This window comes from Pipistrellus hanaki (assembly GCF_964339955.1).
Source record: "Pipistrellus hanaki genome assembly, chromosome: 1".
NCBI lineage: Eukaryota > Metazoa > Chordata > Mammalia > Chiroptera > Vespertilionidae > Pipistrellus > Pipistrellus hanaki.
This window is the reverse complement of record NC_140503.1, coordinates 98,913,707-99,045,021: the sequence shown is the minus strand read 5'-3', so window position 1 is coordinate 99,045,021 and position 131,315 is coordinate 98,913,707. Positions and strand designations below refer to the sequence as shown.

The following is a 131,315-nucleotide window of genomic DNA, read 5'->3' as shown; positions in this document are numbered from 1 at the left end:
GACTAAATAGCATGCTATTGAACAAGGACTGGGTTACCAGAGAAATCAAGGAAGGAATTAAAAACATCCTGGAAACAAATGACAATGAAAACACAATCCAAAATCTATGGGACACAGCAAAAGCAGTTTTGAGAGGGAAGTTCATATCTCTACAAGCCTATTGCAAAAAAAACAAGAAAAAAAATGGTAACAAATTATCTTACTCTACAACTCAAAGAGTTAGAAAAAGAGCAACAAGAAAAGCCCAGTGTAAGCAGAAGGAAGGAAATAACAAAAATCAGAGCAGAGATAAATGACATAGAGACCAAAGAAACAATACATAAGATCAACAAAACCAAGAGCTGGTTCTTTGAAAGGATAAACAAGATAGATGAACCTCTAGCCAGGCTAACCAAGAAACAAAGAGAGAGGACCCAAATAAACAAAATCAGAAATGAAAGAGGTGAAATAACAACAGACCCTGCCGAAATACAAAGATTGTTACAAAATACTACGAACAACTCTATTCTATAAAACTGGACAACCTGGAGGAAATGGACATATTTCTAGAAAAATATAACCTTCCAAAACTCAATCAGGAAGAATCTAAAAATCTCAATAGACCAGTGACTTTGGAAAAAATTGAAACAGTCATCAAAAAGCTTCCAGCAAAGAAAAGTCTGGGGCCAGATGGCTTCACAGGAGAGTTTTACCAAACATTCAAGTAAGAACTAAAACCTATCCTCCTCAGACTATTCCAAAAAATTCAAGAGGAAGGAATACTTCCAAACTCTTTCTATGAAGCCAGCATCACCCTAGTACCAAAACCAGATAAAGACAACACAATGAAAGAGAATTACAGGCCAATATCCCTCATGAATATTGATGCAAAAATTCTAGCAAATCAGCTCCAGCAGTACACCAGAAAGATCATACACCATGACCAATGGAATTTATTCCAGGAATGCAAGGATAGTACAATACCCGCAAATCAGTAAATGTGATATATCACATAAACAAATTGAGAGATAAAAATCATATAGTCATATCAATCGACACAGAAAAAGCATTTTATAAAATCCAACACCCTTTCCTGATAAAAACTCTCAACAAGGTGGGAATAGAAGGATCATACCCCAACATAATAAAAGCTATATATGATAAACCCACAGCCAACATCATACTCAATGGGGAAAAACTAAAACCATTCCATCTAAGAACAGGAACAAGACAGGGATGCCCACTCTCACCACTCCTGTTTGACATTGTACTGGAAGTACTAGCCATTGCAATTAGACAAGAAGAAGAAATAAAATGCATCCAAATTGCAAAGGAAGAAGTAAAGTTATACTTATTTGCAGATGATATGATATTGTACATAAAAAAACCAAAAGACTCCATCAAAAAACTAATTGACTTAATAAATGAATTTGGCAATGTAGCAGGATACAAAATTAACGCCAAGAAATCTATGGCATTTCTATACACCAACAGTGAACTTACAGAGACTAAAAAAGCAATCCCATTTACCATTGCACCAAAAAAACTAAGATACCTAGGAATAAACTTAACTAAGGAGATAAAAGACCTATATGCGGAAAACTACATGACACTGAAAAAAGAGATAGAGGAAGACGTAAACAGATGAAAGAACATACCATGTTCATGGATTGGTAGAATCAACATCATCAAAATGTCCATGCTTCCCAAAGCAATTTATAAGTTCAATGCACTCCCTATTAAAATACCAATGGCATACTTCACAGACCTAGAAAGAACTCTCCAAAAATTCATCTGGAACAAAAAAAGACCCCGAATAGCCACAGCAATCCTGAGAAAGAAGAATAATGTAGAAGGTATCTCAATACCAGATTTCAAGCTGTATTACAAAGCCACTGTTCTCAAAATAGCCTGGTACTGGCACAAGAACAAACATATAGATCAATGGAATAAAATAGAGAATCCGGATATCGACCCAAACCTCTATACTCAATTAATATTTGCAAAGGAGGTATAAAAATACAATGGAGTAAAGACAGTCTCTTCAATAAATGCTGTTGGGAAAATTGGACAGACACTTGCAAAAAAATGAAATTAGATCACCAACTTACACTATACACAAAAATCAACTCAAAATGGATACAGGACATAAACATAAGTCGGAAAACCATAAAAATACTAGAGGCTTCCACAGGTAGCAAAATCTCTGACATATGCCAAAAAAACTTCTTCACTGATACTGCCCCTAGAGCTATGGAAGCTAAAGAGAAAATAAACAAATGGGACTACATCAAAATAAAAAGCTTTTGTACAACGAAAGAAACCATCAACAAAACAAGAAAGCCCACTGTATGGAAGAACATATTTGCAAATGTTATCACTGATAAAGGTTTAATCTCCAACATCTACAGACAGCTTATACAACTAAATAAAAGGAAGATAAATGAGCCAATTAAAAAATGGGCAATGGTGGGGTGCAGCCAGGCCCGGAGCAGCAGCAGCCAGGCAGGGAGCAGCACTGGCCAGACCCGGAGCAGCTGGTTGTGGAACAGAGCAGAGCAACAGAGGCCAGGCCCAGAGCAGCCAGGCCCGGAAGAGCTGGCTCCTCACCTGCCCACGCCCCAGGGCTGCCTCTCAAACATGGCTGGAAACTTTTGTGGGAACTTGAGGGTCTGCTGAATCCAGTGATGAAGGCTTAGATCTGGAAGTGTTGAGTTAGTATAGCACTGGGGTGTTAATCTGTGAGTGCCTTGTGTGGGGCCTGGATGAGGTTGGTTGATCTATTTGGAAATGTCTTTTGTGTGAAGTGTATCCTTGGGCATGTGGAGGTATTATTGATTTGAGAAAATGCTAAGTAACTGATTTACTATCTGAAAAATTTAAAGTTCTGAAAGTTTAAGATTTCTGGCCAAAAGAGGTTTTAAAGCTAACACCTTAATTTTAATGGAGAAAGGGGAATACAAACCCTTCTCATCCAGAACAGGTAATCCAATTCCAACCAGCAGCTATCTTTAAACAATGTGTCCATTTACACTTGAATGGCTACACCTTGTGATAGCCTAAGGGCAAGTTTACATGTAAACAAGTTTGCTTCTCAATTCCCAAGGTGGGGGAAAAAAAACAAGGTTTAAAATTATTAGATTTTAAAATTTATTCTTAGAAATGTAAAAGTTTATTAATTTAAAAACAACAACAACAACAACAACAACAAAGGAGATTGAAAAACCTGAAGAACAATATTAGCTGTTGATTGTAGTAGAGTCGGCGATATGGGAGGGGAGTGGACTGACTGTTCTCAGGGAAATGGGGAGTGGTGGATGCGGGAAGAGACTGAACATAAACTGTGTACCTATGGATGAGGACAATGGGGGGCGGGCAGGGGGCGGAGGGTGGGGTGGGAACCTGGTGGAGGGGGGAAGAAATGAGGAACCTTTGTAATCATATGAGCAATAAAGATTGATTTAAAAAAATAATAATAAAATAAAATAAAATAAAAATCCTCTAAAAAAATAAATAAATAAAATAAAAAATAAAAAAATGGGCAATGGACCTAAATAGAATATTTTCAAAAGAAGACAGAAGGAAGGCCAATAGACAAATGAAAACATGTTCAAAATCACTAATTATCTGAGAGATGCAAATCAAAACAACAATGCGGTACCATCTCACACCTGTCAGAATGGCTATCATCAACAAATCAACAAACGACAAGTGTTGGCGAGGTTGTGGAGAAAAAGGAACCCTGGTGCAGTGCTGGTGGGAATGCAGACTGGTGCAACCACTGTGGAGAACAGTATGGAGTTTCCTCAAAAAACTGAAAATGGAACTCCCATTTGACCCAATAATCCCACTCCTAGGAATATATCCTAAGAAATCAGAAAGGAAATATGCACCCCTATGTTCACAGCAGCACAATTCACAATAGCTAGGATTTGGAAACAGCCTAGATCCCTTCAGCAGATGATTGGATCCAAAAACCATGGTACATCTACACAATGGAATACTATGCTGCCATAAAAAAGGAGGAATTCTTATCATTTGCAGCAACCTGGGTGGAATTGGAAAGCATCATGCCGAGTGAAATAAGCCAGTCAATGAAAGAGAAACACCACATGACCTCACTCATTTATGGATAATAAAGAACATTATAAACTGATGAACAAAAAGATAGATACAGAGACAGTAAAGCAACAAACAGACTGTCAAATTACAGCAGGGAGGGTAGAGAGATATGGGGGAGATAAGAGATCAACCGAAGGACTTGTATGCTTGCATATAAGCAAAACCAATGGAAGAAAAACTCGGGGGGGGGGGGAATGGAAAGATATGTACACATATAATACCTTAATAAAAAAATAATAAATAAATAAATAAATAAAATAAAAGTGAAAAAATTCTGGCTCCAAAATACAAAAACTTCAGAACAACTCAAGCTAATTAATGTCTAATCAGATATCTATAAAATGTCATCAGTTAGTTTATATCAGTAATTCTGTTTCAACTTTTTTAATTATTACATTAATTTTCATAAGAATTTCATTATGTTTGGAAGTAATTTTAGATTGGAGTTTTTTAAAATTCTGCAAGTACTTAAAAAATGCAAGTGAATGCTGGGGTGCTGAAAACTTACAGATAATTTTTTTGTAAATGAGTTACTCTTAGCCAAATAATTTCCAAGGCAAGCGTACCAAAAACATTACTTCATATCATTTTATAGTAACATTTTATATTTAATGTATCAATTCTGTGTGTTTCAATAATTGTTTGCGAGGAACCTCCAAAAGTAACAGCACTTCATCCTAGGAAAATCTTAAAATGTCCTTTGATATAATTATCCCCATTTTACAGACTTAACTGCATGAGCTGAAGTTTCTGGGTCCCTCTACTCAACCTTCCCCAATATTTTCTAGCTAAACCCTCCCACCATCCTCCTTCCCAATGCCCTCCCTAACCTTCCTCACCACCAAGTTCAGCCTGGGCCTGGGCACACATAGGGTGTGTGTGTGTGTGTGTGTATGTATGTATATTGGAATGGCCAGGCAAGGTAACATTTCCAAGGCCTGGGCCTCGGGCTTCTTTCATCTCTTCTCTTTCCACTGCCCCTGGCCATCCTTCCAGATCCTTGAAAGCTACATCTGGAATGAGAAAACCAGCTATCCCCCAAATTGCCACAAGATGGTGCCACAAGTTCATAACAAGGCCTCTTCAGGGAGACAAGATTCAGAACAGGAAGCTGAGGCGCCCCAGAGACCCTCTCAAAGCATCTCCTCCTCTAATGACTCCTGCCCCTTCAGGGTGACCACCAGGGCTGTGTGCAACACTGTGGCAGACACAGCGGCTTGGCTCCTGCTCCCTCTCTCTGGCCCTGTCTCTCTGTTGTTTTGTATCTCCATGTTCACCCTCCAGTCTCCCTCTGTCTCTCTTATCCCCATCTCTCTTGCCTTGTCTCTCTCTTTCTACCTTATCTTCCTCAACAAACCTTATGCTCCCTCATTTAATAAGTGTTAATAACCAGTTGCTGATGTCTATTATATGGCAGACACTGCCAGGCTCTGGAAAGTCAATGAATGCAAGCTGGAGTCCTAGTACAGGGAGCTAGCTCCCAGCAGAATGGGCAAGGTCCATTTGTCTTCAACTTTCTCCCTGTCCCCTCACTTTCCTTTCTCTCTCCTGGCTGAGTGGCAGAGACTCTAGGGCAACAGGGATGGCAAATGTCTGCCCTTGTCCCACCCCCATACAATGGAGTCGGGCTTGGCAGAGTAGCAGGAAGCCCCAGGATCTTGAGAACCTCTGGGAAGGCTGTCTTTGGGCCTGCAGGCTTGGGTCTTCCCACCTGTGAAATGAGATAGGTGGGTCAATCATTTTCTCCCTTCCAGCTTGGGACCCCGAGGCTCTCCAGAACTATCCCCACCCAGCCTTGGCTTTGAAGGCTTATCCCAGCATCTTGCCAACATTGAAGCATTGGCTTCACTTAAAGACTCACTGTCCTGGCTGGTCAGCTGGGCTCCATTTGGCTTAGGTTGGGAATCTAGAATCATTTCCCAGAAAAAGACAGAAATATTCTTCTAGCCTCCAATACATAAACAAATCTCCCAGAAGTCCCACCTCCTTATCACTCTCAGTTCATCAACCGGAAGGCCTATGTGAGTGACCCAGTGACTAAAATTTTATTGCCAGCACTTCTTTCCCTTGACTTTGTTACAGTTAATTACCTACCCTGCCCCACACTATGTGCTAGGCTTTGTATGAGGGTGGGTACATGTTTAGCCCATCCTTATTCCCTTCCTTCTTTCTCAATTCTTCTCTCTCTCTCTCTCTCTCTCTCTCTCTCTCTGTCTCTCTCTCTCTCTCTATTTAAATTCCAAATGGGTCAAAAATTTACATGTAAAAAATAAAATTATAAGAATACTTGGAATTCCTTTATGATCTCAGAATGGTTTTTTTACTGTATTCAAGATCTAAGATCTATAAAATAAAATATTTATTAATTCAAATACATTTTTTAAATTTCATGGGATAATATCATAAGCAAAGTCAATATACGAACAATAAATTGGGTTTTAAGAAAGAACTTTACAACTCATAAAAAACAGCTTATCTTCTGTGTGTTTAAAGAGCTCCCAGACATAAAAACAAAAATAGAATCAGCTAATGCTAGAAGAATGGTCAAAGTCAATGAAACGACAGTTCATTGAAAAAGAAACACAATGACTCTTAAATATATTATAAAATGTTCAACTTCATTCAAAATAAGAGAAAGGACAACTGAAAGGTTTCAAGGTAATTCAATGAGGAAAAGATATCTTTTCAACAAAAAAAGTGCTGGATAATTGGATATCTACATGGAGGGAAAAAGAACCTCTATCTTTTATCTCACATCATACATAAAAAGTAATTCAAAATTACCTAATGGCTGAATCTATAAACTTTTAGAAGAAAACATAGGAGAAAATCTTTAAGACCTTAGAATGAGGACGTAAAACTTCTGATCATTAAAATATTATATATTGAACTCCATCAAAATTAAAAACTACTATTTGTCAAGTTAAAGCATCAAGAAGAAAGGCAAGCTGAGAGAAAATATTCCAAATATACGCATCTGCTAAAAGACTTGTAGTCAGAATATGCTAAGAACTCTTAAAACTAGTACTCATATTATGTATATCAATAAAATAATCCAACTTTTAAATGTAAAAAATATCTGGACACTTCACAAGACATATGCCCAATAAGCACATAGGAATGAGGCTCAAGGTTGGCACCAGCACTGTGGAATTGGTTTGGCACTTTCTTGACCCAGAAATTCTCCTCCTAAGTATTTACTCAAATGAAGCATATGTCCATCAAACAACAAACCGTGTTGGCATGGCTATGAGAAAAACACACTCTCAATCACTGATGATGGGAGTTTAAATTGAAATAAACTCCAAAGAAGGTGTTTGGGCATTTATCCTATATAATAAAAGGCTAATATGCAAATCGACCTAACAGCAGAACTACTGGTCACTATGATTCGAACTGGCCACCAGGGGGCAGACGCTCAATGCAGGAGCTGCCTCCTGGTCGTCAGTGCACTGAGCCAGAAGCTAGACTCACGGCTGGTGAGTGCAGTGGCAGTGGCAGGAGCCTCTCCCACCTCTGCAGCAGTGCTAAGGATTTCTGACTGCGCCATCAGTTGGACATCCCCTGAGGGCTTTGGGACTGCATGAGGGTGCAGGCCGGACTGACAGAAACCACCACCACCCCCACCCTCCCCAACCCCTCCCCCCCCAACCCCCCCCCCCCCCCCGCACAAATTTCATGCCTCTAGTTAAATTATAAATGCTTTGACCTAGCAATTTCCCTCCTAGGATTTTATGCTACTGATAAACACAGTTTAAGTGGCATATTTAAAAATTATTACTGCAACATTGTTTGAAAGAGCAAAACTCAAAACATAATCTAAATGCAAGATAGGTTAAATAGTGATACGTCCATACAACGGAATAATATATAACTACAAAACTGAATGGGACCATCTATGTGCAAATATGGGATAAACCTTAAGGTTTAATGTGAATAAAGCAACATGTGTTTGTTATGTTGCAACTTGTGTAAACACACACACACACACACACACACACACACAGAGGATACATATTTGGATTTTCTTATATATACATTAAAAAAAAAATTCTGGAAGAATAACCAAGAAACTAGTACAAAGGGTACCTGTAAGGAGGAAGATGTGGGAAACGTGGATGGAGTCAGGAGTATGAAGGACAATTTCATAGTATGCCTTTTTAATCTTTTAAACTGTTTGATCCATGTGACTCTACTCGCTTGTGGAGAGCAGCTACAGTGTTTGGACAGGTTCAAGCCTCAGACTAACGAGAGGGCACAGTCCTCTCACGGCCATGTGCAAGTCCCAGCTTGGAGGGCAGAGCCCTCCCAGCACAATTATAGCCAGAGGCTATACCTGTAAGCTTGAACCTATGGTCTGAACACATGGCCCCAGGCGCCTGAGTGATATGGGCTTGATAGAGTTCAGGTGTGTGTAATTGAGTAGATTCGAAACCCACAAGAACTTTGTAAGCATGCCCTTACTTTGCCTTGTGGCATCTGGCTATAAAATAAAGAGATGGCTTACAGGCCGTGGCGCTGTCACTAGCTCTCCACCAGAGAGGACAGCATCCCACCCAGACCCAGCTTTCTTCTCATCTGTCCTTTCTCAATCCTTCACTGCCTCCTTTCAGGCTCACTGAACCTGGCTGAGCTGGCTCAGCACCTAGTTATACAAAATTTAAATATTTTAAAAGTAACATCAAAATATTGTAATATATTATATATTAATATGTAAATACAGCATGACTATTGTAATATATAGGCAGTGTCTAGTCCATCAGGGGACATTCTTGGCACACAATAACAGTTACTATTTTTATCTCCACTCATACTTCACGTTCTAATCCCCCAAATCGGAGGTGCCCAGTTGCTTCTCCTGTCCATGCCCTCACAGGGGCTTTCCCTTCTGCCCAATGTTTTTCCCCCACTTCTCTCCTCACCCACATAGCAGCATATCTCAGGCAACACCTCTTCAAAAACCCTTCTCTGATTGACACCCCCCTCCCTACACCCTGACCCTGTTAGGAACCCCTCATTCTCCTGTGGGGACTGCAAGGTCTGCTTAGTCCTCTGAAAGTCAGGGACTCTGAACCTGTGGGCTCACTTTCCTGGACTGCTGGCCTCATCAGAGTAGCAAACAGTTCCAAAATAGGATATACTGGCTGGCAGAGGACTCGCTCTCCACCATACAGACACCTGAAGCTTTCAATTTCCCCTGAACACTTATGTTGGTCCTCCCACGCCCAGAGACTGAGGAGTTTCAGTTTTCTTTAAACGTTTACAGGAAAGGGCCTGCCTCTTGTAACACTTGGTGAGCCTTGTGTAGCCGTGGAGGGAACAGAGGTAGATCTCTCACACATGAAGCTCATGGTTCCACCAGTGCAGGCACTTTTACAAGGAACTGACTCAGACCGTGGGAAAGGGACATAATGAACACCCCAAAGTGAAGGGGAAGCCCAAGTGAGAGGGAGGAGGACAATGCCCCATTAGGCCTCAGAGAGATGGGAGTATGGCTGGCTGGGATGATTGGGAAGGCTTTTGAATAGACAGCCTGGCCCTAGGTGAATGGAGAGGGGCAGGGCAGGGACAGCAGGCTGAGGCTTTGGCCCTCTAAAAAGGGTCTTTGGAGCTGCAACCTGGACCTGACCCCGGTGGGTGTGCAGTCTGTGCCGGGAGGACATACAAGAGGGACAAAGCCCGATGCCAAGGAAGCTGGAGAGGGTCCTGAAGAAGGCTGATGCCAGAGACTGTTCCTCAAGAGGAGGGCTCAGATTTCTATGGGGGTTTCCTCACAAGCCTCTTCAAGAAATGAGAGTCATTTCTCTTTCTTTCATCCTTCCTCTTTCTTTCTTTTTTTTCTTCCTTCCTTCCTTCCTTCCTTCCTTCCTTCCTTCCTTCCTTCCTTCCTTCCTTCCTTTCTTCCTTTCTCTCTCCCACCCTCCCTCCCTCTCTCTCTCTCTCTCTCTCCCTCCCTCCCTCCCTCCCTCCCTCCCTCCCTCCCTCCCTCCCTCCCTCCCTCCCTCCCTCCCTCCCCCTCTCTCTCTCTCTCTCTCTCTCTCTCTCTCTCTTTCTTTCTTTCTTTCTTTCTTTCTTAGATTCATTTCTGAGGAATGGAGAAGTCAAAGGGTCCCTGGGGTTTGGGCTGGAACACTGAAGCAGAAAGCCAGGCCAGGCACCAGAGGCACCCAAGAGTAAAAGGACAGGAAGCTGAGAGCAGCCCTGAAACCTCTCCTGAATGTGGTGACTCCACCCTGCCTCACATTAGGTTGTTTCGGGACCAGCTCTGACACACGCATACCCCCTCTTTCCTGGCACACCTCCTGACTCTTAAAAGGAACAGAGTGCCTGCTCTTGCCCCAGAGGCTTCAAAATTCCTTGGCAGAAATGGGATCTGTGGGTAATTCACAGCATCATGAAGGTTTGGGTCAGCCTTCAGGGCCCAGGGCCCTGGCTGCAGACACTAAGGACATTGGGAACCATCCATCCCCACACCCCACTGCTCTCCAGTACATTGTAAACACATTTGTTTGAGTTTACAAACCTCTGCTAAGAACCATAGGAAGGGCAGGGCTCCCCTTCATGCTGCCCTAGGCCCCAGCCTGGCCCATCAGGCATGCAAGTCAGAGTCAAGAGGACTCAGCCCTGTCAGGAGAAACAGGACCCACTCTTTCTCACCCCACCCCCACTGGCCTGGATCTGAATTGCAATCTGGAAGGTTGGACCTGCCTGATCTCCAGATCCCTCCAGCAGTGACCTCTCCTTGGTGGCCACCTCTTCCTCCATCCCCCAACTTCTCTGATCCCCCCACCCTGCCCCAAATACACATACACACACACTCTGGATCTGGGAGCCTAAGCCACATGCTTTGCTCCCTCATACTGGAACCAAATCAGCTGCTGCCAGGCTGTTTCTGTGGGCCCTGCCTCTCCTGTCATAGTGCTGTGTACCAATCTTAGGGTGGTTACTTAGCAGGGGATTGGGATGAGTAAAGGCTTCTCCAGAGAACCACTGTAGGTCAAAAGGGCAGTGCAGCCTGACTCAGCCTCGCCCTGCCACCAGTGTCTCCCAGCCTCCATTCATGGACTGCTGACTGGGTCTGAACCTTCTCAGGGCCTTGGTAAGCTGAGTGTAGTGCCGATGCCTCTTCCTCCATGATGCCCCTCTGGCTTGGTGCCAGACTTAGGCTGAACTGTGGATGGTCAGCCAAGGCAGCTACTTCAGGGCCTTAAGGACAGCTCCAGTTTCATGGCCATTGCTAGGTTGTCCTTTATCTTGAGTAGGGGGATAGGCATGCCGTGGGGAAAATGGGATTAGCATGTCCCACTGGAGGAATAGAAAGTAGTGATTAAGTATTCAGGTTGTAGTACCCTGAGTTCAAATGCTATTGGCTATGTAATTGATCAAAGCCTCAGTTTCCAAACTGGGGAATGGGAATGATGATACAACCTAAATCATAGGCACACAGTGAGAAATAGGTAAGCTAATGAACAAAAGGTGCTCAGCACAAAGCCTGGCACACAGTAGGCCTACAGCATGTGCAGGGCTCTTGGTACAGGAAGCTTGGCTATCTGAGTTGTCCTGCCGAAGAGGACAGGGTAGGGAGACATAGGTCTGTATAATCATTGTCTGCAAATGGTGTCTGAGCCCCTGACTGCAATGGGTTTACTCTAAACCACATGTGTCAAACACACAGCCCGCGGGCCAAATCCAGCCCGCCAGGCCTTGCAATGTGGCCCGCACCGCGCTGTCATCACTGCACTCTGCTGTCAGTTTATGACATTGTCAGTTTATGACTGTTCAGTAAACCATTCGGCCCGTGATTTAGGCTGGATTTTAGATTTTGGCCCCTTCTCTGATTGAGTTCGACACCCCTACTCTAAACTGTTGTCAGGATCAGGGGTAATCTAAAAAAGGACCCAGGCCCAGCCAGCATGGCTCAGTTGTTGAGGGTCTACCAGGAGTTCATGTTTGATTCCTGGTCAGGGCACATGCCTGGCTGTGGGCTCAATCCCCAGTGTGGGGTATATAGGAGGCAGTGGATCAATGATTCTCTCTCATCATTGATGTTTCTATCTCTTTTTCCCTCTCTCTTCCTCTCTGAAATCAATACAAATATATTTTTTTAAAAAAAGATAAAAATGGATCTGGGGTGGAGGGCAGGGGCTACAAGCAACCTTTGTTGGAAGGAGGGGGTAGGGAGGGCAGTTGCACCTAGAGTTAGGTCCAGGAAGTAGATGCTCTGGGTGTCACTGGGAAGGACAACATTGAACTGCTAGCAGGGCAACATTGAACTTGGCTGACCAGGTGGGGCTGCAGAGTGTCAGCAGTCCCTCGGCCACAGGCTGCTTCAAGATGGGCCTAGCACCAATGTGAGGGGCAGGCAACTCAACTTTGCTCACCATCTCCAAGGTGTCCGGTGGGGGTAGTCCACAGAGTTGGGGAAGTGGCAGAGAGGGAAGGTCAATTTGCTGCCAAGGTCATGATCACTGTGGCCTCCATACCTTCCCAGTAGTTCCCTCTTACACCCCCTTCAAGTCTGTGTTCAACTCCCTACTCTGCTAAGAAGCCACTCTTAAATTCTCATTCTTAATTCTCAAACCCCATTTCTAAGCTATTCCAGTCTGAATGTAAATCTCTTTTCTACCATGGCCTCCACACACTTAGAGACATGTAGGCTCTTCCCACTGCCTTAGTTCTAGTCTGCTCCAGAATTGGAGTGGCCTGAAGAGACAGGCGGAGTATGGACTGCATAAAACTGCTTGCTTAAGGGAGCAAGTAGCAAAGCTCAGCCTGTGCTAGACACCAAGCTGAGTGCCCTGCTGAGCCCCCCACCCTTTGCAGGAGGCTCCTCACCTGGCCATGGGGGCAGGGTACTTCCTGCCAGTGAGTAAATGCCCCTCCCCAGGATATGAAGAGCCAGCTGCTGGAGGGGACTGTCCAGCTGGGCCCGGCCAAACTGTCCTGGGGTGGCTATAGCACAGCCTCCACTGCTAGCTCCACGTGGTCCACCTCAAGTCCCCAAACCCTGGTCATGTTTTTGCTCTCCAGTTGGAGGACACTGTAGGGATAAACAGAACTCATTCAGCACCCTGTCCCAGAGCACCTTCTTTGGGCAGGCTCACGAGGCACCCCCTTGACAAGTTTCTGCTTGGAAACATGGGCACAGAATAATACAATCCAGCTGTGTGCTACTGGCAGTAAGCAGCCAGGAGAGGACCAGTGATAACATGGGGCAGTAAATTATACAGGTGAAGGGCATAATGTGCACAAGCTCAGACAGGAGAGGCTGGAACATTCTGGGACTGCAAGTTCCCTTTAGTTAAACCCTCAAGTGTGGGCTGTAAGGCTGGAGACAGCTGAGGAGATCAGAGGTAGCTGTTCCTGCTCATCTGGATTTATTCTGAGGCACAAGGAGCCCCAGAGAGGTGTATAGCAGGAAGACTTGCTTGTTGAAAAGACTCTGTAGGCTGCCATGTGGACACTGGGCTGCAAGGGGCTGAGGGTAGAGGCACAGAGACCAAAGTTGGATGTTGTTTCAAACTGCCAACAGAAATTATGTGGATCTGGTATCAGGCAGACAGGTGGCCGAGGAGCTAAGATATATTTAAGGAGAACAATTCTGTAAACTATATGAAACTATAGCAAGATACTAGAGAAAGATAACCACTGAGCTAGTCAGCTGCCCAGATGTATGATGACAGAGAAATCAGTGAGGAGGAGTCAAAGAAGTCAGGTTTGTGGGAAGCCACAGCTTGCCAATACTGTCATGAGCGTGCACCAAGGAACACAGGAGGCCAATGGCCCTTGAGCGTTAGCAGGGCTGACACTAGGCACCGATTGTTCATGTTGAGACAGTGGTAGCTTGAAGCAATCTCCTGACCTGATGGCCTCCAAGTAAATGTTTACTGGACCTTACTGATCCTTACTGACCTTTGAGACTGTCTGTCTGCTACTTGTTTGCCATGCTTTACTGAGGGTAAGATGTGTATCTAAAATTGAATAAAAAACAGATGGGGCCCCATCTTAGTGTGTCTCTTCAAGAAAGAGGCTCCACCTATCCCCCAACACCTTCTAAATTCATATTTCTTGTATAGTATTTTCATTTGTGTGTCAGCCCCTCCTTCAGATCCTGAATCTTGCAGCAAAGGTCAAGGCAAGGTTTCTGGTATGGATCATGAGTGTGGGTATTCGTCCAGAAGGGAACACAGCAGGTGATGCAGAATTGGGAGTAGATAGGGGAGAAATTATAATTTTTTAATACATTAAGATTGAGGTGTGTATGACATAGCCAACTTCCCACTAGGAAGTTGGATAAATGGGTCCAGGGTGCAGGAGAGAGTAGGACTAGTGCAGAGTGGTGAAAATCATTAGTGTCCAGAGGTAGTAAAGGCCCCAGGAGGTCATAGACAAAAAGAGGCCATTGAGAGAAACCTTGAAACTGAAGGGCAGGAGTAACAAGAGTGACCAGGAAGGAAAAAGGAAGCTGTGCTGCATAGTAATGGAAACCAAGGGAAGCAGATGATTCTAAAGTAAGAAGGATGCTGCCAGGTGAAATAGAGGAAGGACTGAAAAGTGCCCTCTGTATTAGGAAGAGGGAGTTCACTGAGTGACTGTTTTAGGAGCCTGAGGGAAGCTTAGACTAAGAACAGGGGTAAAGGAAGGAAGGAAAGGAGAGAGAGGCAGAAAGGCAAGAAGAAGAGAGGATGAATGGATAAAGTGAGCCAGGTTCTGGGCCAGAGGATTATTGGTGTAAGGATAAACCTCAAACAGAGAAAGTAGATACTTCCAACATGGCAGGAAAAATAGCACAGCCCTGGCTTGTGTGGCTCAGTTGGTTGGAGAATCATCCCGTACAATGAAAGGTCATGGGTTCAATTCCAGGTCAGGGTACATACCCAGGTGGAAAGCAACCAATTGATGCTTCTCTCCTCTTTCTAAAATCAATGGCTGAGAGCTTCCTGGAAGATGGCGGCCAGGTAAACACTTGTACATGCTGCCTCTCACAACCACATCAGTGCTGCAAATGGGATCTTACCTGAGACCTGAAAAAACCACAACTGTGGGGTCCCTGACCAGTGCAGACATGTGGATTCCACAGAAAGGTTGGATTTTGCCGGGGATAACGTGGGTTGTCTGTGTTCCAACAGCGAAAGCGGCAGCCGCAGAAGCTGCGGCAGCCGCAGAAGCTGCGGCCGCTGTGGCGGCAGAGGCAAAAGCGCATGTGCTGGGACCGTGGAAATCTGTGTCCACAAAAGCCCCCCGGTGTTGGGTCTGGTGTGATTTGAGAGAGTGGACGGGGGTCCCGAAGGTTGTTAATAGTGGGGTTCCCTAAAGAGCAACCCATTCTGATCTGACACGGAGGGAGAACATAGGAGTTGGAAAGCAGTCTGTTTGTAAGTGCGCGCAGACTGGCCCATCACGCACCTAGGCTGGTTCCCCTGCAGCACTTTGCTTCTGATTACAAAGGAGAGATCACCCAGATCAGCTGGCCCTAAGAGACAGCAGGGGGAAACTGCTTTTCTGGAAGCTGAGAAGCAGAGCAGGGAGAAATCATCCAGGATTCAGCTCCGAGGCAAACAAACAAACAAAAAAAACCCCCGATATTGAGTGCCATAGAAAAAGAATGCTAGAGCAGCCAAAAAGACGGGGACATCAATCCAGAAACACTACCACCTAGGGTCTGGAGTAAAATCAATGGAAACATCCTTGGGTGAGGATTAAAAAACAAAAAAGCACATATGTCCATGATTTTGAAGGGTGATGCTGGAGGAAGATAAAAGAGTTCTAGTTCTAGACTTTTCTCCTGAGGCTTAGGAAGCAAAGCCTGCTGCAGAAAGTGATAGGCAAGGGTGGGAGGCTGGACCAAGGCAGAGAGTGGTAAATCAGCTGGCCTGGAGCAGCTAAGGAGAGCCTATCAAGTAAGAGGTGGGGAGTTTTCAATCCTTCCAGATGAAATGTAGGCAAAAAGGAGAGTGAGAATGAGAAATGTATACCTGAACCATGGCCTAGGGAGTTGTGCAGGCTTTCCTGAGATTTCATTTTAACCAGAGGCACTGATCCCACTTTACCAGCAGCCAACTGTGCCATTTAGGGAAATGGCCCCTAAATGATTTTAATATATTGGTGTGAGACTGACTACCCCCAAACTGTCTCTCAGTTTTCTGCACAGCAAAAAGAAAAAAAAAATTTTTAAGAGGATAGTTTAGGAAACTTCTGGGACAACAAGTATAAAATATTTGCATCATAGGGGTTCCCGAAGGAAAAGAGAAAAAGTAAGAAATTGAAAACCTATTTGAAGCAATAATGATTGAAGTTTCCTGACCTGGCAAAGGAAATAGACACACAAATCCAGAAAGGGCACAGTCCCAAACAAGATGAATCCAAAGAAGCCCACAAAAGACACATCAAATTAAAATGCCAAAGGTAAAAGACAAAAAGAGAATGTTAAAAGCACCAAAAGAAAAGATAATCTGATATCACAACAAAAACTTTGCAGGCCAGGAGAGATTAGCACAAAATATTCCAAGTAATTAAAAGCAAGTACCTACAACCAAGATTATTTTACCCAGCAGGACTATCATTTAGAATCAAAGGAAAGAGAAAGTGTTTCTAAGACAACAAAAAGCCAAAGGAATTCATCACCACCAAACCAGTATTATTGAAGAAAGGTTAAAGAGAATTCTTTAAGTGCTATGACCTTCACGGCAGGGTTCAGGATCTGAAGGAAGTCCTCCCACCACGACCCCCTGGTCCTGTCTGCGGCAGCCCTGTTCCCACCACCACTGCTCCCATGTGCTGACAGTGCCAGCCCTGCTTGCATCTGCTGATGGCACAGAGTAATTGGGTGGGTGCAAGAGGCAGCTCTGGCACCAGCTGCAGGTGTGATCAGGGCTGGCACTGGCAGTGGGTGTGAAAGGTGGCTGCTGACCCCATCTCCCCTCAGGAGCAGGGGGAGGTGGAGAAGCCCACAGGGGTGATCAGGGCTGTCAGCCATCACTCTCACCCACTGACAGTGTCTAGCAATCAGAGCCGGCACTGGGCACTAGCAGCAGGTACAAGCAGCCACTCTGGTGCCAGGCAGTGGGTGTGAGTGGGGCCAGTGCCAGCTGCAGGTGTGAGTGCCAGGTGAGACAGTGACACACGGGAGCAAAGAATTTTTAGTAACCATCAGAAGCTCACCCCAATGACAATGACCAGCACCCCTTCTTGGTCTGGTGCCCCCACTCACCTGATCCACCATTCTGTTGCAGCCAATGCCCACCACATTCTGCACTCTGCTGCCTGCTGCCTATACCCAGTATGTGTGTGCCCCTGGTGGTCAGCACACATCATTAGCCACCGGTTGTGAGGTTGTTTGGTTGTCCTGCTGTTTGGTTATTTGCATATTAGGGTTTTATAGATAGATAGATAGATAGATAGATAGATAGATAGATAGTATTGGAAGCCAACACAACAATCCGATGGAAGGAAGGAAGGAAAGAAGCTATAGCTCTCAGCCCATCTCCCTATGTTGGACACGGCACCCGCACATAGGCAGGGGTCGGTTGGAGTCTGAAGGGCACCCCTGAATTTCCACATCAGGGTTCTTTACACAGCCCTGGCCTAGCCTACCTCTCTGAAGTGGCCAGCCAGGCTCTAATTGATGGCTGCCTACCATATAACAATGATACTGTATAGGGAACCTGTATAAGATTAAAAAAAAAAAAAAAAAAAACACCTACTAGAATAAGTGAATTAAGTAAAGTCATTGTATATAAAACTAATATTCAGGCATTGGTTAAATTTTAATACACCAATAACAAACTATCAGAAAGAGAAATTAAGAAAATCCAAGCCCTAACTGGTTTAGCTTAGTGGATAGAGCATTGGCCTGTGGAATGAAGGGTCCCAGGTTCAATTCCAGCCAAGGACACATCCCTGGGTTGTGGGCTCGATCCTCAGTGGGGCATGCAGGAGGCAGTTGGTCAATGGTTCTCTCTCACCATTGATGTTCCTGTTTCTCTCTTCCTCTCTGAAAATCAATAAAAATATATTTTAAAAAGAAAAAAGAAAATCCCATTTACAACTGCATCAGAAAGAATAAGATACCTAGGAATAAATTTAACCAAGGAAGGTAATTAATTAGAAGAAATATTGTAATATCACTAGTCACCCTTTGTCTATAATAGAAGTTCCAGAGATGAGAGAAAATTAGTAAAATGTACTAATATATGAAAACAATATATAAATTGATCAATAAATAAACAATAATAACATGATATAACAACAACAAAGACATGATATAAAAACAACAGTGATAAAAACACTGACTGGTAAATTGATTAAACTTATCCTAATATCTCCCTGTATATCACAAACACTTTCAGATTGCTTGACTAATTTCCCTTGTGATGAAGTATTTACTAATACAGCTTTAACTTTAACATCACATGCTCTTCAAACTCGAGAGAAAGTAACACATAGCTGACCATGTCTGAAAACAGGTTTAGGTAGGAATATTCCTACTCTTATCTAGAGTTTGTCCTTGTGATTTATTAATAGTCATTGCAACTGCTGGCATAATGGGAAACTGTATATGAATTAATTTAAATGGGAGGCCAGTGTCAGACATGGACAAATCCTTGGAATCAGAACAAACTCTCCTTCTACAGATCCTGTTAATATTATATTTCAGCTTTGATAATGTTAGGTTGCAATCTTTTGATAATAAATCTCATACCATTACAAAGATCACATTTACTATTAATATTTCTCAGTAGCATGATGATTGCACCTACTTTCAATTTTAATTTATGACATGGCATTCCTGAAGGAGTAATACTATTAAGAAATTCAATGGGAAATTTTTCCTTTTCGGCATCATCCATTGAATCAATGGAATCATCACTCAAATAGATGTGAAAATTTCTATCCAGTGTATCTAAAATTTCTTCATTTAAATTATGAATGTGATCATTTTTTGGACAAAGAATCATGTGTAAAGATATAGTTTTAATATTATCTATAGATATACTATTTCCAAAGGTAGCTTCAATAATAGATCCATTACAAATCATTTCCACAAAAACAACCAAATTCACGATCGACAATGACAGATGGAAACACATGCATGCAATTGGCACCAGCGAGAGCTTTATATGTATCGCACATGTGCAAGTCAACATTTATTTTTAAATTGCCAGTGTGCGTTGTATGTGCCTGCAGGACAGTCAGTAAGATGGTCAGTCACTTAGCCTTTTATATAGATAGATTTGGTTAATTAAATGTTGATTTCTTCTTTGCAGTTGGCTACACTTAATATGGCAGGGTTCCTGTCAAGCTCATCCTGTGTACAGCTGCTTCTGCAAAATATTGGGCTACATTTTAGCACTTAGCAAGAATGGCATTTTGTAAAAACACCCAGACCTTGAGAGCCTTGTCCTGTCTAACATAGCCACTATGGAAAACAGTATGGAGATTCCTCAAAAAACTAAAAATAGAACTACTCTATAACCCAGCAATCCCAGTTCTGGGTATATGCCTGAAGAAATCCAAAACACTAATTCAAACTGTTATATACATATCTATGTTCATTGCAGCATTATTTACAATAGCTACAGTATGGAAGCAACTTAAGTACCCATTAATAGGCAAATATATAATGAAGTGGTACATACATACTCATAGTCCCACCCATACCACTGGCTCTTCAAAGGTTGTCACACTCTTCAGGCATGGGGTAGACTGATGCCTAGAATAATCTACTGCTTTGCTCAAAGTGGCCCTCAGGCAAAGTGAGGACCAGGTGCCAGTTACCAAATTCTGCCCTGTGAAGTGCTGCCTACCAGGAGCTGGTTGCTGATCTTGAGCTTCTCCATCTGGATTGTCCACAGAGGCCTCTTGAGCAGGTCCTTGGTCATGACATTCTGGGCCAAGGTTGTGTTCAGGTCCTTCACAGTCATCACTGACAATACTGGAGCCCTAAACTGGACATTGGCCCCCACGGAGAGCACGGCCCCATTCTTAGGTTGGGGGCAGGGGGCATGAAAGAGACTTTCAAGGGGCTGAAGCTGCAGGGAGATCAGACCCAGAGACCAGCTTGATTTACCTACCTGGTCACTAGACCCTAATGGACAAAATGGTGTCCCCAAGTACATGGGGTTGGAGCAAAAATGGGCTCCCAGCCTCTAGCCTCGATTTTTCTGCTCTCCTCTCTACCCCCCTTCTCTTGCCTCTGATGGCTACTCACAGGCCAAGGTACTGGCACCCAGAATATACTCTGCACAGCCCCCATTCTCTCTGTCCAGAGAGCCAAGAAGTCCCTCACCTTGCATGGAGGGACACTGAAAGCTCGTGTCCTCTTAAAGGAGTCAATAAAGGCAGGAGCAGAACCATGCCAGGCTCTTGAGGGGTACGGGTCCAGCCCAACAGAAACACGATCATATGATCATAGGTGGGCACAATCTGCTCACAGTGGCAAAGGGAGGGTTCAGTGTGGTGAGCCCAGATTGGCATTGATGTCTGCCCAGGGCCCTCCCTTACCTCTCTCCCCCTTGCCCTGGGTAATGTCAGGTATACTTAAACTGTTCTTACATGAGAAAACAAGGCTCTGAGGGGTTAAATGACTTTCTCAAAAATCACAGTCCCTAACTGAAATAGGCAAGATCTGAATGACTCCAGAGGCCGTGCTCTCCACTACCACACTGTATTGACTTGATCCTCAGAGAAACTTTTCTGTAGTCTGAAACTAGATATGACTCAAACCAGAAAACTGTCTTTCTTTGAATTAGTTAGGATCAAATTCTGGGCTGCTCTACCAGCAACCCTAAGCAAAGGGCTTTGCCAACTTCAGGTGCTGGAGTCCTCAAAGAAGTAAATACATCTACATTGAGAACTGAAGGCCCAGAGAAGCAAAGTGACTTGCCCAAGGTCACAGTATTTGTTTCAGTGGCAGTTTTAGGAGTAGGATTTAGGACTTTCTAAGGACTTTTTTCCAGACTTCTTTCTAGAAAAATAGACCATGGCTTAGGGCTGCACAAAGAGCAGGGCCTGCCTGGGTTTCCACTTCACTGCAACTTTCAGGTGTGATCCTCAACTATAGTTCATCCTTTTCCCATCTGCAGACACCTCCTATAGAAACAAGGCTTGATTTCCTTTCACTCATTATCTACAAGGCCAATTTTGCTTTTTATTTTTATTTTTTAATATATTTTATTGACTTTTTACAGAGAGGAAGGGAGAGGGAGAGTTAGAAACATTGATGAGAGAAAAACATCAATCAGCTGCCTCCTGCACACCCCTACAGGGATGTGCCCTCAACCAAGGTACATGCCCTTGACCGGAATTGAACCTGGGACCCTTGAGTCTGCAGGCTGATACTCTATCCACTGAGCCAAACCCGTCAGGGCTACGGGGCTAATTTCAGTGTTTCCCATTTCCAATTTAGCCTAATCCAAAGGCAGGAAGGTTTGGCAAACAAATCTGTATGCACCTTAACACTATTGTCCAGAACCCAGGACTTGGGAGTTTGGTTCCTGAGTGACTTTGGACAAATATGAGCCTGTTTCCTCAAATGAAAGATGTGTCCTAGTCCAGCCCATTTCACAGAGTATGATAATATACTTAAGGAAAGAAGACAGAAAACAAAAAGTTCATCTATCAATGCTCAGTATGATCCAATCACCCTGGGGCTGTCCCGGGCAAACCAGCCAGAAATGGGGAAGGTGACCACCAGCAGCAAGAACCCAGGAAACTGATGAGGCTGTGGTAGAGGCAGGAAGACCAGGTGTGAGGTACATCTGGGGCAAGAGAACAAAGGCAGTCAAGGAACACCAATCTGCTGGCCAGACAGCAGCAGGCACAGTGAACATTTTGCCCACCTCCCTTCTTTCTCAGAGCTCTGTCTGCCTCCTTGCCTAATACTCCCCTATCTTTGGGTAAGTGCTAATTAAGGACTATTCCCTCTTCCCACACATCAAAATTAATCTCTCCCAAGTCCAGTCTTCACACGGCTTTCTCTGCTGGACAATGGTCATTGGATCTGAGAAACAAAACCATGTGATGTCCTCCTTATTGGGCTGAGCAGGAATCAATCTTCTTTTCTGATTTATATTAATTTGGTAGAGAGCCAGGATTGGGTGGGAATCTGTAAAGACAGGTTGGGTTGAAGTGAATGCTCCTCTATCATAAGCCTGAGAAGTGTGCTTTCAAGGAGTCCTTTTGCCTAAAGGGATAAGGCATTAATGGCTCACCAATCAATAAGAGCCACAGGTGATGACTAAGTTGTTCTTTCCTAGTTCACAATTCTTTACTCCTTGAGGGTAATCAAATACTTGCTTTAGTTGAAGAGCTTCAGGGGGAAACTGGGGGAGAGAGGAACTAGGAAGATGAGGCTCACCTCATGGCCCCTGCAGAAAAGGAACCCTTGGATGAGGTAGCTGTCATTACAGGAGGGTTAGGGGAGGGACCAAATCCTCCTGTTTGGTTTTCAGGCTAGGCCACTAGGGAGTGTGAGATCTGAAATATGGGATTCAAGACTTTGGAGCAAGACAGGGCCAGAGTTGACACACTGGCAGCTGAGAGGCTTTTTTGGTCTGGCACCTCCACCAGGAAACAGAGAGGTGCTCAAGTTCAGGGAATCTAGAGGTGCGAGGGGACAGAGGGGATTCTGCCACTCCTTAGCAGCCAAGTGCCCTTGGCAAGCAGATGATCTTCTATGCCTAGACCTTGGTTTCTTTCTCGTCAAAATGGGAACTTGCAACCTCACCGAGGCCTAACGGGCTGAGCCAAGGAGGAATGAGGTGTGTGGGAGCGGATGGAGGGGGGCTTCTTGGAAGATGAGAACTTAAGGCTGCAGCCCCCAAACCCCAGAAGGGTAGATCGGTGCCAGTATCCCAACTTCCGGTACAGGCCCCTCTCCACGTAGCGTTTCCTCTCGCTCCCTCCACATTGGGAGCGACTACGCCAGACCATACTACTACTCACAGGCACAGAGCTCAGGCCTGGCGATGCCATCCGGCCCCCAACACTCACCAGCCCCCGGCCCCCCGCCGCCCCGCTCCCGGAACAAGCGGCCCTTCTGGGAGCCCAGGAAGCCGAAGTTCGACTGCGGGAAAGAGTCAACGTCCCCAAGGGTAGCGCCGGGTACCCAGACCGGAGGAGCAGGGTTCTAAGCACAAGTCTAGCCAGTGCCGGAAGTGATCTGCCGGCCTCCGCCCCGCCCCTCCCGGCCTGGGCTTCCGGCTTCTAGGGAGATCCGGCTGCCTCCCGCAGTCGCACATCGCCACCTGCGCTAGGAGGACCGAACTGCGGGCACGGGGCTGGGAGGAAAGGTGGTCCTTGCCTCCTCCTGCTTGCTACCTCTGGGCTTTGGAAAAGGATCAGGAGGGAAGTGGCTTTGAAAGGGATTTTTTAGGAACCGAATCTTATCCAGAATCAAGGAACTTGTACCATTCCCTCTCCAAACTCAAATATTAGCGGTGGGTGGGGTGGAAAAGAAAGTATGGAGGCTTATCTAGAATTAATGTTTTTCCAGGGCATATTCAGCAAATTATTCCACTTTGTGTACCCACAGCCCCGCAAGCAGAGTCTGGCACAGAGTGGATCTCAGTACTTATTTGTTGATAGGTCACTGTGGTCAAGGTGGGGCGGGAGGACCTGGACTTTGGCACAAAAAGAGAAAAATTTCATGTGAGACCTTAGGGAGCACAGCAAAGTAAGGAACGAGGAGTTAGCACAGAGTTAATGGCGGGGCAGACCCTCCAGAACATCTAGAGGTGAGATTTTCAGTCCTTAGATCCAGAAACAGCATATCTCTTGATCCAGGTACCCAGAGGTAATTTGTCTCTCCATGGTTTGAGAAAACCCAAATGCAAATGGGGAGTTTACTCTGAGAAACATAAACTTCTAATAGGGCATTGAGGCAAGCTGTCTTCCAAAATGAGCAGTGATTAATAAAACTTTTCTTGTCACAGCCACATGCTAGTTGCCTCCTCATGCCCCTCAGCCTCTCAGCAATAGCCCAGTTCCAGGTACCTCCTGCAGATAGCTGCTCACCATCTTTGGTTTTTCCTAGTTTGATGGCCTGATTCTAAAGCCCTAGGGCCTAGGGGTACTGATGGGGCTGGAAGTTAGGGCAGGCTCCTGAAGCCTCTCCCACTCCCATACATGCCTTCAGACTATAAGCCTTTACAAGAGCACAGCCCTGTCACCACCCCTCCTGGTCTGTTCCAAGCTGGAACAACACAGAATGGGTACACAGTGGTTGGGATGGTTTTAAATTTGAAGCCAAAGGTCCTGGCTCAGGGAGGCTCCCTGGAGCTGTACTTTCTCCCTCACCAACTGGGGGTCTGGCATACTTTTCTGCTGGACAAAAGCTAACTTGCTCTCTATCCTCACTCTTCATACCCTGTCACCAGCTTTCCCCCATCTTTTGCCATCGCCCACTGCCTAAAATTCACCAGCTTTTCCAACTGTCATCCAAGGCATCCTCCTGTTCCCCTCATCTACACTCAGTGTCCTCCTAGTGTCTCTGACTCAGGTCCCTCTTGCATCCCACAGCCACTATCCTAGATCAAGCCACATGCCCCTAGGTTGTCAGAGTGACTTTCTAACATGCACAGCGAATCACATTGTTCCTAGGTACCAAACTGACTACAGTCCACAAAACTGGCCCATCTCCTTATCTAAGATCTTGTCCCAGTCCTTTCTAGGCTGACATTGTTCATGGGTCCCCTCTTAAATCCTGTTTCAAAACTTCATGCCTTTTCACGCACTATTTTCTCTGTTTAAAGTGTTTTTCCAATATTTGAGTCCCTGGTGAATTCCCACTGTTCCAAATCCCAGCTGAGGAACCTCCTGTCCAGCCAGTCTCAATGCTGTGTGAAAATCTCCTTTTGGGGCCTGTCCTTCCACTTGATCTGGGTGGGATTCTTCCAAAGCACAGGCCATGTTACTCATCTCTGCCCCAGGTTCCCAGCTCGGGGCTGGCAAAAAGCTGTGCCACTGTGAGCTGCTGAATGCCCAAAGCCCAGGGCGGGGCTGCCTCCCTCGTGTCAGCTCTGACACTTGCCTATTACCCCAGGACGCAGTCCATCTACTGTTCTCTCTCTTCCTCCAACCTGTCATGGGCGTGTCTTCCAAACCCACAGTTTGGCCTCTCCGCCCCTAGAACCGCCCCCAGTTACGGTTTCACTTCCTTTCCAGTGACTGGCCCAGAACTGGCCCTCCCCTTTCGGACAGCTCCGGAAATTCAGTCCTCTGGAGCGTGAGTCTCCTCCAGCTTCTCTCGCCCCTCCAAGATCAAAACTGAGAATGGAAACTGCGCCGGGATCCATGCAGCCGGAGCCTGCACCCGCCCGATCGGGGACCCAGCAGGACTCTACGCTGCCCTCCATGTCCACCATGCCTCCCCCGGAGTCTCCCTCCGAAAGCCAGCAGCCCAGCCCGGACCACAGCCCCACAGAGGTACTACTGGGTTTGGGGAGATGGGGTTTAGGCTTTGTTAATTTGCTGTTATGGGAGGAAAGGTGAGAAGGGAGAGGGTACTTGGTCAAGTACACAGAAGGAAAAGACCAGACCCTCTTGGCTCGAGTAGGAAGAGAGGAGAGGAGATGAAAAAAAGATCACACCGGGATGAGTTAAGGGAGCCTCTCTGGGCTGCTATTCTCCATTGAACGAGCAGTGGCACCTTGGACCGGACTCCTACCCGCGTTGGCAATAAGCCTCTTTGCCCCTGCTCTGAGGAGGCCCAGAGTAATTGCCCACGCCTGGCATGGCTCTTGCAGGTGGTGGAGCGGGGGAGGCGGGGGTGGGGGGCGGGAGCGGGTGGAGTGGGAGAGATGGCGGAGAGTGCTCATGTTGGGGAAAACGAAACCCAAGTGCCGGATCCGAGGTGAATCAGTTATGGCCTCGCAGCTCCTGTGGTTTCTTCTCCAGGAAGCCTTCCAGATACTTCTCCTGGACACCTTGCCAGCCCAACCCCCTTTCCCCAGGCAGGTATTTTTCCTGGAATCTTTCCCTTAGTCTTTTCCTAACAAACCCCAGCCTCCCACCCCAAAAAGGAGCTTATTAGATCACTTGCTCTGTGTTCTTCCAGGCCCTTTTAAAAGCAAAAATAACACCAGTTGCAGAAATCTGTACTATTTACATAAGTACAGCTAGGAATAATATTGCTTAATATCACTAGTTAACTCTATGAGCACTTATCATGTGCCATGTACTGTATTAAGTACTTTTTTTGCATTTTAAAAATTGTGGTAAAATATACACAAGATTGCCGTTTTAACCATTTCTAAGTATATATTTAGTAGCATTAAGTACATTCACAATGTTGTGTAACCCTCACTACCTATTTTCAGAACTTTTTCATCATGTCAAACGAACTCTATACTCTTTAACCAATAGCTCATAATTCCTCTTCCTCTAGCCCCTGATAATCTGTAATCTACTTTGTCTCTGTGAATTTGCCTGCTCTAGATATTTTATATAAGTGGAATCATATATTTGTCCTATGTCTGGCTTAGTTCATTTAGCATAATGTCCTTCCTTAAATATGAAGGCTGAATAATATTTCGTTGTATGCACTTCATTTTGTTTATCCTTTAATGAACACTTGGGTTGTTTCCACCTCTGGCTATTGTGAATAGTGTGCTCCTGAGAATGTGGATATATATATATATAGATATATAGATATATAGATATGTATCTGTGTGGGTCAGTGGTTTCAGTTCCTTTGTATATATGTCTAGGAGTGGAATTGCCAAATCCTATGGTAGTTCCTCCAAAAGGTAGTTTACCTTTATGAGAAACCACCAAACTTTATAGAAGGTTGATACTTAATGTATCTCTTTTCTAAACCGAGTTCAGTGATAGTAGGGGTAGAGGTATCCTATTTATCTTTGTATCTCAGGGCCTGGTATTGTGTCTGATGGGAAGTAGATACCCAATATATTGTGGAATTAGAGTGGGAAGGCCTGAGTAAATGGGGAGTTGAAATACTGGTAAGCCTGGATTTTCATCAACCAGTGACTGCCTGGAATGAAATATGAAGTCCCATTCCAGCCTCCAGCCATGGGGGCAGGTGACCTATGATGGTGGCGGGAGGTGACTCCTGGGACGTAAGGTCTCACCCCTCTCCTCTCCCCCAGCAAACTACTGAGGAGGAGTTCCAGTTCCTGCGCTGCCAGGGCTGTCAGGCAGAAGCCAAGTGCCCCAAGCTGCTGCTTTGCCTGCACACAGTGTGCTCAGGATGCCTGAAGCCCCCGGATATGCAGTGTCCTATCTGCCAGGCATCCCTTCCTCCTGACGCTGATGGACCGGTCCTGGATAACATCTTTTTTGAGAGTCTGCAGCGACGCCTGTCAGTGTACCAGCAGATTGTGGACGCGCAGGCCGTGTGCACCCGCTGCAAAGAGCCCGCAGACTTCTGGTGCTTCGAGTGCGAGCAACTCCTCTGCTCCAAGTGCTTCGAGGCGCACCAGTGGTTCCTCAAGCACGAGGCCCGGCCCCTGGCAGAGCTCCGCGGCCAGGCGGTATGCCAGTTCCTGGATGCCACGCGCAAGTCCAACAACATCTTCTGCTCCAACTCCAACCACCGCAACCCTACACTGACTAGGTGAGCCGGTGGGTGGCTGGCTGGCTCATCCAAGAGCCAGGCAGCGGGCGAATGGGGAGGGATCTGGAGTCACAGAGCTGAGAATGTGCGACAAGGAGCTTCTTGTAACTCCAGGTGTGGTGCACAAACAAGCAGATCAGTAGTGATGATCACAATTTACCAGAATGCTATGTCACCTAGTGGATAGTAATAGTTTCCTCCTATAGTAAATAATACTGCAGAATCATCTTTGTGCCCTATTCTGTAATTCCTCTGTGATAAATTTTTAGAAATGCCATTACTGGGTTAAGGGGCATGAAAAATTTTACATTTTGATACATGCTACCTTTTAGAAAGTGAAATTTTACATAAGCACTCTAATAGAATCTATATAGCTGGATTCTAAGATGGGAGAGATGCAGGCAGTTTCTGTCTGAAAAGTTAAAACCTAACCACCGCGCTATCTGGGAATGTATGTATGGAAAAAATCAATTCCAGATAGCATTATTTTTATTAAACAGCATAAGATTTCAATTATTTTTTAAAATAAATAATATTATTTATATAGTTCAAAAATTACAAACAAAACTTATGTAGGGAGAGCTAAGTCTCTGTTTCTCTTTAAAATCTGCCTAATCCCTACCACTTCTTCCTCCTCCCATCCAAATAATCATTGTTACTAGTTCTGAATGTTTCAAAAGTTTCTTTGTGAGTATATACACAGAAGTTATATAGTCTTTTGAGGTATTATTTATACCCCTTTTGGACAAAAAAGTAGCATACCTATGTGAACTTTGGGACATTGTCCCCCAGTAAATTTCTTATGTATTGTGTGCTTGTTCTTGGGGATGTAACTTTAAAGTGAAGAATAGGAGACACTTTGAGAACTGCATTCCTGCTGAGCTGACTGTGGCTCACTTTCAGCTTAGGAGGCTTACCACCCGCACTTCCCACTGCCTCTCTTCCCAACCCCTGCCCCTCCTCCCCCCACCTCCCGCTTCCAATTCCTCAACAGTAATATTATCATTTGAATTTGGATTTCTTTGCTTAGTTTTAAGGTTGAAGTTCAGTGGCTTTTCATATGTTTGTTTACCATTTTTTCTTCATTTGTGAGTTTCCTATTTGGATCCTTTGCCTTTTTTCCCCTTGGAGGAATTAATCTTTTTAATTGTAGGAGACTGTTACAGTGCATGCACAATACTTCACACAACCTAAGGTATTGGCATTTAAGTTTTTAGTTTTATGTAGTCTAATCCATCAATCTCCCTTTATAGAAAGGACGGGGAACCTTTTTTTCTGCCAAGGGCAATTTGGATATTTATAACATTCAAGGGCAATACAAAATTATCAACTTAAAAATTAGCCTGCTATAGTTGGTCAAACATTTAATCAACTCACCCCTAATGCCTTGACAGGGCCAGACCAAACGGTTTCATGGGCCTCATACAGCCCACTTGGTGGACATTCCAACCCCTGCTTATTCTAGCTTTGGTTATCCTAGGAAAGATCCCCCCCCCCCCCCCATACCAATGTTTAAAATATTTTCTTATATTCTATTTTAATAATTTATATTTTTATTTTTATAATTAAATCTTTAATTCAAATAGTATTTATTTTTGTGTGTGGTGTATATAAGGTAGAAATCTTCACTTTTTCTCTCCAAGTGAAAAGCCAGTTTTCTCAACTTTCATTGAGAGATTTTAATAGTCCACACTTGCCCGATTTGAAATGCCCTTTTAATCATGTACTAAATGCCCATGTAGTTATGCGTATGTTTGTAAGTCTCTGTTCTGTGCCAGTGATCTCACTATTCCTATGCTAATCCGTATGCTGTGGCTTTGTATCTGATAGAGCAAGTTCCCATTTTTCAAAATAACTTGCTTTTCTTATGCAGTTTCAGAACTTACATATTCATTGAGATTTTGATTGAAATTGCAGTACAAATGGGGTGAATTGCCTTCATCTCTAGTTATATCTTTTGGGCTTTAAAATTATAGTTAAATTTTGAATATTTAATAATATTGAGAATTGAATATTATAATTTCTAATTAGTTATCATTAGCATTCACTAACCATCTCAACTTATGTGTATTACTTATAACTAGCCAATTATATTGAACTCTTTATTTTTTTAATGATCTCTTATGTTTCCTTTTAGAAGGTTTTGTTTTTTTTGTTTTTGTTTTTTAATATATTTCATTGATTCCTCACAGAGAGGAAGAGAGAGGGACAGAGAGTTAGAAACATTGACGAGAGAGAAGCATCGATCTGCTGCCTCCTGCACACCCCTCACTGGGGATGCGCCCACAACCAAGGAACATGCCTCTGACCGGAATCGAACCTGAGACCCTTCAGTCCGCAGGCTGACACTTTATCCACTGAGCCAAACCGGTTTTGGCTATATCGAACTCTTTTTTTTTTTTTTTTTTTTAAATATATATATATATTTTATTGATTTTTTACAGAGAAGAGGAGAGAGGGATAGAGAGCTAGAAACGTCAATGAGAGAGAAACATCAACCAGCTGCCTCTTGCACACCCCCTACCAGGGGTGTGCCCGGAACCAGGGTGCCCTTGACTGGAATCGAACCTGGGACCTTTCAGTTCGCAGACCAATGCTCTACCACTGAGCCAAACCGGTTTTGGCTCGAACTCTTTTTAAAATATATTTTTATTGATTTTAGAGAAGAAGGAAGGTGAGAGAGATAGAAATATCGATGATGAGAGAGAATCATTGATTGTCTGCCTCCTGCACGCCCCCTACTGGGGATTGAGCCTACAACCCTGGGCATGTGCTCTTGGCCACAATCAAACCAAGAACCCTTCAGTCCGCAGACCACTGAGCCAAACTGGCTAGGGTTCAAACTCTTTTATTCTGTAAGTTTTTCAATTTATTCCTTTAGTTTTTTTAGGTAATAATCATCTGCAAATAATAAAAACTTTTTCTTTCAGTATGTACACACATTACTTTGTGGCTTTGTTTCATTGGCCAGAACAGTATTAAATAATAATATTTAGAAAAAGCAACTTTATCTTGTTCCTATGGTCCATGAAAAGTTTTCTTGTTTAGTATGATGCTTATTATTGACTTCCTTAGGTAGCTTTTAAAAATCACATTGAGAGCCCTAGCTGGTAAGGACAGATACAGTATTGGACTGTGAACTGAAAGGTCCGAGCTTCAATTTCGGTCAAGGGCACATCCTCGGGTTGCAGGCTCAATCGTCAGTAGGGGACGTGTGCAGGAGACAGCTGATCAATGTTACTTTCTCATCATTGATGTTTCTATGTCTCCCTTCCTCTCTGAAATCAATATAAGTATATTAAAAAATAAAAATCACATTGAGAAAGTTGCTTTTCCATTTCTTGCTTACTAAGAATTTTGTTTTATTTTTAACAAATACAAATATTTGTTAAGCACTCGGGAATGAGTGTTCCTTTGGATTCTAATAAGGTTTCCCTTCATCTTTTAGTATTATGAATTATATTAATAGGTTTCTTTATGTTGAGCCATTTTTTAATTCCCAGGAGGAAATCTCTATTTGGTCATAATATACTGCTATTGTTTTAATTCATAACTAGTTTCCATTTATATTTTATTTAGGCTATTATCTGTATTTATAGATGTGATCAATTTTTATGAATATATGTAATTTCTTTTTCAAGTTTTCTTATCTATTTTATACTAATCTCTCTCAATGAATTTGTAAGCTTTCCTCTCATGAACATAATCCTATATAATAAAGAGCTAATATGCAATTAGACCAAACAGCAGAATGACTGTCCAGAACAGATGATGCCAGGGCTGCAAAGGCCAAGCCCCTTGCATGAATTTCATGCCTTGGGCATCTAGTAATATATATAAATTACTTAGCATAGCGCCTTGCACATATTTACAATAAATGTTAAAATCTTACTATTTATATCTTTTCTCTGCTCTACAATTTAAAGGATATAAACAATTGAGGCTTATAGAAGTTTCTTGAAAAACTATTTGAGACTGGTGCCTATTTTGAGGAGTAGATTATTTTTCCATGGTATTGATCTACTTTGGATATTGGCAGATTTTCTGGAACATTTTCCAGTTCATTCTGAGTTGTCTTTCATAATTTAAAAGTCTCTTTTTACTCTAACTATACTTGTAACTATATCTTCTTTCTTATTTTTAATATATATTTGTGGTTATTTTAGTGATCTTTTAAAAATACTAGCTTTTGGTCATATATTCCTTATTAATATTAATGTTTTCTTTTCAAGTGGCTTGTAATGTTTTCTTTCTATATTTGATGTTAATTTCTATAATCTGATCACTTAATATGTGAGAGTTCTATATCTTAGACTATATTGAGGTTTTCTTTGGAACCATGCATATTCCTTGAACTAGTATATTCCTAGGATTTTTTTTTTAAATGAGTATTCTTTAGAGTACACACATATCTATCTATCTATCTATCTATCTATCTATCTATCTATCTCTATATTAATAAAAGAATAATATGCTAATTAGACCGGGAGACTTCCAGATGTCCTTCCAGACGAAGCCAGAGGCTTGGCCGGCCTGTAAACCACCCCCAAACAGCCCTCAACCCCTCACCCAGACTGGCCACATTCCCCAGCAGGGACCCCCACCCCAAAGGATGTGTGGCCAGCCTGAAAATGGTCCTCAGCCCCTTGTCCAGACAGATCCTGAGAAGGAAAACCTTTATTTTGTAAAACATAAACAAAACCCTGCTGTTTGAAAATTTCTGCTGTTTTTCTTAGATGGCCTCTTATTCTAAAAAAATGAATTTGCTTTCTAGGCTGCTTTAGCCTGTTTGAAGAATGATGAAGATAAACTTAGCTGTATGACCTTGTAGGCCAGAGACTAGATATGCCCATAATTTCAATGCCATGCCAGGTGCATTTCTTAATTGGATAGAACTGTGTTATTTTCAAGGCCAGCATCGAAATAACCACTAAGTGCACATAGGGCTGGCTCTTTAATAAAAAGGGAAGTTCTACTTGTAGCCTTGCTTAGAATTTGAATTCATTTTCTCTAAGCTCACCGCAGTGAATATATTGTATGTTATATATATATTCTTGTTTTATGTTTTCCTGTATTACCCTTTTTTCAAGTGAGCTGAGAATCAGTTTGATCATTTTGGCTGCTGATACTTTTTATAGGTCCTGTGGTTCCTTGTCATCTGCTCACATGTAAATGTTGATATCTAGTTTGTATAGCTTTAATAACTGATGCTAGCAGAAGTTCTATAAACCACAATTTCCACCTCCCACTCCTACAGTGAGGATGGGGCCTCTCCTGTAGATGGTGATAGCATACAAGTAGCCCCACCTCTAGTGTGGGGGGTCAGGGGTAGATTTCTCCCCAGGTACAATAGACAAGGCTGGTTCAGCCAGCAAGAGGGCAGGACTCTGGACCTGTGAGCATGACAGATGGCTAAAAAATTTAAAAATCATACACAGTTCACACTGTTTCACAATTTACCAGTGGTTACTGAAAAAACTCAACTTGCTTTTTCTGCACAAAACCTCGGTCCTAGAAATAACCCACAACTTTCTTCAGGAATAAATCACTCTACCCTTGGACATTGAACTGATTAGGATACACGTTAAAGAGCGGCACCAGAGTTGGTCTTAAAGTGGGGCTGGTGGCATTTGGTCACCATGTCTGTGGAATCCATTCTTTCAGCCCACCTTCCTACTGTGTGGCAGGCCCTCTGCTATGTAATCCTATGTAATAAAAGGCTAACATGCAAATCGGCTGAACGGTGGAACTACTGGTCGATATGACGTGCACTGACCACCAGGGAGCAGATGCTCAAGGCGGGAGCTGCCCCTTGGTGGTCAGTGCGCTTCCACAGGGGAAGTGCCAGTCAGCCAGAAGCCTGGCGAGCACAGCGGCAGTGGCTCCACGGCAGCACTAAGGATGTCCGACTGATGGCTTAGGCCCACTCCCCAGTTGGACATCACCTGAGGGTTCCAGACTGTGAGAGGGCACAGGCCAGGCTGAGGGACACCTTTCCCCCACCCTCTGCCTCCACCCGAGTGCACAAATTTCACACACTGGGCCTCTAGTAGGGTATAAATATGAACAGATACAGCCCTGGCCCTCCATGAGATCACAGTCTGGTGAAGGAACCAGGTCTGCTCTTAACATTTTGGGCTGCATGGTGCTATGAGGACACCTGCTCACCATCATCAGTCACTCTGTGCTTTGATAATTCCCTTTATTATACTGCCCTCGAGTTTACATTCTCCCTTGCCACTATCCCTGTCTGGTGTGTGCTCATTCAGTTTAAGGTCAGAAGGAATAAGGAAGGTAGGCACAAAGGCAGATGATCTCAGAAAAGGCCACTTGCCCAGCCTAAATCTGCTAGGGAAGGCAGCTCCAAGAGGGTGTCAACATGCCTGACATATAAGGAAGGAGAAAGGGCATAGAGGTGGGAAGAGCAGGCTGAGGTAGCATGGAGACTGCTGCCTTCCAGGAGCTGCAGGTAAAGGTGTGCACAAAGCAATGTGCAGATGATGGTTTGTTGAGTTGTACACTTGAAACCTGTATGGTTTTGTGAACCAATGTTACCCCAATAAATTCAATTAAAAAAAAAAAAAGAAACAGCAAATAAGAGGTTGATGAATTTAGACCTTCATAACAATCTAATTAAAATTTATTGTTATCTCCTTTATGTACAGTGCTCTTTATTGAAGGATAAACCATGTTATAAGTTGATGCAGGAAAAGAAAAGTCTTCCATGAGATTTGTTTGAGACTCAAATTTAATAGGAGGAGATGCAGAGTACTAGAAAAACACAGTGCTTATAATATAGATATACAAATAAAAAGAATTCTTTAGATAAGGGGGAAAAAAGTGTGCATGAAAGCAGGGATTAGGTCAGACAAGATGAGCTAGGAGGAATCAGGGCTCTATCCTATAATTTCCAGGACATAGAATGTTCTCAGCTTGCTCCTTTCTCATGCAATTACTTTTGTTTTACCAGTTAATGACTTATAAAACATAGTGTGCATGTCACCTTTTGGGACTCTGTTGGAAATCTGCTGATGGATGTGAATGCAGAGAGTAGAAAGATCAGGTCCTTTCTATACTGTGCTACTGATTGAAATCGGTGAGTTTAGGAACAGGGAGACCAGTATTTGCTTCTTTAGCTGCATGCTTATTTATATTTCATTTAATTCCATAAATAATTTGAGGAGATTTACCACCATGCTGTTGGATTTGTGTCCAACAGAAACTGAAGCAAAGAATCTGAACCAAGGAAGAGTGAGCCACATTAGGAGACTGAGGTCATGGTGCAGGTGGGAGTGAGATCTGCAAGAGTGCAGAGATGAAGGGGAGAAGGCCAGGGCCTGTCTGACCTAGAGGTCAAGGTGAATTCCACTCTTTCCATCATGTGTGATAGGGATGCTGAGTACTCTTCCCACCCAAGAGTAATATGGGTCTAGGATGCAGGTGGAGCTAAGACCAAGGTCTGGGTGTCATGTCTCGAAGCTTGACCAGATTGGGTGGGGTAATTAATCCAGGGCCTTCAAGGTTGTAGCCAGAAAGAGCTTTAATTATAGTTGAGTGGAGAAAACAAAAGACTGAGTAATAAAATTTGGGAGGTATGATGATATCATAAACTGAGAAAAAGTCCCCAAGACCAGAAGTTGGAATCATCAGCAGCAGGTTGGGAGAGGCATGCTGGGCAGGCCAAGGAAGGGTTCCAGGGCAGAGGTGGATATCATGCAGTGGCAAAGCTTGTGACAAGGAAGGGGAGCTCTGCTGGCTAAAGAAGAAATGGAAATGGCATATCCTTCTGGGCCTACTTAGGGTCGGGGCTGGGTGGGGGTGGGGGAAGCCAGGAGCCAAGGGTGCCATCTCTAAGGAGTTCCCTTGCCCTCTGCATTCTAGGTGTCTGGCTGGCTTCTTATCCCTTCCCTGTCTAGTGTCCTCCGGGTATTCTCTGTGAAGGTATCAGTAAATTTGCATCTTATTGGTGATTGGTGATCTGCCTGGGATTGAATGCAGACCTAAAAAGAGCATCACATGGGCAGTAAAAAGGCTGCTGCTGGGAGTTAGGACACAGTCAAATGACCCACTTTCTGTGAATTCACCCAAGAGACTTGGTTTCAGAGCCAGGAACAGCTGCCTTTCCTTTTTTCATGGAGTGGTGGTAGGGGAGATCGAAGGTAGATTTGGTTGAATAATATGTGAGTAAAAGGGATTCTCCTCCTCCCCCCCTACCCCCACCCCCCATGTGCCCTTTTATGTTTTGGAGAAAGAATTTAAAGTAACCCGAGCCAAGATCTCTGCTTTCTCCATCTGTAAAGAGTAGGCTTTGCTGCTCAGGGATGGAGACCATAGACATTTTATAAGAATTTTTAACAATAAGACTGGAAAGTATCAGGCTTTTGTCATTGATTTCTAACTCATAAGATTAAACTACCTGGAACCACATCCATCCATCTGTCCAGCCAGCCATTGAACAATCTTTTATTGAACATTTATTGCATGCCCAGCATTGTGATAACTGTTGCTGGGAGAATAAGAATCCCTGTCATGGAAGTCTAGATCTGTGGAGGGTTTCTGTACAGAAAGTTGTGGGTACACACAGCCCTGTGCTCTGTGGCAGGGACCATTACATATTGGAAAACACGGTCAGATAAAGTGCAGAGGCAGTTTTAAGGAGGGGAAAGTTATGTTTAATTGGGAGGATGAAAGAGTTGACATTTGAGCTGTACCTTGACCTTAAAGGTTTGTGTGTATTAATTTTAACTAAGATAAATGTATAAATCAGTGGCACATTTTTAGTTTGTGGCTTAAGCAAAAAAATGAGTGAATCACTTAAGTGAATAGGTGTGGAGGTGGCCTCTGGCCTTACTTTATTAGATATTGAAATTGTGTCACCAGGACCTATTTTGTTTGTTTGTTTGTTTTTTTCTTGTGACATGGATTTCCTCCAGCTCAGCTCCATCCTTGGCTGCCAAATGATTGCAGCAGCTCCAAAGGTTGCACAACCTCATCCTGAAATCCAATGTCAGAGAATAAGAATCTTTTCCTCATGGGCTGAAAATGGGGAGTGTGGGGCTCCCTAAAGGTGAAGTCCAGTTCTTCCTGGTACAAAAAGAAAGAGGAGTGTGTCCTTCATGTGTCATGGAAAAACCAGTGCAAGTGAAAGCAAAAAAGAGGAAAGATTCCAGGTGTGTGGGATGCAGTGGAGTAGAAACTGAAGTGCAGAATAGGTCTGCTGCTAGCCTCAAGTGAAACTCCCTGACCCTTTTGGAGTTTGGTGCCTGGGCAGCCCCTTTCCAATAGAAAGCTTCCCTTTTCTAACATGGTCAGAGATGGACTGTCTGGTTGGATTCAACCTCTTGTTAACACAATAGAGCACTGACCTATCTTTTGTTTTGTTTTGTTTTGTTTTAATATATATTTTATTGATTTTTCACAGAGAGGAAGAAAGAGGGATAGAGAGTTAGAAACATCGATGAGAGAGAATCATCGATCAGCTGCCTCTTGCACAGCCCCCGATGGGGACGTGCCCACAACCAAGGTACATGCCCTTGCCCGGAATCGAACCCGGGACCTTTCAGTCCACAGGCCGACGCTCTATCCACTGAGCCAAACCGGTCCCGGCTGTCCTATCTTTTGAGATATTTTTCATGTGCTGTTACCATAAGTCCCACATTCTTCTGCCAGTAACATTTACTGGCATGTAAATTGTTTGTATCACATCATAAGATTTTTGAGGAAGAGAGAACTGTTATCCTTGTATAAATGAGGCAAGAGGTGAGAGCATTCATAGGAGCTAACCCAAACAGGAGGGCTTGCCCATGTCGGGGCCACACAGGATGCCGGTTCACCTGTCTACAGACAGTGCTCCTTTCCTGCTATTGCTGGCTTCTGCATTCAGGCACTCATCAACTAATAACTGGGTGGAGTTGCAAAAAGGATTCTATAAGTCACTTGTTTAGAACTTAGAGTGTATTTCCCTTAGGATTAGATTATTAAGAGGAAGCATGATATTCAGGCAGTATTAAAATTTAATTTCCCTTTACATTAATGGAAGGAAAAGGAACTGAAGTAAAATTGGATCTGCTAAGCTTCAAAGAAATATTTCTTCATCCTAAAATATTTTCCGAAAAGATCTCTTTACGATTAAATAAAACAATTATGAAGACATTAAGTGCTTTTAATGAAATGTTTCCATTTCAGACAGTAGTGACTGAGCCCCTTGCTATGAAAGGTCCGGATGGTCCCCTGCCATGTATCTAATCTTGGTTCCATGTCACAATTGCTCCAATAGACAGCACTGGTCCTTTTACTTTGACATCACCTTTCATGGATTTTTAAATTTTTTATTCAGCTCTTGGTTGGATGCATGTTGTCAATCAGCAATTTTTCTTCCCAGAAGGATGACTGTTTTCTGAATTCCTATCTCTTGGTGTGAGAATGTCTGTTGGTTACTCTTATACTTGAATGACTTCTTGTCCAAGTCTAATATTATCCCTGCATCACACTTTTTCTTTTAGAACTTTGTAAACTTGGCTGCATTGTCTTCCAACATCAACTGTTCGTGAGGAGAGGTCTGAGGCCTGATATATTTGCTTTTTCCGTCTTAATGCCTAGAGATCTTTTTTATTCTTGAAATTTATTAATTTAATCAAGCTGTCTTGGTGTTGAGCATTTTATATAAAAATATTCTGGTACCTGGTATGCTCCTTCAATCTAATAATTCTGTTTATTTTATTGAAGTTTTTGTAGATCTCTTCTCTCTCCTTATTTTCTTCTTTTTGCTCTATTACCATTAGTATTACAATTTTTAATTTATTATTTTAAGTGTTTTTCAGATTACTAATCTGAACAATCCTACCTAATAAAAGAGCAATATGCAAATTAACCGTCACTCTGCTCCACAAGCCAATCAGAGCAAGTATGCAAATAAACCCAACCAAGATGGCTACAGCCACAGAGAGCAGAAGGGAGGCATTTCCCGGGCAATGGAGGCAGCCAAGCTTTCCGCCAGCCCTTGCCAGCCTAAGCCTCCACTCAAGGCTACAAAGTTTCAATTATAGAAGGTAAACAAATCCAAACAGAAACGGCTGCCACCACTGAGCAAGCAGGAGGCTTGGCTCCGCTCCAGGCTACAAAGTTTCAATTGTAGAAAGTAATATATCCCAGATACCAGAGCCTCCACTTGGGTCACTGGGTGGCGTGGTTGGCCTGCAAACCACCACAGGCCCCTTGCTCAGGCTGCCCCAAGGGAACCCCCACCCTTATCTGGGACACCCTTCAGGGCAAACCAGCTGGCCCCACCTGTGCACCAGGCCTCTATCCTATCTAATAAAAGAGTAATATGCAGATTGACCATCACTCCAACACACAATATGGCTGCCCCCATGTTGTCAAAGATCCTGCCTTTATGTGGACACAAGATGGCCAGCAGGGGAGGGCAGTTGGGAGGCACCAGGCCTGCAAGAGAGGGCAGTTGAAGGCGATCAACCCTGCAGGGAAGGGCAGTTAGAGGTGACCAGGCCGGCAGAGGGAGGAAGTTGGGGGCAAACGGGCTGGCAGGGGAGCAGTTAGACATCAATCAGATTGGCATGGGAGTGGTTAGGAGATGATCAGGCTGGCAGGCAGAAGCAGTTAGGGGCAATCAGGAAGGCAGGCAGGTGAGCAGTTGGGAGCCAGCAGTCCTGGATTGTGAGAGGGATGTCCCAAATTGGAGAGGGTGCAGGCTAGGCTGAGGGACAAACCGACCCCCCTCCCCGCTCCCATGCATTAATTTCGTGCACTGGGCTTTTAATATTATTATAATTTGGGGGAACTTACTTAATGACTATTGAATGATTAATGAAGAGCAAAACCACAGTGTACATTCAAAGCTACATAAAATCACTGTACACACATTTTTATAAAGGTACTTGAGAATATCAAAATTGTGTCACATAAATTTCACTGCCTATTTCTCTGTCACCAGATTCTATTAACATTTAATTATTAACTTTAGTCTTTTAATTTTCTAACAAATTCCTGCTTTGGCATACTTTATAATTGGATTTATCCTGCCAATAGAGTTGGTGGGGAATTTTGAGAGTGGCATGACTAAAGAGACGAAGTGCCTATTTATACCATGTTACTTAACTCATATTGTATGAAATTATTGTTACCTTAACTATCAAGTACCATTTTTCTTACTCATGGTTTTAATTAATTGATTGTTTTAGCTATTTCTATTTCTATTTCTTGCCGTTTCATTTCCTGAAATTAGATCAGGTTTAAATAGCTTGATAATCACTGTACTTATCTATGTGATAAACTTTGTCTTACTATCTTGTAACATTTACTGGCATATAAATTCATGTTGCATTAATGTTCACTAATATAATTGTAGTGCATTATTTTAAAACTCAATAAATTTCCCCAAGTGACCTAACTGTTCCCAAAAGCGAATCTCCTTTATGAACATGTAACTTATATGATGCTTTAAAAATGTCTTGCACTTGATACTCTTCCAACTGTACTTCTGAGGTGCATCATTGCAGTCTCCTCAGCATATGACAATAATCACATTTTAGAATTATCGTCTTGGTGGCACTGGGAAGGGTTGATTAGAGAGACCAGAGGCAGGGAGGCCTATTGGAGAACAGTGCCAAAGGAGATAATCCCTAGTGGGGCAAGAACAAAAACAGTAGCAATGGGAACTCATTTAGGAACCAGGATTCTGCCATAGTGACCTTTATATTCTATCTGCATGCCTGCACATAATTGTAGTTGGTACTCAGTAAATTTTTTAAAGTAAATGAAGATAGAATCAACAAGGCAATGAGTTCTTGCTGAAGCAATAGAGGATTGGGAGGAATCTGGAATTCCCCCTGGTCTTTGAGTTGTAGATAGTGCCACTCAATGCTATAAAGAGGGCAGGAGGGGCAGGGGTACCATACAGCAATGCATCTGCTACCTACTGAATGAGTTATGTGGCCTAATAGAACATTGTATACCATGGATATACTAGCCCTATGTCTTGGGAGCAGGGACCCACAAGAAGAGTGGGGAAGAAAAGGCACAAATTTTATTGTCCTCATTCATAGATATGAAGCCAGCATAAGACAACAGTGTGAAACAGACAAGGTTTCTTCCATTTACCTTTCCTTGCTGCTTCTCTTAACTAGTATCTTTAGTATCTTCCTCTCAGAGCCCCCAGGTTCTCCCATCTCAGTCATCTTCTTCTCAACTAATGAATAATTAGAAGATTGAGGGCCATAGAAATAATGGTTTCACTCTCTGCAGGTATCACAGGCTCTATAATTACCTATCTCCTCTCCTGGCTTCAGAAGTCTTGTTTCCTCCAGCGCATAGGAGGAAACCAGTCTGGTTAAATGCATTCCATACTACTGTGTAAAAGACTGATGAGTCCCTTTAACTGCCCTCTAGCTAATTATTTGAGATTCCAAAAGAGGCTCTCCTTTTGCTACCTCTCCAAAGTGAAAGCTCCCAGTCCACTCTTGTGAGGGGGTGCATAGAGGTGGTGAAGTGGGGAGTTTTTCAGTTGTTGTTCAGGCAAGCCAGGCCTTGCCCTGAAGTCCTGCTTGGGGCTGGCTTCCTCCATTAATCTTATTTTTATAGGGCTTTTGCTTCCTGCCTTTATGAGATACCCTATTTCCTAGAACAACAGAAGTAGCCTCATGCTCTGGTCCCAGCAAGAGGTGTGGCTTGTCCATACTGGGAAGGGGACAGCCCAGGGACAATACTTGATGGTGATGTTTCCTTACTGTCTAAGGTTGAAAGATTCACCCACCGAACAGTGGGGCTACCCATGTGTATTTGTGTAGTTAATGCCCCCTCTTTTTTAATGGCTCCAGAATGTCCCATGTATACCTGGTACTATGCTGGTCACCTCACATACACCAGCCTATCTTTGTCCTTTCAACAGTCTATGAGAGAGGCATCCTTATCCTCATTTTGTGGGTGGGCAAATGAAGACCCAGAGACAGTAATTTACGCAAGGCCTCTTAGTTAGGAATTGAAAGAGCTCAGATTCAGTCTATCCTCCTCCAGAACTCATACCCTTTCTGCTTTTAGGTGGTTTCTGGCATGACAGTTTAGACAGAAGCAGCATTAGGATGGAAAGACTGAAAACCCAGGAAACATGTTGGGGATTCATGTAAAATATTAACAATGTAGTTAATTCACTGTACAGCCATAAAGGGGTAAGTGAAACTGTACATTTCAGGGAAGAAGAGAAAGCTTTGTGGTAATTCCTAGAGTGGATATTCTTCAAGGGTTCCCCATTGATTCCTACTTAAAATCCAAGTTCCTTCACCTAAAATTAATTTTGGGAACTTTTGGAAAATCTAAACAGGTGATAAGATAAAGAGGTAACTCTTAGCAATATACACCTTTTCCTTTCCTTACTATCTCTGTAATCATCTAAAACAAAATAAATAACTCTTATGTCCCTTAACTTGCTTTTCTTATTATAGGATGCTGTGAATATCTTTCCAAAAAATATACAGTTTTGAGTTCTTATATAGTTGCATCTGTTGATTATATGATTTCTTCCATTTCTTTTGTGGTTATAATGAAGCATCCATCTTATATAAAAACTGCTGTTTGAAATTTTAACCATGCTATTATGTCCCAGACAGAGTTGTTAGTGCTGGTACCAGGCCAGGCCTTGAGAATGGTCTCATGGCCCCTTCCCAGCATGCAGGCCTTCTTTTTCAGAAGGCCTGGAAGTCTCATTCCAAATTTGGAAGACAAAGAGCTAGAAAAAATATAAATAGAAAAAGTTTCCTCCATATGGTGGGGGGGCGGGGGGCTCAGAATTTGAAAGACACATTTTTCTCTGGGCCTGTGCCTAATTATAATAAAATGTAACTCCCCTGTCTCTAAGTGTTGCTTGGTTTTTCTTTGGTCTTCTGTAACATTAAGATCTTTACTATTAAGAGAATAGTTAGTTAACTATAGTATATCTATGGAAGCATCTTCTCATTTAATTCTGTGAGTCATCAGAAATATATCTTGGAGTCTGTATAAAGCAAAGCTCTAACTTGATCTGCCCCCCACACCCTAACCCATACCAGCCATTTTCCCTGATCCCAATTGTTGAAAATCCCTTTAATAGCCATTAGTTTGACATGCTTTCTTCATTGTATAAAATATCATTCTTGTTGATGTCAAGGCCTACTTTAGGACTATCTGGTCTGTTTTGCTGATCTTTCTCTTGAATTTTAGACTAGTTCCACACTTTGAATAATGAAAGTTCTATAATGTGTTATCTAGCAGAGAAAATTCATCTTCCTTACACTAATTTTTCAGAAATTTCTTACCTGTTTGATCCATTTATTCCATCATGTGAAATTTAGAATCAGTTGGTTAAGTTTCAAAATCTCATTTGTAGACTTTTGCTAAAATCTCTCACACAAGCTGTAGTTGGTGACAGCATGCCCCAAACCTGTCAATAAAAGGTCCAAGACCTGACACTAGCATCAGCCTGCCTTGCTTCACAGCTGGGCTTCCAAGCTCAATACAAATAGCAAATAACAGCAGTCTTCAGATCCCTCTATAGCTCCTGCCTGGTGTCCCAAGCTGTGGCTGACTTTGCACCTCCCTGGAGGCCCTAGAGTCAGTGCACCAGTGGACAGCTTCAGACCATAGCAGATTACAACTCTACACATCCCAAGCGACACACACAAGAAGCAGATTCCATGAACACCAAAGCTTCACTGAAGCAAGTCCTGCTCCATAAGGGTGTTTTTTGCACAGCAGCTCTCCCACTGTAGTTGCAGCTAGTCCTCACAGCCAATTGGCCTAGAAGTCAACTCCTCCCAGCTACACCAACAGCAATCAAGGTTGAAATACAAAAAGACTGTGCACACTGACCACACAGGGGTGCACCTAGAGTGCCCAACTCAAGTGATTGGGGAGGCTGAGCCACTGGACCCTACAGAACAAATACTACACTCTACCAATTCCAGGAGACATAGCAGCTCTACCTAATACATAGAAACAAACACAGGGAAACAGCCAAAAGGCAGAGACAAAGAAACATGTCAAAAATGAAAGAAATGAGAGAAACCAAGATGGCAGCATAAGTAAACACCTGGACTTGCTGTCTTGCACAACCACTTCAAAACTACAACTAAAAGACAAAATGGGTATCATTCAGAACCACGGGAAGGCTAGCTGAGTGGAAATTATACAACTAGAAGGAAAGTGAAAAGTACACTGAGACTCGGAGGAGATGCAGAAGTGAAGTGCAGAAGAATGGAGGCGCACACACAGAAAGGGCGATCAACTGAGTACACTGTTGTCTTTTTCAATCAGGAGGGAGCTACAAGCTCCCAACTGCTCTAAACTCTAGTTTCAGGCGAAACTCTGGGGACCCAAACTCATACGGGGAGAAACTGGACCATCTGGTATCAGGCGGAACTCAAGGATGGTTTTTCTCAGAGATACTTGCAGCAATCATTGTTCCTGTACAGTGCTGCGGGACACAGAGACACAGGACCTGTTTCAGGCAGGGCTGACGGTCAGCTATTGCTGTTTGCTCCACCCTGGTGATTCCCTGAGACCCTGCCCCACCAAATTTACAACCCACCCAAGCTGTGCGCAGAGGCTTTTGCATATAAATGGCCTGGCCCTTTGCAATCTGAAAGCTAATGTACTGAAGCTAGGTCAAAGAGCCCCAGAGCCTCCAAAAGAAGACCCAAGGCCCCACAGCAGCTTGCATTGCTTCACAGCTGTACCTCATCTGGGCACCTCCAAACCCCAAACACAGAGAAGGGATCTTCAGATCTCTCTGTAGCTCCTGCTGAGTGGCCTCTCTCCTTGGAGATTTAAGAGCCAGTTTAAACGCTGGTCAGAGAGAGACCATCCAGATTACAACTCTTCAGATCCATAAGAGAGACACACTCAGGGGGAAGACTCAATGAGCACCAAAGTCCCATTGAAGCAAATCTTGCCACATAAGGGTGTCTCCAGCTCAGAAGTTCTCCCATCATAGACACAGCTAGCTGATCTGCACAGCCAATTGGCCTGAAGGTCAATTCCTCCCAGTGATACCAATAACAATCAAGGCTTAACTACAAGACTGTGCACACAGCCCACAAAGGGGTGCACCAAGTGTGTCCACCTCAGGTAACTGAGGAGTCTGAGCCTCTGGGCCCTATAGGACACTTAGCACACAAAGCCACTCTAACAACTAAGGAAAGCAGCCAAAATGCAGAGATGAAGAAACAGGTCACAAATGAAAGAAATGGATGAAAGCAAACTACTGAATATAGAGTTCAAAACCATGATTATAAAGACTACTCAAGAATCTTCTAGAAACTGCGGATAAATTTAGTGAGATCCTCAAGGATATAAAAAAGGACTAACTAGAAATTAAGCATACACTGACTAAAATAAAGAATAATATACAGAGATCCAATAGCAGACTAGAGGATCCCAAGAATCAAGTCAAAGATTTAAAATATGAAGAAGCAAAAAACACCCAACCAGAAAAGAAAAAAGAACCCAAAAATATTAAAATAGTGCAAGGAGCCTCTGGGACAACTTCAAGCATACCAACATCAGAATTATGGGGTACCAGAAAAAGAGAGAGGGCAAGATATTGAAAACCTATTTGAAGAAATAATGAGAGAAAACTTCCCCCACCTGGTGAAAGAAATAGATTTACAAGTCCAGGAAGCTCAGAGAACCCCAAACAAAAGGAATCCAAAGAGAACCACACCAAAACACATCATAATTAAAATGCCAAGGGCAAACGACAAAGAGCATCTCACAAGCAGCAAGAGAAAAACAGTTACCTACAAGGGAGTACCCCTACGACTGTCAGCTGATTTCTCAACAGAAACTATGCAGGCCAAAAGGGACTGGCAAGAAATATTCAAAGTGATGAACAGCAAGAACCTACAAAGCAAAGCTGTCATTTAGAATTGAGGGTTAGATAAATAGCTTCACAAACAAGATAGAGCTAAAGAAGTTCATCATTACCAAACCAGTATAACATGAAATGCTGAAGAGTATTCTTTAAGAAAAGTAAGAAGAAGAAGGAAAGGAGGAGAAGAGATTTAAAAAATATGAACAATAAAATGGCAATAAATACATATCTACCAACAATTAAATCTAAAAATCAAAATAAGTGAACAAGAAATCTAATGAACCAAATAAACTGGTAAATAAAATAGAATCAGAGGCATGGAAGCATGGAATAGACTCATGAATCTCAGAGGGAAAGGGATAGGGGGACAGGGACAGTAAGAGATTTACCAAAGATCTTAACCTATGGACACATACAATAGGGTGGTGAAAGCCTAGGATGGGGTGGGAACTGGGTGGAGGGGGACATTGGGGACAAGAAAGGAGGAGATCTGTAATACTCTCAACAATAAGGATTATAGCCGAAACCGGTCTGGCTCAGTGGATTGAGCATCGGTCTGCGGACTGAAAGGTCCCAGGTTCGATGTCAGCAAAGTTGTCTTCCTTCTAAAGCCAGGGTGGGGAACATCTTACCATTTACTAATTGTGTGACCTTGGACAAATGGGCATAATAGTTTCTGCCCCATAGGATTTTGGGAGGATTAAATGAGTTAATATTTATCATTAATGATTGTGTCTGACATATAGTAAATGCTATATAATTATCTGCTAGCTGAAATCTATTAAGAAAATAAAAATATACACATTCTTTGACCTGGCAATACTCTTTTTGATCATCTCTTTCATAGAAGCAAAAACATCCATGCATTAGGTTACATAAAATATTGTTCATATTAGCCAAAAAGAAAAAGAAAGAGGAAAAAAATAAAATTAAAAAATGTATAAACAGAAAGTCATTGTTATGTCTGTTAACAGGAGAATGATTGAATCAGTTGTAATCCATATGGTATATAATGAGCTATTAAAGAAAATATGTTAACTCTATATTTAAAAAACCCAGAACAATATCCTGAATGAAAGTTAAATTAGAGGAGGAAGTTACAAAGTAATGCATAATCTCATTTTTTAAAGTACAAGCATCACCCCCCCCCAAAAAAAAAAAAAATAATCATCATCATTTGAGTCAACCTTTAAACCTCTGAATGTCTAATTTTCTTCATCTGTGAAATGAGGATAACAATCATTCTCCCCTAACTGGCTAGATCTAATAGCAAGGATGAGCTGGGATGAAATGTACCAAGTCCTTAGACTCCTGCAAGCAGCTGCATAGTCTGGATATTTGTGTAAAGTGGTTTGAATGGAGAGAGGTGTGAAAGGATGTACCCAGGATGGTCACTTGGTTACCTGGCACATGAGGAAAGGAAATTCAGAAGTGGTGGGAAGAGATGATTGATGTTTTAAACATGTCTTTGCATTGTTTCATGGATGGAGACTACTAGTCAATGTTACTTAGTAACTTTAATATTCTAATGTTTTACTGGTAGTTTGGATACCACCACCATAGCCACAAACACTGAATTGGGGAAAGCACAAACCTGGAAACATACCATGATTCAAAATTTTGTAATTTTTTAAGAGGAATGAATAAAAAAGGGGGTGGGGAAGCAGGGGAGCCCTAAATCAGGCTTGCCTTTTATGTCTGCAGCATCTACTGCCGAGGCTGCTCCAAGCCGCTCTGCTGCTCTTGTGCGCTCCTGGACAGCGGTCACAGTGACCTCAAGTGCGACATCACCTCAGAGATCCAACAGCGGCAGGAAGAGCTGGACACCATGACGCAGGCATTGCAGGAGCAGGACAGCGCCTTCGGCATGGCGCAGGCGCAAATGCGGTCAGCTGTTAGCCAGCTGGGGCGCGTGCGCACCAACGTGGAGGAGCTGATCCGCTCACATGTACGCCAGCTAGTGGCCCATGTGCAGGCGCAGGAAAAGGAGCTGCTGGAGGCAGTGAACATGCGATATCAGAGCGAGTACAAGAAAATCGCCGGCCAGTTGGGCCAACTGGACGCCGTGCTGCAGCGCATCCGCACGGGCAGCGTGCTTGTGCAGAGGATGAAGCGCTATGCCTCGGACCAGGAGGTGCTGGACATGCACGGCTTCCTACGAGAGGCGCTCCGCCGCCTGCACCAAGAGGAGCCCCAGAGACTTCAAGCAGCTGTGCGCGCTGATAGCTTCGAGGAATTCAAGGAGCGCCTGCAGGACCTCGTCTCCTGCATCACCCAGGGAACAGGTGAGTGCCCGAGGGGGCCGGCCTGTTTACTGTGGAGGGCTGTGCCTTGCTGCTCCCTGAGGAAGGCGGGCAGGAAGGATCATTTCCTGTGACAGAAAGGGAAACGGGCTTTTTTATTGTCTTGGATTTGATCACATCGTAGGTTCCAGGACGCAGGATAAGGTAGAATGGAGCCCCCAACTTGGGGCTGCAGCCACTCAGAGGGATCACTTTTTACTAATGTTCAAGACCCTGCGAATTAGCTGTGATCTTGTGACCCTTGGGGAAGTTAAAAAACTACAGTGCTGAGACCTAGACCCAATATCATTTTAGCTCCAGAGGGACTGACCACTCCAGAAGATTCTCTAACGTGTTCAGCAGCAGAGAAGTCAACTAAAATATGAGGTCACGCAGATGTGGACTGGGGAAAACCCATGGGGTGGCTGGGAAAGCCCCTTGAGGTGGCTGGGTGCTTACCCCAAAGAACATTATGGCTCAGTGGAGATTATTTGCCACCAGAATGGCCTGCCATCTGGACCAACTGCCACTTTGTGGGCCCTGCCGATATTGGGCACTTGGGAGGTGGAAAAAAGCAGACCAGTTCCTCACTTCAAGTTGTCCAGTCCAAATGAGGGCATATCTCACAGCTGGAGAAAGAGACAAGAGCTTGGCTCTGCAGTCCAAATTCAGGCCTTATAGCAGCTCCAAAGAGCTGGATACGGCAGGGGACTTTCAAGATACTTGAAAGGGGTGGGGATGTGTGAGAGGGCCTCCAGGGTGAGGAGGCTTTAATGATTTTTTGAGAAAAATCTCTGGAGTGGAATCTGAGCTATGGACAGCTGGTATGAAAAAGGGGAGGGAAGCTAAGAATCTGAAGGCCCCAGGGCTGGTGTCAGTGAGAAAGGGCTTACTTCTTCCTGTCCTTGGAATTGATGGATATGGGCTCATAAAAGTAAAGTCCTAGAGTGGGCACGAACTTGTGCCTTCTCCATCAAGGCAGTGAATGTGACCCCACAGACTTTTAGGCAGCTTGCCTTGGGGGTTGTAACTGGGCTGTGACAAAGACAGGAGTTACATATTTTAATCTAAAGCCTGAGTGATTTAGATTAGGTTTAATGAAACCCAGGCTGCAGGTCAGAAGAGTATCATGGAGCTCTCACTGTACGCAGAGAAGTCAGCAAGCAGTAACACCTTTAGCATCATGCACATTTTGCTTTCGTGTTGGCCTAGAGATGGAGAGAGGTGTACTTGTTTGGGCGAAAGGCAAGTGCTCACTAATGCTAATTACTACCCCTTTCTCCCTTCTGGCTAGATTCATGCCCACTGTAGTCAGAGAGCTTTCCTTCCAACTCTTAGCCCCTCCATGGAGTGCTTCAGTGTTGTGAGAGACTCTGGTATCTAAGAAAAGCAATAGGCACATTCCCTCTTTCCCTCTTTTACTGTCCCAGGCCAGGATCCCTCTCACCAGGAGTGTCCCTAGCCCGCTTATGACCTTCTCTGTGTTCTGCAGATGCAGCTCTACCCAGGAGAGCCAGCCCAGAGGCTACCAGCACTTCAAGGGAGCCTTCTGACGTTGATCTGGTGAGATGGGTTTGAGGTCTGACAGGGAGGTGGCACAGTCCAGAAGGTCAGGTAGAAAGTAAACTGAGTGTTGTCCCTGTATCTGCAGGTAATAGAGTAATGAGAATGCCTGAAAAATGAACAGCAAGTTGCTGGACTGGAGCTTTCAGTGGGAGAGAGGATTCGTGGCTTTCTCCGAGTTCCTAAATGCCACTGGAGCTCTTGATGGGACAAGAGCTCTTGATGGGTTCAGGAGCAGTTAAGCCTTAGGAATAGACAGAAGGCGAAGGAAGTGATCACTGATGGGCACCCCTGATGACCTCTCCCTTCCCTGCACCCCAGATATTTGAGTCTTTTCCTGCACCCCACCCCAGATATTTGAGTCTCCACACAAGAATGGAGAATGAGGCCAGGAGTCAGACCTCCACCCAGCAGCCTGGGGTCGATTGGTATGATTTCATGGTCAGCATATATCCAAGAGCCATAGTTTCTCAAGAATTGGAAGCTACCCATTCCTCCTCTAATGTTTGCGTTCACTTTGCAGCACCCCTGACCTGTCACCGTTCAGCTTTTATCCACACACCCTTAAGGACAGGAAGCTCACTCATTCTTGAAGGTTGTCACGCCATCTCTGGACTGCTCTGACTTAGAGAATTTCCCTGGGTACTCTTTGACTTGCCCTCTTGGGTGCTTGCATGCATAGCACTCTCCACCAGGATTCATTTCCTCGGTTCCTTCCAGAACCAGGAATCTGGTCTCCTCCCCATCCTGCTTATCCAGGTTTGCATGTGCCTGCCTGTCCAGGACTAATCTGACATCCATGAAAAGCAGGTCTTCTGATGTGGGTGGTCAGGATGGCAAGCCTTCCTGGATTCACTTTACTATGGCATGGCCCATAGGAGAGGGAAAATGCTGAAGGCTAAGGCAATCAGTATAGGCTTCCTGGAGGAGGCAGGACTTTTAGATATGAGTATTTTACAGCTAGGAGAGAGCATAGAGTCTAACACACACACACCCTCCTCCCCCTCTTCCCCCCCCTTTAGAGAAGATGAAGGTAATATCCAGAGAAAGAGTGTGGCTTAACTAGAGGCCACAAGCTGAGCTGGGGTGGGGGGAAGGACTAGAGGTCACCTCCTGCCTTGGGTATCACATCCCCATATACATAGCTCCAAAAGTGACAAAAAAATAAATAAATAAAATATAATCGTATGGTCAGAAATAAAAACAGAGAAATGTCTCACTCCCATCTTTGCCCCCATCTGTCAGCTCTTATGCTCACATACCTATCTTTTTTTAACATTACATTTCCTTCCAGAATTTCTTTATGTAATTATAAGTAAATACAATTACAGATATTTGCTTTTCTCATTCTCTTTTTGCACATAGATAGCATAGTACCATGTATATATAGCATTGTGGACCATTGACTATAGCATGCATTTTTAGCCAGTCCTCTGTTGATGGATATTTAAGTTGTTTTGTATTACGTGCAGTGCTAGGATAATGTCCCCAAAGAAAGCATATGAATAATAGTGGAAAGTGCCCTGGGTCCACAGATCTCAGCTGTCTTCCAGGTGCCAGTTGCTGGTTGATGAACAGCAAGAAAGCCCATACTGTCCATGTGAGGTCTAGGCATTTTGCCGTGTCTTTATCTTGAGGCGACTTCTCACTACCCATTACTAAGTAGTTTGAACTTGGAGCATGAGAAGAATGCTCTTTTTTGCAGAGCCTCTTGTGGTCTTTAAGTAATAGGCTGGAGGAGTGGGTAGGCAGGCAGGTGGAGCTTGAAGAAAGGAAGGGAGTAACACAGTGAGTGCAAAAAAAGAGTGAGGCAGCTCGAATGAGATAGGCAGGTCTAGTTTGTTCCAGTAGCGTCAGGTCCATCAACCAAGATGAAGGCAACTCCTGGATCCACATCCCTGTATGGGCCTCTGGTGCCAACACTCATCCCTCCTGAAACTGTTGGTTAACTTTTATTACAACTGTATGCCTAGGCAGAAATGACAAAACATGCCTACAGGCTTAACTAGACCTTCTGGGGGAGTGGAGTAGCTCGGGCATCCCCCCTTTTGTTTCCCATACACTATTTTTGCAATGATGTTACAATACTTCAGTGAAAAAAATAAAAAATTTTAAAGCTATAAAACAATTATAAATCAGTCATCATGATATTTTTTTTTTCTTACTGAGCCTCATGTGTCCCCTGCTTCATTAACAGTGGGGGTGGGTGTAGAATGGAGGCAAAGAGGAACAAAGCCTGCTCTGGGGAGTTCACGGCCCATAGGGAAAGGTCTTTTACTGAGCAGCAGTCTGTAGAGCCAGACAAGAAAGGTAAAAAACATGTTTTAATGGTGACAAAATACACGTAACATAAAATTTACCTATAATTAGAATTGCTGGTTTATATGGTAATACCATTTTAAATTTGTTGAGGAACTGCCCTGCAATTTTTCATAGTGGCTGTACCATTCATTCTACATTTCTACCAACAGTACACAGGGGTTCCAATTTTTCCACTTCCTCACCCATACTTATTTTTAATGTTCCCATTGATATTTTAGAGAAAGAAGAAGGGAGAGGGAGAGGGAGAGAGGAAAACATCTATGGGAAAGAGAAACATCTATTAGTTGCCGCCCGCATGCACCCCACAACCCAAGCATGTGCCTAGGGATTGAGTCTGCAGCTCAGGCATGTGCCCTGACTGGGAATTGAACCAGCCACCTTTCAGTGCATGGGATGATGCTCAACCGAGTCACACTAGTCAGGGCTACTTTTTTTTTTTTTTTTTTTTTTAATATGTAATAGATGGTTTAAACATTTTGATCATCACCCATTATAAAAAAAATATATTTAATATTTAGCCAACACTCTGTAGACATACACATAAAACAGTTTTGCAAAAAGAAGTTTTGCAAAAACAAATGACACTTATTACATGGGGTTATTATATTTCCTGTTCTATGTAATATAAAAAATGCGGGTCATGACCCACTCAATTGCTTTCATTATCTACTAATGGGTCACAATAAATATAGTTTGAAAATCACTGGCATAGAGCACTCACTATAGACTGTGCACTTTCCTGGAGTCAGAGATTGTCCATTTTCTGCCCTTCCCACACACAGGCTTCATTCTCTAATCCCAAAACAACTCTCTTCCCTTTTTTGTAAATATGTTGTGCAAAAGAAACCAAGGGGAAGAAAGAAGGAAGTCAATCCATTTCAGCAGACTGTGGAGGAGCCCACAGCCCATGTCAGAGCACTGATGATACCAAAAAGAGCCCTGCCTGGCTCCAGTCCAGTACCTGGCACGTGGCCCCGTCGTACTGGGCCTTCCCTATCTACTGCAGCTGGGTTTGGCCAGGTCATCGCTGGTGTCCTCTGAGAGTAGGCCTGGCCACACAGGAGAGGCAAAGCTTGTTCATATTAGGAAAGTATCCCAGGCCTTGTACTCTCACAGTCAGTCACCTGGCTTTTCCAATGCAGCTCTTCTTGATGAAGGGCCCCTCTGCTGCGATGGAATACCTTGCCTTCACTCTGTGGACAGACTGCATGCTCCTGACTGATGATCGTCACATAGAATTTGAAGCACCAATGGTCAGGAGTGTGGGCCTCTTCTTTCAAAGGAGCACTTCCCACATCATTCATTTTTAACAAGCCATTCAGTTTCACACAATAGGGAAGGATGGTGGGAGGGAAGCAAAGGAGACAGTGACTGAAGAAAAGCAAGTTGCGCGGGCACTGGAAGGGAACTGTTCAAACCCTAGTCCAGGCCCTTATTAGGTCTGTGACCATAGAAAATAACTTCCCCTCTCTTGTGCTTCAGTTTCCTTCTCTGTAGATTTGTGATAATCATAGGGTGGTACTTACCTCTTTTTTAAAAAATTATAATTTATTTTTATTGTGGTAAAATTCACATAAGAAAACTTTTATTTTTTTAATCTTTATTATTGAAAGTATTACATATGTCCCCGTTTTTCCCCCATTGACCCTCTAGAAAACTATTTTAACCATTTTAGAGTATAAAGTTCAGTTACATTTAGTACACTCTCAATCTTTTTTTTGTTTTGTTAATCTTCTCCCAAGGATATTTTTCTATTCATTTTTAGAGAGAGTGGAAGGAGTGAGGGAGGGAGAGAGAGAGAGAGAAAAAAATTAACATGAGAGAGACACATCAATTGGTTGCCTCCTCGACCAGGATTGGGGATTGACCTGCAACCTTGATATGTGCCCCCAACTGGGAATTGAACCCACAACCCTTTGGTATGCGGGCTGATGCTCTAATCACTGAGCATACCAGCCAGGGCTACACTTACAATCTTGTACAACCATCCCAACTATCTAGTTCCAGAATATTCCCATTGCCAGGAAAGGAAACCCCGAAGCCATGAAGCAGTCACTCCCCATTGTGCCCACCCCCACCCCTTGGCAACCACCGTGCTCCTTCCAAAGGTATACATTTAGCTGTTCTGGATATTTCACAGAAATGGAAGTGTACAATATGTATCCTTTTGTGGCTGGCTTCTTTTCACTCAGCATAATGTGTTTAAGGTTCATTCATGTGTGTGTATCAGAATGTTATTCCTTTTTAGGGCTGAATAATACTCCACTATATGGGTGTGCCACATTTTATTGACAGACATTTTTGGGTGTTGTGAATAGTGTTGCTGTGAACATTCATATGCAAGTTTTTGTTTAAACATCTGTTTTCTGTTCCTTTGGATACATACTTAGAAGATTTGTTGAATCATGAAAATTCTGTCAGACTTTTTGAGGAGCTGCCACTACTTCATTTGGGGATGGGTACATGAAGCACCTCACTGAGCCTGGCACAGAGTGGTAATAAAAACACTATCATCCATCAGGTACTAAGTGCCAGGTGCTTTTTCTAGCATTTTACTTAGTAATGTACTTCATCCACACTACTCTGTGAGGTAGAGAGGATGATTATTCCCATTTACAGAGAGGGCCTTTGGCCCCAGGAGTTTTAAGTGATTTGTCCAAGATGCATTAATGCTATTCTGACCCAGGCAGAGTTAAAGCCCCTCGGGCAGTGTGAAGGCCACAGGGAGGCCAGTTTCAGCTCAATGGAAGGGTGTCCTTCTTGTTACAACTTGGCTGCTATAGAGGAACTGGTTCCTGCAGCAGTGAGTGTTTTGTTCCTGGAGCTGTGTAGGCTAGATGTCGAGCAAGCCTTGAGGAGTTGTTGGGCAGTGATTCCTGGATGCCAGCACCTCCGGGTCATGAGGTGAAGTCATGGAGGGGGTGGGGAAGGCTCCTGGTCCCTAGGGCCTCTAGGCTTTGGACTGGGTGAGGCCTTGGGAATTGGACTGACCCCAGATCTAGGTTTCCAGCCCTTATGCTGCTGCACAGTCATTTCTGATTCTCCTTTTCTGACTTTGCAGCCAGTGGGGACACAGATAGCTCAGGTGCAGGCCCTGGGGCTGGCTGAGGCTCAACCTGTGGCCGTTGTACAGTCGGTGCCTGGGACACACCCCGTGCCGATGTATGCCTACTCCATCAAAGACCCCTCCTGTAGAGAGGTAAGTTTTCTGCAGTCCTGCCTCTCCTCCTGAGAGCACAGATCCCAGCAAGCAGTAAGAGGAGCTGAGTGAGAATCCAGACCTTAGCACCTGCTGCTCTATGCCCTTCCTTCCTTTCCCTCAGCTGCCCTGTCAGGAAGTTCCCCTCTATACTAAGCATATGAGCCACTCCCAGAACAGGCAGAGGCTGGTGGTTAGTAGGCAGGGCCAGTGCGCATGGCAACCTGGGAGGATTTTTTGAGTGGAGAAAGGCAGAGAGGAAGGCACAGGCCCCTGCCACCCAGGTCTAGATCTCTGCCCACCAGAGACCTTAGGGCCCCTGGAGGCTCCTGACCTGGCACTGTGATTTCCCACTGCACAGGAGGTTTCCAACACAGCCACGCCACAGAAGAGGAGGAAGTCCTGCCAGACCGACTGCCGCAGGAAGGTTATCAAGATGGAGTCGGAGGAAGAGAAGGAGGCCAGGTTGTCCCTGAGCTCCCCCGAGCAGCCCAGGCCCAGCACCTCCAAGGAAGTCTCACCACTGCCCCTGGAGGGGTCCCAGAGCCCCGAGAGCCACACTGCAGGAAATGAGGAATTACTGCTCAACAGCAACCATGAGACTGGCGACTCTGGGGAGGCAGGTAGGGAGGTCAGGGACAGCAGAGGCTGAGGCCTGCATGCTGTTTTCCAGGGGCTGGGTGGGGCCCCTGTTCTGCATCCTTACCAACCCAGGGAGCCCAAAGCCAACAGCATTCCCTGTGTTCTGCCCTCAGCTGCTACCACACGGGGCAAGGAGAGCCCACAGTTTTCCTGGGGGTTGAGAGTGCATGTGGCTTATTTCACCATGTGCTTTGACGGGATTCCAGTGTGGGGAGCACCAGAAGCTGAAGTTAAGTTCCTTAGCTCCTTCCCCAAATACACTCCTGCAGAACCTACCGTGTTTCCCTGAAAATAAGACATCCTCCGAAAATAAGACCTAGCGCATGGAAAAATAAGACATCCCCTGAAAATAAGATCTAGCGCATCTTTGGGAGCAAAAATTAATATAAGACTCTGTCTTATTTTCGGGGAAACAGGGTAGCACCATGTCTCTGCACAGCATGGGTCTCCCCATGAAATGTTTGTTTGTGGGTGTCCAGCACATTCCCAGAGAGGACTCGAATAAAGACCATGGACCCATCTGTTCCCAAATTTTTCTGCAAAGGCTACCGCCTGATGGCCCCTCATTTGTCCTAGATATCTTTCAGGGACACTGCCAAATAGGAAGTCCTTTGGCAAGACTAGCGGTCAACCCATAGAATTCTGGAATGTTCAAGACAGTCCAGCCTTGTTCTCATTCTAGGTCCCCCGCCTGGGCCCTGACTCTGCTGACACACCCAACCCTAACTAATATTCCTTGCTCACAAATGCTATTGGCAAATCAAAAGGTTTTAACTAGATATAGGCTATTGTTTAACTGAACATTCTCACAGGTCTGAGAATTGGAATACACCAATGAGCTTCTTTAGGATTACAAAAGGTTCTAAACCAGGTGGTGTTTGTCAGGCCTCCACAGGGAGCAAATTCTGCTTACAGGGCCAGCAGGCATTTACAGATTTCGCAGGCAACACAAGGTGAATGTTGACATCCCCTCTTGCAGGCCACACATCACCCACCCAGTCCAATGGCCAACAAAAGTCCCCACGGGAGAACTGGGGCTGGGATGGGCAGGATTGGGTGTTCCTAGGAGGGCCTGACGCTGCCTCCCCTACCTTGTTTCAGAGGAGCGCATTGTGGTGATCAGCAGCTCAGAGGACTCAGATGCCGAAAACTCGGTGAGTGGCCCAGAAGTTTGGCCCGGGATTCCTGCCTCCCCCCATTGCAGGGGACACAATCACAGCAGGTGACTCTCAGTCCTGAGCTGTCCTAAGGATAATCTTCAAAGGCCTGTGGGCCTGAACCACCCCAGCCCTCCCTCCAGATGAGGGGCCTTCAGTAACCATATATCCTCTTCTAAACTGCTGATAGAGTAATTCCTTCCAGATCTGTCTCTTTTCTGAACTAGACATGGCCTTTGTTGGGAGCTTCCTTATGTATTTCTGTCCCCTTCTCAACAAGGAGGGTGGACACAAGTGAGGGCCAATTTGAGGGATTGTAAGGGCACAGGGCAGCGCCACATAGGGCTCACACAAGAAATTTCACTCCAGATAAGAAAGAACTTCTTTAAAGCCATCCTGTAATGGGACAGTGGTTTGTGGGTTGTGTCCCTTCTGTCCCTGAGATTTGTTAATGGGAAGTCCCATGTCTAGGGGAAAAGAGGATCTGAACAGAGTAAAAGGTTGGACTGGGTGGTCCCTGAGCCCCTTCCAGCCCTCAATCTGAGGTTCTGTATTGGAAAGTGCTTGGAGCCCATGGAGACTGCTGCGACATACTCCCGGCCAGCCCACCCCCTGCTGAGAGCACTAAGAGCATCCCACACCTGCCGGGCCTCCCATCTGCCCCGAGGTGCATGCCACTTCCTGGCTTGGTCTCCCCACAATCCCACCAAGCAAGTCATCTCCGATGCCACATCTCCCAGCCAGCCTGCCGGGTACCAGGAGCATGCTGCCATCCATCGTGGGATCAGCCACCTGTCTCGCAGGATACAAAGAGCCATCCGCCTTCGTCATATCCACTTGCCACTCAAACCGTATCGTGCCCCCCTGTGGACTTGTCCTTCCCCGATGGCCCAAGCCACTACCCTTGCCATTACTGAGCCCCCCAACCATTCTGCCAACCTCCAGGAGTGTCTTGCTTGCCTCCAAAAGCCAGCCATCCGCCAACCCCGACTGGTGCGGCAGGCAGGGCGGTCTCTTGGCCACTCCCTCCGGGGGTCCTCCCAGGTAGCTCAGTGGCTCAACAACTTCTTTGCTTTTCCTCCCTCCTCTGTTGCTCCCCAGATTGATGCCTCTTTCAGGGGAAGCAGGGCAGGAGGCCAATCACCCCAGACTCTTGGGGCAGGAATCTCCCCCCAGGATTCTGACAGGACCCCTGCAGAGAATCCCCAAATCCAGGAAGTCCCTTCAAATGCATCCCCATCACTCCTGTCCTCAGAGAGGCCCCCCACCAGCCCAGGTCCCCCTCAGACAAGCCTCTGAGAGCCCCGAGTGCCTCCCTCTACAAACACTGGCCACCATCCTCTTGTAACCTTAGGCCAACACCCACACCCTGCTCTGCCCCCTCCTCCATTCCTCTGCCCAGCCTAGCCCACACACCTAAAGACCCTACAAGCAGTAGGCATTCATACATCTTGGTCAAAGTGAACTGAGGATGGAATGGTTGCATAGACTCTGGGCAAGGAGATTTTAGTCCTTGTTAGTTGAGAGGGCATGACAGATTCATGCCACCACTCCTCACATGTCTGGGCCTCTGCTCAATGAAAGCTTCTTTTGACCTTTGTACCTCCCACTGTCCCATCCCCCTACCCCAGGCCTTTCCATTTGGCTTCTGTCAGGATCTAAGACCATGAGGGCAGGAACTGTATCAATCCTACAACCTGGCAGATGTGGCTGCTCAATAAATGTTTGTTGAAAGACCGTGACCAACAGATTCCTTGCTGGACTTAGCTTTTGTCACTTCTCTGTCCTGAAACTTGGTTTCATGTAGGGTTACTCTGTCCCTCTTTCTGCCACATCAGAGATAGGAGGTGGGATCAAGGCCCTCTATGTCTCCTGGGCTGTTTCAGTCCCACCATCTGATAAGACTGCCTATGCCTTTGAGGTTCCAGATCTTGAGGTGAACCCCACTTCCCTAGCTCATATCAGATGTCTTCCTACTTTCCCCACATAGGGAAGACTCTGGCACCTGCCTCCTAAGGTTCCTCTCTCTTCCTCTTCTGGGGATACAGCATCCTTTACCTCAGCCTCTCTGCTCCTTGACCTCTCTCCATCACCAGGCCATCCATGGAACCTCACCATCACTGAACTGTCCATCTCTAAACTGGCCCACTCAAGACTGACCATCGCCTTCTGTTCCTTGAGCTTTCCATCAGTAACTTTTAGTACCTCTACTCTCTCCCACCCAGCTCCTCCTGGCCTCCAGTTTGGCCTGCCCTTTACAAACAACCCTGGTGGGATTTAGTAGGTTGCCTCTGCATTGCTACCCAGAGCCGAATTCTGTTGGAGAAAATCAACTGGAGGAAAACCACAAAGAATAGTCAGTCAAACTCTCTCTCCCACTCTCCACCTCAGCTCACTGAACCTCCACAGCCTAAGATCTGGGCCCTCATCCTCACCTTCACTCTCGGCAGGTGACCACACCCTCTGCCCTAGGAAGACAATAGGAACCTTCAGATGGCAAGGGAGCTGTTGACATCTTGCTGTCTAATATCTAATGATAAATTGACCTGACCCCATCACATTCCTCTCGTCCTATTAGGGTAGAGGGACATTCACCTGTCTGGGACTCCTCTGTCCTGGCCCCAGCACCCCTGCCTCCTTGGGAGCCTACCCCATCTGCTGGTCCTCATCTCCATCTTCAGATACTTCTACTTCCTTAAGAGCCATAACTAAACTTGCTAAAGGAAGTCTTCCCATCTCAGAACATCTCTTTCCTTATCTCCCTGGGTGTTCCTTGCTCACCCCATTTCCCTGCTCTCCCTCATTGTGCCAGTGGACCCTGCCCACCAGCACCAGGGTAACCTCCCTGCCTCCAAGTCCAATGGTCACCTTCAGTTGTTACTCTTGACCAGCATTGGAGCGTCCTGAGAAACTGCTTCCCTTGGTTCAGGAGGGCTTTCTCCTTTCCCTCCTACATTCTGGCTGCTGCTCCTCTCCTTCAAGGTCCTTTAAATGTTCTGCTTTGGTTTTGGTCTAAATGCCTTCCTATAATCTCAGCCAGGCCTTTGCCTTCACTTACAGCCAGAGGCTATTGATACAAAGTCAGTACAGCCAGAGATTCTCCTACAGCGGTGGGTACTTAGATGTCCCAGAGAGACCTCAAACTCATTTCTTGCTCTGCTTGGTGAATTGCGCCATCTGCCCAGTTATACAAGCTGAGACCTCGGAGCTGCCCAGACTGTGTGCCTTCCCCCCCACCCCCCAACACACACACACACACACACACACACACACACACACACACACACACACACACATTTCTATTCCTCACAGCCAATCCATTTTTGAGACTTGTCTTTTCATATTCTGAAATCTGGGCACTTTTTTCCATCCCATAATCTTGATAAGATTAAAACAAAATTGAGTCTGCCAAAACCGGTTTGGCTCAGTGGTAGAGCGTTGGTCTGCGGACTGAAAGGTCCCGGGTTCGATTCCAATCAAGGGCATGCACATTGGTTGCGGGCACATCCCCAGTAGGGGGTGTGCAAGAGGCAGCTGATCGATGATTCTCTCTCATCGATGTTTCTAACTCTCTATTCCTCTCTCTTCCTCTCTGTAAAAAATCAATAAAATATATTAAAATAAAAATTGAGTCTGGGTGGAGATAGAAGCATGGGAAGAGATGATAGAAAAACGGACTAGATGCCACTGGTCTCCCCAGACTTCCTGAGAGTCAAACGGAGGAACTGACTCCAGCTGTGTTTGGGTGGTGGGGTATCAGGCTAATCTTCAGCTGTGGGCAAGGAGCCAGGTGATGCCTGAGGGCACTGCAGGTGATGAAGAATTAGCTGCTCACCTTGGAGACTAGCTCTGGAGACATGGAGAGAGTCAGAGGAACAATGGCTTTTGTGTAGGTATTCATCAGACAGTTTTTAACTTAATCATTACAGAAGTCCCAAACCTTTTGAAGAAATTTTAAAAGAAAACAAATCAGATCCTCCTGGTGAATTCCTTACCCACCCTCCATGCCACTTCCAGACCCCTGGTGCTCCTAGAGTATTCAAAGCAGCTTGGAGGGAGGGGGCAGGGTGACATTCCCTGGGTGCTCTAGGCTCCTGCATTCCCATGTCCTTTCGCTCACTTCCCATGACAGGTGTAGAATACCAACCTGCTAATATGCCACATCTTCCAAGCATAACCAGGTGTGTAAACAACCCCCCTCTCCCACCCTTGCCTTGGGCTGTAGGTGTGTCAGTTGTTGCAATGTATACTTGTCTGGAGGCTTTGGTGCAGGCCTGCTGGGCCAGGGAGAGACTGAGTGAATAGGAGACTACTCAGAAAGAGGCCTCACCCCTTCCAGATGAGGCAGTAGTTGGGTGGAGGGGTGAGACCCAGGCTTGGTGGTAGACACCTGGGTTCAGCAGTGCCTCTGCCATGGGCCTTGTGTTAGGACCCAAAGCAGAATAAATAAATAAATAAATAAATAAATAAATAAATAAATAAATAGGTGTTCTCTTCTGACAGTTGATTGGCCCCAGGGCCTGGCATCAGGAAGACCAAGTGGAAGCAGGAGGGGGCCTATGGAAAAGGATGGGCTATGTCAGAAGTGGCAGTGGAAGGGAGGCCTATGGGGAGCAGCTGATCTGGGGAAGGGACAGTGATGCTGGTGAGTATGTATCAGAAAAATAGGTGCTCCTCTGGGATGATGTGAGCTGTGTCCCGCAAGGGCCAGTAGCAGCCTGCAGAGGGGCTGGAAAAGTGGGCATTGGGGCCACAGGTGAGCTAACGAGGTGGGCCCATTCACAGATACAGGTGAAGCATCTCTGGGGCCTTTCATACTTTTCTTTTTTTAAAAAAATATTATTTTTTTAAAATAAAACTTTATTGTTCAGATTATTACAGTTGTTCTCTTCCCCCCACCCCACCCCCATAGCTTCCCTCTACCCAGTTCCCAACCCACCCCATGCCCTTACCCCCTCCCCCCACTCTCTTCATCCATAGGTGTATGATTTTTGTCCAATCTCTTCCCGCAACCTCACACCCCTTTCCTCCTAGAATTGTCAGTCCACTCCCTTTCTATGCCCCTGATTCTATTATTGTGTGTAGTCAGATTTTTAATTCATTTGATTTTTAGATTCACTTGTTGATAGATATGTATTTGTTGTTCATAATTTTTATCTTTACCTTTTTCTTCTTTTTCCTCTTTTTAAAAAATACCTTTCAGCATTTCATATAATACTGGTTTGGCAGTGATGAACTCTAGCTTTTTCTTATCTGTGAAACTCTTTATCTGACCTTCAATTCTGAATTATAGTTTTGCTGGGTAGAGTAATCTTGGTTGTAGGTTCTTGCTATTCTGGCCTGCATAGTTTCTATTGAGAAATCAGCTGACAATTAGTTACCTACTCCTTTGTAGGTAACTAACTTTTTCTTTTGCTTCTTTTAATATTCTCTCTTTGTCTTTTGCCCTTGGCATTTTAATTATGATGTGTCTTGGTGTAGTTCTCTTTGGATTTCTTTTGTTTGGGGTTCTGTGTGCTTCCTGGACTTGTAAGTCTATTTCTTTCACCAGGTGGGAGAAGTTTTCTGTCATTATTTCTTCAAATAGGTTTTCAATATCTTGCTCTCTTTTACTGGCACCCCCATAATTCTGATGTTGCTCCTTACACACTATCTTTATATTTTTAAGTTCATTTTTCTTTTTTCTTTTCCAGTTGTGTGTGTGTGGTTTTTTTTGTTTGTTTGTTTGTTTTTGCTTCTTCATATTTCAAATTTTTGACTTAATTCTTGCAATCCTCTAGTCTACTGTTGGGTCTCTGTATATTATTCTTGATTTCAGTCAGTGTATGCTTAATTTCTAGTTAGTCCTTTTTCATATCCTTGAGGGTCTCACTAAATTTATTGGTGGTTCTAGAAGATTCTTGAATAACATAATAATTGTTGTTTTGAACTCTATATCCAGTAGTTTGCTTTCCTCCATTTCTTTCATTTGTGACCTGTTTCTTCATCTCTGCATTTTGGCTGCTTTCCTGAGTTGATAGAGTGGTTTTTGTGTGCGTGGTGTCCTATAGGGCCCAGATGCTCAGCCTCCTCAGTTACCTGAGGTAGACATGCTTGGTGTACCCCTTTGTGGGCTGTGTGCACAGTCTTGTTGTAGTTAAGCCTTGATTGTTGTTGGTATCACTGGGAGGAATTGACCTTCAGGCCAATTGGCTGTGAGGACCAGCTGTGTCTATGATGAGAGAACTTCTGTGCTGGAGACACCCTTATTTGGCAATATTTGCTTCAGTGGGGCTTTGGTGTTCACTGAGTCTTCCCCCTGAGTGTGTCCCTTATGGATCTGAGGAATTGTAATCTGGATGGTCCCACTCTGGCCAGTGGGTACACTGGCTCTTGGATCACCAAGTAGGTGCTAATTTAGCCTCTGCCTGAAGCCACCCAGCAGGAGCTGTGGAGAAATCTGCAGATTCCTCTTCTTTGTTTGGGTTTTGGAGGTGCCCAGATGAGGCCCAGCTGTGAAGCAATGCAAGCTGCTGTGGGGCTTTGGGCATTCTTTTGGATGTTCTGGGTCTCTCTGACTCAGCTGCAGTTTGTTAGGTAAGTTTAGATTTCAAAGGACCAAGCCATTCATATGCAAAAGCCTCTGTGCACAGCTTGGGTGGGGCAGGGTCTTAGGGCAGAGCAAACAGCAATGGCTGACTGTCAGCCCTGCCTTAAAAGCCCCAAGGTCTCAATGTCCCATGGTAATCACTGTAAGCACCTCTGAGAGAAAGTTGCCCTCGAGTTCCGCCTGATGCTAGACAGTCCAGTTTCTCCTCGTATGAGTCTGGATCCCCAGAGTCTCACCTGGAACTGGAGTTCAGAGCATTTGGGAGCTTGTGTCTCCCTCCCACTTGAAAAAAACAGCCACACCTTCAGTTGGCAGCCCTCTCCACACATGCGCCTCCGTGCCTCTGCCTTTACTTCCGCAGATGCTCTGAGTCTCAATGTGCTTTTCTCTTTCCTTCTAGTTGTAGAATTTCCACTCAGCCAGCCTTCCTGTGGTTCTAGATGATGTCGGTTTTGTCTTTTAGTTGTAGTTTTGAAGTGGTTGTGTGAGGCAGCAAGTTCAGGTGTTTACCTATGCCGCCATCTTGGTTTCTCTGCCTTCAAGAAAGAGCTGGGGTTTTGTATATGCAAAAGCTAGCTGTGCATGTCTTCCCAAACTTATCCCTGCTGTTGCTTAAGCTTGGCTGCTGAGAAAGTCCCTAAGGAGCTGGGGCTCTTGATAAGCAATAATGTCAGGTACTATGCAGATATCTTCTGGTTACTCGATGCTGAATATCAAAGGGTTTGGCTCCTATCTAGCTGATGACCAAACATGAACTTAAATCAGTAATTAAGACAATCCTTCACAATCCTGCCTGATACTGATCACTTGGGGTTTTGCCAATGACAGATTCCTAGGTACCATCCACAGAGACCCTAATTGAATTGGTCTGGGATGGAGGCTGGGCATCAAGCCTGCTAATGCAGAGCCAAAGGAGAGAACCCTGAAGGAGTTGGGGGACTCAGTTGCACAGTCCTGTCAGAGAAGTGCTGCTAAGATGTGTATGTATCAGTTTTTAATGGAGGTGACAAATACCTCCTGGGATACTACCCAGAAGGGGAGAAGACAACTGGATCAAGGAAACATAGTCCATTAGCCAAGTATAATAAAAAAATAAATTCCTGTATCTCTTGGCATCTTTCAAAGGGATCCAACTCATAACACATAGCAGCACTTTAAAATTCCTTTCCCTCTTTCAGCTGTCATCATCTCACACTCATTAGGTCCTCAAAGTATTTTTACCACTGCTCACTTTTTAGTCCTCACACAGGGACTTTCACCTGTCCCCATTTCATTTCTGCCCCCATTCCTTTCCCAGCCAAGTAACCTCAACTTTTACCAAGGAAAGATTCTTTCCTGGCTTCTTGGGTTCTGTTTTTACACACTGTCCCTTTCTGCTACCCAACCCACTCAGTTATGCTGATTGTGGAATAGGTTGAGGTGTGGGGGGTGGAACATGAGGGTTTTCCTTAGGGAGCAGAGGAAGAAAGGTGTTTTGTGTCTGGTCATCCATATGCCTATAGCTCTTTAGAAAAGTCTTTTTTAAATGTACCGGTACTTCCCAGGGTGAGGGAATTGAATTTACAGATGGCTAGAGTTCAGTGGAAGGTGTTCCCATGAGACCAGCCCCTCTGAGAAGCCATATTTTATATAAGTCCCCAAGGGCAAGAGGAATCTGGGAGCAAAAGGCGTTGGGGCTGGGAGATCCAGCTTTCCTTAATTGACAAGCTCAGCAGAAAGGAGGTGGTGCCCTTTCATTAGGGCAGCCTGCAAGGTTTTCTGTAAATTCAGACAGGACAGTTCCATGACTGTAAAAGAAATGACCCAGGACAATGGCAGGCTCTAAAATTGAGGTTCTGATGGCCATCATAAATGACCCCCCCTATAAAGATGGGGGAGCAGGCCCAAAGATGGAGTTGTGCTGCTCTCCAGGGAGCTTAATTTGAAAGAGAATATCCTAAAGAAATATTCTGGTTCTAAGGTATGAAGAGACACTGCAGAAGGAAGGAGGCAGGTGGAAATCCTCAGGGCCACTGCATGTTTGGAGCCAAAAGAAGGTAGAAGAGAAAGCCTAGTGTATTATGTTAGTGGGTGGCAGAGAGGATTCAGCCAAGGGAATGGATCTTCAGCTGTTCATAAGAGAGCTGAGGCTAAGGCAAGGACACAGCAAGGGGAGTTCAGCTCTCCACCAGCTATCAACTTCAAGGAAGATTCTGTAGGACCCCTTACCAGGGAGGGAGGAGGCCAGGACAGTGAGACAGAGTCAGAGCCAGTTATGTAAAATTACCCTTGGACATGTGGCAGATTCAAGGATACTGATATGCAAGGCATTTGACAAAGTCTCTTATTAGCGCCTTCTGTCTAAAAGCCAGGAACGCAGGCTTCTCTAAGTAAAACCAGCTCTGGATGGATTACTATTGAATATTTCTATCACTGATGGAAGAATTTGGTGATGAGCCTGGGATAGGGCTATGAAACACAAACAAAAGTAAAAATCAGCCACTCCTAGGAATATCCAGCACATGTTAGCTGTGGTTAATAATGACTTAGCTTTTGGTTCAATTTTTATTCATTAAATGTTTCACCTGGAGAGTAGAAGGGCCTATGAGAATGTGCTAATTGTCTCTCATTAGTCAGCCAGGGTTCATGGAGGCCTCATATAGTCCCAAGTAAAGCCAACTCTATCAACCAGCCAGAGGCAGTCCATAGAAGGAAAGACCAAGGCCTGCTCTGACCTGGGTTCCAGCAGTTCCCGCAGCCAGCCCCGGACACTTGCCATGCCCTTCCCTCCTTGTCTCTGGCTGATCTCCATAGGTGGTATTCACAGGAGGTTCTGAGTAGGCCACCAAAGACAACATCTGGGTTTGGCAACTGTGCAGATAATGAGCAATTAACTCTACATGTGAGAGAATACTTCTCCCTCTGTAGCCACAGCCCCTTGGAAGCTGGAGCCCTTCCCCTACACCAGAGACCTTCCAAACTGTTCTCGCCCCTTCCAATCTGTGCTCACCCCAGAGGAGCCTCAGGCTTCCCTGAGAAGCTAGCTCCTGGTTGCTGTCTGGCAGCATCAACTGCTCTCAGTGTTGGGCTCTGTGTGTCCACCTAGGTGTGTGTCCCAGAAGCTAAGTAGTCCTCCCCTCCCCTTTGCATAGGACACTGATACCTCAGTGGGCTTTTGGAACAAGAAAAGCCAGGCTCCTGGCCCCTTCCAGAAAAACATCTGGGATTCAAGATGAGACTCTTTCCTCCTGTCCCCAGTTTGTGTTTCTTCTGAGTCTTCTCAAAGATCAAGTGAGGTACAGGCACCTCGAGCTGTACCTAGAGAGCACTAGCCCCACTCCCAAGCCTCCACACCCCACACACACTTGTGTTAATACAGGTTCATAAATTCACACCTCCCTATGCATATCCAGATATACATACACTTGCCAACATGATCTCATCTTCTTACCCCTCATTAATGTACACTGGCTAAAACACAGCTTTGCACAAGTGCACATGTGTATCTGTGTCCTATCACGCACACACATTTCCATGCATATGTACTCACCTAGACATACACCTTACCTTTCCCAATAACATGCCCTTGGTCATGTGCATGCAGATGCTTAGGCCGTGCCAACTTGCTCATGTTCACACACATGTGACTACACATACCTGTTTACCAGAACATGCTCCCATGACCAATATGCTTCCTCTCACCCTCCGGACCCCTGACCTGTTGGTTTTTCTGTGTTACAGTCTTTCCGAGAGCTGGATGACAGCAGCAGCGAGTCCAGTGACCTTCAGCTGGAGGGCCCCAACTCCCTCAGGGTCCTGGATGAGAGCCTCACAGACCTCCAATCAGAAGTCAGGCCCCTGGTTTTCTTTGACCTCAAGATTGACAATGAAAGTGGGTTCTCTAATGACCATTCCCACCCCTTTCTAACTTAGTCTCTAGGTCCCCAAGATAAGTACAGGCAGAGCTATCTGCAGGGTCCAGGAGAGCCCTGAGCTCTGGTCAGTGACCACAGCCAGAGAGGGAGGAGCAAGTGCGCACTGCATCTCCCCTGGGACTCCCAGGTGCCCCACTCTGTTGGTTGAATAAGGACAGCTGCCCTGACCAGTGCCTTAAAGTGTGAGGCAAGCGCCTCCAGGAGTTCACAACTCTGAGGAGTGCTTCTCTTCCATAGAGAGCCTTGGGAAGACACTTTTAAACAGAAATCCAGTGTTTGTAAAAAAAAAAAAAAAAAAAAAAAAAAAAAAAAAAAAAAAAAATCACTGCTATGAGACCAGCAATTCAAGCCAGGCATGGGACTGTGTGATTGCACATTTCTAGGTATAAGACCCAGTCCACTGGGGGGGCGGGGGGGGGGGGGGGGAGCGCTGCATGGAGAGGCCAACAGAACTGAGATCATAGAGAGATATGACCTCTCTCCCAGAAGCTCCTCAATTCCTATAGAATTTGCTGAGGCCCTGCCTTATGGCACAGTCTCAACCTAGGGCTAGCTCAGCCAGCCAGAAGCAGCTGGGAAGGTGTTCCCACAGGATAGGGAATTCACTCACAGACCTCACAAGTGGCCTGGGCCACACTCTGAGTGCAGTAGATTGGGCAGGTATGTTGTATGTCTCAGGGCTCCAACTAGCTGGGAGCCTTAGCTAAGTGATTGATGGGACTGGAGACCAAGGGTAGGAAGTAGAGAGCTAGGTATAAACTGTGAGGGGTCTCAGGGTAGTGGAGTAAGGCTGACAGAAGAGAAACGTGAGGGACCTGGGTCTAAAGGGTTTGGTGAACTCCGAGGCACGCAGCAGGGGATGGGGGAGCTAGACTCGCAGCCAGTGAACAAGGCATTTGAGGGCAGCAGACCTCCTCCCAGCCTCTACCTGCCTGAAAACTGCTCTCTATCCACTTCCCTCATATCTGTAGTGTGTAGTCAGCAGCTTCCCCTTGGGTTCTCCCAGGGGTTCTCCCAGCCTCTGCCTGCCTCAATGTGACCTCAAGATTGACAATGAAAGTGGGTTCTCTAATAACCATTAGAGAAGACTTGAATCTTCAGAGCCTGGGGCAGAGTTGCAACTGTTTGGAGGCTGATGTTTGGTTCCTGACAGCAGACCCCAAGGTGGGGTGTCTGGATAATGGGTCAGCAACCCTGTAGGTCCCCCAATCCCTCCCAGTGCCTCCCATGTCCCTAGGCCCTCATCCTGCCCTTCTCTCCTGCCCAGCCCAGAAGATTAGGCAGCTGGCAGCCGTGAACCAGGAGAGCAAATTCCGAGTGCTCATCCAACAAGAGGCCTTCAGCGTCTACTCCAAGGCTGTCTCCCTGGAGGTGGGGCTACAGCACTTCCTCCGCTTCCTGAGCTCCATGTGCCGTCCCATCCTTGCCTGCTATAAGCTGTGGGGGCCCAACCTCCCCAACTTCTTCCGGGCCCTGGAGGACATGGACAAGCTATGGGAGTTCCAGGAGGCCATCTCCGGCTTCCTGGCCACTCTGCCCCTCATCCAGGAGCGAGTGCCCCAGGCCAGCAGCTTCAAACTGAAGAGTTTGGCCAAGACCTACCTGGCGAGAAACATGAGTGAACACAGTGCGCTGGCCACTGTGCTGACCATGCGTGACCTGTGCCGCCTCCTTGAGGTCTCCCCGGGCCCCCAGCTGGCCCAGCATTTCTACCCCTTCAGCAACCTGCAGTGCTTCGGATCCCTGCAGCCCCTGGTGCAGGCAGCCGTCCTGCCCTGGGCCGAGGCCCGCCTCCTGGCCCTCCACAATGTGAGCTTCACGGAGCTGCTAACTGCACACTGTCGAGACCCACAGGGGGGCTTGAAGAAGTACAGCCGGTATCTACAGGCCACCTCATCGCCCCCTGCACAGGCTGCTTTCAACTTGCAAGCTATGAGTACCTACTTCAAAAGCCTGATGGAAGGGCCAGCCTTGGCAGTGGGAGAGGGCATCTCTACCCCTCTTGCTAGCCACAGGTTGGCCCAAAGGGCTTCCCAGAACAGCTGAGATGAGAGGATGACTGACTTGGAACCTCTGGGAACAGAGGGATGTTGTCCTTCAGCCAGGCTCTCCCCATCACAGCATTCCCAGAACCTGGTCCCTAATACTCAGCTGACATTTGGTCCAGAATTAGGTCTTGTTCTCTGGGACCAAATTCCCCTTCTCTAAAAATCCCACAGAGAAAGTTTCAAGGCCAAGCAGCCACCCACTGGAACTACCAGATCTCTAATGCACCAGTGAGTTAACTCACCAGGCTGTTGGCCCCTCCCTTGCAGGAGCCAGACCCAGGGAGGTCCTGAGTAAAGAAAGCATGCCATTGGCTAAGTGGCCTCCAGCCGCCCAGTCTGCCACTTTCTGTCCCTATAGCTCCTCCCTGACTCCCAGCCACTTCCCAGGGGACCCACCAACAGCTCCCATGGACACCATCTGCAACATCATTGGCCCCACAGGTACTCAAAGTGCCTTTCAAACTAAACTGCCCCTCATGAGCTTGGGTTCTCTCAGCCTCTGCCTGCCTGCAGGCCGGCTCTCTGTCCACTTCCCTTATATCTGCAGAGACAGAAGCTGCTATGCCATGCCTGTCTTCACTTCCCGCCACACTTGCTTCCTTCCTCTTGGCCACACAAACACTCCTTAGTCCAGACTTTGCCCATTTGGTCCTCAGGCTACTGACCCCTCTCAGCATGGTCCTTGGCCAGTTCTGCACTGCCTGCCTCAGCCTTGCCAAGGAATGTCCTCTGACCCAGTGCTGCTGCCAGAGGCCCACACCTGATTCCCCCTGATAGCCTCTTCCCCAGACCTCTGGAATTGGACTGGACAAGCTATGGGAGTTCCAGGCACCCAGCAAGCTGTATAGTTTAGCAGGCTGTCCAGGTGTTGCTAAAGATGCCTGCTGAGTTTCAGGACCATTGCTTTGTAGACTGCACTTCAAAGGAGAAGCAGTGTGGAGCAACAGAGAAAGTCCTGACCTAGGATAAGGCCCCTTCCTGAGTCCCCTTGTCTCCACCTATAAAATGGCTGGTTGGCCTGGTTGGTCCAAGTCCCATTCAATCCTGCCATTCTGGGATTTTAAGAATGGGCAGCATGCCACTAGGTGGTAGACAGATGGTTTCATTCTTGAACCCTAGCCCCCAACCCTAAGCTAAAGTTCCCAGCCTAAGGGCACAACAGAAAGCAGCAGCACACTAGCAGGTCAGAGCCATCCATCCCTTCTGATGGGGAGAACCAGTGTCCCCTCCCCTTCCCATCCATGTTCCTCGATTTTTGCTACTGGATGCAGCCCAGACTCCCAGCTTCTATGGGCTCAGCTTTCACAAATATGAAGTCCGGGTGCGCATTCCTCAGCTCCATCTTGTGGGTGCCCTGAAAACCCATTAAGGGATTACAGAGAATCTTGCTACAACAGCAAGAGCACTGGTTCTAACGGTGAACTCATGCATTTAAAGTAGATGCTGCCTCTGAAGCTTGGCAGGAACAGACTGATGGAAGTGGGGAGGAGGGGCCTGGGGCCCTGGATGGGCTGTGATGCCATCATCTTTTCAGCCACAAGACAGCCTGGGCCTGGCTTGGGCAGTGCTAAACTATCCTAGCACAAGCCCAGCTCCACAATGCCTGCTGCCTTCAGATGCATTTTGTCACAGCATTTATAATAAAGTCTGGTCTGCCCTCTCCACTTTCACAGCCTTTAATAAAGACTTGAATCTTCAAAGCCTCATGCTGCCCACCCTAAAGTCACTGAGCAGTATCCTGCCTGGTGAAGGGGGTGCTTCCAGGCCTCAGGGAACTGTTCTTTGTAGGGACCTTTCAGGACTTAGCAGAGCAGAAAGCCCCACGATACTCACTGCTAAGGGCCTCACAGATGTCAACCTCCTATTCCAAGTGAGGAAATAAGCATGGACCTGCCCATGATTATCTCCAAAGGGGAGAGCCATGTGGAGGGAATGAAGCACTAAGCTTTAAGGATTACCCCTAGAGGAAGTCAGGAGCCAGACACCAAGGTCTGTTGAAACTTCACCTCTATCTCCTGCTGGGTAATCTTGTCCCCTGTCTGTGCAGGCCCGCAGGTGATAAAACCTTTGGCAGATAGGGGAGACCTAGGATATCAGCAATGTGTGACTAATGCTTTGCTTTCTTGGGTGTCAGATTAGTACTTATAGGGATTACCGTGGCACAGGCAGTGTAACTGGTAGCCCTCCCCTGGCCTGGGCTAGCAGTCAAGTAATGAGATTTGGTCACTGTCACCACCCTTAACCCTATCTCCCTGTCCCAGGTACTCAGATTCCAGTCCTGAAGTTTTTAGTCTCTAAGAACAAGCACAAACATGTCACTGGTGCTTCAGTTTTGAATTCTCTGTCTGGTTTATCTATGTCAGCTATATGGGGCTTGAGGTTAGAAGACTGAGTTTCAATCCTAGTAGCCTATGACTGGTCTGGTACATCAAGCATTGACTCTAAAATAGGGTAGAGGTCATTATTACCTGATAGGATGTTATGTGAATCAGTGAGAAAATGTTTGTGAAAATAGCTCTTTAATATGTGGAGAATCACCAAATGTAAGATCTTATTTTACAGACAACTTAGATGACAGTATTACTTTATAAGTTAGAAAAATAAACAGATATTAGAGCTCAGCAAGAAAAAGTACATGGGCGTGTCTTCAGAGGGATGAAGAATAAGAGTTGTCTGTCAGACCCTGGGTCTGAGGGAGCTATGAAGGAGAGCAGGGGAGTCCACCTTGAAGTGCTAAACAGTAGCTGTCTCTGTGTCCCGGTACACCCAGATGGGAGAAGTCAGCCACACAGACCTGAAGCTGAAAGCAGACTTCCTGTGACAGCTCAGCACTGCTCCAGTGCTGCCTCCTGAGGCCCAAGGGCTCATTTACATCCAAGAAAGTTTGCTTAAAATTTTGCTTTATGAGGTATCAGCCTTGCTCTCCTACCTGCATAACATCTAGCTGCTATCTGATTCTTAGCCCTGTTGTGCTCCTGCCATACCCCTCCCCTCATCCAGCATGGGCCTGCCTCACTCCCATTGTTATTCCTACCCTAGACTCACTCTGACCCCTGGTCCCAACCCTGACAATTCTCTATACCTCTGAGGTATCCTGAACCCCAAACCTCCCAGCAGGCCCAGGCCCTGTCCTGCTCCTGCCTCCTCTGACTTTAGACTTATTTCTATCCCATCCCAAGTCCCCCAACCCCACACCTAGAGTAAGAGGATCCTTTCTCACCTTTTTTTTTTTTTTAATTTACCATTATTGTTGAAAGTATTATAAATGTCCCCATCTTTTTTTCTCATTGACCCCCTTCATCCGACACATACCTCCCCCAGCCTTTACCACACTATTGTCTGTGTATCATAACTTCATGGTTAATATCTCTTCACCTGCCTCTTTACCTCTGAAATTCATCAGTCTGTTCCATTGATCTATGTCTCTGGATCTATTTTGTTCATCAGTTTATTTTGTTCATTAGAATCCACATATGAGTGAGATCATGTGATATCTGTTTCTCTGACTGGCTTATTTCACTTAGCATGATACTCTCTAGATCCCTCCATGCTGTCTCAAAGGTAAAAGATCCTTCTTTTTTTACAGCTGCACAGTATTCCATGGTGTAAATGTACCACAGCTTTTTATCCACTCATCTTCTAATGGGCTCTTGGGCTATTAACAGATCTTAGCTATTATAAATTGTGCTGCTATGAACATAGGGGTGCATACATTCTTTCTGATTGGTGTTTCTAGTTTCTTGGGATTTAGTCCTAGATGTGGGATCACTGGGTCAAATGGGAGTTCCATTTTTAATTTTTTGAGGAAACTCCATACTATTTGAGGAAACTCCATACTTGTGCACTGCTGGTGGGAATGCATTCTGGTGCAGCCAGTCTGCATTCCCACCAGCAGTACACAAGGTTTCCTTTTTCTCCACATCCTCACCAACACTTGTTTGTTGATTGTTGATGATAACCATTCTGACAGGTGTGAAATGATACCTCATTGACATTTTAATTTGCATCCCTCAGATGATCAGTGACTCTGAGGATTTTTCATATGTCTCTTGTTCTTCCCTATGTCCACTTTGGAGAAGTGTCTGTTTAGGTCCTTTGCCCATTCTTAAATTGGATTGTTTGTCTTCCTTTTGTTAAAATTAACCCCTCATCAGATGCATCATTGGCAAATATGTTCTCATGCAGTGGGCTCTCTTCTTATTTTGTAGATGATTTCTTTTGCTGCACAAAAGCTTATTATTTTGATGCAGTCCATTTATTTCCGCTCTAGTTTTTTTTGCCTTAGGACCATGGTCTGCAAACTGAGGCTTGTGAGCTACATGCGGCTCTTTGGTCCCTTGAGTGTGGCTCTTCCACAAAATACCACGGTCTGGGCGAGTCTGTTTTGAAGAAGTGGCATTAGAAGAAGTTTAAGTTTAAAATTTTTGGCTCTCGCCAAAACCGGTTTGGTTCCATGGATAGAACATCAGCCTGAAGACTAAAGGGTCCTGGGTTCGATTCCAGTCAAGGGCATGTACCTTGGTTGCTGGCACATCACCAAGTTCCTGCACACCAGTAGGGGGTGTGTAGGAAGCAGCTGATCGATGGTTCTCTCTCACTGATGATTCTAGTTCTCTATCCCTCTTTCTTCCTCTCTGCAAAAAATCAATAAAATATATATATTTTAAATGTTAGCTCTCAAAAGAAATTTCAATCATTGTACTGTTGATATTTGGCTCCGTTGACTAATGAGTTTGCCGACCACTGCCTTAGGAGATATATCAGTAAACATATTGCTATGAGAGGTGTCTGAGATTTCTTTTTAAAAAAATATATTTTCAATGATTTCAGAAAGGAAGGGAGAGAGAGAGAGAACATCATTGATGAGAGATAATCATTGATTGGCTGCCTCCTGCACACCTCCTGGGGATTGGTCCTGCAACCTGGGATTGTGCCCTGACCAGGAATTGAACCCCTAGTTCATAGGTTAATGTTCAAGCACTGAGCCACACCAGCTGGGCAGATCTCTGTGGTGTTGCACCTTACGGTTTCACAACTTAGATTTAAGTCTTTTATTCATTTTTACTTTATTCTTTTTATGGTGTAAATTAATGATCTGGTTTCTTTTTTTCTTTTCTTTTTTTATGTATCTGTCCAATTTTCCAAATATCATTTATTGAAGAGACTGTCGTTACTCCATTGTATGCTTTTGCCTCCTTTTTCAAATATTAATTGAGCATAATGGCTTGGGTCAATTTCTTGGTTCTCTTTATAATTCTATTGGTCTATATGCCTGTTCTTGTGCCAGTACTAGGTTGTTTTGAGTACAGTGGTTTTGTAGTGTAACTTGATATCTGGTATTGTGATTCCTCCAACTTTGTCTCTCTCTCTCTCTCTCTCTCTTTTTTTTTTTTTTTTTTTTTTATCAAAATTGCTTAAGCTATTTGGGATCTTTTTTGGTTCCATATAAATTTTTGGAATGTTTATTCTAGATCCATGAAATATGCCTTTGGTATTTTTGTAGGTATAGCATTGAATCTATAGATTGCTTTGAATAGTATGAATGTTTTAATGATGTTTATTCGTCTAATCCATGAACATGGTATAGTCTTCTACTAGTTTATATCTTCCTCTATCTCTTTTGTCAATGTCTTGTAGTTTTCCTCCTTGGTTAAGTTTATACTTAAGCATCTTTAGTTTCTTTTTTTGAGAGTTAGTTATTGGTCTATAAAAATGCCATCTATTTCTGGGTGTTAATTTAGTATCCTGCTATGTTGCCATATTCATTTATTAAATCCAGTAGTTTTTTGGTGGAGTCTTTAGAATTTTCTATGTACAGTATTATGTCATTTGCGAATAATGACAGTTTTACTTTTTCCTTTCCAATTTGGATGCCTTTTATTTCTTCTTGCCTGATCATTATGGCTAGGACTTCCAGTGCTATGTTGAGTAGAAGTAGTGAAAGCAGACATCCTGTCTTGTTTTTCTTTTTAGGGAAAATGGTTTTAGTTTTTGCCCATTGAGTATGATGTTGGCTGTAGGTTAGTTATATATGGCCTTTATTATACTGAGGTATGATCCCTCTATTGCCACTTTGCTGAGCCTTTTTTTTTTTTTTTTTTTTTTTATCAAAGACAGTGTTGGATTTTACTGAATACTTTTTCTGCATCAATTGACATGACCATGTGATTTTTGTCTTCCAATCGGTTTATATGATGTATCACAGTTATTGTTTTGGGAATATTGTACCAGCCTTGCATCCCCAGAATAAATCCCATTTGATCATGGTGTATGATCTTTTTAATCTGATTTGCTAGAATTTTGTTGAGGATTTTAGCATCTATGTTTATCAGGGATATTGGCCTGTAACTTTCTTTATAGTGTCTTATTTGCAATTAGGTTAAAACTAGCCTTGTAAAAAAAGCTTAAAAATGTTCTTTCCTCTTGAATTTTTTTTTTTTTAAATAGTTTGAGGAGGATAGATGTTAATTCTTCTTTGAATGTTTGGCAAAATTCTCATGTGAAGGCGTCCAGACAAGGGTTTTTGTTTGCTGGGAGTTTTTTGATTAATGCTTCAATTTCTTCAGTAGTTATTAGCCTATTTAGGTTTTCTTATTCTTCCCGGTTGATTGTATTTTTCTAGGAATATGTCCCTTTTGTCCAGGTTGTTGTTGTAATATAGTTATTCATAATATTTTTTTCTGATCCTTATATTTCTGTGGGGTAAGTTGTTACTTCACCTCTTTCATTTCTCGTTTTGTTTATTTGGGTCCTCTCTGTTTCTTCATGAATGGCTAAAGGTTCATCAATCTTGTTTATCTTTTTAAAGAAACAGTTCTTGGTTTTATCAGTCTTTTGTGTTTTCTTTTTAGTCTCTATGTCATTTATTTCTGCTCTGATCTTTATTATGTCATTTCTTCTACTTACTCTGGGCTTTTCTTGTTGTGTTGTTCTGGTTAAGTTATAGGATTAGATTGTTTATTTGAGCTTTTTCTTATTTCTAAAGATAAGCCTGTAATGCTATGAACTTCCCTCTTAGGACTGCTTTCACTGTGTCCCATAGATTTGGCATTGTTATATGTTCATTTTCCTTTGTTTCCAGGAAGTTTTTTTTATTTATTCCTAGATCTCTTTGATAACCCATTCATTGTTTAATAGCATGCTATTTAGCCTCCATGTGTTTAAATGTTTTTGGGTGTTTCTACTGTAGTTGATTTCTAATTTCATTCCACTGTGATCTGAGAAGATGCTTGATATAATTTCAATCTTCTTGAATTTGTGGAGGGTTAATTTGTATTCTAACATATGATCTAACTTTGAAAATGTCCCATGTGGAATTGAGAAGAATGTATATCTGTAGCTGTCAACTAATTACATCTAATCTGTTTTGTTGTTTAAGCTCACTGTTTCCTTGCTGATTTTTTTTGTCTATAAAATGTGATTATATTATTGTCCATTTCTCCCTTAAAATCCTCCAGAAGTTTTTTATTATTATTATTATTATTATTATTATTATATACAATATTTGGATACTCCTGTATTGGGTACATATATGTTTACCAGATTTATATCTTTTGGTTGTATCAATCCCTATAGTATTATGAAGTGACTTTCATTGTCTCCTGTTATGGCCTTTATGTTTAAGTCTATTTGGTCAGATATGCGTACATATCATTTCCATTTGCCTAGAATATTTTTGTGGTACTTTCACTATCATACTGTGTGAGTGATAGTGAAAGTTTTGAGGTGTGTCTCTTGTAGACAGCATATATATGGATCATGTTTTCTTATTACAATAATTCAGCTACCCTATATCTTTAGATTGGCGCATTTAAGCCATTTACATTTAAGGTTATTATTGATAGGTACTTACTTGTTGCCATTCTTTTTCTTTATGCCTGTGTTCTTCTCTTTCTTTCTATTTCTTCTTCTTACAACAGTCCTTTTAGCATTTCTTGCAGTGCTGGGTTTTTTGTTGTGTGCGGGTTTTTTGGTTGTTTTTTTGTTGTAATTGTTATTTGTCTGTGAAGCTTTTTATTTCACCTCCAATTTTGAATGATAGCCTTGCTGGATAGAGTATTCTTGGGTTCAGTCCCTTGGTTTTCATTACTTTGTATACTTCATGCCACTCCCTTCTAGCCTGTAGTGTTTCTATTGAGAAATCAGCTGACAGTCTAATGGGAACTCTCTTGTAGGTAACTTTCTGTCTCTCTCTTGTAGCCTTTCAGATTCTTTCTTTATCTTTAACGTTTGACAATTTAATTATTATGTACCTAGGTCTTGGGTTCATCTTAATTGAGACTCGCTGTGTTTCCAGAACTTGAGTGCCTTTTCCTTTACAAGGTTAGGGAAATTTTCTGCCATTATTTCTTCAAACAAGTTCTCTATTTCTTTCTCATATTCTTCTGCTTCTGCTGCCTGTATGATATGAATGTTATTATATTTCATGTTGTCTCAAAGCTCCCTTAGACTCTCCTACTACTTAATTTTTTTATTTTATTTTATTTTATTTTATTTTATTTACATTTGCTGCTCTGAATGGGTGTTTTTTCTATCTTGTCTTCTAATTTGCTGATTCAGTCCTCAGCTTATTCTAGTCTACTGTTGAATCCTTTTAGGGTGTTTTTATTTCAGCTATGTCAATTTTCATTTGCAATTGATTCTTACTTGTTTTTTCAACTCTCTTTTCATGTTGTTGTAGCTTTCATTATATTAGTCCCTTAGATTACTCATTAAATTGATTGTAGTTTTCACTGAGTTGTTTGAATACCTTTATTACCATTATTTTGTGTGTGTATTATGTGTTTTGGGTTTTTGTTTTTGTTTTTGTTTTTCCAAGACGCTGGCTGATGAGAATTTTTGTTACTTTTATGTACAGAAAACTCAACAGTGCATACTTAGCCCAGCTTAGTGGCCAGCTCCTTAGCCTTGGCCTTCTCCAGCTTGGCATGCGAGCCACTGACTTTGGACCCAGCACGTTGCCTCCCCAATGGCGGCGGATCTCATCGTATCTGTCGTTGTAGTTGGTCCGGATGGCCTCCACCAGCTTAGCCAGAGCTCCCTGTCTTCCGAGTTAACTTGTGTGAAGGCGACAGTGGTGCAGGTCTTCCTGTGGACGAGGCGGCCCAGCCTGGCCTTCCCCTTGATGATTCAGTAGGTGCCCCCCATCTTCTGGCACTGGGCGGGCAGGAAGACCACCAGCTCGATGGGGTCCACGTGGTGCGCTATCACCACCAGCTGCGCCTTCTTGTTCTCCACCAGGTGGTGATCATGTTCACCTCTGCTCGCAGGACAGGAGGCCTCTTGGTGGGAACATCCCCTTTGCCGGCAGCTTTTTTCTCAGCGCGGGCCAGCAGCCGCTGCTTATTCTCTTGCTTGGTCTCGGGCCTGTACTTGTGGGCCAGCTTCAGCAGCTGAGTGGCTGTTTGGCAGTCCAGGGCCTGGGTGAACTGGTTAATGGCAGGCAGCACTTTGAGCCGCTTGTAGAGAATAGCCCTTTGCCGCTGTAGCCAAATGTAGCAGGGCCACTTGACGAAACGGGTGATGTCCCTTTTGGGCTGGATGTCTTGTCCAATGCCAAAGTTCTTGGGCCTTTTCTCAAACAGGGGGTTGACCAACCTTCTTGGCTTCCTGCTTCTTCATGACAGCAGGGACTGGAGCCACCTTCTTCCCCTTGGCCTTCTTCCCCTTCGGCATGTTGGGCGACAGGAGGAGAGAGCTGTTTTTATGGTTTTTTAAAATATATTTTATTGATTTTTTTACAAAGAGGAAGGGAGAGAGGGATAGAGAACTAGAAACATTGATGAGAGAGAAACATCAACCAGCTGCCTCCTGCACACCCCCTACTGGGGAAGTGCCCACAACCAATGTACATGCCCTTGACTGCAATCAAACCTGGGACCTTTCAGTCCGCGGACCGACGCTCTATCCACTGAGCCAAACCGGTTTTGGCTATTACCATTATTTTGAATTCTTTATCTGACAAATTGCTTGCCACCATTTCATTTATGTTCTTTTCTAGTAATTCATCCTTTTTCATTTGAGGACTCCCCATTTTTGCTGTCCCTTTGTATTTGTTTTTATGTATTAGATCAAACTGCTATGCCTCCCAGACTTTGTGGGTTGGTCTTATATAGTAGGTGTTTTATGGAACCTAGTGATGCAGTCTCTTAGATCTGAGCGGGGTGCTCTAGGAAAGCCCCTTGCTTGAGTTATTTGTGTCCTCCTGTTGTAGTTGAGTCTTTAATGTTATTGTACTGTTCATGTATGGAATCTCTCAGGCTGGTGGACTATGTGGCTCACCCTGGAACTGATCACACATCATGCAAGCTGTTGTGGAGGCGCTGACTAAAACAACAAAATACAATAGCAAAACACAAAACAAAAGAAACAATACAAAAATATGCACAAGATTTCTACAGCACCAACAAAAGCAACCACCAGAGAAGAGAGAATTAGAAAAGAAAAAGTAGAGCAGGAATGATAGAAGAAGAGAAAGAAAGAAAAAAATATGAGAAAACAAAACAAAACAAAAAAACATAAAAAGGCGGGGGGGAGAGGAGAAAAAAGAAATAAGTAGTTGCAGAGCTGAAATAACATAAGAATATTGGGTTAGGGAATAGGGGGAGGAAAACAGTTTAAAGTAAAGGAGGAAGAAAAGAAAAGGAAAATAGAGGAGAAAGCAAATAAACCCAATATAAGAAAAGGAAAAAAGATGAGAAACCAGGTGAAAAAGAAAAGAAAACATTTTGAGTAGGAAGAGGGAAGTTACATATATGAACAAAACAATAGAGTCTAAAATAATAAGTCAATCAGAAGATTGGTAAAGAAGATAAATTTTTTAAAAAGTAAAAGGAAGAAAGAAAAAAGGGGGAGGAAAAGCAAAACTGAAAGTGAAGTGGGTTCCTTTCAGCAGAGTGTAGAGCCCCATGGAAGCTCCCTTTGCATCCTGCTCTTCTGATGACTGGCTGACTGCTCTGTCTGCCAATTCTGGGCTTCCCGTGAGGTGCGTGGGTGTTAACCACTATGAGAAACTGTCATCATTTGGCTTTCAGCAACCTGCTTGAAGCTTCAAGGGATCTTCAGTTTGTGTCTGTCTCCATAGGACTTGGCTACACACAGGAGAAGCCAACCTGCCCTCTAAAGAGCTTTGTTAGCAGCATGGGGCCCAAGGCTGGATCAGCAAACTTCCCCAGGATCTCTGGGATCCTCCTCTGTCCACCTTTGCCTGCTAGCCAGCTGTCAATCTTAATCACTCAAAAATCTATTTCTGAAAGGTCTGAGGGTGGGGCAGGCTGTAGCAGGTAGAGAGGGTTTTTTCTTTTCCTGCCCTCCTGGCTACTAGGAGCAACTAGTTCCTCTCAGGAAAAGTGACCATTTAGGTTTGGGGGTGTATGACCACATGCAGGATTTCTGGCTGCTGCTTTTCCACATCTTCTTGCAATACTTCCCATCCCAGCCTCTTCTTGGGCACTTCAAGTCCACTCTGCCCTTCCTGCAACAAAGCCTCAGGTGAGTAGCTACAAATGAAAGCTCCTGTGCTCTGTTTTGTTGTTGTTGTTGTTGTTTTTTTATGAAAATGAAACAGGCTTTCTCTACCACCAGCTCGTCTGCCAGCTCCAGACTGTGGCGGCCAGCAGCTCTGCTTCCTTTCACACTGGATGTTTCATTGGCTGCCAGTCTCGGCTCTGGTGTTCCAGGCTGTGGTTCAGAGCCTGGGTTCTGGGCCTCTATCTCCTGGAGGAACCGACCCTCCTATAGCCAAGAGCTCCCTCCTCACTCTCAGTCTGCCACCCCTGGAAGTGGCTCAGCTCCTCTTGCAATCTCATCCTTCCTTCCAGTCTCCAAGTGTTTTCTGTCCTTCCTTGATATAAGTCTCCTCCTCAGTTAACCTCAGCTGGTAATTCTGGGTATATGTTCCCCACTTTAGTTTTATTTTCAGTGTTAACATAAAAACCATTGAAACCTGTAAAGAATTTTTGTAAGTTTATTTCAGCCAAACTGTCAACATATGCAGGGAAGCAGAACCTCAACCAACTTAGATAATGCTCCAGAAATTGGAGGATTACATTTGTATTTATACATTGCAATCAAAGGAGGGACATAGGTGGGTTAATGAAATTCATTGGTGATAGACCAGAGAGGTGGGAGAAAGCAAAATGGTGGTGACGGGGAAGGACCCCTGGGATTAGATAAAAAGTTAAAATGATGGACACATACTTAGGTGAGTGCAGGAACAATTAACATGATAATGAAGGAATTTGTGGTATTTGTTCTGGTGCCCAGCACATAAGGTTGTACCCCAACGGGTCTGGAAAAAGAGAAGTTCCAAGTTACCTAGACATTTCAAAGGGTATATTATCATAGATGCAAAAAGACAGATAGGCTCAGTTAAGGTAGATATTGACCTTGTCAGTGAAGATACTGGCGTAGGAGGTGACTACCCACCATAACTGCTTTTAGTTAAAGTTTAATTTCAGACCATCCTTTGTGGTTACTTTAGGTCTCTGAGTCTGCAAGACTGCTATGCAAGCCTTCCCTGAGCCTGTCAGGTTAGCATGTGGCCCCTTTCATCCAGACATCCCCCTTTTGGTCATAAATCAATCCAAAGGATGCATTGATGACCAACCTTTCAGTTGGATAATGGAATCCCATGGTTCTAGGAAAGCTCATTCCTAGAATGTCTCAATGTCAGCATGTCTTGCTGAACAGGATGGACTGCTGGGGATGGGGCAAGACCATAGACCTTAGATGTCATTTAAGGTCGAATTACTATTATTCAAAAAGGGGGCAGGTACTGTGTTTCCCTGAAAATAAGACATCATCTGAAAATAAGACCTACTTACAGGCTTCCTTCTGAGTGAAATATTATAAGGCATCCCCCCTGAAAATAAGGCCCCCTCTAGGCTCTGTCTCAGAATGCTATTGCTAAACATGAGAGATTTGGTCCACTGATTCTGAAAGAAATGGAGTCACAAGAAATTCACCAGGAAATTCAGGAATTGGATTGTTATGATGATGTTCCAGAAGATGATGACATAATTGTCATTGAATAAATGAGTAAATTCTTGATACTGTAGGATTTACAGTTTGTCTGGTTTGTGTTGACAACTACCATACTGCCGTACCGTATACAGGTAATAATTTTCCTTTATTTTCATTTAACAATAAATGTATACCGTATTCTTCTTCATGGAAAAATAAGACATCCCCTGAAAATAAGACCTAGCGCATCTTTGGGAGCAAAAATTAATATAAGACACTGTCTTATTTTTGGGGAAACAGGGTAGTAACACCAAATCAGAGAGCACATTGTGGACCCCACCCAGAGGGAAGTGGAACTGAGCTAGAGCTTCTCCCAAACTCTACCAGCAGAGGGTGCAGCAGCCCCACTGGGCCTGGTGTGGTGGCCGCTGCTCTCCTGGATGGGAACTAGTGGTGCATGGGCTTTAAAGTGCCACTCATACTTCTGTATCATTAGGTAAATGGTGCTTGGAGAAACATTTTTGAAATCTTAATCATTCCTGGAATATACTTACTCAGAATGACTCTACAGTGAGCTTCTTTGAAAGTCTAATTTAAGGAAAAATATTAAGTAGCTATAAGATCAGAAGGAACAAAGGTATAGTAAAACTTGTGACTGTGGGAGTGAGTGGCTTAATTTTGGAAAATCCTGGGTTACCATTGGAATTAGAAGAGCATTATAGTTTGGAGGTGTGGGGAGTAAAGAGGATGGGAGTCTGTGGCTCAGAAGAGTGCTAGGGGCAGGCAGAGATGAGGCCTGGGCCTGGAAAGATGGTGTGTGTGTGTGGGAGTAGGTAGGGGGTTGTTCCAAAGGTTATCCCCCACCCCCAAAAAAAGAATGAGGATTATGGATGAGAGTTAGAACAAAGGTAAAGGCCCAGGTTAGAATTGGGGTAAAGATGGGGTGGATTAGGAGTTAGAGTGAGGCCTAAAGTTAGGATTTGGGATTATAATAAATTTAGGATCATATTTGGTGATTAAAGTTAGAAATGAAGTTAGGAATTTAATTAGGAATGGAGTTAGAGTCACTTTTGGGGCCACAGCTATTTGTCACTTTAGCAGCCTATATGGGCAGGAGCTTCTGAGGAAGACCCTCTAATATGCCACCCAAAGGGCAGTGCCCTGGTCCAACAGCCTCTTCTGACTCACTGCTAGGGGTGAGGGTGGGGTGCAAACGTACAGTGAGAGCCTCTAGGAAAACCCAGTGACTAATGCTCCCAGATAACATGACTGGGAGATAATTCTGCGCCAGACACGAGATGTTTTCTCATTTAGCACAGGTGACTCATTTAGTTTCCCCCAAACCCTATACGCTCACATTCGCATCCTCACATTACAGATGAACATAGGGTGGAAGGTTGTGCACCTTGTTCAAGGTCTTAAGCTTGTATGTGCCAGAGTTGGGATTTGCCCCCCAGGGAGCCTGTGTCTAGACGAGCCATCTGGGGCCCATGCTGTCGGGTGCATCGCTGTGTGTTGAGGGAGTCAGTTTTCTGCTCTCTTCTTCCTGTGCCCTTCTGGTCTGCTGGTCTCATCAGATGCAAAATCCAGCCCCCAGAAAGCTCACCCTCCATCCTGCCAGTACCAGCAGCTTCTCAAATCTTATTTCTCCATTTTTGCTCCCATAAGTAGACTTTTTTTTGACATTTTTTCCTAGTCATGACTCCTTGCAATGAAATTTTAATACCAAGTGAACAAAAGAAACTGATGAATAAAATAGAATCAGAAGCACAGGAAACATGGAACAGACTGATGAATCTCCAAGGGAAACGGTGAGGTGGACATGGGAAGAAATTAACCAAAGATCTTATATGCACCTATGGACACAGACAATAGGGTGGTGAAGGCCTGGGGCCTTAGGGGGGAAAACTCTCAGCAATCAAGATCAAGGGTTTTAAAAAATAAAAATAAAGTATAGAATTTTTTAAACTGAATACCATAAATATACTACATACTATAGATTCTTTTAGGATTTTCTATATGCAAGATCATGTCACCTGCGAATAAAAAACATTTGACTTCCTCCTTACACAGATGTACTATATATCTGTTCATGTACTCTGGTCCTTTGGATGGTCAGAAACCACTGGAATATCTAAGATTGTTAGTGGCCCCCTTGAATCAGTTTTTATTCACTGTGGCATAACTTTGCTCCTGTTGAGAATGTATGATTTCAGGAAAGGCCATATTCCCAGGCACGATGCAAGTCAGGGGAGTCTGCTGGTACCAACCCCTCCATTTGGCTCAGCTCAAAGAAGAGGGGAGGCAGGCTGCAGGGAGGTGGGAGGGAACATGGGCAAAGTTCTCCCTAGACTGAGGTGGGTGGCAGGTGGTAGAACATGAGCCTGGGGGAGGGGGGGGGGGGGAAGGGGATAGTGCCCTACCTAAAAAAACAAACAAACAAACCAGAAAATTTGGAAATCTCTACCCTCCCTTGCAAAATGCATTTGCTAACAAGTGAGGGGGAAATTCCTTCATTCTTGGCTCAAGAAACTTCCTTAAACTCAGCCCAGAGAAATTCTTTGAAGACTGAATTATGCTAAAGTCAGTTTATAAATATAAATATCTCAAATTTGATAACCAAGCAGATTGCAAAAGCTAACCACAGATATTTTCCTCAAAGCTAGCCAGCTAAACAAGTGTGATAGGAGTTAGTATTGTGAAATTCAGTGTCACTTGTCTGATTGTCTAAAACTGTGTTGCCCGAACTGAGTGCAGAGTGTCTGAGGGCAGAATTTACCCAAGGGCTGACTCTCCTGGAGTTCTACAGCCATAAAGCTTTGGCTGACACTAGGGGGGACTACAACCCTAGGTATACCTGACCAACCAAGGAGGAAGTATCCAAGGTGGCGCCCTTTTTCATGTCTGCTTGGGAGCGGGAAAGGGTGCCATGTGGTAATTCCAATGCCTGCTCTGCTGTGTGACCTTGGATAAACTGCTTAGCCTCTGTGGTTTCACATGCAAACTGAGGGTGATAATACATACTTCAGAAATTGTGAGGTTCTAAGATCTGGAAACAGCCTATGTGCCCATCAGAAGATGAGTGGATAAAAAAGCTGTGGTACATTTACACCATGGAATACTAGGCAGCAGTAAAAAAAGAAGACTCTCTTACCCTTGGAGACAGCATGAAGGAACATGGAGAGCATTATGCTAAGTGAAATAAATCAGTCAGAGAAAGACAGGTATCTCCTGATCTCATTCATATGTGGAATCTAATCAACAAAATAAACTGATAAACAAAATAAGTTCAGAGACATAGAAGCATAGAACAGGCTTCAGAACCTCAGAGAGAAGGCGGGGGATGGGGGAAAGTAAGCAGGTGGGAAGAGATCAAAGAACTTAAATGCATATATGCATAACTCATGGACACAGACAACAAGGTGATGAAGGTTGAGGCAGTGGTGATGGGCTAGAAGAGGTCAATGGGGGGAAAGGGGACATATGTAATACTTTCAACAATAAAGATTTAATTTAAAAAAGAAAATTGTGAGGATTAAATGAGAAAACATACATAAAGCACTCAACTTTGTGAATTGGCAATGCTCAGTGAAGAATAACTATACATCCAACACCCTAGAGGAGAATGCATTGTGCTGATCCTCCTCCTTCTCCTTCCCTCCCACCCCCTTCCTATCCTCTCTGCTCCCACCCTTCCACTCCACTTCTCACCTCTCCCTCTTCCTTCTTTCCTTCTTCCCTCTTTTCTTTCTCTTGGTTCTGGTTCATTTAGGATCTGGTGACTCTGTTCCCAACTACTACTCCTGGTACCTCTGTTCCCAGCTTTCTAAGCCTCCTGGACTGTCTCCTCTACCCTGATGAGGTCACCCTGCAGGCTGGAAGGATTTATAGCATGCCCTCCCTCAACCCCCACCTGGCTCACCAGACACAACATCTGCAGGAAAGTCACTTTCTTTCAGTGCCGGCAGAGAGACAGGGATGTGAGTTGGACAGAGGAGGTCCTGACAGAAGCAAATAAATACATCAAGTTTCCAGCTGGGTCTGGAGATAAGAGCTCAGGGAGAGGAGGCTGAGGCACTCACCCTCCCTGTCCCCTCCACACTGGCTTTCACAGTAAAACCTATTTGGGGCCCTTCAGATAGGTTGCAGAGAGCTATGTCTGGGGGCTGTCCCTCATGGGAGGTCACTGCTTGGAGAGAACCTTCCACATTTTGGAATGGGTAAGGACAGATCTGAGTGGTGAAAATATGAGAAACCCAAGATACTGTCCTAGGTGGGTGGGGAGGGACATTTAGCCTAACAGCACAGGAGGAGAGATAGGTCAGGAAAAGAGAGACCTTTCCAGAGTCTCACAGAAAGTCAATGGAAAAGCAGGTACAACCTCCTGACCCTAATCTCCTGCTCCAGACTCCCTTACACTGAATTGTACCTGGTTGTCACCAAGATGTAACCATTAGAACTGGCCTTGCCTGAGTGTAGCATTAGATGCACCTCTGCAACATGCCACCTCAGGAAGAGTTCTCCTTTCTCCAGATCTCTGCCCCAACCAGCTGCCTTGTTGGAGGTACTCTCTTTGTGGAGCCTGGCTGGTGGGCCAGCATGCTATTACTAGAGCTGCTGCAATTGAGGCACAACCTCAGTCTATTGGGGAGTAAAGGGGGCTAATACAGACGTGAAGTGGACCACCTGTCTCATCCAGAAAAAAAAAACATCAGAGAGACCTCATTGGAGAGTCTCAAGAGCTTTCAAACCAAGGTCAGTGATGGCCACCGAGATTGGCCGGTCTTGGACCAGAGAAGCTGCACACTGGAGACATTTCACAGTCCTACCTATTCTGTGACCTCCATCTTGGCTTCAGTTTCTCCAATAAAGTGAAGGAGTAGGGATAGAGAACCTCCAGGCTCCAGCTCTGATGCTCTGTGACTCTGGACAGCTTCCTGTTCATTACAGCGGGTGCAGATGTCTTTCAGGTAGGTCACCTATTGAAGCAGATGGAGCCTGTCCTGGGGATGCTAGCCTTCCAGAAGCTCCAAGGTTCACACAAAGGAAGCTCAAACATGCTGAGAGGTGCAGGAGCCTGTAATGTCTCTTAGAGCAGAGATGCCGTCTGCCTGGTTCACAGTTGTACCCATTCCTGGCAACATGGGGAGACTCAATCACTACTTGTGAAATAAATGACGTAGCTGACCCATTTCTGCATGCCCATCCCTTGGCTTCTGTGTGCTTTGCTTCTTCTTCTTCTTTTTTTTATTAAGGTATTATATGTGTACATTTCTTACCATTGCCCCCCCCCATCCCATTCCCATACATGCCCTCACCCCGCAATATTTTGCATTCGTTGGTTATTCTTAAATGCATGCATGTAAGTCCTTCAGTTGATCTCTTATCTCCCCCACCTCTCCCTAATCTTCCCGCTGTAATTTGACAGTCTGTTTGATGCTTTACTTCCTCTGTATCTACCTTTTTGTTCATCAGTTTATAATGTTTTTTATTATCCACAAATGAGAGAGATCATGTGGTATTTTTCTTTCATTGACTGGCTTATTTCACTTAGCATAATGTTCTCCAGTTCCATCCAGGTTGCTGCAAATGGTAAGAATTCCTTCTTTTTATGGCAGTATAGTATTCCATTGTGTAGATATACCATAGTTTTCTGATCCAGTCATCTGCTGACCAGCACCTAGGCTGTTTCCAAATCCTAGCTATTGTAAATTGTGCTGCTCTGAATATAGGGGTGCATATATCCTTTCTGATTGATGTTTCTCGTTTCTTATGATATATTCCTAGGAGTGGGATCACTGGGTCTAATGGGAGTTCCATTTTCAGTTGGTTTTTTTTTTTAGGAAACTCCAAACTGTTCTCCACAGTGGTTGCACCAGTCTGCATTCCCACCAGCAGTGCATGAGGGTTTCTTTTTCTCTACATCCTTGCCAACACTTATCGTTTGTTGATTTGTTGATGATAGCCATTCTGACAGGTGTGAGATGGGACAACATGGTCGTTTTGATTTGCATCTCTCGGATAATTAGTGACTTTGAGCATGTTTTCATGTGCCTCTTGGCCTTCCTTCTGTCTTCTTTTGAAAAGATTCTATTTAGATCCATTTCCCCCCCCCCTTTTTTTATTGGATCATTTATCTTCCTTTTATTTAGTTGTATAAGCTGTTTGTAGATGTTGGAGATTAAACCTTTATCAGTGATAACATTTGCAAATATGTTCTTCCATACAGTGGACTTTCTTGTTGTTTTGTTGATTGTTTCTTTTGCTGTGAAAAAGCTTTTTATTTTGATGTAGTCCCATTTGTTTATTTTCTCTTTAGTTTCCATTGCCCTAGGGGCAGTATCAGTGAAGAAGTTCTTTCAGTATATGTCTGAGATTTTGTTGCCTGTGGATTCCTCTAGTATTTTTATGGTTTCTCATCTTATGTTTAAGTCCTGTATACATTTTGAGTTTATTTTTGTGTTTGGTGCAAGTTGGTGATCTAGTTTCATTTTTTTTTTTTTTTGCATCTATCTGTCCAATTTTCCCAATACCATTTTTTAAATTTAACAAATCTTTATTGTTTGGATTATTACAATTGTTTCTCCTTCCCCCCACCCCATAGCTTCCTTCCACCTGGTCCCCAGCCCACACTCTTCCCTTACCTCCCCCCAACCCCCATCCCCATTGTCCTCATCCATGTGTATGATTTTGTCTCTTCCCATATTCCCCACTCAGACACCACTTTCCCCCTGAGAATTATCAATCCCCTCCCATTTTATGCCCCTGATTCTATTATATTCACCAGTTTATTCTGACTTATAGATTCACTTGTTGATAGATATGTATTTGTTGTTCATAATTTTTATCTTTATTTTATTCTTCTTTTTCCTCTTTTTAAAGAACACCTTTTAGCATTTCATATGATACTGGTTTAGTGGTGATGAACTCCTTTAGCTTTTTCTGAACTGTGAAGCTCTTTATCTACCCTTCAATTCTGAATGATAACTTTGCTGGGTAGAGTAATCTTGGTTGTAGGTCCTTACTATTCATTATTTTGAATATTTCTTGCCACTCCCATCTGGCCTGCATAGTTTCTGTTGAGAAATCAGCTGATAATCGTATGGGTGCTCCCTTGTAGGTAACTAACTATTTTTCTCTTGCTGCTTGTAAGATTCTCTCTTTGTCTTTTGCCCTTGGCATTTTAATTATGATGTGTCTTGGTGTGATCCTCTTTGGATTCCTTTTGTTTGGGGTTCTGTGTGCTTCCTGGACTTGTAAGTCTAATTCTTTCACCAGGTGGAAGAAGTTTTCAGTCATTATTTCTTCAAATAGGTTTTCAGTGTTTTGTACTCTCTCTTCTTCTGGCACCCCCATAATTCTGATGTTGGTATGCTTGAAGTTGTCCCAGAGGCTTCTTACACTATCTTCAACTTTTTGGATTCTCTTCTCTTCTTGCTTCTCTGGAGGAGTTTCCTTTGCCTTCTTGCTTCTGTGGAGGAGTTTCCTTTTAGAATTTTGTATTCTAAAATTTTTACTTGATTCTTGAGTGCCTCTAGTCTGCTGTTGGGTTTCTGTATAATATTTATTATTTCAGTCAGCGTATGTTTAATTTCTAGTTGGTCCTTTTTCATATCCTTGAGGGTCTCGTTAAATTTATCCACCTTTTCTAGGAAATTCTTTTTTTTTTTTTCATTTTAAACAAGAAGTTTATTTAAATAACAAGACACTTGACTTGAAGGGAAAACTATCTAGAATTCATTTTTTAGAGTAATGTATCCCTAGTTAAAGACAGATTGCCCTACATGTAACAGCTACGTACAAAAAAGTTATAAAATTGTCCTTGGTTTTACAATGATAAATGAAAAACATTAAAATTCTCCAATCAAACAAAGTATGCAAGAATTTTTATGTTGTTCTTTTTTTGTTAAACAGTGAGAGCAAAATAACTTACTGGAATATAAAGATAGAACTGAATGAGCATGCCACTAATGGAGAAAGGGGGTGTTTTCACAGAACCAGTATTTTTTCCCGTCCCATCTCCATTTAATGTAGATCAAAACGTACCATTGGCCATTTAGTTTAAAAAAAAAATGCAAATGCTTGTGCACATACACCAGTTACTTTATGTACAATAAAGGAATGGGGAAGGGGAAAATGAAAGAATAGAGAAAACTATACTGTAGTAGTCAGATGTGTTGAAACCAAATTGCAGTTTTCTAATTGAGAATGTCTTCTTGGTCTGGAGGAACAGAGTTCTGGAGTAAAGTAGCAGGTTCCCTTTTTAGTAGACACCTCCTGTCTGCTGCTGGAACACATCAATTGTATCTTCATCCTCCATTTCCAACTGTGCAGGTGTGTCTGTTTCATTGATTGGCTGCCCGTCAAATCAGAATCTGATCTGCCTCATTGACAAACCCTGTCGTTCACAAAAGGCTTTCATTAGTTTACTAAGTGGTGTATGCCTTTTAATTTTAAACTGCACCACAGAACCATCCTGCTCCGCCACCTTCAAATTAATATGATCATTGTTCTCAGTCTTGACTCCCTTGGGCTTTTCGTCAGCCATGGCGAGCGCCAGGGTCTCCTCAGCTGCCGCTTCACAAAAGAGGCACCAGGTCCGCATCAAACGAGCACACAGGCGGCACCAGGAGCGGCAGAAGAAGCCTAGGAAATTCTTGAAAAACCTTATAATCGTGATTTTGAACTCTATGTCCAGTCGTTTGTTCTCCTCCATTTCTTTTGTTTGTGATCTATTTCTTTGTCTCAGCATTTTCGCTGCTTCCCTGAATTGGTAGGGTATCTTTGTGTGCTGGGTGTCCTATATGGTTCAATGAGTCAGCCTCCCAGATACCTGATGTGGACATTCTTGGTGCACCTCTTTGTGGACTGTCTATACACCCTTGTTGTAGTTAAATCTTGATTGTTGTTGGTATCACTGGGAGGAATTGACCTCCAGGCCAAATTGGCTGTGAGGACCCACTGTGTCTATAATGGAAGAATTGCTGTGCTGGAGACAGGTTTATGGGGCAGGATTTGTTCCAGTAGGGCTTTGGTGCTCACTGAGTCTGTCTCTTGAATGTGTCTCTTATGAGAGTAGTTGAAATCTGGTGTCATCTCATACTAACCACTAGATACACTAGTTTCTGTATCTCCAATGGGGTGCAGGTCAGCTTCTGTCTGAGGCCACCCAGCAGGAGCTACAGCAAGAACTACAGTTTTCTCCTCTTTGCTCAGGATTTAGTGGTTTTGGAGCAGTCTGACTGGAGCTGCAGTTTATTTGGTTAAGCTGCCACAGGGCAGGCCATTTATATGCAAAAGCCGCTGTGTGGAGCCTGGGCCTCAGGTGGGGCGGGGCCTCAGGGCTTCGCTAGGTTGGGGCGTGGCAAACAGCAATGGCTGCCATCAGCAGTCACTGCCTTTCAGTGTTTCCAAGTCAATGATTGCTGCGCACACCTCTGCAAAAATGTCACCCTCATTTTTGGACCCGATGGCTGACAGACCAGCTTCTCCCCAAAAGTGTCTGGGTTTCCCTGGTGACCCTAGAAACTGGATTTCAGAGTGATTGAGAGCTTATTTCCCTTCGGGTTGAAAAAAAGCTGCACGCCTAGTTGCTTGCCACTAGCCCAATTTCGTGCATACCTCAGCTTTTCAGCTTTTCAGCGCTGTGTTCCTTTCTCTTTTCTTCTAGTTGTAAGACTTCAGTTCAGCCAGCTTTCCAGTGGTTCTGGGTGATAGACATTTTGTCTTTTAGTTGGAGTTTAGAAATTGTTGTGCAAGGTGGCAGATTAGTTGTTTACCTTTGCCGCCATCTTGGTTTCTCCCAACATCATTTATTGAAGAGACTGTCTTCACTCCATTGTACGTTCACACCTCCTTTGTCAAATATTAATTGAGCATAGTGGTTTGAGTCGATATCTGGATTCTCTATTCTATTCCATTGATCTATATGTCTCTTCTTATACCAATACCAGGCTGTTTTGAGAACAGTGGCTTTGTAATACAGCTTGAAATCTGGTATTGAGATCTCTCCTGCTTTATTCTTCTTTCTCAGGATTGCTGTGGCTATTCGGGGTCTTTTTTATTCCAGATGAATTTTTGGAGAGTTCTTTCTAGGACTGTGAAATAATCCATTCATATTTTAATGGGAAGTGCATTGAATCTATAGATTTCTTTGGGTAGAATGAACATTTTAATGATGTTGATTCTACCAAATCCATGAACATGGTATGTTCTTTCATCTGTTTACATCTTCCTCTATCTCTTTTTTCAGTGTCCTGTAGTTTTCCATATATAGGTCTTTTACCTCCTTGGTTAAGTTTACTCCTAGGTATCTTAATTTTTTTGGTGCAATGGTAAATGGGATTGCTTTTTTAGTCTCTCTTTCGTAAGTTCACTATTGGTTGCTTGTCTCTAATTTGTTTACTTCCTTTTCTGGTGATGCCTGCTTTTCTTTCATATGCGGACTGTTTCTTGTCTCCCCATGGTGTCTCTTCTCCAGATGCCTGGTTATGTAGTTCTCTCCTTACTGTGGGAGAGTGAAGAGCTCCTTTAATCCATGTGTTTGCGCCAATTGGGGACAGGTGTTCTGGGACTCACAGCTGTTCTGTAGTTGCTGCAGTTGTGGGTTTTCAGGCATCTGATAAGATCCACTTTCCCTTTCAAGATGGCGTGGTCTCTGCTTCTGAGTCCGTTGCTCTGGGAGGGTACCCAAACGCAGTGGAGACTGCCCAGTTAGGGGAATCCCGTCTAGCAGTCCCTCACCTTCTCCTGGTGTTTAGCTGTCCCTTAAGTTGCCAACAAACACTCTCCATTTGACCCTCAACTGTTCTTTCTTTCTACTCCGGGACAAGACTCGGAACACATCTGTCTATTCCACCGCCATTTTCTCTCCCTGTGTGCTTTGCTTCTGACAACTCACACCTGCAACTTTCTTTCCAGGCCTGCCCTTGGGCTACTGGAGCTGATTGCTTACAAGCACAGAGAGGGAAATGCTTGGAAGTTTCCATCCCCAAGGCACTCCCTGGGCAGTGTCTGGTTGCTGTGAGTTCATTGAAACCACTACCATGCCTAAATCAGGACAAACTTTGAGGTGTGTTTTCCCCACAGAGCATCCTGGGACAGGACAGGCAGAGAATTCCTGAACTTTTATGTTGCCTTGGATGAGTCTCAGAATCTGTTTATTGTGTCCCCTGATGGCACCAGGCAACAGAGAACTGAAGGTCTCAGAGCAGAAAGCAGTGGCCAGAATTGCAAGCATCCTTTCTTCCTTCTGAATTGGGAGCTCCTTGCAGACTTGGCCTTTCTTCCTGGGCCCATATACCTATTCAGTAATCAGATTTTATCTCTAATGATGTCGCCTTTCTACACCTTCCCCCCAGTCCTGCTATGTGAAGGGCCTTCAGGAAGTGATTTGTAGCAGGAGGATCCCTGCCCCCCATTATTTTAGGGGAGAGGGTTAGCTCCTGGGCCCAGGTGTCTGATGACTTCACTAGATGAGACAGATGAAGTGTGATGGGATGGAAAACAAGGAAACTGCCCAGGGGCAGGGGGAAGCCCAGGTGTAGGCCTATAGAAGCCCCAACTCATCCTCAAATTGCTTCTCCTAAAGCTGCAGCACCCAAGGACCAGGGTGTCAGGGAACAGCAGTACTGAAAGGGCCTCAGAGCATATCCAGCCCATTCTTAGGAGATGCTGAAGATCACACAGTGAGTCTGTGGAGCTGGCAGCCTTGTGCTGCCTCCCCACTTGTTAAAGACCAGGGTAGAATTCTCCCTTCTATTTTTCATCTGGACAGTAGAGTGCTCCTCTTCTCAGCCATGGGACCAGGTAACATCTTCAGGATGTGAAGTCAGGTAGGAACAAATATCTTTGAGTTCTTAAATGTCTCCTGTTCATAAATACTCATAAAAACTAAAGACTGAAGCTTTTATTGCTCTGAATATAGCTTTGGATCCCAGCATGGGCATTTCCAAGAACACATTTTTATACATTCAATAATATCTTCTAGCCGAAACTGGTTTGGCTCAGTGGATAGAGCATCAGCCTGAGGACTGAAAGGTCCCAGGTTCGATTCCGGTCAAAGGCATGTAACTTTGTTGCGGGCACATCCCCAATAGGAGGTGTGCAGGAGGCAGCTGATTGATGTATCTCTTCCATTGATGTTTCTAACTCTCTATCTCTCTCCCTTACTCTCTGTAAAAAATCAATTATATATATATATATATATATATATATATATATATATATATATATATAAAGAATATCTTCTAGTTTGTATGTATGACTATCCAAGAGAACCCTCTGATCCTGCTCACACACTGAACCCCAACCCTGTTTATATACTGAGCCCTACTTCTGCTCACACCCTGAGTACTGATCCTGTTCACACACTGTGGATATAGACTGGTCTATCTCCAGATAAGAGGGTGTCTAATGTAGTTCATTATAATTATGGCCAGTCTCATTTAAATTCATTTTGACACAATATTAGATTAGTCTGATCATGCAATTTCCCTACACTTCTTTTTAAAGGGGATTTCTTCCTTATAGTGACTATTAAGATTGACTACTCAACATCCATTTCAGGACTAGATGATCATTACTCTAAATCAATAAATTCACCCCTTCTGCCAGTGACTGGCTCAGAGATGCGGAGCCCTAAGTCAATGTGTTGATAAGACCTAAGAAGAGGCTGTGGCTTCTGGAATTAATCCAATCTCTCTATCCACCAGTCTGTTACCAATAAACATGTGGCACCAGCTGCCACTGAGCCCTTTTTCAATGGCACCTAAGAATACAGTCTCAGGCTGCAACCCTTTTAAGGGTGGCAGAGGAGAAAGACAGAGAGAATCTGGGCCTGCCAATATCATTCAGTGTACCAGCCCTGCTTCTCGCTTGTGAGATGTACACTTAATCATCTAAAACCTTTTAAGATGGGAATTTTGTTAGCAGCAGATAAAGCATCTTGAAGTGATTCCCTGCCCTCCCTTCTCTTCACCCTTCTATGGAGGGGGCTGGCTGCACAGGACTCCCCTCTGGAGAGAGAGCCAGTGGGTGCCTGCACTGGGTAGAACAGCTAGGCCTGTTGCCCCTCACAGGCAGTACTGCCTTTTCTCATCTTTAGTGAGATAATTACACTTCCAGGAGATGCCACTGGAAGAGCTGTCATTAATTGTGATGGCAATAATGGGCCTTGCCAGCATGTTAAGCTAATTTCATGAAAGCTCTAGGAGGAAGGTCATAGACTGGATCCCAGATTATTAATAATGTCAAGCTTCATTTGAACAATTCAGGAAATTCCTCCCAGTTGCCTCCAGCAAACTGCCACAGGTTGTTACTTTCCTCTGAATCAACAGTCTTCCCATATGCAGATGTGGATTCCCCCACCCCTAGAAAATAATTAAAATCACAGAACCCAATAAATACTTAAGCAGATTGTGGTTATAATTAAAAACCTTTTATCAAGGCTGTAGCTACAAGCCTCTCTTCACTTACAGGGGCACTGGAGACAGCCACAGCATCAGAATCTAGGTTGAAGTATCTCAGACTAGAAACCTTTATAAATCCTAATAGTAATTTCTGATTGCTATCTATACCAGAATAGGGGAAGAGGGGATGGGAGTGAAGAGAGACATTTGAGGGTAGGGCCAAGGTCCTTCCCCTGTGGGGGAGTTAGGACAGAAGCATGTGAAAGCATGTTGCAGCAGAACATCTCATCCTATCTGGACCCCACTCTGCAAGGCATCATTATTAATAATGATGGTTAATTATAGCTATTGTTGAAAAAATAATAGCTCAGCCCAGCAGGTGAGGCTCACTGGTTGAGCATTGACCTATGAACTAGGAGATCATGGTTCTATTCCTGGTCAGGGCATATGCCTGGATTGGGGGCTCAATCTCCAGTGTGGAGTGTGCAGAAGGCAGATGATTAATGATTCTCTCTCATCATTAATGTTTCTATCTCTCTCTCCCCCTCACTATCTCTCAGCTAGTACATGGTGGAGTGTGATGGTAGAACTTTTCCTCCTAACCAGTAGGTAAAGTGTATATAAGGGAAAGATGAAATGGAAGGTAGGAGGGAGGTTTATAAAAGCATTTTGAAAGGGAACACTGTGAAGGTGTGTGTGTGGGGGGGCAGTGGGGGTGGAGAGAGACTGGACTACAGAAGCTGAAAGGTAGGAAGCACTGAGTGTTTAGGAGATTCTGGTTGTAGGGCAGCTGTGGGAAGGGTCTTCTGAGCAGGCTGCCATGCTGAGCATATTTGATGCCCTCCTGGCTCTTTTATTTTTATTATTATTTTTTCTTTTTTGGCTCTTTTATTTTTAGAGCCCCTTTCATATCCATTAAATCACCCCTATGCCGCAACGCATGTACAACTCTGCAAGCAATGGTTGCAACTGAACCTTAATCAAATATCCACTACTTCCAACTGCAGTTTTCTTTTTGTCTCTTAGAGCCTAAAAACTTTATTTTTCATATCTCAGACATTTTATAGGTCCCCAACAAAGTCATGAGATTTAAGGACAGTCTTCAAACAGGGCTCAAAGAGAAAGAGCTCACGCAAGGAGGAGGATGGGGAAGGCACAGGAAGGTTCTGTCCCAGGAGGACTAAGTTCGTTGGTTTGTGCCAGGGACTATTCGTTCATGGAGTATTCAGATGGTGCCTATATTGTGTCTGGGCCCTGGAAACAGTAACGTGCATGCGGGGGCTGTACTGTTAGATAGCCCAAGGAGGTTGCAGATTCCTGGGACTAATTTTTGCTGGGTGGACATGAGGAAGCAAGCTTCGGTGCCTAAGTTAAGAGTCCCCCACTTCGGAGCATTGCCCCTCGGGGAAACGGCGCGGGGGGGAGGGGGGAGAAAGACGTCGCGTCGGTCGGTCGCGTAGTCCTTGTTGCAGGAGTTTCAGCAGAAGCCCTTCTGGCCGGGTCCCCGGCCTTGGCACGCGCAGGGTCCAGCAGGGAGCGGGCGCGAACTCGGCCTGGGCCAGACACCTTAAGTGAACTGCGCCAGAGAAGCCAATGCCCGTATCTACTAGATTCCGACCCACCCCACCCTTGGGACCGTCAGGGTCCGCAACGTCGAAGTTAAAGATAGTCCTGCAAAAAGCTGCCCGGAGCTCCAGCTCTCGGCCGCTGGGTCTGTCTAGGGTCCATACCCCAACTTCGCCAAAAATCCTCAGCCTGTATTCTTACATATTCTGTATTCTTACATATTCTTATCTCTTTCTTCTCACACCTACTTCCACCCACCTGATAAGGGGCCTGTTTCTTTAACGATCAAGGACGTGGGCAGCGGTGGGGTGGGGTGGTATCTTAGTTTCCGATTCTCCAGCCCCTCAGTAACTACCATTATTAACATTATAATCATTAGACTGCTGCTGCGCGCCTGGCGGCGCTAGACGACTAGCGCTCAGTCTTCTAGCTGAGCTCCGAGGCTGAACCCGGAGTCGTGGCTCCCACCCCAGTTATTGGCGGACCTTTCCAGGAGCAACTCGGGCTTCAGGCTGCCGGGTCAGGCATTGGGCTCTCCGTCGTTGACAGCTGGGGTAAGGGTTGTCTATCCCGAGGGCACGCTCAGGGAACAAAAGCGCTCGCGGTAGAGTAGGCGGGAACCACCGGAGCCCGTGGGAGTCCGCGCCCTCTCTGGGTGGCCACCGCGCCCTTAGCCGCCCGCGGTCCTGGCGCCTGGAGCCCTACCTCCTGCTGCATTCGCTCGGCTTCTGCAGCCCCGGCAAGAAAGCAAGGGAAAAGGTTCTTTCTTGGCCCCGCGGGTCCCGAAGGTTCCCGGGTCGCTGGCGGGACAAAACACTCCGTGGAGAGTAAGCGAAACCATTCTCACTTCCACGCCCTAGCCTCTGTCTTATAGTCCCTTGCTCCCGCGCCTCTGCGTTCACCTCCTTGCAAAAAGAACCAGGAGAGAGGAGGAAACTGGATTGGGGGGTGGGGGTCCACAAACCATGCGTCTACACCCGGGAGCCTGGTTCCCTACCTCCGCGCCAGGCGCCCGCCCCACCCAGGAAAGGCTCCAGAACTCGACATCCAGACACTACTCTCCATTTTCGAAGCTGGGCTCTGCCTCTTCCAAGCTCCTCTTCCCGGGTCAAGCCTTTTTGAATCGCTTCCTCTGGGCTTCCAAGACGCAGACAACACTCCTAGGAAGATCCCCTTGCTCCGCAGACAAAGGGACTTTGCCCAGGTCCGCCGGCTGCTCCACTCCCCAACCCAGCCAGGCCAAACCGCAGGGACTCACTTCCGAACTATGGACCCTTCCCCCATCCCACCACTGGGTCCAGGCGCTCTCACCCCTCCCCCCCCCCCCAACACATACACACACCGCCCCTCGGGTCTGCTGTGGGGACCACAGTAATAGGAGAAATGAAGTTCTGACTCTGGTTCTGGGCTGAGCGAATGCGCTGGTCCCAGCCTGCCTGGCCTCCTGTAGCGGCTGTAGAAGGTGGAAAAAGGGCGGGACACGGAGTGTGGGTGCGCCAGTCGGTCCATATTTAATTTACAAAAGATCCTCGGTTCCCGGATCTGGTAATTTCTTTAGATGCTGCGCTCACCGCTCGGCTCTCTCCCCCATATCCCCCTAGCTCATTAAAATGCCCCACATTTAAATCTGAAAATTGAACTTCTCAGAGGGCCCTAACCCGCGTCCAACGACCCGCCGCCAGAGACCACCCGCCCCCCAGCCCGGGGTGAGGGCTGGGGGGCCTAGGACCACCCGAAAGCTCAGTGTCCACTAAAGGACTGGGGAACTCGGGAGCTTTGTGTGTGTCCGGGAACCTACACCCATTTTCTAATTCGGGCCAGCAACGCTGTCTCCAGGGCTTTAGTGGTTAGTGCAGGGTGGCAGGAATCAACTTTTAGCCAAATTCCTGATATCTCCTCTGCTTCCTGGTCGCTAAAATAAATGTCGGGGTTTAGCCAGAGACTAGTGAGAGTCGGAAATAGCGAGTATTGTATGTGGAGGCTGGCTGTTGTGTGAGAGAGCAGTACAGACTGTGGAAATCCTGTGTGGGGTTGGCGGTGTGTTTGCATGTGAGGTTGTGAAGAAGATAGCAAGATATCGGTGTTCCCAGCCCGCTGTGCTCAAGAAGAGCAGGAGTTTTGTAGCCATCCTTTTGGTGCCTTTGCCCCAGGCATCCTTCGCCTCTAGCTGTCAAGACCTGAGGCGTTGGGTGTGCTCAGGCAATCTTCCTGGGAGCGGAGTCCGACACCCTCGCGCCCCGTCTGGCCCCTCTCAGCGGCGCGCACAAGCCTGAGAGCTGGGCAGTGGGCTTCAGCGCTAGTGTAGCCACAAAAGACCAAGCGTAGAGTCGCTTAAAAGGCTGGGCAGGGTAGGCAGTGGGCTCTGTGTGTGTGTGTGTGTGTGTGTGTGTGTGTGTGTGTGTGTGTAGTCGGGGGGAGGAGGAAGGCTTTGCTTCCCCAGTACGCCCTGCAGGGTCCTGCGTTCGACTTGCCAGGTTTCACGGGGGGGGGGGGGGGGGGGAGGGGGGCGGGGCTGGGGAGTGGGGAGAAAGAGACCTAGGCTTGTATCGCCCAGATCCTGGCAAAAATGATAGGGAGGATGAGATGCTCTGCTAACACTATCAATTATGCATCGTGTTGAATATGGCTTCAGGGAGGAGGCGGCTAGCCGGGTGGGGGTGGTGGAGGGGGTACACGCAAGCCCGGCCCATCCCACTCGAGGTCTGTCTGCCTCCTTACCTACATTTGTAAAAAGAGTTTAAATGCAAAACACGACCCCGTTAGTTGTGCTCCTTGCCTTCCCCTAAATTCCTTCAGGATGGTTTGTCTCACGTATTGTGGGGTTTGTAAGCGGATCGGATTCAATTAGCAGCGAAGTTCCTGGTCCCTGGCGGACCCGCTGCTGTGCGGGTGAGTACGCATGAATCTGTGTGCGTGCAAGACGGGGAAATGGTGAATGTCCTGGGTAAAGGTGTGTGCCTTGGAAAATGTGTGTGACTCTAGTGAGAGCTCAACACATCGATTAGATTATTGCATGATAGATAATTATAACACCAGGAAATGAGGGTCTGGTGCTAATGTGTGTGTGGGGCTGAGGGTGGGGGAGGGGCGATGTGATAAGAACTAGCAATAATGCCTGCAGATTTGTAAATATGGGGGGACATGGGTTATGGGGTGCGGTGTACTGCAAAGAGCCCAGCTGAGGGTGGTGGGTGTGGGGGCCTAAAGTGTCTGCGCCAGGGTAGAGCCTCTATGGCGTTCACAAGCGTAAAGAATGCTGGAGGTGGGAGAGGCTGTGCGCGTCCCTGCCAAGCCGGAGCGCGCAGAAGGACTCTTCAATCTGCAGCCAGGGAGAGGTGGAGGGAACAACGAACACAAAAGGAAAAACTGAAGTGGGGCTGTAGGGCCAGGTAGACCCCAAACCTACCCGTCCCTTTTCCGTCTTCCCCACAGTCTCAGCAACAGATGTGGGAAGCGCCCTTGGGCTGTCATCGTCTCTGAGAAGTCAAGTCTGGAGAAGGGGTTGAAGCCCCAGGCAGTGCTTGGGGAGACAACAAATGGCAGGTAAGCTTCAGAGGGCCCCATAACCTGCATCCAGGTGGGGGTAGAACCAGATTAACTAGCTGTACCCAGTGAGACAATGGAGAGAGGGGGAGGAGCTTTCCCCTGGGAGCAAAGGTGGAGTGAGGGGCAAGGGTTCCTTCCTTCCCAAAGATAGGGTGTCTGCAGAACCTGCTGGAGCCCTAAATGGGAAGGGCAGTCTGTGTGTAAATGCATTTGTGTGGCTGAGGATAAGAAGGTTTTATCGGAGAGGGGCTCTGGGGCGTCCTAGAGCTGCAAAAAAGAAGCAGAATCTTGAACCTTCTCCTACTTAGCTAGTGGCAGTCCCCAGGACCCATGGGCTAGGGACCCCCTCTGCTCCCTGGGGAGCTGCCTGGGCTCTGCTGTAGGGGTATGGGAGGGTTAGCAATGTTCCTACAATGCTCCTGATCCATGCATGTAGGAGGACCTCCTTCCTCAGATGGAAGGCTGGCTGAGCACCCCGAGTTCTCCCCTGACGGGAGCTGCAACCCAGAGCAGGCAGCTTAGGTTGCATCAGCTGAGGGGTCTGCCAGCAGGCTTCCATGCCTCCCAGGGATCTTGCAAGTTCTCCACATTGCTGATCTGCTGGGATTTCGGTCTCGGGAGGGCTGTATGCAAGCGCCAGGGCACTCTTGTGTCCCTGTGTGGGGGTAGGTTTGCATGAGGGTTTGTGTCCTTGTGTCCTATTCAATTCCTACAATGAATAGGAAAGCATTTTGCACCGCTGCTGTGCAGAAAGCTATACAAACGCTAGGTTGGGCTGGAAGAACAATGAGGTCTCCAGTGTATATTGTGTTATGTCTGGGTGCCTCTGTTTGTGTGTCTACAAAATGTGTTGCTGAGTTGTGTTCCTGCAGAAGTTGGTGGTTTGATGGCAACGCCCCAGCATGTTTGTATTGTGGTTTGCTTATATGGGTGTGTGTGCAAGTGCTGTATGTACATGAGACAAAGAGTACGAGGGAGGACACCGGTCATGGAGGGGAAAAAAAACCCTTTCTGTGTATCCCTTTCAGAGGATTAAACAAAGGCTTTGAAATTCAGTGCAGAGTCCAAGGCGATCAGCCTAGCCTGTGCAGAAGGACTAGGGTGAGGGGTAGATAGAGAAAACAGAGCCAGATAGAAGGTCGCTGGAAAAGGAAGAAGGGGCTCCCAGATGGAGCAACCTTTTAATCCGGAGGCTTTTACTGAACTCAACCCATGCCCAAGAAATGCCCCTGGGCATAAAGGAGGTTATCAGAGGCCTACTCTAGGCTGCTTCTGAGAAGCAGAGCTTAATAGAAGGAAGCTGGGGCTCAGTGACTCACCTTCTCCATTTCCCCTCCCCTCCCCCCCTTCCACCTTCAGGACCCGCAGTGGTGCCCTTTGGAGCAGTATGGCTAGTGTGGGCGCTGCTAGGAGTGGCGGGAGCGTGCCCGGAGCCGTGCGCTTGCGTGGACAAATACTCGCACCAGTTCGCTGACTGCGCCTACAAGGAGCTTCACGAGGTGCCTGAAGGATTGCCTGCCAACGTGACCACGCTTAGTCTGTCGGCCAACAAGATCTCCGTGCTTCGGCGCGGGGCCTTTGCCAACGTCACGCAGGTCACGTCGCTGTGGCTGGCGCACAATGAGGTGCGCACCGTGGAACCCGGCGCGCTGGCCGTGCTGAGCCAGCTCAAGAACCTCGACCTGAGCCACAACCTTATATCCAGCTTCCCCTGGAACGACCTGCGTAACCTGAGCGCCCTGCAGCTGCTCAAAATGAACCATAACCGCTTGGGCTCGCTTCCTCGGGACGCACTCGGTGCGCTGCCCGACTTGCGCTCTCTGCGTATCAACAACAACCGGCTGCGTACTCTGGCTCCCGGCACCTTCGACGCCTTAAGCGCACTGTCACATCTGCAACTCTATCACAACCCTTTCCATTGCGGTTGCAGCCTTGTGTGGCTGCAGGCTTGGGCCGAGAGCACTCGAGTCTCGCTACCTGAGATTGATTCCATTGCGTGCGCCACGCCAACAGCGCTGCAGGGCGTTCCTGTGCACCGCCTGCCTGTCCTGCCCTGTGCATCACCCAGTGTGCGTCTGAGTGCCGAGCAGCCTATCGAGGTGTTCAGCAGCCCCCTGCGCGCCGGCATGGCGCTCATGCTGCACTGCATCGCCGAAGGACACCCCACGCCCCGCCTGCAATGGCAACTTCAGATCCCGGGTGGCACCGTAGTCTTAGAGCCGCCGGTCTCAAGCTGGGAGGACTACGGGGTCAGGGACGACGGGGAGGAGGGAGGAGATGGGGAGGGGGCAACGCAAACAGAGGCTCCAACTCTGTCTCCGGCACCCGCTTGGCCCTCGCCTCCAGCAACCCCACGCTTCCTGGCACTCACAAATGGCTCCCTGTTGGTGCCTCTCCTGAGTGCCAAGGAGGCAGGCATCTACACGTGCCGTGCCCACAACGAGCTGGGCGCCAACTCCACGTCGGTACGAGTGGTGGTGTCGGCAGCTGGGCCCCCAAAGCACGCTCCTAGCGCCGGTGGGGACCCGGATATGCAGGCCCCAACCTCTGAGCGCAAGTCCACAGCTAAAGGCCGGGGCAACAGCGTCCTACCCTCCAAGCCCGAGGGCAAAATCAAAGGCCAAGGCCCAGCTGGGGATGGCATCCTCAGGGAGACTGAGGCGGGGCCGGAGGCGGAGGCTAGGGAGGGAGAGGAGGTGGAAGACCAGGTCTCTGCGGACCCGGTGGTGGAGCAGCGCTGCGGCCACGGGGACCCCTCCCGGTATGTGTCCAACCACGCGTTCAACCAGAGCGCCAACCTGAAGCCGCACGTCTTTGAGCTGGGTGTCATCGCGCTGGACGTGGCCGAGCGCGAGGCCCGGGTGCAGCTGACGCCGCTGACGGCGCGCTGGGGCCCTGTGCCTGGCGGGGCTGCGGGAGGGGGGCGGCTTGGGCAGCGACCCCTGCGCCGGCTCTATCTGTGCCCGGCGGGGGGCGGCGCGGCAGTTCAGTGGTCTCACGTGGAGGAGGGGGTCAACGCCTACTGGTTCCGCGGCCTGCGGCCTGGCACCAACTACTCGGTGTGCCTGGCGCCGGCAGGCGAGGCCTGCCACGTGCAAGTGGTGTTCGCTACCAAAAAGGAGTTGCCCTCCCTGCTGGTGATCGTGGTGGTGAGTGTGTTCCTTCTGGTGCTGGCCACTGTGCCCTTGCTGGGCGCCGCCTGCTGCCATCTGCTGGCCAAACACGCGGGGAAGCCCTATAGTCTGATCCTGCGGCCCCAGGTCCCCGACCCCATGGAGAAGCGCATCGCCGCCGACTTTGACCCACGCGCCTCCTATCTTGAGTCCGAGAAAAGCTACCCACCAGGCGGCGAAGCGGGCTGCGAGGAGCCAGAGGAGGGCCCCAGGGAGGGCCTTGACGAAGAGGCGGAGGAGGGGGACTCGGGTGGGGACTTGCAGAGGGAGGAGAGCCTGGCTGCCTGCTCGATGGTGGAGTCCCAATCCAAGGCCAACCAAGAGGAGTTCGAGGTGGGCTCCGAATACAGTGACCGGCTGCCCCTGGGTGCCGAGGCGGTCAACATTGACCAGGAGATTAACGGCAACTACAGGCAGACGGCGGGCTGAACTCCTGCTCATCCTGCCTTCCCAGTCTCACACCCCCTCCCCCCCTCCTTGGGTGCCTGGGGCTGGCTGGATTTATCTCCTCCCCTCCCGTCCCCCCCCCCCCCCACATTTACTCTGCCCTTTCACCACCACCACCCCAATCTTAATCCTGGCGACTTCTAGTGGGTAGTGGAACCATTTTCCCTAGTACCCACCACACCCACGATCGTCATTGACCTTGCGGGCTGAATTCCCTCTGGCAAGCACAGTTCTCTGCTCTCCTCTTATAAGGCACCATCGCTGATCTGGAGGCAAAATCCAGGCCTCTCCACTCCTGCGCAACTATCTTGGAAATCTGCCCCGCAGCCCACCCACTGTGAGCGGTGCAGCCAGAGTAAATGGTAGAAGGCGTTAACGCTGTAGCGCGGGATTTGGGCTGGTACTTCCCACAGACGTCCCTGGTGTGGAGCGCCGAGGTCCTGCCTCAACCCTACCCTGCCCTTTCAGGGGTGCACACCCTAGAAGCCAGGGTTCGGTGACAACGCCCCGTTTTTAGTTTCAAAACCCCCTTGCGACTGGGAACCAAACCCGTCTGCTCCCCCTTCCCCCTCTGCTTCTGACCAGCTGGAACCGAGCCTTTGGGCTTCGTGTTCGGATTTTCATACTCTCATTGTTTTCAAAGACAGCGACGCTCGGTCTGGTGCTAACACTTTTCCCAGCCTCTCTGGGAAAAGTGTGTGTGTGTGTTGTATGTTGTGTGTGTGTGTTGTATGTTGTGTGTTGTGTGTATGTGTGGTGTGTGGTGTGTATTATGTGTGGTGTGTGTTATGTGTGGTGAGTGTGTTATGTGTGGCGTGTGTTATGTGTGGTGTGTGGTGTGGGGCGGGGGACCATTTCTCCCCACCCCCGCGCCCTCTCACCTAACTTAAAGCGCCTCGGAACCGAGAGCCCTTTTACCACCGAGGGTACGCGCTTGGTCCCGAGCCAATTTCGTTGTGGATGAGTTGGGTTTTCTAGAGATAGGCGCACTGGACAGCTTCGCTTCCGCTGCTGCCCGGGATCCAGACTCAGCTCAAGAAGCGCGGGGTCCCTAGGAAATAACTGTGGCCTCCCGGGCTTGGTCCCTCGTGAGGGCGGACGCCCTGGTTCCCACAAAGCCCGTGGGTAGCGGCAGCAGGATCCTTGGTCCTCCCCCGCCCCGTCCCTCCTCCCCCCTATAGCATTTGCTTGGCGCGTAGTCCCAGAAGAGCGCGCTCTGTAGGAGAAAAGTCTGTGTCTGTAAAGTGTGACCGTGAAGTGTAGGGGGCGGGCGGGCGGGCGGGCAGGTGGGCGGGAGGGAGGGAGGGAAAGAGAGGAGAGGGCAGAAGCGTCTGGCTGGACTCCCTTTTTAGTTCTTGAAGGAAAGCGTCGGGGTCGGGGTAGGGGTGGAGATGGGGTTGGGGGGTTCGGGCGTCCGGACCAGCCGGGTCCGTGAAATGCAGCACAAGTGCGGCCCCAGGGCGGAGTAGCCTCGGGGCGCGCCCTTTTCTAAAGGCGTGTCTGTGTGTGCACAGTCAATAAAACAATCGATTTGAACCAGGCTCGGTGATTCTTTGTCAGCGGACTGAAGGAGGAAGCCTGGGGAAGGATGCCCCAGGAAACCGCAGAAGGAAGGCGTCCGGAGGCCCCTTCCGTTGGGATCCTTTGTGAGATCGAGTGTTTGTTTGACTGTCCCGGGATTTTGTCAGGCGTTTACAGCCGGCGCCTGCTCCCTGTGCCCCCAGCTCAGGGGTAAGGGGCGAAACCACATGGGTGTGTGGGGCGGAGGAACTGGGGGAAGGCGGGTAGTGAGTGAGATAGGCTCGCAAGAAGCGGGGCGGGGTTGGGGGTGTCTCTGAAGATTAAACATAAGAAATTCTGGAGTGTGTGCATAGATGTGTTGTGTGTCTGCACAATTCTCCTTGGGTTGACCCTGTCGCTGCCATGGGATGTGGCTCTGTATGTGTGTGTGTGTGTGTGTGTGTGTGTGTGAGAGAGAGAGAGAGAGAGAGAGAGAGAGAGAGAGAGAGAGAGAGAGAGAGAACTGCCTAGTTTCTGTCTCAACACTAGCCTCTTAAAAGTCTCTGAGAAGCCAGTGGAGAGATTCACAGAGAAGACTTCTGTGGCTTGCACAAAAGAACTCACAAATAATTAACTACAGAGCAGGCAAATGATAGAGATCAGAGAAGGGGCAACCTGGCAAGTTGATTCTACAGAACAAGTTGGTAGCCCAGGAGCCTAGTGCCTGTGCAGGAGCGTTGCGGGAGAGGGGGAATTGCTCAGTGAACGGTTAATGGACAACGGTAAGGGTGTGTGAGGCTGCCACGTGGGCTAAGGTGGAATCAGGTTGAAAACACACTGTTTAATATACTCAGAAATGGGCCTTCTTGGGTGGGCAACAGGAGTGGGGGGGGGGGGCTGTGCTGTACTGTGATTTGACTGGCCGTGTATTTCATCTGAATCCCCCTGTGGGAAGATTAGAAAAGAATAGAAATTAGAGGAGCAAATGAAGATTCCATTCTACTCCCTCTGTGGGTGCTAGGTCTTCCTAATTGGACCAGTCCAGGCTGGGGGCCAGGTCCAGATCCAGACACCCAGCAGCTATCCAAGCCTGCATCCTGGCAGAGGTGGTAACTGACACTCCCCAGGACTGGGCCCAGGTTCCCTGCACAGACCAGCAAAGCTTTCTTTGGGGGAAGTTTCCCTTCTGAGAGCCACAGCCCAAACCCTGCCATTGGAGCCTACCCTCTTCTCCCCCCACCCCTCGTCAGGAATGTAATCTTTTAGGAAAGGACTGCTTTATTCCGTCTGAAAATGCTGCCTTTGAGCAAGGGCAGGGACTGGCCCAGTTCATATGATTGGTTTAGGAATACACCTAGACGATTTTATTTGGGCACAAGCATTGCTGTGGCCCCAGGTGCTTATTATTTTGGTTTCACCCAATTCTCTGTCCAAGGGATGGGGGGAAGGGAAGAAGGGATCCTTCCTGCCCCCTTAGGATTCTGGGTATTCTCCTCCCCCCCTCCCCCAGGGAAATGTGCAGAGATGCTGAGCCTTCTGTCACTTCTTTGTTTTGGGCCAAGCTTCCTAAGGATGAACACACACTGCTCATTTGGCTTCAAGGTCAGGCTTTGCCCACAATACAGAAATGGGTGGGTGCTGGAGGATAGACCAGCGTGCCATAACACTCCACTGACTGCCCATTGAGATACCAGTCCTCTCAGAACTTTCCCATTTCTGTCTGAATGTTTGGCACATGCACAAAATAGTCCCCAGCCTTTGGCCTTCTTGTCTCCTTTTAAATTTTATTCTTTCATTACTTTCCCCTCTCTTCTCTTTGGTCTCTTTTTCTTTCTGCCTCTTCTTTTTTTCTTCCCTCAAGAATTTCATAAAATCCAAGAGTTGAAATGATGAGGAAAACAAGACATTTTTTTTTTTGGGGGGGGGGGGGGGGGCAGTAGCCTGATTCTATACCTAGTTAATCAGTGTCCCTAGTGCACATTCTGGTTAGCCTATGGTCTTGCAAGATCTGAACCATACACAACCCCCAGAGGGAGTTATCAGCACTTGCGCCAGGCCAGGCCTTTAGGTGTGGTCTCAAGTCCTCAACACACAGGGCTTTTTGCAAAGCCCAAGAAAGGTCTGGAAGTCTGATTTTTATTTGGGGGACAAAGAGGTCAAAGGATATAAAGAGAAAGCTTCCTCCATATTGGTTTGCTCAGGATTTGGAAACAGGCTCACCTGAGTCATGGTCCTAGTACATCTAGAAATAAATGGGTTTTTCCTGTATCTCCAAGTATTCCTGTGTGTGTATGTTCCAATTGTGTGGTGTGGGAACCCTTAACACGGATTCAGAGCCCACTCAGGGTCCGGTTTCTGGAGGCCACACACTAAAATGAAGAGAGAGACTGGAAAAGAGTTAATTTGGGACAAATGTGGGGGCAGGTGGGAGTCAACCTTTAGTGGGAAGACTACCACTGGGCTCTGGCCTTGCTATACCTTTTATTGAGGCTATAGGATACACCCATTACTCTTAAGCAGCTTTGGGAAACACCCAGTACCCTTAAGCAGGTAATAAATGGATTATCATATTAGTAAGGATTTACATGATTATAAGATGGGGAAGTTGCCTCAGTTACCATTGTCTCAATTAGATAGGGAATGGTTGGCTCTGACCTTTCAGGGCTTCAAGGTTGACCAGCCTCTTTCTATTATTGAGACAATGATTGGTTTCGGCAGTGTGGTAAATTCTCTAACAGAAAGGGACCCTGAAGACTTGCTAATCTATTTACCCATTTGAGGTTCATTCTTTTTCTACATTATCCCCATTAGGCAGTTGTACTCACAGAGTTGGGAGTTCACCATTCACACCCTCCCCCCAAAGAACCAATTGTTGAGCAGTGTAACATGTGTCTCTCCCTTACATAACCCCTAAGCCTGAATCTGTCACTGGCATGTGCCCTGTGAGAAAATTGCAGCTCATTCCAGAGCTCCAAAGCTTTTCATTCACAGATATTTTTTGAGCATCTAGTGCTGTGCTGGCTTAGCTTTCTCCAATGTGTTTTGTCAGAAAACTGATTTGAATGCAACATGGGAGTGTAGTCTAATGGGTTGAAGAGTATGTGTGTGTATTGGGGGGAAGGGGGTAAATGGAAAATAGAGAATGCAATGAGATAGCAGTAGCCTCGGTACTCAGAGCAATTTATCAGGGCCAGTCATTCTCTGAGCTGTATAAACCAGATGCCCTGTCCAGGAAGTAGCCTTGAATCATATTGGAAACCAATTGACAGAAAGGTGACTTGAAAGGAGTGCCCCCAACTCCAGTGTCTCCTAAAAGATCAGCAGGAATGAAGACCATCCACGATCATTTGAGAACGCCCATTAATATAAAAGGACAAAGGGAGGTATTGCTTCACCGAGGAAGAAGCAGCTGTGTGGGATTCTCTGCTTCCTAATCTGGTACCTGGAATGCAACTCTCTGAATAACAACCACAGCTAAAGCTAACATCTCTAAGATTACTTGAATGAGTAAGTGTTTGGACTGTTATGACGGGATCTCTCTTTTCCACGTCCAGCACAGAAAGAGAGATGAACCGGTTCTGAATAAAGGCAGCTGGGGATTGAGAAATAAAAGAAAGAAAGAGACAAGATACAGAAATAGAAGGAAAAAAGCTGGGACCGGGTGGGACCACCATCCTCTCAGATGGAGGGACAGGGACCCTGAGTCGATACAATAAGTTTATTTTATACCCCCCAAATACCAGGAAGTTTCACCAAAAGTTAGGATCAAAGAGATTATTTGCATTCTTGAGTAGGCCCTAGCATTCCTAGTGCTAGACTGGATTTATATATCAAAGTCCCACTACCCAACACCTGGGCAAAAGTAAGAGTCAGTGCCTTTTGGTAAATGTGTATCCAAGACATGGCTCTGCCTGTCACCTTGAATTCAGCTGACAATAATTTAAAGAATGCCCATGAGCCTTCCCAGGGGGCCCTCTACACATTGTTACTCCTTCGTGAAGATGGTAACCTCAGTCTAAGAGCCATGCATTTTGGCAGGTAAAGGAAAGGAGGTAGCATGTTGCTATAATTGCCTCAGCTCAGACTTAACATCAGAGCCTCATTTATGAGACATTCCACAGGGGAAGGGGTACCTGCAGTCTGCACAGCCAGAGGCACCATTAGCAGAGAAAGAACCACAACTGCATGAACACCAAGCAAGTGGGCCTTATTCTTTCAGAAATGAGGTGTGCTCTTCACTGAAAAAGCCAAGCCCAGGGACAGAAATCTAGGCCTCATGTAGAGGACATAAGTTGCCAAGTCTGACCTAACAAATAGTATCTTTACCTTGTAAATCTCCAGCATAAAGATATTTTTTTCTAAAATAAATCTTTATTGTTCATATTATTACAAAAGTTCCTCATTTTTTTCCTCCTCCACCAGGTTCACATCCCACCCTCTGCCCTTTTCCCACCCCCCATTGTCCTCATCCATAGGTGCACAGTTTATGTTCAGTCTCTTCCCACACCCCCCACTCCTCTTTTCCCTGAGAATCATCAGTCCACTTCCCTTCCATACCTCTGATTCTATTATATTCAACAGTTAATATTGTTCATCAGGTTTTTTAATTACCTTGGTTTTTAGATTCACTTGTTTAAAGTTACATATTTGTTGTTCATAATTTTTTATCTTTATTTTCTTCCTCTTCCTAAAGAACCTCCTTCAGCAATTCATATAATTCTGGTTTGGTGGTGATGAACTCCTTTAGCTTTTTTTAATTTTATTTGTGAAGCTCTTTATCTGGCATTCGAGTCTGAGTGATAGCTTTGCTGGGTAGAGTATTTTTGGCTGTAGGTTCTTACTATTCATCACCTTGAATATTTCTTGCCATTCCCGTCTGGCCTGCATGGTTTCTGTTGAGAAATCAGCTGACAATTGTATAGGTGCTCCTTTATAGGTAACTACCTCCTTTTCTCTTGCAGCTTTTAATATTCTTTCTTTGTCTTTTGCTCTTGGAATTTTAATTATGATTTATTTTGGTGTGGTCTTCTTTAGATTCCTTTTGTTTGGAGTTCTGTGCGCTTCCTGCACTTGTAAGTCTATTTCTTTCACCAGGTGGGGGAAGTTTTCTTTCACTATTTCTTTCAGTATGTTTTCGATATCTTGCTCTCCCTCGTCTTCTGGGATCCCCATAATTCTGATGTTGGTTCGCTTGAAGTTGTCCCAGAGGTTTCTTACACTATCTTCAACTTTCTGGATTCTCTTGTCTTCTTGCTTCTGTGGAGGAGTGTCTTCTGGCTCTTTATGTTCCAAATCTTTGACTTGATTCTTGCGATCTTCAATTCTGTTTTTAGGACTCTGTATAATATTTTTTATTTCAGACAATGTATTCTTTAATTCTTGTTGATCCCTTATTATTTCTTGTTGATTCCTTATTATTTCTAGTTGACCCCTTTTCATATCCTCATAGGTCTTATCGATCTTTTCTAGGGAATTCTTGAAAAACCTTATAAACATGGTTTTGAACTCTATATCCAGTCGCTTTTTGTCCTCCACTTCTTTCATTTGTGATCTATTTCCTTGTCTCGGCATTTTCGCAGCTTCCCTGAGTTGGTAGCCTTAAAAGTCTCTGCGTTCTGCTTGGATGGGGCGGAGTTTCAGGGTGGAGCCTACAGCCTTGGCTTCCGTCAGCCACGTCCTATGCAGCTCCTGAGTCTCAGTGTTTCTCAGGGTCCTCCGGTACTCGCTGCAAGCACCTCTGAGAGAAAGGTGCCCTCGAGTTTCACCTGCTACCAGACAGTCTAGTCTCTCCCTCAATGAACCCAGAACTGGGGTTCAGTGCAGTTGGAAGTGGGATTGGAAGTGGGGTTCAGAGCAGTCTGGAGCTTTTGTCTCCTTCCTGCCAGGGCAATCCCGCAGCACAGCCAACCATCCCTTCTCTGCATGCAATGTTCGTGCCTCTGGGGGCTCTGCCTTTCGCCTCTCCCCCAGGTTTCCGCCTTACACCCCAGGCTCCCTCTCTATGAGCCTGGGTCCCTGGGGTCTGGCCTAGAACTGGGGTTCAGAGCAGTGGGAACTGGGGCTCAGCACAGTCCAGAGCTTTTGTCTCCTTCCCGCTAGGGCAATCTAGCAGCAGAGTCAACAGTCCGTCCTCTCGTGCAATGTACGCGTCTCCGGGGGCTCTGCCTTTCTCTGCTCCCCTGGGGTTCCGCCTCCCAGCCCAGGCTTCCTCTGTATGAGCCTGGGTCCCCAGGGTCTGGCCTAGAACGGGTTCAGTGCTGTTGGGTCTGGGGTTCAGCACAGTCCGGAGCTTTTATCCCCTTCCCACTAGGGAACGCCAGCCAGGCACTCAGCCTCCCCCTCCTCTCCAGCTCCATCCTCCGTGCGTGCGCAGCTTATCTCTGTACCTTAGGCTTTTACGGCTCCTCTGATTTTCCTTCTGGTTTTCTCTTTCCTTCTTGTTGTAGAATTTCCAGTCAGTCGACTTTCCTGTAGTTCTGGGTAATGTCCATTTTATATTTTAGTTGTATTTTATTGAAATTGTTGTGTGCGGCTGTGGTTAAGTGTTTACCTGGGCAGCCATCTTGGATCCTCTCCTAAAATCTTAATCTTGATTGCTTTTCCAAAAATATGTTTTTATTGATTTTAGAGAGAGAGGAAGGGAGGATAGAAAGATAGAAACAACAATGAGAAAGAGACATCTATCAGCTGCCTCCCGCACACACCCTACTGGGGATTGAGCCCCCAATCCAGGTTTGTGCCCTGACCCAGAATTGAACTGGGGATCTGTTGGTTCATGGGTCGATGCTCAACCACTGAGCCACACCAGCCAGGCAGCCTTGATTGCTTTTGAGTAAATTCATTGAAGGCTATAGATCTTCTGCATGCTGTTTTAGATCAATCTCACAAGTTTTACTATGTAATATTTTTGCTCTTTTAAAAGTTTGTGTTTCAGTATGGGATGATGAAAAACTTGTGGAGGTGGATAATGGTCATGGTTGCACAATAGTATGAAGTTAATGTCACTGAACTCTAAAATGAAAAATGGTTAAAATTTTATGTTAGTTATATTTGACCACAATAACAAAGTTTTTAATTCCCTCTTTATAAGTATATTTTAAATTTCTCAAGTATACAGTTGTATGGTGGTTGTTGCTATTGATTCATTTGGCTATACTTTTTTTCTTAATTCTAATTTTATTATATGTGGCTTGTGAAGGTGTTATGGTATGATTTCTTTTTTTAGTTTTATTGATTTTTTTTGTGGCATAAAGAATATTTAATTTGTAGGGGAAATGTCATATATAGTTGAAGAAAATATGTTCTTTCCAATTATTGGGTAAAATATTTTAGGTCTCATTTTCATCAAGCTACCCTTATTTCCTATTTATCTGATCTGAACTTCTGAAAGATGTGTTAAAAATCTTTGACCGAGGAATCAAGATGGCAGCATAGGTAAACGCCGGGACTCACCACTTCCCACAACCACATCAAGATTACAGCTAAAATATAGAAAAACCATCTTTCAGAACCACCTGAAAGCTGGCTAAATGGAAGTCCTAAATAATTAAAGAAGAAAGCACATTGAGACTCGAGGGGTGGAGGCCCTGAATGGGCTGGTCAGGCACCCATGTTGGCCTTTTTTTTTTTTTTTTTTTTTTTTTTTTTAATCAGGAGGGAAATTATCCCTGTGGAGGCCACCGTGAGGAGCAAGGGGTCCCAGCCCCATACCAGATCCCCTGCCCTCCTATTCAGAGACCCAGAGCTGGGAAGAGACGTCCCTGTAACTTCAGGTTGTAAAAATCAGCCAGACTGTGGCTAAAAGACACAGAGGCTGCCAGAGACCAAGGTATCCATTCCTCTTAAAGGCCTGGGCACAAACTTACTAAGACTCGGTTGCTCTGAGCTCAGCACTACTGTGGTTACAAAAATTGACTGCATACTATTTTCAGAGTTCTAGCACCAAGAGATATATATGGGATGCAGTGGATTGTCAGGCATTGATGCAAGAACTTTGAGGCGGCTTTCTACTAGACGGAAGGCTCACAGAGGTCATTGTTTCTTGCTGGGACATACTCTGTCCCAGGGATGACTGGCAACCATATCTGAGTCCCCATGAGCCTGGAGAACATTGTTTTCTCTGCCCTGGTGATTTCCTGAGACCCTGCCACATCCAGTTTGAAAGCTGTTTGCAGTAGGTTTTCCATATGAATGGCCTGAATCAGGCTTCAGACTTTGATAAAATCTTTCAAACAAGCTGCAGCTGGTGTCACCATGCCCCAAACCTATCAATAAAAAGCCCAATACCCAGCACCAGAACCAGCACCAGCCTGCCTTGCATTACAGCTGGGACTCGCCTGTGCATTTCCAAACCCAATACAAATAAGAGGAAGCTGCAGATCTCTATATAGCTCCTGCTGGTAGGCCCCAGGCAGTGGCTGACCCTGCACATCCCTGGAGACCCAAGAGCCAGTACACCCAGTGGACAGCTTCAGACTATAACAGATTATTACTCTACACATCCATAAGCAACACACTCAAGGGGCAGACTCAGTGAGCACTGTAGCCCTAATGAAGCAAGTCCTGCTCCATAGGGGTGTCTTCTATACAGCAGCTCCCCCACTGTAGTGATAGCTGGTCCTCACAGCCAATTGGCCTGGAGTTCAATGCCTCTGCGTGACACCAATAGCAATCAAGGCTGAACTACAATAAGACTGTGCACACAGCTCACACAGGTGCACCTGGAGTGTCCAGCTCAGGTGACTGGGGAGACTGAGCCACTAGGCCCTATAAGACACCTACTACACAAAGGCCACTCTACCAATTCCAGGAATCATAGCAGTTCTACCTAATAAATTGAAACAAATACAGGGAAACAGCCAAAATGTAGAGACAAAAAAACATATCACAAATGAAAGAAATGGAAGCAAGCAAACTACTGGATACAGAGTTCCAAACCATGGTTATAAGGTTTTTCATGAAACTTTCAAGGATCTTAGAGAGAATGTCAAAGACATGGAAAAGGACCAGTAAAAATTAACCATACACTAACTGAAATAAAGAATGATTTACATGAATGCTACAGTAGAGTAGATGATTCCAAGAATCAAATCAACAATTTGAAATATGGGGAAGCAAAAACACCCAATCAGAAGAGCAAAAAGAAAAAAGAATCCAAAAATAAGAAGATAGTGTAAGAAACCTTTGGAACAACTTCAAGCATACCAATGTTTGCATTATGGGGGTGCCAGAAGGAGAGGAGAAGGAGAAAGTAAGATATTGAAAACCTATTTCAAGAAATAATGACAGAAAAATTCCCCTACCTGGTGAAAGAAATAGACTTACAAGTCCAGGAAGCACAGAGAGTCCGGAACAAGAAGAACCCAAAGAGTTCTGCATCAAGACACATCATAATTAAAATGTAAAAGGTTAAAGGCAAAGAGAGAATCGTAAAAGCATCAAGAGAAAAGCAGTTAGTTACCTACAAGAGAATGTCCATATGACTGTCAGCTTATTTCTCAACAGAAACTATGCAGGCCAGAAAGGAGTGGCAGGAAATATTCAAAGTGATGAATAGCAAGGACCTACAACCAAGATTACTCTACCCAGCAAAGCTTTTATTTAGAATTGAAGATCAGAAAAAGAGCTTCTCAAATAAGAAAAAGCTATAGGAGTTTATCACCACCAAATCACTATTACATGAAATGTTGAAGGGTATTCTTTAAGAAGAGAAAGAACAAAAATATGAACAATAAAATAACAATAAATACATATCTATCAACAATTGAATCTAAAAATCAAAATAAGTGAATAAGAAATCTAAGGAGCAGAATAAACTGGTGAATAAAATGGAAATGGGTCAGACTGAGGATTTTAAGAGGGAAAGGGGGTGAATGGGGACAGGAAGAGATTAAACAAAGATTTCAAATGCATATATGTATTTCCTATGGTCACAGAAAATAGGGTGGCGAAGTCCTGGGGTAGGAAGGAAACCAGGTGGAGGGGGACAATGAGGGTGTGGAAAGAGGAACATCTGTAATACTCTCAACAGTACAGATTTGTTTAAAAATCTCCCACTTTGTAGATTTGTTTTCTCCTTATATTTCTGTCAAAGTGGTAGTAGATAGATAAATGTTTATGCCTATTATATAGTTCTTGGTGAACTATATCACCTATCAATATAAAATAGCCTCCTTGTTCTTTGCAATGCACTTTTCCTTGTGTTTTATTTTTTCAGATGTTAATATTGCAATTCCTTCTTTTTAAAAAAATACATGCTTAATATATTTTTCTATTATTAAAATTTATTTCTACTCATATAATTCTCTTATTGTTTATAAGTTTTAAAAAGTCCTGTTTTCACCCTGGTTTCACTTCCCTAGGCTAAACACTTTCAACTTTTACAGCTATTTCTTCCAATATTTCCTACCATACTTAAAAATAAAACATGCTTTTCTGTTATTTTTTCAATTTTGTATATTACCTAACAACTTGACTTTCTGTGGAAGTTGAAAAGCTCTCTCACAAACACACACTTTTTTTTTTTTTTTAATCCTAAAAGCTTTAAGGTAAAATCATAACATTGGCCATATATATATAAAATACACAACTAGTCTGGGGCTTTCCTACTGATTAAAATCAAACTAACTTTATTCTTATCAGCAATTCTACTTAAAAATTGCTATCACATGTAATCTGATTATAAAAAGAGGTATCATTTGACTTCTCTCTCTCTCTTTTTTTTAATGTATCCATGCCAGAATATATTTGAAAAGAATAAGATGAGATTCTTACTCTCTTGTCTGAACTGGTGTCAATGACTTTTCAGTTTTCTTTTCTTGCTCCAGTGAGGAAGTCATTGGATTGCTATCTGGCAGGTAATAAATGAAGTCTCTCATAGTCATTTTTGAATGATCTGGTGGTCTCTGACTTTCATTTATGGCATATTTGTTTTTCCACTGTTTCTTCTCTTTTCTTAATTCTTCTTTTTAACATTTCTCTCAGTTTCTGGTCTTTATATATTCGGTATCTGTTTGAGTATGGCTGTTTCTCTTTTGTCGGTTTTGGGTGTGGCTGTGGATCTTCTTGATTAACTGTAGATAAGGGATGAGCACTGAAGGAACACTGACACTAGGCTTAACCAGAGTAGGAGTACTTGATACTCGCTTTCTTCTCTGTGAAACAGTAGAGGAAGATTTACTGGATTCTTCAACATCATTCTTACCATCAGTCTTTTCATTACTGCTCCTGGGAGCCTCTTTTTGTGGCTTTGTTTGCCCGAAATCCACCAGGGGCACATCTGTGATCTCCCTGGCTTTGGGTCGCACGCCGCTGCCGGTTTTGGGCTGCCTGGGAGCCTCCTGTCCTCGCTGGGGATTGGTGTCGGTGGAGCAGCTAGAGCCCACACCAGGCCTGACATTTGGCTTCAGGCTAAGGCGTGCCCGGCAGGAGCCAGGGGACCGGAGGAGGGGATGGGGAAGGCGACCCAAGGCCACTCTTAGCCCCGAGCTCTTCCTCATGATCCTCACAAATACACACTCTTGATTTCTCTCTCTCTTTTCCTCTCAACCCTCCTCCCTCTGTTCTTCCAACATAATTAAATGATTTCTTCTTAAATCAATGTTTAATGCTTACACTATGATAATTACACACCTTCACAGCTGGTTCATGTACTGAATATGCTTGCATTTATTTTCTTGTATAGCCTTTTGTTCTCCCTGGTGTTGATAATAATCTTATTTATGCATTTACTTATTTTCTTCATTTCAATTACTATATCCCAAAACTTATTGCAGAAATATATATTTCTTCTCTGTTTCTCTGCCTGTCTCTGTCTGTCTCTGTCTCTGTCTGTATCTCTCTCTCTCTCTCTCTCTCTCTCTCTCTCTCTCTCTAATTGACCCTCATGCCATCACAAAGAGGGGAATATGCTAATTGACTGCCACACCCTCAAAGATGGCAGAGCCCACAGTCACAATATGGCGGTGCCCAGTCCCCTCAGCCCCGTTGGGGTGGCAGGCAAGCAGCAAGGCCAGGCCCATCTCCAGGCGGGCTCAGTTACTCTGCATGCCTGCCTCCAAAGTTCATCAGTCCCCTCAGCTCCCACAATCACAAAGGGCCATGCCGAGGTACAGGCAAGCCTTGGATGGTGGCTGCCCAGCTAATGCCTGAGTTGCAGGCAAGCCTAAGATGGCAGCTGCCCAGCCACCCAGGGCTGGCCGAGGCTTCTGCTGCTGGCAGTGGCAGCAGCAGAGGTGTGATGGGTGTTGCCTTCCCCTGATGGCCGGGTTGCCTACCGTCCCTGAGGGCTCCTGGACTGTGAGAAGGGGCAGGCCTGGCTGAGGGTCTCTAGTGTATATACATACTAGGGGCCTGGTGTACGAATTGATGCACATGTGAGGTCCCTCAGCCTGGCTAGTGTTTGGGGCCATCTCGCCCAGTCTAGATAGGGGCAGATGAAGTTTGGTGACTGGGTGGAGGGACTATGGGAGGTTGGCTGGCCCTGGGAAGTTGGCTGTGGGAGTACACTGACCACCACGGGGAAACTCCTGCATTGAGCATCTGCCCCCTGATGGTCAGTGCATGTAATAGAGACCAGTTGACTGGCTGTAAAGGTTGCTTGTGTGTGTGTACACACACACACACACACACACACACACACACAAACTGAGTGGCCAGATTATTATGATCTCTGAATGCATAATAATCTTGCCATTCTCTCTCTCTCTCTCTCTCTCTCTCTCTCTCTATATATATATATATATATATATATATATATATATATATATATATATATATATATATTAGAGGCGCAGTGCATGAATTCCTGCATGGGTGGGTCCAGCCAGCCTGGCCAGGGGTAGGGAACATGAGTGGTTGGCCAGCCTGCCTGCTAGTTGAACTCCTGGTCAAGGGGACAATTTTCATATTAGCCTATTATTATATAGTATATACACTGAGTGGCCAGATTATCATGCATTCAAAGATCATAATAATCTGGCTACTCAGTGTATTTGTATCTTCTAGATTTTGCTGGAGATCAACCACCTATTTGCCCCAAGCTTTCTATCAGCCAGTGCAAAGGGGAAAACTGAGCAGGTGCATGATTTATAGTATCTTTGATATCAAATAAATGAGGTACTCAAGAGAAGTACAATGAGTGGCCTGGTGCATGACATTTGTGCACTGGGGGAAGGGGGGGGAGGGTTTCCTCAGGCCAACCTGCACCCTCTCCAACCCAGGACTCATCAGGGGATGCTTAACTGCCAGTTTAGGCCTGATCTAACTAGCAGTTGGACATCCCTCTCACAATCCAGGACCACTGGCTCCTAACCACTCACCTGCCTGCCTGCCTAATACCCCCAATTGTCCTCCCCTGCTAGCCTGGTTGCCCCCAACTACCCTCCCATGCCATCCTGATCGCCCCAACTGCTCTCCCCTGCCAGCCTGATCTCACCCCCAACTGCCCTCTCCTGCTGGCCTGGTACCCACAACTGCTCTCCCTGCAGGCCAGTTTGCCCCAACTGCCCTCCCCTGCTGGCCTGATCTCACCCCCAACTGCATTCCCCTGCCAGTCTGATCTCACCCCCAACTACCCTCCCCTGCTGACCTGGTCATCGCCAACTGCCCTCCCCTAATGGCCTGATCACCTTTAACCCCCTGCCAGCCTGATCTCGCCCCTAACTGCTCTCCCCTGCAGGCCTGATTGCCCCTAACAGTCTCTGCCTTGGCCCCCACCACCATGGCTTTGTACGGAAGGAAGCCATGGACATTTGGAAGATGGCCAGTTGACCCAGTCTAATTAGCATATTACCCTTTATAGATAGATTATACCCTAGATAGATTATATAGGATAGGATTGCTTAATGGGGTGAGGGGAGCCTTTTCAGCAGGAGGAGATGCTTTTGACAGACAAAAATACATAAACCCTATATTGAGCCCTTAAAAATATATTGAGGACTAATAGCCAGCCATATGCACTATATTGCCAAAGCAGTTATTTAAAAATTGTACTGCTTTCTTACATCTTACACCAAACAGCTGTTGCCCTTAAAACCCCTCCTAAGCCCCTACCTTAGGTTCTGATTGGTCAGTTTATATGACAGTCAGAGTCAAAAGTTCCTCCTCCTAGGCAGCCATTGGCTCCTCAAACATCACCCAGATTTGGTTCTGATTGATCAGTTTCTATACTAGTCAGCTTTAGAAGCTCTTCATTGGCTCCTCTGGGAAATCCAGAATGGCCCTGCCTTCATGTTGGTACCAGCCCTTCAGTCATGCCCCAAACTGCTACCAGGTGTATCTCTGGCTGCTCTGAGAAGCAGCACCTCAGGTCTGTGCTGGTTGCAATTTTGAATTCTAATTCCTGACCTAACCTTCTTACAGTGTGAGCTCCGTGAAGGCAAGCCATTTGTCTTGTTCATTCTTAGTTCACTCATAGACTTTATCTGTGTCTATGCATCTATGCTAGCACCGCATGGTAACCAGTCAACTGAACATTTCAGTCATCAAGGTCACTGCCTATATTTGTTAATCCTCATACAAGAATATATATATATATATATATATATATATATATATATATATATATATATATATATAGAGAGAGAGAGAGAGAGAGAGAGAGAGAGAGAGAGAATGGGAGGGAAGGAGAGAGAGGGAGAGATGTGAGAGAAATACATCAATGGGCTGCCTTCTGCACCACCCAGACTGGGGCAGAGATCAAATCTGCAACCCAGGAGGCCAACTCTCCAACCACTTAGCAACACCAGCCAGTGATTTTATATATATATATATATATATATATATATATATATATATATATATATATATATATATTAAATATTTTATTGATTTTTTTTACAGAGAGGAAAAGAGAGAAATAGAGAGTTAGAAACATTGATGAGAGAGAAACATCAACCAGCCACCTCCCACACATCCCCTACTGGGGATGTGCTTGTAACCCAGGAACATGCCCTTGAGCGGAATTGAACCTGGGATGGTTCAGTCTGCAGGCTGACGCTCTATCCACTGAGCCAAACCAATCAGGGCTCAATATATTTTTAAAATGAGATGTTTGATCAGTTTCTTGGAGATACTCCCCTGAAGTTCTCTATCTTTCTGTTCCCACCCGGCTGGCTATTCACTAGCTCTGATGCATTATTTTTTTTTAAAATATATTTTATTGATTTTTCACAGAGAGGAAGAGAGAGGGATAGAGAGTTAGAAACATCGATGAGAGAGAATCATCGATCAGCTGCCTCTTGCACACCCCCTACTGGGGATGTGCCCGCAACCAAGGAACATGCCCTTGACCGGAATCGAACCCGGGACCTTTCAATCCGCAGGCCGACGCTCTATCCATTGAGCCAAACCGGTCCCGGTGCTCTGATGCATTATTGCCAGCCTGGGACTTCCATATATCATCATCCTGCAAATTACCTTTGCCCTATCTCATGGTGAACCTACTGTTTCCTGAATTTCGGTCTTTCTGCTTCTTGCTTTATCTCTTCTTCTTCTTCTTCTTCTTCTTCTTCTTCTTCTTCTTCTTCTTCTTCTTCTTCTTCTTCTTCTTCTTCTAAATCTTCACCTGAAGATATGTTTTCCATTGATTTTTAGAGGAAGTGACAGGGAGGGTGGAGGGAGGCAGAGAGAGAGAGAGAGAAACATCCAAGTGAGAGAGACACAATGATTGGTTGCCTCCCTAATGTCCCCTACCGAGACCAGGGAACCTGCAATTGAGTTTTATCCCCTTGCCCCGGAATTAAACCTGAGACCTTTGTTTCAATGGCCAATTATCTAACCACTGAGCTACTGGCCAGGGTGCTCTATCCCCTCTTTTTTGGTTTACAGAACAACAATCCAGCCACCTGATCAGGTATCCTCTCTCTCTCTCTCTCTCTCTCTCTCTCTCTCTCTCTCTCTCTCTCTCTCTCTCTCTTTCTCTCTTTAATAGAGCATATTCTCTAGAGAAGCAGGAGGGGATCTTGGTTTTGTAAGGCCTAAAATGTAGTAATTGTACAAAATTATGAGTGATAGCACATACTTATTTGTAATGAGAAAAGAAATCACAATAAATTGCAATGTTTAAAATGTTACAAATACCATAAACATCACAAATCCAGGAAATTAGTCTATCATTAAACCGTGGGACACAACTCTATCATAATTTTCCTCCTGAAAGTTTAGTTGTATCTTTGATGATTTCTGTATTAGTTGAGATCCAATCAGAAGCACATCCCATTAGAAGGAAAAATTTCTCTCTCTGTCTCTCTCTCTCTCTCTCTCTCTCTCTCTCTCTCTCTCTATCTATCTATCTATCATCATCATCTATGGATTTGCTACAGGGCTTTGCCCTTACACATGGTGGAAATTGGTTAAGCATGCTTTATAAGACTGTTGACTTTACATCTGCAGCTGGAGCTTGAAGTTAAGAGGACAGGCAGGGTGGAAAGGAAGATGAATGCAAAATGGGGAAGAGCAAGGACCAGCTGGCCCTGGGACTGAGGGTCTCAGGTTCGATTTTGATCAAGGGCATGTACCTCAGTTGTATGTTTGATCCCCAGCCCCAGTCAGGGTGTATATGGGAGGAAACCTGTAAAGGGCCGCAACCTGACTGTTTCCTTTTCTATGATGGAGATGGACACAGAAAAGAGAGAAACACCACCCCCCCCCCCCCCCCCAGAAACCAATTGATGTATCTCTTTTACATCAATGTTTCTCTCTCTGTCTGCTCCCTATGGCAGGCAGGGCTCCTTACCTCTCCCTGTAACCCATCATGTCTGACACAAAAGAGGAGCCCAGATAATCCCTCTCCTTATAATCTTAGGCATCACAGCAGGGGTTGGAACTGCCACAGGGAGCCTAACCACTCCTCTACCTACTTTGAAACCCTGTCTCAGAACTTACAAGAAACACGTGGTTGCCCAGCAAAAGGCAAAACTGGGAAAACAAGAACCTCACACCCAGGGTAACCTGTTCTCCCTTTTTATATCACTAGTGAGGCAATTGAGACCCCTACTCTTTTCCCCCTAAAAATAACATCTAGGTGTCAGTTGTATTACCGCTCAAGGCCCAGAAAAGCAGCAAAACCAGACAAGTGACACTGTGGCAGGCTCAGGACCAGCTTTTACCTTCTAAGTGACTCAACAGAATCTCTCCCAAGACTTCACCAACCAGTCTCTTGGGAGAAATCATGCTGCTGAACCCCTCATCCAGCACAGAAAACATTACCTGTTTTTCGCTCATTTACTCCATGGCTCCTCCCACTATTAAGCTCACTGGTATTTATTCTTTTAATTTTGCTCTTTGGCCCCTGTCTCATGTGCTGTTTCACTAGTTTCTTGTAGAACAGAATGCAGGCGTTCGCCAACCAGAAGGTGGGAGAGATCTATCTGGTATTGAATTCAGAACCTAACACCAGAATCCTTGGGACCCTGGATAGATGCCCCTAATGATGCCCCCTCTCAGCTGAAGTAGCTACGGAAGATGGATCTTCACCCCCCTGACCTTGCCCAGACTCTCAATTTTTTAAATATTACTAGAAGCCTGAAATGATAGTCCTCCCTTCCCCTAACTCAGTGTTTTTCAACCTTTTTTGGGCAAAGGCACACTTGTTTCATGAAAAAAATCACGAGGCACATCACCATTAGAAAATGTTAAAAAATTTAACTCTGTGCCTATATTGACTATATATAAAGTAATTCTCTTGAATAGGAATCAAATAAACACAAAGAAAGTATTTTATAATTACTTTATTATGAAATATTAAGTAAACAAAATAGTGAAAAATTATAAAATTCTTGTCTTGTCTGCACCTACAGCACACCAGGCAACATCTCGCGGCACACTAGTGTGCCGCGGAACAGCGGTTGAAAAACGCTGCCCTAACTGATGGACAGAGAATGACGTAAACTCCACCTGCACACCAAACATTCCTGAACACCTAACCAGGCACCTTATATGGACTGTACAGTGAACCACCAATCAGCGCCTGCCAAATACCCTAAGCCCCCGATTCCTAAGTCCCTAATCATGTGCCTTATATGAGACCACCAATCGGCGTGTGCTGAGTGCCCTAAGCCCCATTCCTTCCCTTTCCTCCCCTCAAAAGGTGTGTTCACCCCAGCACATGTATCTTTCTCCTTTGGAAGGCAGCCTGGCAGGGGTCTTCTACTCCAATAAAGCCTGTGTCCTGGTTCTCCGGCCCTCTGTCTCATCTTTCACTATCCACTGAGCCAAAACCAGTTAAGGCTTCCATCGATTTTTAAAGAGAGAGGAAAGGAGTAGCATGAAGTTTCCTCCTAAAAATAACATCTAGATCTCAGTTGTACTACAGCTCAAGGCCCAGAAAAGCAGCAAAATAATGAAAACCAAGAAACTGAACTCAAGACTACTCTATTCAGTAGGATTATCATTCAAAATTGAAGGTGAAATAAAGGACTTCGTAGACCAAAAAAAAAAAGGGGCGGGGGGGGGGGCCTGAAAGAGTTTACTACCACTAAACCAGCACTGCAAGAAATACTAAAAGTACTGTTGTAAGAAGAAGAAATAGAAAGAGAAGAACAGAGGCATAAAGAATAGGATGGCACTGAAACTGGTTTGGCTCAATGGATAGAGCGTTGGCTTGCGGACTGAAAGGTCTCAGGTTCGATTCCTGTTAAGGGCATGTACCTTGGTTGCAGGCACATCCCCAGTAGGAGGTGTGCAAGAGGCAGCTGATCATGATTCTCTCTCATCGATGTTTCTAGCTCTCTATCCCTCTCTCTTCCTCTCTGTAAAAAATCAATAAAATATATATTTAAAAAAAGAATAGGATGGCAACAAATAAGTACCTATCAATAATAACCTTAAATGTAAATGGTTTAAATGCTCCAATCCTATATAATAAAATCCTAGGTGGCACTGCAGGATGTCATCACAAGATGGCTGCTGTGATGTTGTCACAGGACCATCTAAATATATATATAAAGAACAAACATCTGAAGGATTTTAAGGGAGAGATCCATAGCAATACAATCACAATAGGAGACAAGATGGCTGCCTCTGTGTTGTCACAAGATGTCTACTACAAGATGGCCACCAGCACATCATCACAAGATGGCTGCCCCCATGTTGTCACAAGATGGCCACCACAAGATGGTCACCACAAGATGGCCGGCAAGAGAGCACAGTTATAGGTGATCAGGCCAGCAGGGAAGGGCAGTTGGGGGCAACCAGGCCTGCAGGGGAAGGCAGTTAGGGGTGACCAGGCCAGCAGGGGAGCACAGTGGGGATGACCAGACCTACAGGGGAGGGCTGTTGGGGACAAGGTCAGGCCAGCAAGGGAGGTCAGTTGGGGGTGACCAGGCCTGCAGGGGAGGATAGTTGGCTGCAACCAGGCCAACAGGGGAGGGCAGTTGGGGGTGATCAGGCTACAGGGAATTGGTTAGGGAGCAACCAGGCAGGCAGGCAGGCAAGCAGTTAGGAACCAGCAATCCCGGATTGTGAGAGGGATGTCGGACATTCCCCAAAGGGTCCCAGATTGGAGAGGGTGCAGGCTGAGCTGAGGGACACATGAATTTCACACATCGAGCCTCTAGTCTATAATGATAAAAGCATAATATGCTAATTAGACTGAACAGCTGAATATCTTTCTGGACGAAGCTGGGGCTCCAAAGGCCAAGCCCCTTATAAGAATTTCATGCATCAGACCTCTAGTGAATATATATATATATATATATATATATATATATATATATATATATATACTGTCTACAAGAGACCCACTTCAGAATAAAACACTCACAGAATGAAAATGAAGTGATGGCAAAAAATTTTCCAGGCAAATGGAAATGAAAAGAAAATTGGGGTGGCAGTACTCATCTGACAAAATAGACTTCAAAGAGAAGGCCATAACAGGAGACAAAGAAGGTCACTTTATAATATGAAGGGATCAATACAAGAGGATATATATGCACCCAATACAGGACCATCCAAATATATATAAAAAACAAACATTTGGAGGATTATAAGTGAGAGATATATAGCAATACAATCACAATAGGGGACTGACATCACTAGAGAGATCTTTGAGACATAAAATTAATAAGAAAAGAGTGATCCTAAATTACACACTAAGTCAGATGGTATTAATTGACATTTTCAGAACATTTCACCCCAAAACTATGGAATATACATTCTTCTGAAGTGCACATGGGTCATTTTCAAAGATAGACCACCACCTGGTCAGGCTGACAACACACATGCCTCTGGCAAGGTATGTTTACAGGGCATGGCTCTGCCGGGCACTGTTAGATTTAGATGACAATCAGCTCAGGGGCCTTTCCCAGGTGTTCTCTTCAAAAGGCCATATGTGACAAACCTATAGCCAACATCATACTCAATGGGCAAAAACTAAAACCATTTTCCCTAAGAACAGAAACGAGACACGGATGCCCACTTTCACCACCCTTAATCAACATAGTACTGGAAGTCCTAGCCACAGCAATCAGACAAGAAGAAGAAATAAAAGGCATTCAAATTGGAAAGGCAGAGTAAATCTGTCATTATTCACAGATGGCATGATAATGTACATAGAAAACCCTAAAGACTCCACCAAAACACTACTAGATTTAATAAATCAATACTGCAACATAGTTGGATACAAAATCAACACCCAGAAATCAATGGCATTTTTATACACCAATAATGAATTATCAGAAAGAGAAATTTAAAAAAATCAATCCCCTTTACAATTGCAACAACAAAAAATTAAGATGCTTAAGAATAAACTTAACCAAGGAGATAAAAGACCTATACTAAGAAAACTATTCCAGCTGAAACCGGTTTGGCTTAGCGGATAGAGTGTAGGCCTGCGGATTGAAGGGTCCCGGGTTCGATTCCGGTCAAGGGCATGTACCTTGGTTGTGGGCACATCCCCTGTGGGAGGTCTGCAGGAGGCAGCTGATCGATGTTTCTCTCTCATCAATGTTTCTGACTCTCTATCCCTCTCTCTTCCTCTCTGTAAATAATCAATAAAATACATTAAAAAAAAGAAAAAAAAACTATTTCAGAAACACTAATCAGAAAGAATACAGGCACCCCTATGTTTATAGTAGCACAATTTACAATAGCTAAGATTTGGAAACAGCTGAAGTGCCCATCAGCAGATGAGTGGATTAAAAAACTGTGGTACATGTACACAATGGAATACTTCACAGCTATAAAAAAGAAAGAACTCTTACCATTTGCAACAGCATGGATAGACCTAGAGAGTATTATGCTAAGTGAAATAAGCCAGTCAGAGAAAGATAAGTATCACATGATCTCATTCATATGTGAAATCTAATGAACAAAATAAACTGATGAACATATTAGAACCAGAGATATTGAATCATGGAACAGCCTGACAAATTTCAGAGGGAAGGTGGGGTAAGGGAGTGGGTGGGGAGTGATTAACCAGGAACTTAGGGTGTATATAAGCATAGCCCATGGACACCGAAGGTCGGGGGGGGGGGGGGTGGAGAGAAGGTGCAGGGCGGAGGGGATCAATGGGAAAAAAAACAAACAAATAAAGAAACATAGAGGACATCTGTAATACTTTCAATAATAAAGATAATATTTTTTAAAAAGTGTCCACACATTTAATCAGTAATTTTTCTGAGTATGAATTCTAGAGTTGAGACCATTTTCCCTTAGTATTTGAAAGGTCTATTTTATAATATCTGGTATGTTCCTCTTAGGAGAAACTATTGGCATTGACCAATCTTCAATGAGAACTGAGCCCTCTCCTTACAATTTTGTATATCTGATGATGGGAAGAATGTCCCACAGACTAGCTTTGGGCTCCATACATTTCAAACTTTGTTTTTTCTCACTACTCATGTACATAATTGCCAAATATTATAAGACAAATTCATAGTATGATACAATGTTTGGCCTTGCTTCTTCAAGTCACAGTGTCAAGTGGGTTAACCCAGGGGGTGAGGGGAGTATCCCTAAACATTATTTGTACAATCACATGTCTCTATAAGGAAGTGAGTGACACACATTTGTCACTAAAGCCAAACTAAATGTATCCCCAGCTCAATATATTCTTTGTGTGTTTGTATGAATTATATAATTTATTCATTACATTAATTCTAAGTAATCTGATAAATTAGGAGTACTATAGTATCCTCTCATACTTTTATTACAGAAGAGAAAACTAAGTCATAGGCAGTGCGAGTTCAGTTTTTTAAGATTATACAATATTATATTAGTTTCAGGTGTACACCCCAGTGATCAGACATTATATAACTAACCATTTTTCAAGATTTATTAGAAAGTGATCATTCCAATAAATCTTGTACCCATTTGACACCATGCATAGTTATTGACTATATTCTTTTTATTTTTTATTTTTATTATTTTTAATAAATATATTTTATTGATTTTTTACAGAAAGGAAGGGAGAGAGATAGAGAGCTAGAAACATCAATGAGAGAAAGCACATCAATCAGCTGCCTCCTGCACACCCTCCACTGGGGATGAGCCCACAACCAAGGTACATGCCCTTGACTGGAATCGAACCTGGTACCCTTGAGTCTGCAGGCTTACACTCAATGCACTGAGCCAAACCGGTTTAGGCTTGACTATATTCTTATCTGATCTCAAATAATGCCTGTATTTCCTCTTACACCAGGTGACAAGAGCTAGAACTGTGACTGTTTTGACTAATCAAATGTGGCAGAACTATTCTGATAATAGATCTTAAAAGGCTTTGCAGTTTTCTCTTTCATTCTTTTGGAACCCCCTGATAACAATGCTGTGAAGAAGTCCTATCTAACCTCCTGCAGGACAAGAGGCCACAAAGAAGAGAACATAGGAGACCCAGCCAACAGCCATTACCCACTGCTATGTAGTTTTGAGGATATCCTAGAATTTCCAGCCCCATCAGCTGACAGCAGCCACATGAGTGATCCCAGGCAAGATAAGCAGAACTGCCTAGATTGCTAACCACATGACTGTGAGAGGAAGAGAGAGAGAGAGAGAGTTCCATTTATGTATGCATTCATTGGTTGATTCTTGTATGTGCACTGACTGGAGATCGAACTCACAACCTTAGTGTATCAGAACAAAGGTCAAACCAAGCTACCTGGCCAGGGCCAATTATTTTTGTCTTTAACCACGAAATTTTGGAGCAATAGATAACAACACTTGTAAATCACACACAACTGGATTTAAGCTCAGTTGCCATTGGTAACAACTTATTCACAATATATTGTACTTAATGCTATGTTTGGATCTCTTCCAAACTCCTTATATTGAGTTTCCTATCTATCATACTTTTCTCTTTCCTCCTATTTCTTGCCTTTTTGTTAGATAGGTCAAGTTTCATTTATTGGGAGATGGGTTCCAGTCAGATGGCAAAGTAAGTAAACACTGAGCTCACTTTCTCCCATGAGCACAGCAAATTACAACTACATTATAGAACAGTCAACCTGGAGAATCTGAAGACTAGTGAAACAGATGTCCCATTGTGAGAGGCACCTCTCATAGACACCATAAAGGTGTTATAGGACAGCCCCCTAACTTGGAGGGAGAGAGCTGTCCGCAACCTTGATTATGTCTTCTCATATAAATGAGAAGAGACCTTGACTGTGTTGTGATTAAGCAACTTATTAAAGAAATTAAAGCAAGCAAACTTATTAAAGAAGCAAGGTGAGCAAATCTCTACACCTGGCTTATGAAGAGTCCTTTGGAGGGTAGGGTCTGAGGCATTACATACCCTCCTGTCTATAGATCTTAAAATTCCTCTGCTGAATAATTCTCAAAGTCCCATTTTACTTTGCTGTGACCCTTCCAGAATTCATGAGAAGCCCCTATCAACTTTAACTTGCCAAGCCTTTTTTCCTTTCTCCTTCTCCCCTCCTTTCCTGCATTTTCTTGTTAGGGAGGCTTTTAACCATTTGTTCTCAAGTGTCTTTGGTTGTGGAAGAAAATGGCTTGTTATTTACAAGCTGGCTGCAAATGGCCCACACTGTTTGATCTTGTTTTAACTTTTCTGTCTCAGTTTCCCTATTCCTCCTGCCCTAGAATCCTGTAACACTATAACTAAGGATAAAAGAAGAAGCTACTTTGGTATGTTGAGACCCGTAGGAGGAGTGGAGACACGAAAAGGTTCCTCCTCCTCCCCCGCCCCCACATGTGGCAGTTGAGAATTGGGAGGGATGTCTCAGCTACAGAGGTTCCCCTCTGGGGAGAGAGGGTTCCCAGCCCCACAGTGGACTCCCCAGCCCAGGGCTCCAGAGTTGGGAAGAGGACTCACCATATCAGGTAGCTTTGAAATTCAGCAGGGATTCTATCTGGGTGAGATAGAGGGCTGCTGGTGGGTCAGACATCCTCTTAAAAGGCCCACACAGACTTACACTCACCCTAAATTCCAGCAAAGGAAAAGCAGCTTTAAAGGCACAAGAGACATATGAAGAGAAGCTGAATTGTGTGGCTTCAGGACGTGGAACATCATTGTTCATGTGTTCAGCCCTCCACCCACACACCCAGCAGACCGGTGCCAAATCTGAATTTGCATTAATCTAGTGAATTCCACGCACCTCATCCTGGTGACTCCCTGAGACACAGACACCCAACTCATGCCCTGCCTTTGGCTATTTCAGTGTCTATGACACATGGGCAGCCAGCCATTGCCTATGCCACAAACTTTCTAAAAAACTCTCCTTGCCCTGGCCAGTGTGTTCAGGGGTTAGAGTGTTGGCTTGTACACTGAAGGGTCATGGGTTAGATTTCCAACCAAGGACATATATCTGGGTTGCAGGTCCAATCCCCAGCCATGGTCGGAGCATGTTCAAGAGGCAAAAAATAGATGCGTCTCTCTCACTTTGATGTCTATCTATCTATCTATCTATCTATCTATCTATCTATCTATCTATCTATCTATCTTTATCTTTCTCTCCCCCTTCCTCCCTGCCTTCCACTCTTCTCTTAAAAAAAAGGGGGGGGGGGAGGGGAATATCCTTGGTGAGAATGGACAAAAACAAAAATCTCTTCAAGTTCTGCAGGCCCCAGGCATGCAATGGCTGGCCTTGACATATCTTGTACCTCAGGCCCAGTGTGGTGGCAGCCAGTCTCTGGTCACTATGTATCCTCTCACATGCACCTCTAGGCCTAACTCAGGCAGCTACCAACTGAAGATGGCTTTGTAGCTCCTAAGAGATGGTCCCACGTTGGGCATAGGCAGTGGTTGATATCAGCCTGCACCAGAGGCCCTCTCCCCTCCCCCTCTCCACAATAAGCCCCAGAACTAACACACCTGGTGGCCTTCTTCAGACCACAACAGAGAATCACCTGATTAGCTCCACAAACAACATATTCAAAGGTTGATCTTGGCAGGCACCAGAGCCCTGTTGGGGTGGGTGAATTCTGCTACATAAGATCATCCCTGTTTCAGGATCTACTCCACATACTGGTATGGAAAGAGCAATTATGACTCAACTAAAACAGGAGGACA

At 45.1% G+C, this 131,315-nt stretch overlaps 4 protein-coding genes and 1 pseudogene across 11 annotated transcripts; 2 read left to right on the top strand and 3 right to left on the bottom strand.

Moving 5' to 3' along the window:
* Positions 1-12,329: 12,329 nt before the first annotated feature.
* STOML1 (stomatin like 1) lies at positions 12,330-24,500 on the bottom strand (the record flags this gene model as incomplete). Its single annotated transcript, XM_084880304.1, is given in 12 exon segments — positions 12,330-12,499; positions 12,937-13,026; positions 13,029-13,053; positions 13,057-13,131; positions 19,908-20,160; positions 20,193-20,439; positions 20,442-20,526; positions 21,746-21,810; positions 21,813-21,860; positions 23,095-23,193; positions 23,196-23,230; positions 24,469-24,500. Coding segments are annotated over 12 exon segments (1,224 nt in total).
* Positions 24,501-25,266: 766 nt separating this feature from the next.
* On the top strand, positions 25,267-100,730 carry PML (PML nuclear body scaffold). 7 transcript variants are annotated; one of them, XM_084905650.1, is made up of 9 exons: positions 25,267-25,527; positions 27,210-27,676; positions 47,238-47,818; positions 49,308-49,378; positions 54,762-54,899; positions 55,261-55,522; positions 56,643-56,695; positions 67,008-67,158; positions 68,474-70,933. In XM_084905650.1, exons 1-9 carry the CDS (start codon positions 25,375-25,377, stop codon positions 68,479-68,481), a joined length of 1,884 nt encoding a protein of 627 aa, XP_084761776.1. In that variant the 5' UTR covers positions 25,267-25,374; the 3' UTR covers positions 68,482-70,933. The 7 variants fall into 7 exon arrangements, with proteins under 7 accessions (XP_084761776.1, XP_084761774.1, XP_084761777.1 ...); XM_084905648.1 differs by having other exon boundaries at positions 68,469-70,933; XM_084905651.1 differs by lacking the exons at positions 67,008-67,158; positions 68,474-70,933 and adding an exon at positions 100,620-100,730.
* On the bottom strand, positions 76,783-78,924 carry LOC311633594 (large ribosomal subunit protein eL8-like; annotated as a pseudogene). Its single transcript has one exon. The product of its transcript is annotated as a large ribosomal subunit protein eL8-like (transcript).
* Positions 90,422-91,456, bottom strand: LOC311631910 (uncharacterized protein). The gene has a single exon (XM_084902626.1). The coding sequence runs from the start codon at positions 90,962-90,964 to the stop codon at positions 90,581-90,583; it is 384 nt and encodes a 127-aa protein (XP_084758752.1). The 5' UTR covers positions 90,965-91,456; the 3' UTR covers positions 90,422-90,580.
* ISLR2 (immunoglobulin superfamily containing leucine rich repeat 2) lies at positions 100,620-106,091 on the top strand. Its single transcript, XM_084905722.1, has 2 exons — positions 100,620-100,730; positions 102,093-106,091. Exons 1-2 carry the CDS (start codon positions 100,724-100,726, stop codon positions 104,333-104,335), a joined length of 2,250 nt encoding a protein of 749 aa, XP_084761848.1. The 5' UTR covers positions 100,620-100,723; the 3' UTR covers positions 104,336-106,091.
* The last annotated feature ends 25,224 nt before the right edge of the window (positions 106,092-131,315 follow it).

Coding starts and splice junctions, on each gene's coding strand:
- PML (XM_084905648.1), top strand. CDS start 25,375: ATGGAAACTGCGCCGGGATCCATGCAGCCGGAGCCTGCACCCGCCCGA. Junction 47,819..49,307: donor CTGCATCACCCAGGGAACAG/GTGAGTGCCCGA, acceptor TGTGTTCTGCAG/ATGCAGCTCTACCCAGGAGA. Junction 67,159..68,468: donor CCTCAAGATTGACAATGAAA/GTGGGTTCTCTA, acceptor TCTCCTGCCCAG/CCCAGAAGATTAGGCAGCTG.
- LOC311631910 (XM_084902626.1), bottom strand. CDS start 90,964: ATGCTGAGACAAAGAAATAGATCACAAACAAAAGAAATGGAGGAGAAC.